Genomic DNA, 144,179 nt, shown 5'->3' with positions numbered 1-144,179 from the left:
GTGCAGGTTCAAGTTTGTTCCAATCATCACCCCGAGGGTAAGGTGGAGCCACAATGGGTGATTAAAGTTTTACATAAAATACATAGGAAAAATTTGTAAAAATCTTTTTCTCAAGAACAACAAAGCCATGATTGTTTTTTTTATGGGTGCATCCTCAGGTAGTGTAGATTCAAGTTTGTTTAAATCATGCCCCCCAGGGGTAGGGTGGAGCCACAATGGGCGATCAAAGTTTTACATAGCTATACATAGGAAAAAGCAAGCCTTTTAAAATCTTCTTCTGAAGAACAGCAAAGCAATAATTAGTCATATTTAAATACAAGCATCCTCAGGTAATGTAGATTCAAATTTTGTTCAAATCATGACCCCCAAGGAGAATAGAGGGGCCATGACAGGGGATCATAGTTATACAAAGGAATACAAATGATATATCAATAAAAATTGTCTTCCTAAGAACAGCATAGCCATTATTTGTCATATTAATTCAAAAGCATCCCTTTGAAGTATAGATTCAAGTTCAAATTAACCCCCCCCCCCCCTCGAACCACTTTTATATCAAAACTTTTCAAGACTGAACTGATTTCTGCTTTTTCCTAGCCAGAGTGCTCAGGTGAGCGATGTGGCCCTTGGGCCTCTTGTACAATATATGTTTTATTGTGAAACTTCAGATTTGTTGATTCAAATGAATTCCAACTAGCATGGGACATGTAGATTTTGTGACTATCAAGTAATTAATGATGACTTCTACTAGGTCAACTCTGTTGTGTACAAAATGTAATTTACAGGTAAGTATGGAAAGAGGGGGTCAATGGCCAGCCCGTAAAGGGAGGTAAACCTACCTCTTTCAGAAAAAAAAAATATTGGAGAAAATGCTCTTAAATGAAAACACATGATACTACTACACTTAGAATTTAAAAAACTGAAGGGAAAAAAACTCCTTTAATTTTTCAATAAAATTCTTTGAATCTGAGGTTCTGGTATTGTAATTATATAGTCAAAATAAACATCATTATATTGTCAATTATTATTGAACAATTAAAACATAAGGCAAAATATTTTGTGTATAGCAAAACCTGAAAAAAAACTTTTTTTCTCATTCATTTACACATAATCTTTCCCTTTTTCGTTTTTCATTGGGAAAGGTTATCTATATTGATTGATTATATTTTTTTAAATGACCAACTTAAGACACGTGTGCATATTATCACTGGATTTTCATGTGAGCAGTACTTAAATTTTTCCATGCTGTTTACTTTTCATTGTTTATTGTGGTTTGCAATTTTTAACTTCAGATTTAATTTAAGCTTGAAGAGTCTTGAGGTCATAAAAGAAACAATAGTATGAACATGTCTCAAGCCTTTATACTTCTAGGTATAAATACACATTTGGTCAGTGATATTGAAATTCAGGCATCCCCATATAGTGTGGATTTCATTCACTTAGTACAATATAAGATCATAATATTTCATGTCAGGAAAGATAAAAAAAGTTTTTTTTAAATTTGAAGAGCTGGTCCAAGATGGCTCAGGTGAGCGATGTGGCCCATGGGCCTCTTGTTTTTTTTATTGGCAACGTCATCTAATAGTTAATGTTATATATATTGCTTTATCATCAGTGCCATGGGTTTGGTTTAAGTCACGAAATAGATTGTTTAAATCATGATATATGTTATCTGCATAGACATGTTTTTATATAATGTTATCAATGTTATGTATCCTTTGTTACATGTATACTCATTAAACGTACTGTTATTCTAAACAAATCGGAGAACTTCTTTGTCTCTTGATGAAAACTCAGGTTGGTCCAATGCCAGTTTTTACTTCTTTAAAATTTTATTTTACTATGTATATTTTAAAAATCCAAGATACTAAGTTGAAAATTTTAGTTATCATCTTTGAAAATCGAAATTCTATGTAGAACATCCAAAACTATCTTGTATATTTAGTATATCCGTAACAACTTTGTATCTGGAAATTTTTTTAAAAAGATGCTATTTTTGAGATAGTTTCTTGAATTTCAAGAAAAGTATCTTCATTTTTTTTGTCTTAAATTTGTAAGGTTCAAAATTAATCGACTTAGGTCACATAAAAAATCTGAACATACACTATAATGAACTTCGATCGCACATCGCAGATCAATGTTGTGTAGATGCTATCGACTGCAAGTGATGTTTTTTTATTTGGTCAAAGAAATGGTTAACAGGACATGCCACTTACCTATGTCAACATGTCACTCATCTATATCGACAAGTCACTTGTCGATATCAACATGTCACTCATATATGTCGACGTGTTACTCATCTATGCCAACATGCCACTTATTTATGACGACATAGAACTTGCCCTCGCCGAGATGACTCTTACTTTATGCTCCTCATCTTTGTGAACATGTCACATATCTATGTCTACACACAACTTATGTGTGCTGAATTACCATTAATCCATGCAAAGTCACGTATATATGTCGACATGTCATTAATCTATGTCGATATGACACTTATCTATGTCGACATGCCACTTATATCTGTTGATATGACATACTTCTTATCTATGTTAATATGCCACCACTCTATTTTGACATGCTACTGATCTATGTTGATATGCGACTTACCTATGCCAATATGTCAATTATCTTTGCCTTTCCACTTATCTATGTCGACATGCCAATAATCTATGTTGATATGTCACCCATGTATGCAAAGATGTCACTCATCGATATCCACATTCTACTGATCTATGTTGACATGCCACCTATTTATGTCAACATCCACTTATCTATCTCAGCATATTTTTGTCAGGATGCCTCTCATCTATGTCGACATCTACTGATCTTTATTGATATGCCACCTATATATGTCTATATGCCTTTTATCTATGTTTACATGTCATTAATCTGTCGACACATCACTTACCAGTAACTTTGAAAATTAACCATCCTTTCGGTAAAATCAAAGGAAAATTAGAATATGGTTGGTATGAGGGCTTAATGCTTCGTCATACACAACTTGAAATTAGCAAGCCTGAAGCAAGAGTATTGATGTTAAACAAGCCTGTCGTGACGTTTTTACTTCCAATTGCTTGAAAATACCATAAATAAGTTGAAGCTATTTGACAAAGGTTTTCAAATTTACAATGTTGATGAGAGTGGAATTAACATTGTGCACACACCAGCAAAGATCATACATATAGGACTGAAGGGCATTCGAGCTATTCACAACAAGAGAATTGAAGATCCGAAGGAGAAAATGCAGTTAACTGCGCCATGCAGTGCTTCAGAATCGTACATCCCTCCCAATTATTTTTAATGGACATCGGTTTAGTTTCTAATGCCCTCCTGGCACACAATCTTCTACAAGTAAGTCTTCATTCATTGAGAGAGAGAGAGAGAGAGAGAGCATTTTGAGAACTGGTTAAAATATCATTTCATGAATATCTTCCTTCGCATCAGCCAGTCCTACTGTATATGGATGGTCACTCTTCTCATATAAGTTTGGAAATACTGAAGCTGGCCAAGAAACACGATATTAATATTCTCTTCCCTCCTCCTTATACAACCAACGAACTTCAGCCTCTTGACAAGTGCTTATTTAAACCACTGAAAACAGAGTATAATAAAGCTTGCATGCAGTTCTTAAAAGAAAATCCAGGGCGGATAATAACAAGATACAAGTGTGATACGTCTGTGGACTATTCAAAGAGACAGGACTATTCACAGGACCTATCACAAAGTCTGCACGATGCTCAGTGCCTTTAGCGCCTTTCGTGCCACATGAATTTTCCCATTTAAGCTCTCAGCAATACCCGAAGAGGTGTTTGGACCATCCATAGTTTCACAATTACCAAATCCAGAAGGCGACCGAATTCAGACCTTTCTTTAAGGAGGGATTCTTCTCATATTTCTTATATTTAAAATAAATGAAATTTTCATAGATTCAAGAAGACAATATCACTAAGTGATGGCATCGATTTGATTAAATTTGACCGTTTTGTTTTAGAAGCAAGGTCAGGTCAAGGTCATTATCTTTTCCCTTGACAATGAGAATAAAAAAAAATACTGTTGCCAGTCACGTGATGCCTGCTTCTATTTCAAAAGATAAAATGTTTTTCTTTTTGCATAAAAAGATGTTACCATATAGGGTCTATCAGATGATACAACCAAACTGACATAAATAATTTAACTAAAATAGATATTAGCTAATCCGAATTTCCTCTATTTTTCTTAAATTTTTATGGAATATTAGTTATTATTACATGCTTCGTATATTTAAATTTTTCTTATTTTCACCTATGGTAAAGTAGTCATATAAAGATACAAAATGATACAAAAACAAAAAGATTTGACCGTTTACTTAATAGAGAGAGAAAAAAAACCCATTTCTACTGATTTTTTGCTAAAATCTGTACTTAGATTAGAAGCTTTCAAAAGCTAACAAGATTGTAGTTTGTTTTAAAATCATTTTTACTTGATATATTTTAAAATTTTAGTTCATAATTATTAATTTTAGTTACAATAAGAAATTTCTTTAAGTTTCTGATTATTTAAAAAATTTAATTACATTTATTGTTTTGTAATAATTTTGAAAAGCAGGAGAGAAGATATTTTCATACGCCGCCGTTCCTCCAAAAATATAGTCCCTGCTAGATTTCAAATTCAGTTTACCATTTCTATTATAAGTTGTACAGTTATGAAGAGGAAAGAAAAATAGGATCTTTTAAATCCCTTACATCTAAATATTTAAGACATATATATTTAGATATAAGCAAAAGTACTTTGGGATATTTCATTTAGTCAGAATCCCTCCTTAAGTAACAACAAGTTTGACCTTTCGACCTTGACCTTTGAGTTTGTCCTACTTTTGAAAAACTTGAACCTTGGTAATAACTTTTGAAAGGTTGAAGCTAGGGCTTTTAAATTTCCCTTGTATATTCATTTTCACATAATTTGAAAAAAATTAACCTTGAACGTTGCTTCAAGGGCTTTCATATTTCACTTATGCATTCCTTGTGACAAGACCTTTCCTTCGGTAACCATTATTTTTTGTCCTCATGACATTGAACCTGGAGTATGACCTACTTTCTGAAGACTTTAATCTTGGCCTAGAGGTGCTATACAGGGGGCATCAGTGTTTCACAAACACGTTTTTTTTGTTTTCATGGACACCGAGAAGGCATATAATTACAAGAGCACTTAGTCCTGTAACCATGTTCTCTGGGATCAGGTCTCAGGTAGGGCTAATTTGATAATACATTGAAATTACATTAAACTTTTGAAAATCTTCCTATAGTCACTTTAACCTTGTAGACAATTGTGAAATTAATGTTTCCCAGGTTCTGGATTCAAGCCTCTATAGATTGGGAGTATTAATTTTCGTTTGTTGGAGAGATAAATTTCTTTAATGGACATAGACATCTATAAGAAAAAATGTTTGCGTGATTTTAACTGGCAGTCAACCCTCTATAAATAAAATTCTGGGTTCCCGATTCAATCAAGGTTAAGACTAGAGCTGATAATATAATTATCACACATATACAATCTTTATTTATTGACATCTATCAAGCAAACTGTTTGCAAAATTATAATTTAGCCCTGTAAAAAAAACTCAAGTTGATGAAAAGTCAGTCATTATTGAAATTTTTAAAATCCTTTTTCCTGGTCATTTAGCAGGTAAGTTGTGTATGCCATTATACAAATTATTTTGAAAAAATGTATTCTCAAGGTTCAGACTTCAGGGCGGGACTAAATTAATATTATATTTGAAAAAGGCATTTTAAATTTCTAAAATCTTAACTCCCAAGTATCTAAGAACATCGTAGATATAAAATAAAATAATAATTTACCAATTTGTCAGAGTCATCTACAGAGTCCCGGTCCTAGATGGGACAGAATCTATCATAATCTGAGAAATTCACTTGATCCCCAAGACCCATGTGTCTATTGTATAGACTACCAGATATCAGGTAGATGACATTAAAACTGCATGAAGTGAATCATAGCAAATAATAAAAGAATGTAACGTGAGAACGCTCAAAGCGATATTATAATATAAAAAAAATTAGGCTCGGTTACAATTAAAGTCCCTCTTTCTAGATCCATAGCTTACACCAAAAGCCAGGATTTTAGCTATACGCCTTGGAAAAGATCCAAATAAAAGTACCCGTTTCATAACCGACATTGATACTTACTATGTGCATATATCCTACAGAGTCCGTCATATTTGTGTACAATTTTTATACTGCATAAAAGCAACGATCACGATCATATTATATACAGTGTATATTTTTTGCCTATTAGTAAATATATTTTGGAGAACAAACATGGCGGAATCCTTCTGTTATGATGATGATTTAAGTAAGCCTAGCACAAGCAGAGAAGATTTAGAGAATTTTCGAAATTCCAGTATTATTGTGAAATGGGGATAGCCTCTTGCTCTTATCACTGCACATCACAGAGTTGCAAAAAGGAAATTATGAAGTCTAGAATTATGAAAGGGAATTATAAAGAGTCTCCTCAACTGGCACCATTGGCTGCAAACACAAACTTGAGAGGAATCTGGTTCGTAATGGCTTTAGAAGACAGAGGGCTGCCCAGTAAATCCTCGTACGGAACTCAGAGGATTGAAATAACTGTCTCGGTAATGATGAATTACACGGAAAACCCCTCGCTGGACAGCGACGTAAAAATGATGATGATGATAATAAAGACTCAGCACAGACAAAATTATCTTTCTTCGAAAAAAGGCGTTTGAGACGAAAAACTGCAAAAGCCAGTAAGGGAAAACCCCAAGAGACGGTCTTCAGGGATTCCACGTTAGACTCTAAAGACGATCTGTTTTTATTTTTTGAGTGCTCATATGCATACAATGGGAAAACACGGTACATCAGGTTTATTATAGTTCGGTCTTCGGACCCAAATTTACCATGGTGTGAACAGAATCTACATAAAGTGGACTTACACTCCAATCCTTTCTTTAAATGGGCAGATAACAAACTATTATCTGCCAAGAATGATGGATCGGAATTTTGGGTTGAGGTACTGGTTGTAGGAGACATTGTACTTGATAAATTAACAGAGAAGCCAGTCTGGGATGTGGTTGGCAAAGGGAGACGGGAGGGAGGAGAGCCTGAGATACTGTAGTATGTGTTCTGTAGATTTAAATATATGTACATATTGACGGACTTTAGAGGGCAACACGTGATGATTGTGACACGATTGCGGTGTTTTTCTTTGAAGTTTGCTGTTCTGTATTAGCAATACAGAACGGAAATACAGTGGGCGGAGCTACTTTCCGTTCTGTATTAGCCCTGTATACTGTCTTGTATTTGCCAACTGTTCTGTATCTAAAATACAGCACGGTAGTAAATGCTGATTTTTTTCCTATTATAAATTTGAAGAAATATTTCCTTAGGAATGTAAAATGTCAAAATTTCTCAACCACTTTTAAAAAAAAATTATTCCACACAGAATCTACACGTTATTTCGATCCAAACGAAAAGGAAAATTCGCAATTATGGAAAACATCCTATGTTGGAGAAATTCCTGAAAACCTGTTTGCTTTCCCTGCTTTTTGTGTCCCCCTCACTTGTAAAGCCAATGGGTTCGAGGATGCAGCATACATTACGTGAAATTCGCACTCCCCCTCCCCCAATTTTCCACTCTTCTCGTGCAAACTCATTGAAGTCCATTTTTCAGGGTTTTTTTTTTTTAATTTCATCTTAAATCCTTATCACTGACGACTGCCGCACATCTCTTTCACTTCGTTTTTAATGTCACATTTCAATAAGAAAATAAAAATCCGTAACATCAAAGTCCATCGAAAAACTGTCTGTATCGCCTGTATGTATATCTATAGTTTAACTGAGATTTTAAGACCCCTGAAATAAATTAGGATCACTCTCCATCTACAACAAGGTTAAATCGTCCACCTTATCAATTAATACTGACTTCGAGTCTGTTACGTCTACCCCGTTGTCAAAACTAATCTGACTAAATCTTGCGTTGTCCGTGGAAATATATATACTGCGGATGTATACTCCCCGTCGAGGCCTCATCTACAGAAAGAACAAACGAACTCTGACGGAAGTTTGGATGCTGCACAGGAATGAAGTGGGCGGTGCTTTTTTTTTTTTTTGATTGATCGAGTCACAAATCATTTAGAGAACTCGACAGGTTCTGTATCGTAGATACAAATTTGGGGGTGGAGACTCGTGCTACGCACTCGTCCACCCCAAATTTGTATCTATGATACAGTACCTGTCTCGTTCTCTAAAAAATACTTAATGCTGCATATTACTTTTATTGTATTCAACTGTATATAAGAAATAAGTAGTTTAAAATTTTTATTTGTTTATCTTTTATGCCTTATCTTAATTAAATTTAAAGTTCATCTAAGTGTTTTAGAAATATATTGAAGAAACGTGTTAGAAAGTTAAACCGCAATAATTGAACTATGTACAGTATCCTTCCGTTTTCACTCAATCGGAGGTAATAAGAGAATTAGAAAAACTACAAAAACAATATGTTATGGTACCAGCAGACAAGGCTTGTAACATTATCGTATTTGTTCGTAAGGCTCATTATTATACAGTATTTTAGAAGAACTCGTTTTTAATTAAACGTCTGGAAATCTAACTTATACTCACAGTTCACTTTCTAAGGATGAAAATCTTCAAAATCACATTTCAGTGTTTAATACTTTTAACATTCCAATCAACAAATGTGAGTTCGATCAACCCTACCTATACTGGATTCCAAAAGTTCATAAAAATCCTGACAAAAAGAAGATACTTCGCTGGGTCCAGTAGGTGCTCTACCAAGCCCCTATCTATACTCCTTACAAAAATATTAATTGCTGTAATGGAGAAACTATAGACACACTATGCTACAACATATTATAGAGGTGGCTAAATCAGATGTGGATTCTCAAAACTCCAAAGAATTCCAATATTTTTCAAAAGTCACCAATATGAAAACGTACGACTTTTCTACATTTTATACAACCATTCCTCGCGATAAATAAAAAATAGGTTTTTGATATCATAGAAAACTACTTCAATAAAAGTCGGAAAATTTTGTATCTTGTGATTGGTCATCAACAAAATTAACTTGTTAGAAATTGCTATGACCCTAAACACAGGTACTCTGAAGTTGATATTAAAAAGATGCTGGAGTTCCTCATCGAAAACATTTATGTAATCTTCATGGACCACAGGTCTTCCAACAAACTGTTGGAATTTCGATGGACCCTAATTGTGCTCTTTTATTAGCAGTAGTAATGGGTTACTGGACAGTCACAGTCAATGACGTCACACCCAGGTCAATAAAGAGGTCACAGTCACTAAAGGCACGTGTTGAAACATAAACCCAGGTCACCTGATAAGGTCAGGATTAGCAGTCACGTGTTGAAACATAGTCACAGTCATCACAGTCACTAAAGGTCACACCCAAAAAGGTCAACAAAGAGGTCACAGTCATTCTATACACGTGAGTACCAGTCACGTGTTTTAAAAAAACATCAACCTTATATCTTTTAGTGTATACACGTGTCAGTCACAGTCACAACGTGACACGCTTATACCAAATGGTATAAGACATGTATAAAAATTCCTTTTAAAGAAATGCCTAAATAAAATAAATAAATTTTGAAATTAAATTTTTTTTATTTTTTACAACATAGTTATATATACATATATATGTATATTTATTTCCTTTTCTAACTACAATGTCCATATGTCCATTTATAATTAAATTTTATTTACAAGCAAATCAAAAAAATAATCAATATTAATCACAACTCTTTAATATCAAAGACGGGCTCCGTTATTAAATTTCACTTACATCTTTTTTTAAATAATCCTTTATGTAAACTAAAAAAAACATTTTCCCGTGATTTTTGTCAGTTGATCGATCGAATTACCGAACTTAAAAAACAAACTTAAGAATAGTAAAATACTTTTAGGGATGCCTTTAAATTGTTCAACAATACATTTACATCAATTACATGATTACGGTACAATGTTTGACTCACAGTGCCAACATAATTCTAGAGATGTGGTTCTGAAGTAAAGACAATATACAGTTAATTCTATTTAAAATAATTTTTTTTATCCTTAATTTTGAAATAATATTCAAAAATGCAACTATCAGATATACGGGTTACATGGAAGTGTGAAAACAAATTAATTGTCTTTGTTCTTTCATGCGTTAAGTCCAGCAAGGGTCTAGGCGATAATAAATTATTGATTATGCAAGGTGAATCAATACTAAGTGCCCTAATTAAGAGATTTTGAAGTGCTCTGCCTTAAAAATTGAAAGAGGGTAGATTTGTTTGATTAAACTTTCAGTTATGTTCCGATTTTCTTATCATCACAGATCTTACTGTGTCGCAAAATTTTTTACTGTGTTGCACGCATAAAATCTGAATCGTTACTATGTCGGAGAAAATTTTACTGTGTCGGGACCGACACAGTAAAACAGCTCATGGAGAACCCTGATGTCCTATGGAAATTAGAATGTGTTCCGTGTTTGTCTGGAACCTACCCAAAACAAAGAATATCAACTCCGATCCCGCATTCTCCCCGGCGAAGACATGATTATTTATCAACCATTATAAATACTTTCAACAAATGCTGATGCAATTCATACTACAATCATGAAGCAAAGAGTGCGGAAGCACATTGCTCTCCTCCGGTTTCTGTTGTACATGTATATAGACACTGCTCAGCAGAAACACATTATCAAATCCTTAACCGATGACCAATGCGACGTAATCAGTGAAACAGCCCTCAATATTTACACCGGGACATACCCCTTGACAAAACTGTACACAAAACAACTTACACCTTACAAACCATTCATTCGGATGTTAGGATGCCGTGAAACAAGTTCAAAACGGAAACGACAGATATTATCAAAACACGTGCAGTTACTGTCTCTTATGCTAAAACCGATTGTTCAACATTTCAATAAACGAAATGGCAAAAGAAATGATATTAATACCGAAACTAAAATACGAACACCTGAGAAGATTACAGAATAATGACGAATGAGTTCAAAATGACATCTCTAATCATGAAGACAAGGAGACCAAAGACAAGTCTCTCAACCTGTACAAAAACCCTCAAGAAGCAACTCCAGCACAGGGAATGAAATGCATGACTTACAATCAGGAGGTGCTTATATCAGCAAGATCAAAACAGTATCCGGACCTCCAGGCCTTTCCAGAACAAAACGAAAACGTCAGAAAAACATTCCTTGGCTTACATTGTAATTGTATAACAAAATAAATCTATCTTTTGTATTCAACATTTTATTGCATACAAATTTTTCTAATAAAATTTACAAGAAATGACAGCAATATGTTGTTTATTTTCCACTACTTAAAATCCAAATGGCAAGGTGTCTAAATTTGATAACAGTTTACGTTTGGTATATACCATTTGATAGTTTTTATTTTCTTTACGATTAAGCAATTTTCTTTTTCTTTTGTCTCGTGATATTTTGCAAGAATTGTGAATTTCAATTTGTTTATTGTTTGACGTAAAAATGATGTCTTGTATGGCCTCGAAGTTGATCAATTTTGAATTCATCCAATTCAAAGTAAAACCCCGAACTTTACATTCCTCTTTACCAGACAGGGTGCGATAAGCATAATTTTTGGGGCCTCCGGATAAAAATTCGATAATGTGACCATCTTCAGGTCTGATTTCATTCGTCATTTCCCCCAAATAACTACCAATGGGGAGGTAATTCAAGTCATCCCACTTATCGGTCTTGAAAATGACACTATCCGTATCAATGTACAACACCTTATCACCCAACACATCCAACACGCTATACAACTTTAAACAAGCCCACATCGTGGTAAATGAAGCCAAAAATATGTTGGTTTTTCGATCGAAGGGTGTAAACAGAGGGTGTTCATTCCATTCTAATTGTACTGTGTCCTTTGATACAATGTGAAAATTGTCCGGGATTTTTGTTGGATCAGATAAAATGCGGAAAAAGACCTCGGCTTCACTCTCATGAATAAACATCTTAGACTGTTTCATATTTAACCTCTGACCAAATTTTCCCCAGAAGCTGTTTAGACACAATTTGGCTAGACACCGCAAACCGGGGGTTTTCTGAATCTTATGGTATTCTAACGTAATGCCTTCTTTTTCTTGGTATTCTCTAATGTATTTGACTTTTGTCTCCTCCGAGTCACACTCAGTAGGAAAGCCCGAAGCCTCTTGCTTGATTTTTAAGAATGTATTTACATATTGAGCAAAAAGACCCCCCGTGCCCAATACCCTGTCATATTGGGATGACTGCTCAAAATGATTTGATATCCTTTTGAAATTGCCATTTGGATTTCTGGTGTACACCACGTATCCGTAATGGATCTTTCATGTATTGAACAATGACATTCATTTTGATTTTCAGTTCAGCACATTTTTTTACACTGGGGAAATTTTAGTTTTTGATTGGATAAATACGGGAGACAGGTGTGGTACAATCCACGCGGTGGTGGTACGGTCACCTTTGCCACTCCGAAATATTCAGACAAGTCCTTGAAATCCTCTGTGATGATGGTCGGGTGACCCACGGGGTATATCCAGTACTTATTCGTCCAAGGATAGAGACTCGTAAAATCATAATATTCGATCGTTTCATTCTCAGTGGCTTTATAATGCAGCTTCATGGCATTTGTCCGTCCACCGAAAAAACTGTCACGTGGATCAATTCTATCTTGAAGAATCTAAGGTGGAGACGAATTGTCTTAATGCTGGATTTTTCTTTAACTGGTAGTCAAAGTCATGCTCCCATATAATGACCAGATCATAACCCAGTGCTTTCAGTTCTCTTTCCCGTCGTTTGGTCATGCCTTATAATTCATGAATCGACTGGTTCGTAGATGGGTGCTTTATGGTAAACCGGTCGTGGTTAAAACACGATAAGCAACCGTGATAGGCACAGCTATAAAACAGAAGAAAAAAAAACTATAGTCCCCTCCGGGACTAAAAAGCATTACATAGTTTACCACCGCGCGGCCGCCCCTCCCTATTTAGGGGCACATAGAATCAAATACATTTTTTTTCTCATATAATATTAACCCGTAGAACTCGTAAATGATGCCTTTTCAGTTCTCTTTTTCTACGAACCCATCGCATCTGTAGTTGGTGCCAGGTATACGGTATTCTCCCTTGTTGAGCGCATGCTGAATAAAGATTGGTTTTCCCCTGTGTTTACTTTTCTCCATGAGCCACTCTAACCATTGGATTGAGACTTTGCTGTAATTATCTCTAACGGTGTATCCGGTTGAAGGGACAATGGCAATGAGTTGTAAATGTTTGTCTCCCGACTCGTAGGTTATCATGTTTTTTCAAGTCGGACAATGACATCCATCTGTGGTTTAAGTACAAACTCTGTACCCCTTCCTTGCAGTGGATGTCATGCCAAGTACACTCCGAATCTTGAATGATTTCAACCTTTTTTTCCTCACTCAGAAAGAGAGTCTTGAAGATCCCCATACATACACTCGCTATTGTGACGTAGTCAAACGGATCAACACCGTGTGTGGCGGACATTTCTTCCGTGCCGTCTGGATGCACCATACGAGTTTCTATTGTAGTGGCCTTAATCATTAGATCCCTAAATGCCATACACCCCCGCCTCAAGATATCGACATCAGAACGACAGTATTGCAATATTTCTTCTTGGAAATGGAACTATTCATGATCTTTAGTTTTGTGCCAAGTGGCAAGCTTTTTTCTCTCAGAGGCGGACATGTAATCATAACCATAATAGTACAACTCAGGATAAGGACCCACGTAGGTTTGATTCTCTCTCGTGTTAAATAAATGTGGAAAAATTACCTTTCTTGAGTTCTTCTAATCCAAACGCGTCTGGAATTTTAGCTAGTTTCATGGGAATAAAATTCAAGGAATCCAGAAATGTCAAATTCAATTTTTTGCTTATATGCATATACATGATCTTCGAGCCATTATACATAATTTTGTCTGGACGAATTGAATGTCAGTTGATCAGACACTCTAAAATAGGGTAACAATCAAAGCTCTTGGAATTGTGAGCTAAAAAGATCGTATCCCTACAGTACTTGATAAAGTAAGAGCAAAATTGTTCCGCTGCATCATCTCCACGAAATACCCTTTCCCTATATCCACACGTACCAGGACAGGGTGGATGTAAAAAGCGTGATTTTTCCATCTGAGAACATTGTTCGCATCGTATTCCACAATTATTGCACGTTGAATCTTTTTCCAGTTCTTTATTTTCACAGACATGACAACAGGATTGCATGACGGCGAAGTTAACTTTGTGTTGGGGTAGACCGCAAGATGCATCCTGACAGTTCTGACATAGCTTACAACTAGCACACCAGTGTTCTTTTCTTACACACTGATGACGTCTGATAGAAGGAGGGTTATACCCTTGATCACAATTAAAAATATCATCCTGGCGTGTTTCAAAGTCATAGAAAACAAACTTTTTTTTTCCTTTTGTTAAGTGTAGATTGATGAGCTCTTTGAAAGCAGAGGTGTTGTCCAATAAAATCCTCCTTGCAATATGGACATTGCCATTCATGACAAACGTGTTGATGGGGTGTTCGCTTGTGGTGCTGTAAAGTAATTCTACACTTTTTACATTGGTAAAATAGCTCACAAGGTGCGAGAACTTGATCTGTAGGGGTCTTTTTGTGTCGTTCAAAGCAAGCCTGTGATCTACATATCCTCCCACAAGATCGACAACCCAGCTGGTTTTCAGTCTCGAGACAATCATGTCTTAAACATACATCACAATAGGTGGAGCATTTGTGTCTGTGTTTGTCGGTGTATGATTTCAGACAAGTATGACAGAAATAAGACCCCTGGAAAAACCTTTGTATGTTGGCAATGCCGTGCCAATGTTTTTCCTCGTCTATCTCCACATGGTACAAGTAGAGGTTGGTTTTGTGAGTGCTCTCCCTTACTCTGACAAATTTGTTCCCAACTCGCGACGAGACAACGTTTATGTTCACACCTAAGAATGTCTCAAACGGGTTAATGTCATTTAACCCTAAATACCTGTGTGTGGGTACACCTGCCATGTGACATAACTCCAGTGCCATTTTAGTTTGCATTTTCCTCCTACTCTTCTTCAGAATATTATCATTATACGTTTGGGAGACAGTTTCGTATTTCAGTGCTAATTCAAAGGTTGTCCCCGACTCATTTGCTATTAAAGCACCCCATGTATTAGAATTGACTTTCTTTTTTTTTTTTTTTTACATGTTTTTAAAAAGCAAAGCCCAATAGCAATGGCCATGCAGAGATTATTGTCGTTCTGCACTTCAAAGATTGAATATTTTCTCATCAAACTACATGTGTATTTCTAGATCCAATTAGTCTGGTAATGGGTAATTTATTTCCACCCCCACCCTTTGGCATATCAATGGATCCAATAGTCACATTCAGGTCACCGTCTACCGGAACGTCTTCATTTGAATTTAAGACTTTATTGACCTCGGACATCACCGTGTCGGCATTTAAATCCTCCCACTTTCGTAGGGAGACCACTATAGCATTATTCAATTTGGGATGTTGAATTACAACTCTGCCTAAATCAGAGTCGTCTCCCTTGGCTTCTACCAGCACGTCATCAAACATGTCATGTACCTTGTCATAAATATCTATCAATTTCTCACCGGCCCACTGCTCATTAAATTTTAGTTTGAAAGTCGTTTCTGTGGCAGTGTTCTTCTTAAATGTTCGTGAGTCTTTCTTCCAAATGTAGTATGGTTTTTCTCCTTCAGAGATTGTTTGTCCACCTTCTTGCTGTACAGTACTGGTGGAAGGTTGTTCCTGGAGTTTACTGGTCATCGATTGTCCACCTCCATGTTGCACATCACTGGTGGAAGGTTGTACCTGAAGTTTTTGTCGTTTTAAAGGGGGGTCGTCTTCTATCGTCTCCAAGACTTCCCTCCATAAAAGGTCTATATGATTTTCCATAATTCCTTAAGGCGATTTTCCACTTCCTCGTGACCGGTAAGACCATGAATTGAGGCAAATAGATTTACAGTTTCAGCATCAGTTAAGGAAGCTAAAATCTCCTTTAGATGGTTATTTTCTGTCATTTTCTTAAAAAACAAAAGAAAAATGAAGGTTATAAAAGACAGGGAAAAATCTCTTTAAAAAAGTATCTTTCTTTTTAAAATGGACTAGTAAGTTAAAACAACTAGCAATGCAGAGTAAAAGTTTTTTTATTAACATACTTTGAACATACAAATCAAAAATAAATGTATACACCATCCTTTTGGTACTCGTATAATCAATAACAAAAAAACTGGATATAATTATGAAGTTGTAAAAAACACAGTCACAGATATTTACACCAGGTGTCTTTAACACAATTACAATTCTATTAAAAAAAAGTTCTATACTCATGTAACATAAAAACATTTACATACTGAAGAAAAAATAACATATTTTTTAAAAATGTTAATGAAACTTTTTCAATCATTTTTTTTTTTACCCTTATACTAATTTTATATGCTATTTTAATGATGTTACAGTACAGGTTTGTAAAGACTGGATAAAAAGAATCATCTTAAAAAGAAAAGATGATAAAAAGGCTTGTGTATAATAAACTAACTAGTAACAAGTGAAAACTATATCACTTAACAGTCATCGCAAATCTACATGGTTGAAAATGATATCGTAGACATAAAATTGATTTTCTTTGATGTAATAGTTTTGATAGAAGAGTTAGTAACCACTTTTTTTGTTTTACTGAATAAAAAAATCACCATCAAAACAAAAGATGACAAAATCTAATCTATAATACACTAACTACTACAAAAGAAAAATGTATCACTTAAAAAACCGAAAAGTGAAACAGTAGATGATAGCTTTTTTTTTACACAAATAAAAAAGCTTGTGTATAATAAACTAACTAATAACAAGTGAAACTATATCACTTAACAGTCATCGCAAATGTACATGGTTGAAAATGATATCGTATACATAAAAATGATTTTCTTTGATGTAATAGTTTGTTCAAAGAGTTAGTAACCACTTTTTTGTTTTACTGAATAAAAAAAATCACCATGCATCAAAACAAAAGATGACAAAATCTAATCTATAATACACTAACTACTAAAAAAAAAAAAAAGAAAAATGTATCACTTAAAAAAACGAAAAGTGAAACAGTAGATGATAACTCTTTTTTTACACAAATACTACACTATAAAAAAAACACTCAAAACATTTACACCGATTAAAAAAAGGAGGGTTACATCTATTGAGTAATATTTTAAACACATTAATTTTTAGCACATTAACGAACACGTTAAAAAACTTTGTTTTCATGGAATGTACTTTTGTAAATTTAAAAGAACAATTAATGCTCTGTCAAAAATATTTGTTTTCCCTATGGAATGTACTTGTAAAATAACATTAACAATTTTTTTTAATATGGAATGTTAATTTTAATCTGGTAAAAGAAAATTAAAGGATACAGTATAAAAAAAGTTTTCTAAAATTTGAGTTACAGAATAAAAAAAGATTTCTAAAATGTGTGCGTGTGCAACAATTTTAGAAAATTACAACAACAAAAAGCAATAAGAAAAGTATTTTAACAAGAAAAGAAGTTTTAAACAGCCCCACTTTCTGTAAATAGCTGAAAGATAAATCACATTAACATGATAAAGTTAAAAGGGACTTTCATGAAATAACTTCTTGGACCTTAAGCGGTAACTTATTGGTGATTCAGGTAGAAAGTAATTTTTAAAAAAAAGAAAATAATGTTCGGTTTTGGTTGTTTGTATAGTTCTCCACCGACTCCGGTTTTAAACACAAGAAAACGAAAACTAGAGGAGGCAGAAGATTCCATTGAGGTGGCGGTTAAAAGAAGAAAACTTGAGGACTATAACACGGATAAAAATAAAGCGCTGATGATGTTAAGGTATTTTATCTATTATTATATTATGTGTTGATTATTATAGTATTATGTTTATATATATATACATATATATTTTATGGATCTTGAATGAGAACCTTTTTTACGATTCTTCTCTCTCATCGTGATTTTGTTGTTTTTTTGTACAGAGAGGCTAATCCAGAAAAAATAAAACAACTAGAAAAAAGGATGGTTACGACATCAACATCACCTGACACACCCTCCAGACGAATACCTCTTAGACCGTTTAATGATCTACTGTTGGAGGCATCATTAGAGGGTAAAGAATCTATTGAGTGTTCAGCGGTGACATCATCTTTTGACGCCCCCACCAGAGGAATCTCTTTAGCGCCGTTTAATGACGTACTGACGGAGGCATCATTAGACGGTCGAGATTCTATTGTGTGACGGAAGTTTCATTTGGAGATGTGTGCTCGAATGTTGTGTCCGATTGAGCCTAAATATTCTGCACCTTTGACAGAGGAATTCACGGGGGCATATCTTACGACGTTAAACGAGTTGGTTGACAGTATGCGGGTAGATTTACTGCAAAGTGCAATGCTTTTAGATTATATAAAGGATTATCTAAAAAAAAAAAATGGAAACCCATTATGATTTGAAATAAGCAGATATCCTCTCATGGAGGAAGGATTTACTTTAATGTCCAATGTTTTTTTTTTTATATTTGCTTGTTAATAAAATTTAATCATAAATGGACATATGGACATTGTAGTTAGAAGAGGAAATAAATATACATATATATGTATTTATTACTATGTTGTAAAAAATAAAAAAAAATTCAATTTCAAAATTTATTTGTTTTATTTAGGTATTTCTTTAAAAGGAATTTAAAAGTGAAAGTATTCGGAGTATACATGAAAAACTTACTTACAGGTAGCTGTTTCCATGGATTTCTACATATGTATGCATTCGTAGACTTGTGAGGGTTTTTTTTTTTTTTTTTGGCGAATGTGTTTTACATCATTTTTATACATGTCTTATACCATTTGGTATAAGCGTGTCACGTTGTGACTGTGACTGACACGTGTATACACTAAAAGATATAAGGTTGATGTTTTTTTTAAAACACATGACTGTTATCACGTGTATAGAATGACTGTGACCTCTTTGTTGACCTTTTTGGGTGTGACCTTTAGTGACTGTGATGACTGTGACTATGTTTCAACACGTGACTGCTAATCCTGACCTTATCAGGTGACCTGGGTTTATGTTTGAACACGTGCCTTTAGTGACTGTGACCTCTTTATTGACCTGGGTGTGACGTCATTGACTGTGACTGTCCAGTAACCCATTACTACTATTAACCGACCTATTTTTTTTATTCCTGTGAATCAGAATTTATTCAAAAACTTCTACATGAGAAGAAAACACTTGCTGTAACCACAAGTTTAAAAGAGGTGTTTGATGACAAGGTTGGGGTCTCAACGTTTCATTCTCGTACATTTGTCTGACGAACACTGAACGAACACTCAATTTTAAACGCAATATAACAGCAGTACATGTGTTTAGATCTGTTATACCTATTTGGATATTTTACTAGAGAAAGACACTAATGGCAAAAAACAACAAAACTTAATGATAAACATGATAACTTACAGAACGATCTACATGTATACTGAAAGGAAAAAGAAACGCAGGGTAACATAATATGCGAAAAGTTTTTGGCTGTATGGCCAATTTTTACGAGATATCTTGGTAACTGTGCACTTAAATCGGTGTTCAGAACTACTCAACCGTGAAATATATGACGTAGCGTAGGGAAAGTGGTAAAAAGCCAAAAACACGTGCATACTGATGATGACAGTTTTGTCAACACATCATGTTAAACCACTTGATGCTCTGAAGATATACACATCGTTGTTCGATATTTAAAGAGAATTTTTTGTAATCATGATATGGCTGACGGTTATTGCAATGCCTAAGTAAAGAAAAAGGAAAGAACAGGTTACTGTGCAGTTTGTTGTAAATTTTTTCACCATAGAACGTCTTATCCGTCTTCAGAGAGGGACTGGAAAGGTTTCCAATCAACCGTGACAATGACGTTGGCGCGTATGATTGGGCTTTTTATACTGCCAGCTGTGTAATCGAATCCCTACTTACGACCACTGAAACCACTATTAATACAGTCGGCAACCATAATCGTTACATTTACACCAAAAACTATAAGAAACCCATTGCGCGATTTTGGTTTGTGAGATCCTCAACTTTGCGTCAGTGTTCCTCTCGTGTGCACGTTAATTTTTCAGTTTGTTGTTAACCAATTAACCCACTCGACTGGTGTCCGTACAATACATTTCTTTTTCTCCAGTCGAACATCTGTGGGACTAACTGGACGGTAGGGTTTAAAGGAATACCCAAGCTACTCTCGACCAGCTAAGCGCTGCGTTGTCGAAAGTGTTGAATAATATCCCCAAGAGAAAGGCAGAGAAGAATTAAGGTTGTGACAGATGCGCGAGGGAGGCATAATAGGACATAATGAGAATTTTCGATTTTCACTTTTGGGGGTACCGTCATTTGAGTTTCATAACTCGTAAATTATCGGTCAAAATCAAATGACATTTTGCTTTCTTGTTGATGAAAGATGAATTTAAAATTTATTTAAAATGTGATAACAATGGTGGAAAATACGTTCGAAAATATAACATTAAATCACTTCAAAAGTTTACCCTGTGTTTCTTTTTCCTTTCAGTACATATAAAAATTATACAACACAACAATCATAGAGAACATATGCTTTCATTTACGTTACTTTTTATAAAATAGTAACAGTCGAAATTAAAATGTAATTTTTTCTCAATCACTTAAATTAAATCTACACAGGAACTACACGATATTCAGTACCAAATGAAAATGGCATGGACATCCTATGCTGTATTGGATAAATCCCTTAAAACGTGTTGCCATTCGTTGCATAGCTTTTACGCGTCTCCTTCAGACTGATTTGATACGGATCACCTCCTGCAAGTAGAGGACGGATCCAGCAATTCTCGAGAAGACGATTTCTGTATAATGAAGGGAATATGGGCGATCCAAGATCTTGCAAAGTTCAAAGAACAGCTTCAGTTTCGTTTGTAATTGTATCCATGTCAAAAAAAAAAAAGAAAACTGGCGTTCTTTAGGCCCCTCAAATATTTTCAAACATTACAGAGCACATCACAACGTATGTTATCTTTAATCAAGACAAAGTCCCACACTAAGCTACTAACCTAATAGTGTCCTAGATGCAACATTAATGCAATTTTGGTCCAGGTAGGGCTTGCAGTTTCTTGGGAATGGACTTGTTCTAAAAACTTTAAATTGGTCATTCATCCAGAAAATGCAGGTCATATTTAGCATACAAAGTAAGTCTGATAGTGTGCATCCCTTGATGCATCATCCATACATGTTTGGTCCAGGTAAACCTTATAGTTACTTGAGAATGGACATAAAAAATTTAAAAAAAAAATTAAGCCTTGTCACTCTTCCGGAAAGCTTGTCAGATTCAGCATTCGCATCTCTAGATGAATCATTAATGCAAGTTTGTTCTATGAAGGGTTTAAAATAAAACTAGAATGAAGCTGCTTCAAAATTAACCCTTATCTTATCATGTCCAGCATCCAAAGCAACCCTGGTAGTGTGCATCCCTAGATGCATCAAAGAACAAAGTTTGTCCAGTTAGGGCTGAATTTACAATGGAATGTACCTGCTCCAAAAACTAATCTAATTAAAATTAGATCTTGATCCGCCCCAGCTAGATCTAATGAAAACCCACAGGAGCAATCTAGTCGGAGCGGATCAAAGATCAGATTTTATATTGATTGCTCCAAAACTTTAACCTGGTCACGCATTTGAAAAATGTAGATCCTAAGCAAGCCCGAGAGAGTTCATCTTTTGATGCATTATCCATGCAACTTTGGTCTAGGTAAGGCTTGATGTTACTCTTGAATGAAACCTGTTCCAGGACTTTAACCTGGTCATTCATCCAAAAAATATAGGTCAATTCCACCATCCGAAGAAAATTCGATTGTGCAACCCTACTGAAAATTCCATGCAAGTGTGGTTCAGATGCTGAACCAGTAGTTCTTGAAAAGAAGATTATAAAAGTTTTTTTTCTCTAAATATTCTATTATAAACTTTGATCATCTCTTGTAGCCACACCCTTCCTCCGAGGGACATGCTCTGAATGAAACTGAATCTACACTTCATAATGAAGCTTTCACACAAGTTTCAACTTTTCTGACACAGTGGTTCTTGAGAAGATTTTTAAAAGATGTCACTAAATTTTCACTTATTTTTAGTACTTCCCTTGAAAGAGGGCATTGCCCTTCATTTGAACCAATTATCCAACTTCTTCTCTAGAACCGCTGAACCAATTTCAACCAAATTTGGCATATAGCATCTATGGGTGAAAAGGAATAAAAATTGTGAATATCATGGTCCCTGCCCCCCCCCCCCCCTGTGGCCTGAGTGGTGGGGCTAAAACCACCAAAATTAATGTAATCTTAAAAAATCTTCCTCTTTACTCCTGGACATCAAGCAATCAGACTGTTGGCATGATTGTAATAAGCATTCGGTCCTCTACCAAAATTGTGAAATTCATGGCCCCAGGGTCAGGGGTTCTGGTGCTAGGGTGGGGCTATCTAGATCATATTGTGAAAGTGCATTATTTCTTTGAAAATCTTCTTCTCTGCTCCTGGGTTTTATTTAAACAAACTAAATGCATGGTTATGGTGCACAAGGATGCCTTTTCCAAAATTTTGAATTTCATGGCCCCTGGGTCAGGGATTCTGGTGTTATGGCGGGGCTCTATTGATTATATAGTGAAAATGCATTAATTCTTTAAAAAATCTTCTTCTTTGCTCCTGGGTATTATTTAAACCATCTAAGTGCATGGATATGATAATCAATGATGCCTTTTCCAGAATTGTGAACTTCATGACCCTTGGGTCAGGGGTTCTGGTGTTAGGGTGGGGCTCTATAGATTATATAGTGGAAATGCATTAATTTTTCGAAAATCCTCCTCTCCACTCCTGGGTATTATTTAAACAAATTAAGTGCATGGTTATGATAACCAATGATGCCTTTTCCAAAATTGTGAGATTGATGGCCCCAAGGTTGGGGGGTGGGGGACTCTATTGATTATATAGTGAAAAGCATAATTTCTTCGAAAATATTCTTTTCTGCTCCAGATTATAAAGCAAAGAAACTAAGTGTATAGTTATGATAGACAAGAGTGCTTCTACCAGAATTGTGAGTTTCATGGCCCCTAGGTCAGATGTTCTGGTGTCTGGGCGGGTGAAAATGCATTATTTCTGTTAAATAATCCTGTCTGCTCCTTAGTGTTGAGCAGATGAACAAAGTGCAAAAGTTATGATGAACAACTGTGCTTCTTGCAATTTTTAAAACTTGTGGTTCAAGGTTTTGGTGTTGTTGTTTTTTTTGTTTTTTTTTTGGGGGGGGGGGGGGGGCTTTAAGGCTAGTATATTGATAATATAGTGGAAAATGTGTTAATTCTCTGAAAATCTTCAACTAAGTGCATACTGAGTTGTTATGATGATGACGGTACCTCTACCAAATTTGTGAATTTCATGACCCTGGGACATTGGTTTTAGTGTTAGGGTAGGGCTGTGTTGAATCTGTAGTGAAAATGCATTATTTCTTTGCAATTTTCTCTGCTCCTTGGCATATCGAAGACAAACAGAAAAAAGGTTTTAAAGGTTTTAAAAGGCAAGGATATTTTTACCAGATTTTTGAACATCAGGATCATTTGGTCAAGTGTTCTGGTCCTGGCCAAGGCTCTATTATTTTGTATTCTACTGAGAGAAGTGTTTCTCCTTTGCCATTTACTTTTGATAATTAATCACTGTAAATAATGTATTTGAAAGTTAAAAGAATAAGAGAATTATGCCAAAAAAAACTATAATACAAAAAAGGTACTTTCATAGTTTTAATGATCAGGTAGACTTGTAAATAATAAATAAATAAAAATGAGATAAAAATAACTTACTATTTATGTTCTTCAAAAACCCAGAGAGGCCAATATGAGAGGTCATAATATGGGGTAAAAAGTAGTACAGAAGAACTATAACAGTTTGTTGATAGTCTGCATGGTGATAGTGATAAATGGGGAATAGTTAAGAATTTAATTTATGAGTTGTTACTGAATACTTGACTATTTCATTGATCCTGATCATCATATTTCACTTGCTTTTGGGCAACAAAGCTTCATCTATCAGTTTATTTTATACACTATGGATCCTCTCAATTTTTGTATTATACTCAGGTGACCATTAAGGCCCTTGGGCCTCTTACTTTAATATAGAGTCACAAAAACCACAACCTGAATGTTTCGTCTCTTTACCAGGCAGTGGTATCTTGTCCTTTGAAGATTGATTGATTATTTAACGCCGAGTCGGCAATATTTCAACCATATTTCGGCGAATGAAATGATTTTTTAAAAAATTTAATACCGTTGGATAAAGCACATATTACGTTTTCTAGGAATGACATAATTTAAATTATTCGTGAGGGGCAATTGATGCAATTGTTTTGAATTATTCAAAGTCTTCCATGAAAAATGTATTTTTCCAATGTAACAGCTTTTATTGGTCCTACATCTTACTTATTGCACGCCATCCTCCATTTTGGTCCCGAGGTAGGATCTAGCACTAGTAGTCCTGTCTCGTACTCAAAGAATTGTGGTCCCCTCTTTCGGTGTCTTAGTAGTTTGGATGCCATTATTTATGGCATGTTGTATCTGTCTTGTTTGTGTGTCCTTCAAACTTCTAGCTCAAAGTCATGAAGTCAAAAAAGATATACCTCTCTGAAAGGTGTTGACTTAGGTAATGTAAAGGTAAAATATTAAAGCCCTATCTTCTCTCATTCAAAAGATCTTACGAATGTAAAAAAAAAATTTAAAAAGACTATAGGTTAAACTGCGAAAGCGAGGAACAACAATCGGATTTACTGCATTACACGGAAAAAACAGTTGATATGCATATTAAATGTGTCCTGAAAGGCTATCTGATAGCACATAAACTAAATTATCTAACCTAGGTTTACAATTACAGTTCCTCTTTCAAAAGCTACAGCTTACACTGAAAGCAAGAACATTCATAGTCATACCTGGATTTTTATGAACAAACATGGCGGAATCGGCCCCTAAAGTTGATGGATTTAGTGAGTTTTGCACAGGAAATAAACACTTAGAAAAAGTTTGGGAAAAACTTTTGAAAATCCAGGAATTTTATGAAATGGACACAGTCTCTCATTTTTTTCATTGTACTTCCAAAAGTTGCAAAAATGAAATTCTACATTCTAGGATGTTGAGAGGAGAGATAACAGAGTCTCCTGAGCTGGCACCATTGGCAGCAAACACAAACTTGAAAGGAGTCTGGTTCGTACTGGCTTTAGAAGAGAGAGAGCTTCCCAAAATATCCCCTTACGGAACACAGAGGATTAGAATACCTGCATCAGTAATGATGAATTACATGGTAAACACATCGCTGGACGACGACGATGATAATAATGACCCATCTCGGACAAAATCAGACAATGAAGACAATCTGTTTTTATTTTTTGAGAGCTCGTATACATACAATGGGAAAACCCAGTACGTCAGGCTCCTTTTAGTTCGGTCTACTGACCCAAATTTACACTGGTGTAAACAAAACTTACACGAAGTGAATTTATATGACAATCCTTTTTTTCAATGGTCAGATGACAAGCTTTTATCTTCCAAGAATCACGGAACAAATTTGTGGGTAGAGATACTCGTCGTAAGAGACATTGTACTTGATAAATTAACAGAGAATCCTGTCTGGGATGTGGTTAAAAAAGGGAGACGGGAAGGAGGAGAACCTGACATACTGTAGGATGTGTTCTATAGATTCCAGTGTAATACTGAAAGACTTAAGAAAGGCATAACTTAATGATTTATGATGAAAGTTATTTTGTATTCAACTGTATAAATGAAATACATGATGTAGTTTGAAAATTTTATTTTTTCTATGATTGATGCAAGTGACCAAATGATAAAGACTTCAAATGGTTCTCCTATTGGATATTCTGTGAAACTCCTATTGTCAACAAAAGTTGTTGTGGGCCTGTATCGTTGCTACTGCTGAGTCTGTCATACTGGGTACGTGAATTCTTCTTTATTTTATTGAACACGGATTTTTTAAAAACACCCTCTCCGTCCAACTTGACTTAGATTTTAAAGCCTTTTACAGCCCTCTGCAGTCTGTGATGGTGATAACGCAGCTTCAGATCTGAACATTTTGAATGATAAGGGACTCTGACAACAGACATGTCAATTTGTGAACTGTTCTGACATGGATACGGATGCTGCACATGACTTCCACTGGATTGATAGACAGGGATCATTCTTAGACATACTATTGCCATATGAAAGCTGATGGCATGACATAGTGACGAAAACAATCAACCAGGTCCCCAACAGCTATGTTTTAAGTTACCGTTTAAAATGTCGGCAATCAACGAACATGATGGAACATTTTGAATTGCTTAATCTTGCAAGAAAGACAAACTATTGCTTGATTTCGCCTTTTATTGCTAAATTGCAGTGTTGGCAAAATCCGTTACTCTTGGCTTTATGAAGAAAAACCAATAGAGGTCAAACGATACTGACAATGCAGGTTTTTAACCAGATATAGGTTTTTAATAACGCTCTATAAATTTTGTACAACACCATGAACATTGTCTACTATAAAATCAGGTAGGACAAGCAGTGGTTGTAGAAATTATCAGGGTTAGTGATGAACATAAGTTTAAACAGAAAAAAACCCATCAAGTTATGCAAGAAATAATGCCCCTTTATCAAAATTTACCACAGAGGACTTAAACAAATTTCTTTTGCGCTATTATAGCATAATTTTTTTTTTTTAATAATTTTTGAAAATTGTCAAATACCTTTGCTATGACTACTAGTACATGATCTTAACCCACTCCCTCGATCTTTCAGTCATTGGTATGGTTGTCTATCTGTCTGATGTCCAATTGTACGTCTGTCTATCATCACAAGGTTTATTCTAGACAATAACTTTGGAACCGTATATTGCAATGAATTCAAATTAAGTTTGTTATGTCCATTATATAAAGGTGTGTTTTGATCCTGCTTAAGTTCATTATTACAGGTTTATGCCAATGGGCAATGAGATAGTGAAATACTGTCCAAACCATATTCTTTGATTAAAACGAGTTCAAACTTGAATATGTTATAGCTGATGACCCAAAAATATGTCTTAAACTTTACTCAAGGACACGGTAATTTCATCAAAGGACATGTAGAGATAGCTAGAGGCTTGATTGGTTAAAGGGGAAATTAAAGTTTATGACCAGAAAAAAAAATAGAGATTTTTTTTTAATTCATTCTAGAAAAGAGTCTAAAATTATGACCCTAACCCGCTCTTGCTATCTCATTGCCCACTGAACTTGTAAATTATGCATACCCATGGCTCATCGGCAGCATCATGCTGTTAAAAGTTCAAATTTATTTGTTCAAGGGTTCAATATTTACAGCCCAGAGAATACTTCACTAGCTTGTTGCCCATGGAACATGACCTTTCTTCGAAATAGATGAGTGATCTTCACTCAAGGTCAAATCTGAATGGTTAGTGTCAATGTGCAATGAGATAATGAAATGGTGCCTGGTTATAACTTATATGTGTGGAACCTTCGGAATGTAATCAAAATTTTAGTTTGTTTGAATTTCAATTAAATCGTGTCTATACAAGAACGCTATCTCTTGGTTAGAATTGGTTCATACCTTAGTATGTTGTTGCTGGTGACTGAAAGATTGATTGAGTTCTTGACTTACACCCTTTTCTCAAAAGGTTAAGGTCTTTTGGCAATGAAATGTTACAATTGTGTCTTGTTCAAAGGAGATGGGCGAACATAGCGTGCACAAAGCCTATAGCTTCAGATATATAAAAATCATGTTCAATTTGTGAATTTAGTATTTAGAGTAAAGTTCTCATTATTGAAATTTATGAAATTATGATAAACAAAACTTTTCTGAGGAAAATTTTCTTGGCAAAATTTATTCTTTTATTTAAAAAATAATGTAATATTCGTGGAGTTCGAACCCTAGCAATAAAAACCCTGAGTATCATTTTCTTTCTAGACTAGCACGCTAACCACTAGATTACACAAGTCCTGATGAAGATTGGCATTTAAATCATGGTTGTGATATGACCCTTGACTTAATGGACTTCAAGAATTTCTCGAAAAGATGCAAATTTTATGTCATAAAAGTATATTTTTAAGGTATAGTGGGTCTTTGCTCCATATTTTTGGTAACCAAAAAATGTATATTTTTATGCAAATTTTGAGGATTAACTTCCAAAAAAGTGGAGCGAAGACCCACTCATATCGAAAAATAATGATACAGTATGAGAAAATGACTCTTTTTGCCCGCTTTGTTGTGTTTATAATATTTCATAGGCAAATAATTTCAATCTTTGAGGGATTTTTGCAAATTGTAGAGATTTTACATAAAACAAGAGGCCCAAGGGCCTTAACGGTCACCTGAGTACAATACAATAATTTAGAGGATCCATAGAGTATTAAAATGAAATGAAAGGTGAAGCTTTGTTGCCCAAAAGCAAGAAAAATAGGGTGATCAGGATCAACAAAATAATTAGTCTACTATTCATTAACAGTTCATAAATTATGTTCTAATCTGTTCCCCATTTATCACTTTCACCATACAGTATATTAACAAACTATCAGTGCTTTTGTACTATTTTAATTCCTTGTTGTAATCTCTTACATTGGCCTCTCTTGGTCTTTGATGAACATTTAATAAGACAAGTTATTTTTGTCTCATTTTTATTTATCTATTTCTTACAAGTCCACATGATCATTAAAACTATGAAAATACTTTTTGTATTATACAATAAAAATTCTTGCATAATTCTCTTATTCTATTAATTTTTCAAGTACATTATTTACAGTGATTAATTATCAAAAGTAAATGGCAAAGGGGAATAACTCCTCTCAGTAGAATGCAAATTAATTGAGCCCTGGCTAGGACCAGAACACTTGACCAAATGGTACAGATGTTCAAAAATCTGGTAAAAATACCCTTCCTTGTTACAACTTTTACACTTTTTGCCTCTGATATGCCCAAGTGCAGAGAAGATTTTTAAAGAAATAATGCATTTTCACTACAGATTCACTATATTATCAATAGAGCCCCTCTCCCCCCCCCCCCCCCCCTTCACCACCGAGAAACACCAGAGACTCTCACCCTAGGACCAGAAGTTTCAAGTTTGCTCATCAATGTAATCACTTTGTTTAACTGCTTAACATTAAGGAGCAGACAGGATTATTTAATAGAATTAATGCATTTTCACTACATTATCAACAGCCCCACCCTTATACCAGCACATCTGACCCAGGGGTCATGCAATTCACTACTCTGGAAGAAGCACTCTTGCTCATCATAACTACATAACTGTATACTTAGCTTCTTTGCTTTTTAACCAGGAGCAGAAAAGAATATTTTCAAAGAAATTTTGATTTTTCACTATATAATCAATAGAGCCCCCCCCCCCCACCTTTTGACCAGATCCCTTGACCCTGGGGCCACGAAATTCACAATTTTAGAAGAGGCATCCTTGCGTATCATAACAATGTACTTAGTTTGTTTAAATAGTACCCAGGGGCAGAGAAGAAGATTTTCAAAGAAATAATTCACCTTCACTGTAGGAGCTATATAGCCCCACCCAAGCACCAGAACCCCTGTCCCTGGGGCCATGAATTTCACAATTTTGGAAGAGGTGTCCTTGCTTATCATAACAATGTACTTAGTTTGTTTAAATAATACCCAGAAGCAGAGAAGAAGATTTTTAAAGCATTAATGCATTTTCACTATATAATAAATAGAGCCCCGCCCTAACATGAGAACCCCTGACCCAAGGGCCATGAAATTCACAATTTTGGTAGAGTCACTCTTGCTTATCATAACTATGTATTTAATTTGTTTCAATAATACCCAGGAGTAGAGAAGAAGATTTTCAAAGAAATAATGCACTTTCACTATATGATCTATATAGCCCCGTCCTAGCACCAAAGCCCCTAATCCTGGAGCTATGAATTTCACAATTTTGGTAGAGTCACTCTTGCTTATCATAACTATGTATTTAATTTGTTTCAATAATACCAAGGAGTAGAGAAGAAGATTTTTAAAGAAATAATGCACTTTCACTATATGATCTATATTCCCTCCACCCCCCCCCCCCCCAGCACCAGAACCCCTGACCCTGGGGCCTTGAATTTCACAATTTTGGTAGAGTCACCCTTGCTTATCATAACTCTGTATCTAATTTGTTTAAATAATACCCAGGAGTAGAGAAGAAGATTTTCAAAGAAATAATGCACTTTCACTATACGATCTAAATAGCCCCACCCTAGCACCAGAACCCCTGACCCTGGGGTCATGAATTTCACAATTTTGGTAGAGTCACCCTTGCTTATCATAACTATTTATTCAATTTGTTTCAATAATACCCAGGAGTAGAGAAGAAGATTTTCAAAGAAATAATGCACTTTCACTATATGATCTATATAGCCCCGCCCTAGCACCAGAACCCCTGACCCTGGGGCCATGAATTTCAGAATTTTGGTAGAGGGCTCAATGCTTATTACAATCATGTCAACAGTTTGACTGCTCGATGTCCAGGGGTAAAGAAGAAGATTTTTAAAGATTGCATTAATTTTGATGGTTTTAGCCCCACCCCTCAGGCCCCAAGGGGGCAGGGACCATGAAATTCACAAATTTTGTTCCCCTTCACACATAGATGCCATATGCAAAAATTGGTTGAAATTGGTTCAGCGGTTTCAGAGAAGAAGCTGAAAATGTTCAAATGTTAACACACGACGGACGATGCACGACGACGGACGAAAACAGATAGCAATAGGTCACCTGAGTGACTCAGGTGACCTAAAAATTTTATGTTAGATGAAATATCAAGGAAATTTTTGATATAATCGAAATTTAATGTTTCACCTTCATGTTTGTCACACTATAGATTTGGTACAGGTAGGCCTTTACTTTACTTGGGATTTAACCTGCTCAAAAATCTTTAACTTGGTCACTCATCCAGAAAATGTAGGTCATATCCAGCATCCAAACAAGGTAGTGTGGATCTTTAGATGCATCATCCGTAAAAATCTTGTCCAGACAGGGCTTGAATTTACTCTGGAATATACCTATCCCTAAAACTTTAACCTGGTCACTCATTTGGAAAATGTAGGTCAGATCCAGCACCCGAAGCAAGTCTGAGAGTGTTCATCCCTTGATGTATTATCCATGCAACTTTGGTCTAGATAAGGCTTTTACGTTACACTGGTGTATCATCCATGCAAGTTTGGTTCAAGTAGGCCTTATATTTTCTTGGTAACGGCCCTGCTCCAAAAACTTTAACCTTGTCGTTCTTCCGGAAAATATAGGTCAGATTCAGCATCTCAAGCGAGTCCAGTAGTGTGCATCAATAAATGATTTTCAATTAATGCAAGTTTGGTCAGCATAGGGTTTATAGTTCCTAGAATGACATCTGCTTCAAAATCTTTAACTTGGTCGATCATCGGCTGATAATATAGGTCAAATCCAGCATCCGAAGCAAGTCTGGTAGTGTGCATCCTTAGGTGTATCATTGTGCAAGTTTGGTCAACATAGGGTTTTCAATCACTATAGAATGAACCTGCTCCAAAAACTTTAACCGGGTTACTTATCCGGAAAATGTATGTCTGATCCAGCATCCGAAGCAAGGCTGGTAGTGTACATCATTAGATGTAGCATCTATGCAAGTATGGTCGATATATGGTTTACAGTTACTTGGAAATGATACCTGCTCCAAAAACTTTAATCTGCGCAAACCACGGCCAAAACGTACGATCCTCTCCCATTCCTAAGAAGGTTATGAGCTTACTCCGGGCCGCGGCTTGATACATAAAGGTGAAGAAAACGAACAGTAATCAATCTCATAAATCCAGTAAACAAAAAGAATCGTCACAGAACAGGGCAAAAACATGGAACCCTAGAAATAGCAGAGGTGAGATCAGGTGCCCACAAACAGATAAGCTGCCTTTAATCTGGGTTGTTGAATTCCTTGTAACATCAAATTATTTGTCATAGCTTGTCTTGGTTTAAAAATTAATCAGTTTTCAGAGCATGCTCTTTCGTACTGAATCCCATGGGAGATATTATACAATTATTGCTGGTTTTTGAGGTCAATACGATGATTTAGACACCTGAGGAGTACAATATTCACAGAGCCCGAAGGGCGAGGTGAATATTGTACTTCGAAGGTGGCTACATCATCGTATTGACCGAAAAAACAGCAATAATTGTTTTATTATATGATTCAATGATTAAATGACACATACTCATTAAGCAATCCGTGCCATCTTACTTGTTCACATCTACTGAAGTACTAGCAAACTACTTACATACTGAGAGAATACTAATTACTAACTTTCATTACTAACATAATGAGAGAAACGGGCTTCAAAAAACAGTAAGTGGTATTATTTTGGAATTTTTAATTCCAGTTTAGGTGAAATGTAGAAAAAATAAATGTCAGGCAAATATATAGGATTGATGTTGAAAAGGGGGGCATTAATATTAAAAGGAAATAAAATTGACAACTTACCTGAAAACAAATCTTTGACTACCCCCCCCCCCCCCCAAAAAAAAGGGGAAAGAAGAATTCGCCCAAATCAAAATTTTATTTGGTGGGATGTAAAGATCCATAAACTTTTCGAGGGGAGGGGCTTTCATTGAAAATTTTTGCCCTTAAAATTTAAATTAAAACTTAACATTCTCAAAAGGTGGGGAAAGGGGCAGGCCTGCCGCAACCCCCCCCCCCTCCGACCCCTCACCCAAGAATCGATGTGCCTTAATGTTATGTTCATATGAGTGGATGTCAGGTGCGAGTGAAATAACTTTCCAAAACTATTTTCGTCGATTTGGAATTTCCCTAACTATTTTTGGTCCAATGTAAAATAAATAATTCCTTATATTGACCTGGAAGATCACGTGCAGGTCAATATACCGTAGTATTTTTCCTACATTGTTGGCTCTCAGCCAATTAGAGAGATTGGAATTATTCAATCATATAATAAACACATCATATACAGGTGATATTGGAATATTGCTATATAAATAACGGAAGTTGACGATGGAAAAGCTGAAGTCACCTTGTTTATCATATTAGTTGGCCATTATCGTCAGTAAAACATCCAAATACGAAACATATGTGACATACTCTGTAGTGCTTTTCGACTTCACTGGGATATATCGGGACACAACCTTAAATTAGCTTTGTTTTGAATTATTCAGCGAATACATATTGTACTGGCAAAATTACTGAGGGGGCACACCTGTAAATTTATATTGGCTTCCTTTTCTTTTGTGAAATATATAATATACTGTCAAAATTATTGAGGAGGCACACCTATAAATTATCTTCAATTTCTTTTTTAAAGTATATGCAAAATTATTGCCCCAAACACCGATTTTTACGGGCCTATTTAGATCATTGTGGCAAGACAAAAAAAGACACCTGAAATCATATTTAAGACGTATTTCATGTAAAATTTTCTGCAACTCCCATTTCATTACTTTCAAAATATATTGGAGTTTTCTATATCCCCACTGACCTAAATGTAATCCTGTTTAAAAAATGTGAAAATTTAAAGAACTTACATGAAATGAAAAGATTTTATTCTATGCACCATAATAACACTAATACATGTATTTCAGTCATTGTTCAGTTCTGTTATTTTGACCATTACACAAAATATGCAGCCAACTGGGCCATTTTGTCCTTGGGCTTAGGTCTGCCTCTTCCTCGTCCCCTCCCCCTTCCCCCTCTACCTCTGCCCCGCCCACCCCCTGGTCTTCTGCGACGCATGATAGCATGATGTTTCTCCACCAGGTTTTTCAATATAGAGTCACAAAATACACAACCTGAATGTTTCGTCTCTTTACTAGGCAGTGGTGTCTTGTCCTGTGAAGAAAATAATTTAAAAATCAAACACTGTTCAATAATATTGGCTTGGAATCTTTTTCTTTCGATTTTCTAATAATCTAAATTTTACTATATTTCTATTTCTGAATGATGTTTAGTATTTGAAATACTATTTTACCAGTATTTTAACTTTGCATGTTCAATATCAGGTAATTTGTTTGCTAGTCTACATAGTAATAAAATGAAATAAGCCACTGATTGCTTTCTCACCTTATTGAAATCCACATCTACAATGTGAGCCCCGCAATCATCACAGATCTCCTCAGAAACACTCACTTTGTGGGCATTCTCAAATATGTTTATTACCACCTGACACCTGCAATCAAATTATCAATATCAGTGGTTTGGACTAATTTCTTGCAATATGTGGGGGAACAATCATTTTCAAATATAGTTTTATAGAACAAAATGTAGTATAAAAGTCATATTTCACAGGTTTTGCATGAAATGCATGAACTTGAAAGATTTATTGTCCACTGAATCCACTGAATCTGAGTTAGTGTTAAAGCAAGAGAACATGCATTATACATAATGGTTTTAAAAAGATGTACAATGGAAACAAACATTGGTGCAATTGTTTTGACTTATTCAAATTCTTCCATAGAAAAGTATTTTTCCAATGTAACAGCTTTTATTGGTCCTAAAATCTCACTTATTGCACGCCATCCTCCATTTTGGTCCCGAGGTGGGATCCAGTACCAGTATGCCTGTCTCACATTCTACACACTCACAGACCCCGTGCTGGGCCAGGGCATGTTGACACGTGGGGTGGGTACACTGGTTACAACCGAACTGTTTACGCATGTCAGGGAACGGAGGATTGTTGTAGCAATAGGGACATAGGGGGAAACTCTGAAATTCAGATTTATCTGTATATCATGTTATTCTTTATAATTTCAATATTTATATACATTTCCCCCCTTCATTTTCAAGATAAAATTGCTTGGTCAAAATTTAAACATACTTTGTCATATTCTGATATATACATGTATAGAAGTGCATTGTTTTTATTTTCACATTTCTTGTGAATAATACACTCAAATATTTTTTTCTAAACTTCACAAGACATCTTGGTTTTCGAACAATATTTATTCAAGAATTGAGAGTCGTGTTTAAAACTTCAATAGTAACTTTCTGATTTTGCATTTAGTAGAAAATCTGCAAAAGAGGCACAATCTTAACCCAAATAGTGATCTTCTTTAAATTACAGTACCTTGCCTTTGGCTCCAGTTGTCCACAAAACTAATTCAAAGTCATCAAGTGGGCATTTGAGTTCTTTGTATAACTTGATACTACCATTCTGAGGCAATGAGAAGGTCTCATCACAATTGGAGCAGTGAAGTCTACTTGGTTTGGCTTGTACATATTTCATGAAACGCCTGCATTTTCCACATCTAAAATGAAGAAATTATGTATATTGTGTAATTATGCTTTCAAATGAAATCACTTGCATAAAAACAATTTTAAAAAATTAACTTATTCAATTATTACTTTTTCAGTCAAACACTCAACAATATTTTTGAAACTGTTTTTTTCTGATTTTATTATGAAAGAAATTAAAATAAAGTAATGTTTAAACTATACTTCATAATTTCAATATCTTGACAAGCGTGATAACCTAGAGAGTGGTTTTCCAGTCGCTGCAAGTGGAGAGAAGCTAACTTCAAACAATTCATCCATCCCACTGATGTTCTCCACAAAGAATTTAAATTTAAGGCAGAAAATGTTCAAGGCATGCTTTAGGACATCTTCATAATAGGCTTTTCCTAAAGCAATCAGATTCAGTTGTTTTTCCACTGCAGATCTCATGGTGGGTAATACTAGCTCAACATCAATCTGGAAGTTTGGGTTTTCAATTCATTGAAACAATTAAAGTTAGAGAAAAATTTGCACAATTTTTATATTAATTAACCACATGAATTAATTAATAGGTGATGATCACTCAATGAGTGACTAAGTACATTTAAGAAAACAAAACCTATACTGTATAAAAAATTGAAGTGAATAAAGCAGACAAACGGATGACCTTTGAAATTTTCACCTTGATATCACTTCTTTGTGGTTAATACATACATGTGATATGTACCGCCGGTACGCAAAATGTACAGGTTTTTCGAGCCCATTCATCGTTTACCGCGGGGACACCAAAATTCACGGAATATGAAAATTTGTACAGTATTTTGAATTTCTCACTAAATGTCGCCATTTTCCTCTCATTCTCGCTCGTGAGACACTGGAAAACGTCACCTGTGTTTGACACTTGACCTTCTGATAATTGTGAAATGTACACAAACCATCGCGTGCGAAGGTGTGAACTGCCAATTGGGATAATTATCTTGCTATAAATCCGTATCAAGATACCCCTTTAGGTAGCTTTATTTTTAAAGGGGTACTTAATTATAACTGTTAATGTTTCGTAACTTGTTTGAAAAAAATTAGGCCAACTTCTTAAGTTCATATACATGACTTAATATACATGAAACTGACCCAGATCTTCGTAGGTATAAAATATACGATGTTTATTACCATGACTACGCTGAAATAAAGGATATAGTTTTAAGTTTTTATGTGCTGAAATTTATGTATAAATTTTTATTTGCTACTGTTATTTAGCATTGATGATATATATATCGGTAATATGAGCAAGATGTAAATTGGAGACATTGACTCTCATGTTAATACTATATAAAGCTGGCAAACAAACTATCGTCTAAACTAGCTTAATTTATAGTCGATTCATAAGAACATTGTGATTATAAAACACAATATATGAAATTTTAAAGCATTCAAATCTCCATTACAACTTTTAAAATAAGACATTTGCAACAATATATATTTGTAGGTTTAGAAATAAGGTGCCTTATCATCAGAATTTAAGCGATATTTTATACCGTTTTTTGATAGGCAGTGTACAGTTTTTTCACCCAAATTCCAGTTTTTTTTATGGCTCCTGTACAGTTTTGTGGTCTTTGACTTATCACATGTATGTTAATATACAATGCTAAATGAAAAATCCAGTTACAAAACTTACTGTAAAACATACAAAAAACTTTGACAGATGTCTATTTATCAAGTATTGTATACAGGAAAATTTTTGTCCCCCCTTGAGGCAAATGAGTATTTAAAAGGGTGAAATCAAAGAAGACAGAGCCCTTTTTTTTAACACAACTGGTCTTGGCAATTTAAAAATGAGGCAAAATCATTTACAAGAATGATAGAGCAAAAATAAGACAGGCAAAAAATAACCATGTATATAACATTTTTTCTATGACTTCTGACCTTTTGGTACCCATGCACTAAGACAATGCCCAGAGTGGTGGGCTGTAGTCTCCTCCCACTAGTGACAGTGACATAGTTCCTCTCGCTGATGTTGTTGATGTGGACAGGGATACTGGCGTCTGTTCCAATGCCATGTTTCTCCATTAGAGAAATCAGCTCGGCCTCCGTCAGATAATCAGGAGGATTCGTGTGTTTCTCCACCATCTTCACCTAAACGACAACAGCAGATTAACGACAAGACATATACCTGCTCATCATTTTTTATCCTAAATATCAATATAACTATCTTGTGATTCAGATTACTATTTTACATATTTTTGATAGTACTACTAAACAAAATTTCCATGATGTTTTAAAATTTCACAAATCAATGCTTCTGATGTTACTTTGGGACTATTTTTAGTCAACCAAAAGGTTAATAGTACATAAGAGTTTGTATACAAAGGGATATACATGTAAGAAAAAAAATTCCACATACAGTAGCTAGCATAATTAACTCCTACATTGTATGTAAAAATTTTTGTTTACAGGATTGGACCCTCAATGTAACAATTTATTACAATACTAGTAAATAAATGTACATGTATTTATTTATCATAAACTGTAAATTCCCTGATAATGTTTACCTCTGCTATGTCATAGTCAGTGTTCTTTTTGAACTCCGGCATTAACCACTCATCCTCCAGTGATTTCCAGGTCATAATGGCTGTGAACCCTGGGTCAGTGACCCTATAACCTGTACAGCTGAACTTCTCGGCCCCGATCTCAAAGTACGCTGTAGTTTGTAAGTATTTACAGTCTGGGGATATCTGCAAGATAAAAGTTCACGTCAATATCACTTAAAACTATGGTAGATTACTCCAATGGACTTGCTAGCTTTCTCTGATTTATCTCTCTTTAGAAGGAGAAAACCATGCATCTACACAAACTTGGTTTCCATTAATTTACGTGTGCCTTTGTTTAAAGTTTGATTGCCTTTGTTTAAGTTTGGTCACCTTTATTTGAAGCTTGGTTGCATTTGTTTAAAGTTTGGTTTCATTTCTTTTAAGTTTGGTTATGCATTTGTTTAAAGTTTGGTTGAAATTATTCCCTGGATCAGTAGATGAAAATATAAAAAAAGATTTACACCATACAGAATGAAGGAGTCAGAACACACTTTGATTTGAAAATCACCCTATACCATTAGTCCATGTCTGCTATTATCAATCAAATCTAGACATACTGTAATTTAAATTTAGTAAAGAATTTCTTTTAAACAGAATTGATGATTCCTCTTTTACAAAACCATGGACAAACTTACAGTAGCTATAAAGTATCTTGTGATGAAGTCATACAATCTCCAGGCATCATGGCCTAACTCTGCCTCTGTAGCTGGTTTCATTGGAGTTATAGGAGGGTGATCTCCAGCATCAGAACCCTTCCTATAAATATCATAGGTTTTTCCTCACTAAATATAATCTTTAATGACAAGGAATTTAAAAAAAATCAGAGTTTATAACAATATGTATTTGAAGGAATATTAGAGAAAACAAAAATCTTTTCAGGATAATTACAGAGTTAATGTCCTTGACATCTTGAACAGGTTCATTTACCAACAGGTGTCAGGTGACAGTGTCAACACAATTAGCATCTGTATCTTGTTTTATCATCAGTTTCTAGAGTATTCAGTAACTTACTTTGGTTTTTGTATTCCCTCCCTCAGTAATGTCTGTACATAGTCTCCCCATACCGAGCTTGATGACTGCTGCCTTAGTGTGCCACTGAAAAATCAAAATACCATACTGAGACATAACTCAACAACTGAACTGAGGTTAGGTTTATTGAGTGCTGACTTACTGAGTTCAAGACAGAAATTGTTTAGATGTCACAAACTACATATTGTACAAGTGTAGAGTCAAACTCTGACCATTAATTTTAATTAACTGTAATTTTAATTACAGTTAAAAATTGCTTTCATTCCAATACAGTTCAGCCTGGGTGGTCTGGATGCCAATAATCATGGGGCTTCACCTTCCAGATGAAATATGTGGGGAACAGAGTTTACATTTATATATATACCAAATATAAAAGGATGTTTCAGTAATTCAGATGATTCATTAATGATTTGGTTGGGAAGTCAATTGTCCGGATTAACAAAGCTTGAATGTACATGTCCATAGTACTTTATTAATGAAAATCTAACTTTGTGAAGTTTTGAACAAAAATGAGAGACACTCTTCAATTTTTAATCTCAGATCTGGTCAATATCATCGTTTGGATATGGATTCCTTTGCATTAATTAAACCAAGAAGTTCAGATGAAAGTCCTCTAAACTTGCTTTTATTTTGTTGATTTCTTGACAGTTGTTAAAGAATAGACTTACACTAGATCAAAGTTCTCTGGGTACTGTGTTGTCTCTGTTCTGGGGTAACTGATGTAGCCTTGTACATATAATTTCTCTGCAATCTGCATAGCATACTGGGGCCCCATACCTGTAAAGAACAATATAAAGTTGTTTTTTTTTTTTAATTTAAAAAGCTTGGTTTCTTTTCACTTCGTATTAATCAGCATAAATTTTGTCCTGAAAACAGGAATGTCTCTTTAAATTCATTGATTTTATTATAAAAGAAAGAAAAGGGAGAAAAAAAAAAAGTTTTACTGGCTTATAAAAAAACCAAACAAATAAATCATGAATTTTTAAAAAAAATTTAATGATATTCTACATGAATCATATTCAAATTGGTGGCAAGAGATTATTGAAACTTGATGAGTTTTAATCTTGCTTTTAAACTTAGGGTACATGTGAGAATACTGAACCTACCAAGACCTGAACTTGCTGCCCTCAACATTTCCACAGTGTTCAAAGCCTGAGGTCTCGATTTTGACTTAACATCCTGAGTCACTTTTAGAACCCTGAAAAATTTGACAGATGTAGCAAAGGAATTATTGTTGACTAAGAAGCTATACATGTACATGTGACACATTTTATGTTATGTATAGAATTGAGGAAAGGGAGGAGAGGAAATAGTTTTGCTACAGGAAGCTTTGACTTAATAACAAAACTGAAATAAGTTCTCAATGCATGAGGCTTTCATAAAGCTTGCATACTTCTCTATTTATACTTCACTTTGTCATTCTCCAATCTTCTCAATCCAGTTACAGGTTCACAGTAAGTTCCCAACCCCAATCTAACTTTTTTTCCAAACTTATAAGTGATGCCTTTATCATTAGTGTTACACTTACCTGGCTGAGTCTGATGATTTGATCATGTTAACACACATCCGGGCCACCTCCTTACCTGGCTGAGTCTGATGACTTGATCATGTTAACAAACATCTGGGCCACCTACTTACCTGGCTGAGTCTGATGATTTGATCATGTTAACAAACATCTGTGCCACCTCCTTATCAAACACCCTCACTCTCTCCCAGTCAATGTCCACTGTTCTCCCCTCTGGTAATGTCAACTGTTAAGAACAGTTCTCTTGATAAGAATATTATCATAGTATTATTTCATTATAAACCACACTTAATTTCTAATATTAATTTAAATTACATAGATCCATCTTATGGCTCTATAAAAATACCTGTGTATATAGTTTAACAAATTTTTAAGAAAAACAATAATAGGAACTAGCATTGTCCTGATAGGACTAATATCCCTATGGGGCTAAGTTAAAAACTTTAAGAAGAACTCTGCCAGCCTGATAAAACTTATAACGCAAATTCCAAAGGCCTGAATCTTGGCCTGAATAGGCGTGAAAACCTGTATTTGTGATGTGTACAAAGAATATTACCATCCACAGTCCAAGCATTAAAATGTCCCTTCTGAACTCTGTGACCTTGGCCTTGTCTAAATGACCTTTGTTCAGAGTCAACATACTCTGCAATCATAATTAACCCTGAAGGCAGGCATAGTTTATAGTTATTCATTATAAATTATGCTATGGACAAGAAATTTACACTAACATCCAGTGACCTTGACCTTGTCCAATGATCAGGGTTGTTACATACACTCTGATCACAAGCTACCTTGGGTCACATATACAAGTTGTAATCTACTAATTTTTTTTCCACTTCAAAGTTATGACCAAAATAAGAATTTATATTTCTAAAACCAGTGTCCTTGACCTTGTCCAAATAACCTTGAGTTAAGGTCAGAATATATCCTCAAGTCACAAATAGCCTTTGTTTCATGTATCAGATTCTAATGTTTCTCCATTTAAAAGTTATGGCTATAACAATAATTTAATAATTTTGTACCTGTGACCTTGAAGCTTGACTTTGCCAGAATGACCCTGGTAAAGTATCAAGTATGAGTCTCTAAAACTTCTGTGTTTCAATGTTTTGTCCAGACAATAATTTCAACTCCTCTTTTTTCTGCCAATGAAGTTATTGTAGAATAAAATCTTAAAATATTCCGAATTTAATTTTTGAATTTAGACAAATCAATCAGAAAAATACCAAGTACACAAGTTCAAATGGTAAATATAAGTCTTTACAGTTTGTCAGAACAATATTTAACAGTTTTAGAGATAATCTCTGAACAATATATTCTACAGACAGACATATTGATTCCAATATACCCACCTAAACTTAGCTTGCAGAGATATGATTAGGGTTTGTAACAAGAAAGTATTTTATTTGCATACACATTTAAGAATGTAAGTTTTGATTGTCAGTTGACCAAAGTATTGACCACACTACAGTCATGTACAATGAGAACTTACCTTCACTTGAATGACCCAGTAAGGTTCTGGTTTAAAGGATTGTATTTTATCATGTCTGTCCACACAGAACCCAAGGGTGGGAGTCTGACAGGGACCATAGGATATCAGGGTACTGTCCAAGTCCCCATACTTTCCCTTAAAATCAAGTCAATAAATCAAACATTTCTCTTAATTGAAAACAAAACAAAAAGCAAATAATTATCAATAAATGCATTTGTAATAATAATCTATGTAATAAACAAGTGGTGTGTGCTAAAATATTGTACATTCAGTGATGGTGGGCAGCACAAATAAACTACGTTTAGTCTCCATGTCTTACAGTACTAATTTTAGCAGAACTCCTTACCCTTTCTCATTAGTGTACTAATTCATGGTCTCTACCAAAACATGAATTCCCATGTATATTATGAATGCACACACTTAACACAAACACCTACAGCACTAATTCATGCAGTACTGTGTCCACACAACCTAAAGATATGTTTAATTCTGAGTACCCTATAAGAACTTCGCATACAGTAAGTTCAATGTTTTAAAAGAGTTTGTCAAACCTGGAAATACTTTGTCTGAAAGCGAGTGAAAGCACATCCAATTCTGAGGTCTAACTCTTGTCTGGCATCCACTGACAATGCCTCATTCTTGTTTGGAGTGATCAGGCTAGACATGGCACTTTTAATATCCTTGTCTGTGATCGCGCTAAATTTTGCTCTGTACACCGACTTAAAAAAATAGATATCTTTCTACAACAGCAGCAACAGAGATAAATACTCAGAGCATAAATATTATACATAAGCTTAATTATTAAAAGTGGGTTGAAAGAAAAATTTTACATTTGTGGTATTTTTAAGTACATTAATAATAAAAGAGTCAGTATAAATACAGAAAAAAAAATTCTTCGAATAAAATTACGTGTATTTAAAACCTGTATTGGGACAAAACAACATTTACCTGTCCTGAAACTCGATTCATGCTTGCTTTAACACAGTCAATCACTTCAAAACAAATGTTTTCCCCCTCTTTATCGCAGTCAAGCCATAAGACCAAGTAATCTGAGCCTCTAGCCTACAGCATATAGATTTATAGTAATTAAGCTATGATGTTACTTAATAAAAAAACAATAAACATTAAAAAACACACATTGCTTAAATTGAAAAAGGATTTATCATGTACATTTACCTCTTTTTCTAAGAAACTTGGCATGCGCAACTTTTCTGTTGCCTCTTTCTTTGTGGTTGGTGCAGTAAACAATTCTACCTGTATAAAAGACGATGAATAAAAAAGTCTGTTCATCATCAGATTTTTTCTTAATCTTGAGAATTATAAGCATGATAAGTGTACCTTTGAAAGCTTTTTCATTATTTTTGTCGTAGGGTGGATATACCTTGAGGGGGGAGGGTGTATAATGGAACTCAAATTCATCCCCTTAGCCTAAGATTTTCAGTCAGTGCTATATAAATGACAATTGACATAGTGCACCAATTAAAAAGGCAGGCCCAAGAGTGAAGACAGGACTAGATGGAAGGATATTGTGAAATATGAAGAGAACAGACAGTATTCAATCTCCAAAGTCCAAGGAAACAATACAAATTTGGAGCAGAGCAAACATGGACCTCTAAATTTAGAGGTGGGATCAGGTGCCATGTAGGAGTGAGCATTCCATGCTGACCGGTCTCTCCCGTCGTGTGCTCCTTGTCATAGATATGGCAAGAAATTAGTGCTGACTTTCACCTATGTTCAATTGTAACCCTGTTACAAGACTATTTAATCCAGTAACATAGGTTACATATATCTCTCAATTAAAGATGGTGGTCATTTAAATCCAAAAGGGGTCTTAAAATTTTTAGGTTACACTGGTTACAACTATATTCCATTGGTGATAATCGGTTACAATGGTTACAGATCATCTAAAACCAAAAGGGGTCTTTATTTTTAGGTTACACTGGTTACAACTATATTCCTTTGGTGACAATCGGTTACAATGGTTACAGATCATCTGAAACTGAAAGGGGTCTTTATTTTTAGGTTACACTGGTTACAACTATATTCCTTTGGTGACAATCGGTTAAAATGGTTACAGATCATCTAAAACCTAATGGGATCTTTATTTTCAGGTTACACTGGTTACAACTATATTCCATTGGTGACAATCGGTTACAATGGTTACAGATCATCTGAAACCGAAAGGGGTCTTTATTTTTAGGTTACACTGGTTACAACTATATTCTTTTGGTGACAAATCATATAAAATCCAAGTGGGAACTTGTAGATACAGATGTAACCACTGTAACCAGTGTAACCAATTAATAACTGAATAAATGAAAAATGCTGACCTGTTCAGCAGAAGCTGTGTTACTGGTTACAAATGAAGATAAGAACTAATCACTTTGTACATGTTGTAACCACTGTAACCAGTGTAACCCTGTAACCTTTGTAACCAGTGTAACCAATGAAAAACTGAATAAATGCTCCTCAGTGTAAAGGCTATGTAACCTGTGTTACTGGTTACAATTGAACATAGGTGAAAGTCAGCACTAAATTCTTGCCATATATGCCTTGTCATGATCAGAAGAAAAAAAAGGAAAAATCTGTAGACAGTAGCCTATGATATGAGTGGCCTATGCTTCTTCATGGAGCAAACGGCTTATAAGCAATTAAGCTAAGCATGGTAAATTACATGTTTGTTTTGCCTTGGAATAGAACAACACTCTTCACTAGATAATAGATCCACATGCCTGCCCTCAATATTTCTTTGGACGGTGAGTAGTATACTTTGGACGGCAATATGGTGGCAGAAAAAAATCATGCTAGTGTTATTTACACTTTTAAAAGAAATTAATAAATTTTCATCTTTACCACTTGGTAATGCTGCAATTAAATTTAATGTAGCCACCCCTTTTCAGTGACATAATCAGTAAACAACATTATCATTGAGAGATGGAGACTTGCACAGATGAGATAATCATTATAAACATGTTTAAGTCGTAATGTTAGGTTTGTTAACTGTAATTGATCCTAAACAAAGCAAAACACTTATTACATATGCTACTGACTGTCCACAGAAATATATTGGGTTGTTTCAAGCCTCATTTTGGGCTTAACCCCCACCCCCCTTCCCGAAAATTTACAATCTAGATTCAAATTTTTGATTATTTCAGTGATACATACAGGGTCGACTCTATCCCAGCTGTTGTATTTTCCAATAAAGTCCAGACCAAACACATGTCCACACACCGATGTCACTTTATATGAAACCGTCTCCCCTGTCGGGGGGAATCTTCCCTTGTATTCGTGAATTGAACAAGCTCCATTAAATCCCTTTCTGGTACTCATCTGTCCTCCAGATAAAATCTTCGCGATGGACTGGGCCAAAGACGGTTTTTCGGCAACCATGAAAACCGTCTTCATGATGCACTATATATGTTTTAGCCGACCGTCAGATCTAACAGAAGACGGCTCATTAAATTCTGAAGAAATTCGAGTTACATTCGAGTTCTAGATAATTTGAACTTAAAATGTTTCCGTTTATAGATTTACAAATTAAACAATATATTTCTTATTCAAAACTTGCAGAAAAATTGTTTGTGTGAATAATTATATCAGAATATTTTCAGTTTTCTCATTAACAGCGCCCACCTACGTAACTTTGGCACTGCTGTTCTTCATCAGATCCCCCCCCCCTTGTAAAACTTATTGTGGCCCCACCCTATCCCAGGGATCATGATTGGAACAATTTAGAATATACGCTACCCCAGGATGCTTCCAAATAAGTTTTAGCTTTTCTGGCCCAGTGGATCTGGAGATCAATATTTTTAAAGATTTTTTCATTACATCTTAATGTAAAATTTTGATTCTCCATTGTGGCCCTTCCCTACCCCTTTGGGCCATGATTTGAACAATTTAGAATCTACACTACCTCAGGAAACTTCCATATAAGTTTCAGCCTTTCTGGCCCAGTGATTTTTGTGAGGATTTCTTAGTGACACCACTTTTTCTTGATTATCTCCCCTTGTAAGGGGGCTTGGCCCTTCATTTTAACAATTTAAACTCCCCTTCACCCAATCATGTTTTGTATCAACTTTGGTTAAAAGTGGCCCCATGGTTCTTGAGATTAAGAAGTTGAAAATGTGAAAAGTTTACAGACAGACGAACAGACAACAGGTGATCAGAAAAGCTCATTGGGCTTTCAATTCAGGTGAGCTAAAACACTGATATTTGTTTAAATTTATTATGTTATTCATGTCTCTGATAATATCTAGGTCATGAAATGTATTGTATTAACTGTGTTTCACCATAAAAAAAATTGATAAGTTGATGTTGATTGATTTGTGATACAAGTACATGATTTTAGTATCTCAGCACCCTCATCAGAAGACAGCTCCCCATGAAAGATGCTCAAGGCATTTAAGCAATCTTACTAACATATTGACTTGCAGGCATCTAAAGTGTAATTTTCATGCATAATCTGACACTGACACATCAACATGATGGGCAGATGTAATAAACCTTAATTGGAATTAAAAAAAAAACACACACTCAATTCTGAAAGATGTGCCACAAACATTACAGAGGTATTATGTCAGGAAGTTGATCTTTTCTTCTTGACCCGAGGTCAACATGATGGGAGGGTGCCGAATCGTCAACATGATGGGAGGGTGCAGAATCTAAAAAGAAGCTACCTACCAAAATGAAAGTCATGTCAAAAACACTTCAAAACTCACGTCTAAACTTCAAAATTTGTGAATTCATTACTTATCTATGTATAAAACTAGGGAAGGGGGATCCAGGGAAAATCCTTAATCTTATCACTGATTTATGTTACATAAAATAATTATATAAGCATAATAAATCAGCCTCAAATACACAGTACCAAAACAACACAATTAGTGCTGAAAGCTCTGTTCTTTATTACCTAATGCTGTAACCATTAGTATCAAAGCAGGAATTAAAACAACAGTCAGTAAAAGTAAACATAATTACTATAAAAAACATAACTCATAAATCAAACTTGTAGACATACATGTATGGTAGATCTAGCTTAAAAATGGATAATTTCTTTATTTGTTTCATAAATTATTAGACATAAATAATGGAATTGGGTAAATCATGGCACTCAAACATGAACTTAAAAATATAATTAAAAAAATTGTCAACCAAGGATCATATATACATGTATGTATCAAAAATCATATACGATTACAGCATAATAAATGTTTTAATTAGAGATCTACCCTCTATTGCACAATATGTCTATATCTCTTTGATCAACACCATTACAAGTAAAACACACTGATATTCTTAAGGAGTAATTTAAAAATACATACAAAATTAGGGAGAAAAAGTGGGGAAAATATAAAAAGAGAGAAAGAAAAGCTTAAAAAGAAAAATGGAAATACATATCTGTCTGTTCAGTTGAACAATGATACCCAAATAACTTGAATGACTAAATACAGTTGTAAGATATCCATTTAAATGTATTTCCTTAACCTGAGGTTAAAAAATCCTATACATGTATTACAGAAACACATTTCTCTCTTCATCACTGACATTGCATTGTGCCACCTCAAAAATGCTAAAATAAAAATCTGCTGATAATTTTACAGCCATTTTGATTACTTCTGATGTTACAGAGACTAAGATATACATGTGCATTTTAATGTTCTCGATAAAAATGCTTTTTATGTTTGATTAAAAATGTCACCGGACACTGGATTTTTGCATGGCAAGTATACATTTCTAGAAAATCCTACCAGCTACATGGGTATCTTGACTTCAGCCACTTGTCAGATGTGTATCCTCACATCTTTCACAGAGACAAGAGGATATGAGTCAGACATTTGTTTTAAAATGGCTACATGTTAATCTATAGTGAAGCATATTAAAACTGTGTAACAAAAAGTGACCAATCTTTAAAACATTTTACACAACAGATAAATAGAATCAAACTAATATAATCTAACAATTAAAATATTCACATATCAAATTTTCCTAAAGAAAGAATGCAAAAAAATTAAAGGTAAATGCAAAAAAAAAAAACAATTCAAAAAGTGTTCCCTAATAATTTGTACACAAAGTACCAACACTCAAAAAAAGACAATAAATCTATAAAACTAAATATATAACAGCATGAACAACATATAAAGAAAAATGCTTTAACATTCCTTTTGATATGGTACAGAATTATGTGTATAATATGATTGCTATAGCATTTTGGTTTCAAAGTTTTGAAGGAGATTTCTGACTCAGTACCAATATAATTACATAAAAATGTACTGTATATGTTATGAAATCTGATTCCTTATTCCTGATAAATTAATAATTTAAATTTTGATGACCAAAGTACATCTATATTATGAAAATTGGTGTTGTTAATCTGATATTCCAAGTTTCTTCTTGATAAATGCCGACATAATTCTTTGAGGACGTTGTTGCCATTCCTCCATTACATCATGTGGGGTAGAGATTTGGTCCCCTTTCAATCTGTCTAGGAGTGTCACACACAGTACAGCACCTACAATTATAATGGACATATAAGTGAGCATTATTTATGTAAAGTTAAACACAGATAATCAAAATTTACAAAGTTCACCTCACCAGATGTAATACATATCTGGGTTGTCTCACAAATGACTGATCAATGAGACACCAAAATTAGTTCAATCAAATAGTGTTTCAAACATCCAGTAATTACAACATCTGAAATATGACTGAAGTATGTATGCACTTCAAGACACTTGATCATCTCCATAGTTTGGTGCTAGGTGCATGGCTTACACATGTAGGGCTAGGAATAGACCTGCTCCAAAAGCTTACATGGCCCCTCACCAGAAAATAAGGGTTACTCAGAGTTAGCATCCAAGATATGCTTGGTCATACACATATACAGATGCATCATCCATGCAAGTTTGGTCTTTGGGTGGCTTCTAGAGTTTAAGTTAATTAGAATGCACTTGTTCCAAAACTTGTTCACTTATCCAGTAAAAATAATACAAACATAATTCAAAGTAGAGTTTGTACTATGTATACTTTGTTGAATCATCAATGCAAGTTTGGTCCGTTTTCAAGTACCTTTAAGATACTTGGGAAAGGATCTGCCCCACACATTTTAACCTGGTCACTTGTAAAGAAATTAAAGTTTAGACTCAGCTTCAAAGAAAGACTGGTAGTAAGCAACTCTTATTGTATCATCCATGCAACTTGGTCTGGGTAGACCCTTTTAATAGATACTTGTAAACTGGACCTACTTCAAAAAAAAAAGCCTAAAATGCCTATGATGACATTGACAGTTTATATTAAGCATAAGCTCATCTTAGCTTCCTTGAAGTGAGCTAAATATTCAAAGTGAGCCAAAAATTCTTACTTTTGACACCTGCCCTGTGGCACATGGCAGCAAAACACAATGATTCCATTTCAATATTGGCAATTCCCTTTCCATGAGCTCGTTTGAGAAAATTCATCTTATCCTCCTCAGTGAAGTCACAAAATGCTCCATCCAACCTGCCCTGACCTTGAAAAGTAAAAAAAAAAGATATTATTTAAAAGGAGTATTCAAAAAGAAGTTTAACAAAATAAAATGGTTCATTGAAACGTCTTGCATATTATAACTTCAATGATTACTATAAACTGAGCAGTTTGTTGCAAACAGTAGACTTTAGAGCTAATGGTAGACTTTAAGCCTCATTCATAAAGTGATTGAAATAGTTCAGACATTGCCAAAGTTTCTGTTTTTGTTTAGCAAGTCTTATCCACACAAGAGCTTTACAAGTAACACAGAACAGTAAATCTTTTATTTTGCATGTATTTGTATAAAGTTTGCCAATGGCTTTAGCCTTATCTATCACTATTGTCCTAGGTAATGCTATATACAGTCAATTTATTCTATGAAATTTAAACATACATATACAATAATACAACATATACTACCTTCATAGAAGTCATATGTACACATAGTTTTTCCTAGCACTGTCTCGCATCCTATAGATTTAGCTACATCTAAGAGTTCATTGTTCAACATAGGACACAGAAAAGCAGGGAACTGATTAATCAATCCCAGAATTGCCTGCAATCAGATAAAAAAGTATGTGAAATGAACTGCTAAAATTTTATGTAATCTAAATATATATATCTCCCTCATATAATTTACAATAAATAAACAGATATAGGTATCTTTCTTGACTCTGTGGAATTGAAGAAAAATATTTTGAAATGACTCCTATTTTTGCAATTTCCTAATTACAAATACCTCTCCTTAAAAGAGGCATGACTTTGTATTCATTATTATTCCAATTCCCTTTATCCAAGGACGCTATGTGGAAAAAAGCCCCTTGCCTCAGGTGAGCTAAAAAAAAAATTATGTTCACCAGTATGAAGAACCATAAAGTACATACCACTTCCATATATGGTCGTAGAAGGCCATCTACAGCAGCCTCAGATATAACAACTGTACCAGGCTCCAGGCCTGAAAATGAGTAATAAATCTATAATGAATTGGATGTAATTATTCCAGACTTCAAACTTCAGAAATCTACATAACTTCATACCAGTGTTTATAACTACTGTAGATCATCAAATTTTTAAGACAAGTTTTTTTTCATGAATCATGTATATGGTATTTATAAGCGAGACAAAATTTTCATGAATGCTGGTTATTGCTGTAGCTATCCTAGGCTAATAAAAATATGCGAATAAAAAAACTGATTTACAGTATTCACTCTTTTCCAGGTTCAAAGCGTAAGGGTAGTTTATAAATCTATATATGGTACACTGGATATTGAAACATTACAATTTACTTAAAAGACATTCACACTGTCACTTTCCACTTCAACAATATTAAGAGAAAATATTATTTAAAAGCAGGTTGAATAAATCTTCAGGGAATTCACTACTGAATATATACTTATATTTATTTTCAAAACAAAATATCATCTGCAGATTTAGAAAAAGCTATAATTTTAAAAACATCCAATACAAATATTTTCTTATAACTACATGCATAATATGTGTCCCTTAGGGAAGAAAATGATTTCCATCTCTTCATACTGCTTTAAAGCAAAACAAAAAAAGCATAAACAAGTTACAAAACTTTGTAATTTTATTTTATTTACTGAAGTAAAAATTTAAAAATCCTACCAAGTCCACCACTGGTTCCCAACCTGAAGAAGATGACCTCTCCGGGGTCACATCCTGCATGATTCAGCAGTTTTAGGATTTCATGGATCAGTATGGACAAGGAGGGGATTCCCATCCCATGCTAAAATATATGTCTTAAAATAATTCACAAACATTTCACATTCTGTATTAAAATTTGGTCATACATACGCATAATTTACATAATCATTTATGCTACAGTTCACAGTCAGTGACAATACTTATTTCACTTAAAGAAACCATTCAAAAAAAAAAAATTAATGTACAGATGGATATCAACAAAATTATGCATCCTGATGTATTGATGAAATCTGTTCTACATCTGTACAAACTTCAATTAAATCAAGCTAAAATTTTGAAAATGATTTACAGTAGGACAAACAGATGAACAAACAATGGACATGCTACCAATGCTAAGCTCTTCTGGTCATCAATCAGTTGAGGTAAAAAAGTGAAACTATAAATGTTTCAGCACATTAATCCACTTACACTAACTGAGAGAACAGGGCCCACTTTATATAACACATATCGATCTGATCCTCTAGATATATTCTCTAATGTTTGACCAGCAACCATTTTGTATTTCAATTCATCCACCATGTAAAATGCAAATGCCTTCATACGACTTGGTGACCCTCCAAAGCAAACAAACTGAAAGAACAAGAATACAATAATTGCTCTACTTGATAAAAAACAAAGATGTTATTGTTTGATGCACTCAACCCTGATGAAACAATTTAAGATTCATTGACCATCTTATAAGAGAGATAACTCTAACTGAGATTAATGACTATTATTTCCTTAAAGATATTGTCACACAGATTCCCATTTCAATTATAATTCAGATTTCTTTTGGATAATCATTTTTATTGAAGCTAAGTTTTATATGAGTAAAAAAAACAGGGATGATACACCTTAAAAAAAAAAAGCATTTGGTCCAGGTGAGCTAAAAATGGAATAAGGACAAACAAATTCTACTTACTCTAACATCCTTAAACATGTCTTTTAAATCATGATGTTCTGTATCCAACGCTAAATGATAAAGATAGTCCTCCTTCATGGTTGCCAGATTGGCATTTCTTACAAAGCTAGGCTTTGGACTTGGAGGAGGTTCCATGCTAAAACCATTATTAAGTTCAGAAACTTGAGAAAACATTTTTTAAACATGAAGGAATAAGTTGATTAAAAATCAGAGTTTATCCATCATGGAGTACCATAGCCTACAGACACCTTGTTACTAAATTTTGCTGGAATTAAGAACAAAAAATGCCCTGGACAAAGAAAAATGAAGCGATCAGATTTTAATACAGAATTGAGTAAGGATGCAGGATCAGGCTTAATTTTTTCAAAAATATTTTATTAGGCAATGGAAAAGAGAAAAAGATTAAATTCTAAAAAAGATTAATTTCATATGAAAGATGCAGAAATTTCAAAAGAATTTCTTAAATTTCAATCAGGAATAGATAGATGATAGCTTAAGTATTAGAGGTATGTTGACAGATGGTAAATGCCATATCGTTGACATGTTGAGTGATCCCTAACATTGTATTGCTGAGGAATAAGTTGGACTGAGGTGCAGGAAATATTCAATCTCAAATTAGCAGTATAACATATGGTAGATCACCAAATTTATGCAACACTTTCTTCGCAAGATAGTTATTTGGCATTTAAAAGCGAGAAAAAATTTTCATAAATTTTGATTATTGTTGTACATGTTGTATATAATTTAATATTTATACAGTACTTAACAGTACACTGCAGATTAATGAATTAACTATATAGCTATGTGCTGCAAGATCTGGGCCTTTTTTTCCATCAGAATGATATACATCTTTGCAGCTACACAGATACAGCAAACACGCTTATGAAGAATTCAAGCTTATAAAGAAGTGATATTTATTTCCTGTAATTTTAAAACATATTATGAACTTTTAAAATGATTATACAAATTACATGTATATAAGGAATCAAAATTGTTGGTCTACAAAACTTAAATTAGCCATGAGTATGCATTTACTCCATTAGTTTAATGAATCGAGAGTTGTATTCCCCTGGTTAGAATAATCTAACTGTGTCTCGGGACAAACTCTCACCGGGTCCGTAGGACATAATTAGTTTTTAACAGTTTAACGATTGAACGTTCTATCAAGCATTCCCCTCCCCCTTTCCAAAATTAATTGAATAAAAATTTTAAACATCTTACTTTGTGATATCCATGTCATTTTGATCCATAGCTCAAACGTTCCACGGATATAAGGTCGTCGAAGGTTGAAGAATTTCACAGAGCATGCAATTAAAATCACTAAACAGAACAGAAATTCAATATAGCAAGCACTTCCGAGGCAATTAGGAATAGAAAACAAACAGGAAATTAAGGTAAATGTGTGTGAACATGTGTTCCAAAAATTTCACTCTTAAAAATTTCGTGTCATACTGCACTTCCCTGAACTCACCTTAATTTATTAGGAAAATGATAATTTATCCGTACAGTCTACTTTCGTTTTCGAGAAATAAGACACAAAACCGGATGCAAGTCGGAAATCGGATATCCGAAACATTTGTATAGATTTCTCTGTCATAAACAGATAATTATTCAAATGGTACAGAATAATAAAAATACTCACTTATTGATAGCTACAGCCTTTATCATCGGGTCAGATCCAGCTGGAGCGTGTTGGAAATAGGTGTGTGTTTGTGTGGGGTTGGGGGGGGGGGGGTTCAGTTCAATATCATACATGTGACAAGTATGTATATACAGAGAGAGAGAGAGAGAGAGAGAGAGAGAGAGAGAGAGAGAGAGAGAGAGAGAGAGATATTTCCTTTTTTCCATCTTCAAAAAAAGAGAAAATTCTAAATTAAGCAAAGAAACATAATGTTATTAAAATCATTTTTCATGATGGCATATTTCTGCCCCCCCCCCTCCCCTTACATGCATGACTAATTAAGTTTGCATGCGTTCAGCTTTTGGACAATTAATTCAATAAGTTACCCGCCGTAGCTATTCATGCTGGAAAAAATACTAGAGATATTATGAACAATGAACTCACAAAATGATACTGATATATAACGTTACATTCCGTTATATTAGACAATCCACCGTGTAAAAAAATGGCATAACAATTAGTATGAAAAACGTCACGTAGCATTCAACCTAATGATAAGGTCATTGTATCGACTATATAACCTGCGAAATGTACTTGACTTCAAACGAGACTGTTGATATCCTTGTTTCATCAACTTGTTTGTCAATAGCTTGCCTTGTTTTAGAAATTGTTCGTACTTTGAGCATGCTCTCGTGTATCGAATCAACTGAGAGACATAAACCCCCTACTTTTCTAGTAAAAATCCAAATATGAAACAGATATGTCATATTCGGTGGTATCTTTAATTTCAAGTTTACTTGGATATATCGAGTCGATATATAAATGGAAGTAACTATCATTAATCGATAATACGTTGTTGATATACCTAAATGTCGAGTTGAAGGCCACAGCAAGTGTTTTCTTCTCATGTACAAGTTTCTGAACAAATTTTGCTTCATATGAATACCAGTTGAGACTAATAATTATCATTGACCTCAGTCCAAATAATGTTGATCAAACATGGATGACGGTAATACTAGGGATACAAACTATCCTTCACTATTTGGTGATGCTGCATATATGACTCCTACTTTCTGGATAGGGGATCCTGTAGATGCTTTTGGAGTCAATTACCAGGTGATAAGGAGTCCTACGGTATATCTTTATACCACAAGTCATGCTTTCAACTAAACTGCATAATGTTTTGCCAATAAGGATCATAGTATTAAACATTTTTGGAATACTGCATAATTGGATAAATAAACCTGTTAGACATGAAAAAGTGGATACACTTCTTAAAATGACCAACATCACTAAGGATAGACAAGGTATCACACTTAGCCTTGGGTGCTGCGTGTACTGGAACATTTAGTATAAATCCTACACTGGCTATATTTTCTAGACGAGTGATGTAGTTAAAACTTCTGAAAGAGGTTCTAGTATATTTTCAAGTGATTATGCTCAACAATCTGTTTCAGACGCTACATGAGATACACTTTATCCAGTCGAATCTGCATTGCATTGCAACCTTTTATGAACCAAATTGTTTTGTTTTTGTTTTTTAACCTCAATTTTTACTCAGACGCCGTTTTATTATAATTATTATTCCTGACATTAGCTTCTACTTGTACAGATTTAATAAATTTCCCTTCAAAGAAGTGGGAGGGTGTGGACATATTTCATAGAAGTATTAACGTATGAATTATTGAACATTGTGAGAACTGCCTCTCTTTAATTTTTTCATCTTGTTTCAAAAGTACAACTCATTAATTGTGATAATTGAGTTTAGGAACTGCAGTCAATGGCGAGGGACAACAGTTTAAAGGATCCCATAATTGTGTCAAATGTTTTATTATTGACCACTTTTTTTTACCTTGAATTCGGAGAACATCTTTTATATATATATATATATATATATATATATATATATATATATATATATATATATATATATATATATATATATATATATATATATATATATATATATATACTGTCTTTCGGTTGAATTCAAATTCAGTCTGTGGGATAACACATCAACAATGAGTTATGAGTTTCTATAGTAATGGAAAAATAACACAAAGGTTTAGGAAATTACTTTTAAAAAATAAAAATAAATTCAATATAGATATAAAAATGAAATAAATTAAAAACAAATGAATAAAAAAATACATTTTAAAAAATATATTATTCTGCCATTCATATATCTATATTTCTTAAACATTAATTCCTAAAAAGTTTCCTCATTCTCTCCAGAAATCCAGTTCTCTCTGTTTTGTTCTTTATTTCTGTCTTTTTCTTCTGATTTTTCTTCTTCTGAAAAGATATGTGTTAAAAATTGAACTACAGATATATTTTTAATAAAACAGTAAATGAACCACATCAAGGCACAAATTTCAAAAGTGGGATACAGTGAAACAAATTTGTACTCACAGTTAAACATGCATATGATGTTCCACAGAGGAATCTGTACCAGAAAGGCTGTCTTTCCTGGGTATAAATGTAATTAAAGTCATCCTCAGTATCAAAATTTCTCTCCTTCTTCTTTCCTTTCATTCTTTTTTCCTTCAATGTTTCCATTATTTCCTCTTTCGTTGTCTCTGTTTCCTCCTCTTCTTTTTGTTCCTCTAAATTTTCCTCCTTCCCTATATTTGTGTTTGATTTTTCCTTTTGTTTTTCTGCCTCTGACATCAGTATCCTCTTTGCTATGTTTGATTTTCCCTCATTTTCTTTATCTGCAGTATCAATTTTCTTTTCTACATCAGCTTTCTCCACCTGTTTTCCAGCTTCTGAAGTCTCTATATTCCTTTTATCTGACTTTTCCTTCCATCCCTCCTCTGATGGCTCTATCTTATTTCCTTTATCTGACTTTTCCTTCCTTTCCTCCTCTGATGGCTCTATCTTATTTCCTTTATCTGACTTTTCCTTCCTTTCCTCCTCTGACATCTCTATCTTATTTCCTTTGTCTGACTTTTCCTTCCATCCCTCCTCTGATGGCTCTATCTTATTTCCTTTATCTGGCTTTTCCTTCCTTTCCTCCTCTGACATCTCTATCTTATTTCCTTTGTCTGACTTTTCCTTCCATCCCTCCTCTGATGGCTCTATCTTATTTCCTTTATCTGACTTTTCCTTCCTTTCCTCCTCTGACATCTCTGTCTTATTTCCTTTGTCTGACTTTTCCTTCCATTCCTCCTCTGATGGCTCTATCTTATTTCCTTTATATGACTTTTCCTTCCCTTCCTCCTCTGATGGCTCTATCCTCTTTCCTACATCTGATTTCTTCTCTTTCTCTGTTTCTGTTATTTCTATCTCCTTATTTGTGTCTGATTTCCCCTCTTCTGTGTCTCCCTTTAAAGTGTCCATCTTATTTTCTGTACCTGATTTTTCTTCCTTCTTATCTACATCTGATGTATATATCTTGTTTTCGTTGTGTGACTTTTTCTTCTTTCTTGAGTACACCTGATGTGTCTATCTTCTTTTCTGTATGTGATTTCTCTTCTTCTTTGTCTAGACCTGATATGTCTATCTTCTTTTCTGCATCTGAATCGTATCGTTGCTTGATTTCATCTGATGTGCCTATTTTCTTTTTTCTTTTTGACATTCCTTCTGCCTCCACCTCCTCTGTTGTCTCCATTTTCTTTTCTGTCTCAGAATTAACCACATTTTTTTCTGCCCCAGCTATCTCTTTTTTTTATTTTCATAATTTTGTCTGCCTCTGGTTTTTCCTCCTCTTTCTCTGCTTTAGGTTCCTCCTTTTCTGTCTCTGACTTTTCCAGCCTTTGTTCAGCCTCTAATTTGTCTTTCTTTTCCTTTGCTACTGATTTCATCACTACTTTGTCTGTCTTTGATTTCTCCTCCTTACTTTCAACTGTTTTTAGTTTGCTTTTGTCTTCTTTTTCTCCTCGTGATTTTAGCTCATTTCTTCCTCCTGTCTCGGATTTCTCCTCCTTACTTTCAACTGTTTTCAGTTTGTTCTTGTCCTCTTTTTCTCCTCCTGATTTCAACTCATTTCTTCCTTCTATCTCGGATTTCTCTCTTCTTTTTTCCCTGCATTTTCCATTTGTCCTTAATCTCTTCTCTACTTCCATTTTCAACATCGCAACTTGCTTCTTCAATATCTCTTTCTTTAATTTTTCTTCTTCTTTCTCCCATCTTAATTTCTTCTTCTTATGTCTCATATTCTTCTGTTTCACATCGGCTCTTTGTTTTTCTTTTGCCTTTATTCTTTCGTCCTTCTTTTCGACCATCTCATCTTTTAAATTCAGAATGGCCAAATGTTCTTCCTAAAAATACACCAGTAAATAATTGCAAGTCTCATGCAGTGTGAAGCTTTTTTTTTTATATCCATTATATGGTAGTTGATTTCACTGTCACGTTTGCCAGTTCCTTTACATTTATTCCAATTACATGTAAATAATAGTCAGTAAAAAAATCACCTACCACAGTTTTCTTCAAATTCAATTGGGTTTTATTCTACAAAAATAAATGTGCATTGTTTCAATAATTTGAAATATCATTTAAGAAATTTTAGAATGTGGTTTTGATTATCAAAGATAAATTTTAGCTTTACAGAAAACGCGTATTGCTATTTTTATTGTAAAATGAACTTTCAGTGTCAATCCCCCTTTTTCCAGATTCGAGGAACAAAATTTATTTATCAGGAAAGTCGCTGAAAACAATGTTTTAGTAGAAAGAATTTTACTGTATATCTCACCTTTTCTTTCTTTAATTTCTCCTCTTCCACCTTTTCCACCATCTCCGCCCAGTTGTAGTGGAATTTGAGAATGGCCAACTTCTCATTCTGGAAATAAATCATGTAAGCATGAAGCCCCTTATGCAGTATGAATTTTTACTTTTCTTTATTCACCTTTATGCAATTAAATTTGAATCATGTATCTTAGCATCACTGCAATTCATGGCAAGTGTAGATTGTATCCCCCCCCCCCCTCCGCAATTTCTGAAGTTTTCTCATTCCTTTAATTATTTGGATTCAGTAAATTCACCAACTTACCACACTTTTCACAGCCTCCTCTCCAAAATTAAGTATTTCAGTTTTCTCCTACAAAGACAATACAAACATAAATCATTGCCAAAATAAAAACATTTACAAAAGATTTTTATTACATTGGGGGGGGGGATATTAATAGAATAAAGAAAAGTACGTAGACATCAGTAGACATCATACATAATTTATCCTGCTCGAAACAAGTATTTTTTAAAACGCCAGTAAGCCAGTTATGAATAATAATTCTATATGACCACCAATGTTTGAAGAATATATTTTGTTTGTAATTGGTCTGATAACAAACCTGGATAGAACTTGTCATATTTTTTGGGACACTCCTGTGAAAAGAATTATCACAACAATGTTCCGCCATTCGTTGTTAAAAGCGTCAATATTTTGACGTCACAATGATGTGACGTTAAAATATTGTGACGAATCAGTGATCTATTACCATCCCGTTTCGGAAATAGTGCCACAAATAGATAATCTGTCACATAAACACAACACGGCTCCGACATTCGTTGCTTGCAATTTTGGAAATTGTGACGTCATAATATCTTAACGTCACAAAAGAAGCGCCCAAACTTACTTTCCAGGCTATTTTTCCTGTCCTTGTTAAACATCAAAATAACGAAATTTATATTTTAACAGTTATCAAAGTAATCTCTTATTTGGAAAAATAGTTTGTGGACAATAAACTAGAGCTGATTCAAATTTTAATCCGTGATGAAATATAAAATTAATTTGCTCTCTTCTCTCTCTCTCTCTCTCTCTCTCTCTCTCTCTCTCAGTATGTGTATGTGATTATTTCATATAGACAATTTGACTGTAGCAGATTAAATTTGTGTCCATTTGAAAAAAAGGAGAGAGAGAGAGAAGGCCCGTCTTTGTTTATTTTCATAACGGTATACCGTCCTAATGTCTGTGTCTACAAAAGAATTCAGGCACACATTCTACAGATCATTTGTTTAAGTTCACACTTCAACACAGTGATGTTAAATAAGAATTACATTGGCCACCTTAATCATTATTAGTTGCATTTTTTCCTCCTATTCGTGCATCCACACCTCTTAACTCTGAAAATTGTAATGATATACAAGAAATGTTGGAATTCGCTCAAATTGCACTAATATAAAAATGGTGAAAAGGGGATACATCAAGTAAGTAAGGTCAATTAGACCAGAAAAAAAAGATTCATTAAAAGCAATGCCATAATGATAATAAAACTGTTACAGCTATAGAAATTATATGATTTATCAAACTTTTTCAAAATTCATAACAGAAGGGTAAAGGGAATTTCAAACTCCGTATCATTTACATCAACACTTACGGTTTGTTGCGTTGTTGATTTGTTCAAACCATGGCCACTTAGCTTAGGGTGGATCTATATTAGAGGGTCAAGGGAATTTAAATTACATCTTTCAATATTAGATTGTGGCGCCATCCTCTATATATTAATGTCACTACTTGTGACCATACTGTTCTTGGGTAAAAGATTTTAATTTAAAAAAAAGGATTTCTCTTGATTCTAACTTAGATAAATTGCATCGCAAATAAAGTCTATTTACAGTACATGTACATGTACATATATTTTTAGCTCACCTAAGCTGAAAGGTCAAGTGAGCTTTTCTGATCACCCGTTGTCCGTCGTCCGTCTGTCTGTCCGTCTGTAAACTTTTCACATTTTCAACTTCTTCTCAAGAACCACTGGGCCAATTTTAACCAAACTTGGTACAAAGTATCCTTGGGTGAAGGGGAGTGTAAATTGTTAAAATAAAGGGCCAAGTCCCCTTACAAGGGGAGATAATCAAGAAAAGACAAAAATAGGGTGGGGTCATTAAAAAATCTTCTTCTCAAGAACCTCTGGGCCAGAAAAGCTGAAACTTATATGGAAGCATCCTTGGGTAGTGTAGATTCTAAATTGTTCAAATCATGACCCCCGGGGGTAGGGCGGGGTCACAATAAGAAATCCAAGTTTTACATTGAAATACATAAGAAAAATCTTTAAAAATCTTCTCAAGAACCACTGGACCGGAAAAGCTGAAACTTATATTGAAGCATCCTGGGGTAGTGTAGATTCTAAATTGTTCAAATCATGACCCCTGGGGGTAGGGCGGGGCCACAATAGGGAATCCAAGTTTTACATTGAAATATATAGGAAAAATCTTTTAAAATCTTCTTCTCAAGAACCACTGGGCCAGAAAAGCTGAAACTTAAGTGGAAGCATCCTCGGGTAGTGTAGAATCTAAATTGTTCAAATCATGACCCCTGGGGGTAGGGCGGGGCCACAATAGGGAATCCAAGTTTTACATTGAAATATATAGGAAAAATCTTTTAAAATCTTCTTCTCAAGAACCACTGGGCCAGAAAAGCTGAAACTTAAGTGGAAGCATCCATTGTTCAAATCATGACCCCCGGGGGTAGGGCGGAACACAATAGGGAATCCAAGTTTTACATTGAAATATATAAGAAAATCTTTAAAAATCTTCTTTTCAAGAACCACTGGACCAGAAAAGCTGAAACTTATTTGGAAGCATTCTGGGGTAGTGTAGAATCTAAATTGTTCAAATCATGCCCCCGGGGGTAGGGCGGGGCCACAATAGGTATTACAAGGGGGGAAATTTGGTAAAGAACAGCATGGCCAAAGTTACTCAGGTGAGCGATGTGGCCCATGGGCCTCTTGTTTTATTCAATATATTCGATACATTACCATTTACTGAGAGTCTAGCTCAATTTAAATTCATTAGAATGGGAAATACTTTAATTACTGAATGAATGAACTGTAGACATTAATGAGAGAAATGGAACATTATAAACATTATACTGAAGAACTTCCAGGGAAGGAAATTCCAACTTTTGAAAAAAAAATTATGCCGATCATCCTTGGAAAATCATATGATCTCGCTTGCAAAAGAAGTAATTGTAATGGTGTGTGGTTACTCAGTATTCCTCTGGATTTGAAATCTGCATAGAATTCAGAGGTGTATATACTATAACTAACATGAAAAAAATAATAATCCTACAGTCTTAGTTCCATCAATTCCGCTGAGTATGTTGCGTATATACATAAAATAATATGAATAATTTACTATAAACAATCATGTATGTGCAATATTTTCAAAACCATAGAATTGTTGTTGTGCAAACAATATTGTTTACATTCGTAATTAATTGGTTACTATTCCACATTTATGTAGACAACATGTCACCTTTGTAAGGGTTTTGTAAGCATTGCTCTGATACAAGTGGGGAAAATGTGTAAAGAGTCAATCTGTTTTGGAGGCACACGTGAGAATTTCCATAATAAAGGAATCGGTCTGCACTCCCTGGATGAATTCTGACATGGAGAGGATTCCATCTTGATTCTTGTCCAGTCTCAGAAAGATTTCTCTTGTTTTCTCTTCAGGTGACAGATCCATGGTTTTGCTTGTCATCTTGCTCATTGCCTACAATTTAGATAATGAAAAATAAATACAGTATCTTTTGCATGGAATGAACAGTTGTTTTTTTTTAATCCTTAAAATCAATGATGCCTCTCTGCTTGCTTGTCAACCTGTGTACAAAGTGTGATATTAAATTCGACTCCATTGCAGTGAACGATTAAATGCAGAAAAAATGCAGAAAAGGATTCCAGCAACACCATTTTAAGTGAGATTGGGGATCATCCATAATAAGAGAAGGATAGAACATACTTTTGATCCAATTTTAACGAGGTCTCAAAGAATAATTATTCAAGAACGATTTGACCATCATAATAATAATTGGTGCATGAAAAAGATTTCCAATTAAATTTTCATTTGGTGCTCTGTTTACAGTGTCTGACACTGTATCTAATCGAGGAGAAATCTTTGTTAATTGTCTACAGTATGTAACTTATCTATTCACGACAGGTCAGTGATGCAACCAAAACCTAAGATACAGATACTATGCAGGTATCCATGTCATACATCATGTCAATGCCTCAATAGACCAGCAAGAATTTCTCTGTACTAACATTTATTATTTATAAATGCAAAGTAGTAAATTTATTACCTTTAAGATTTCCGTCATTTCACGTGCAGTGATATATCCATCCCTATCCAAGTCGTAGATTTTAAAGGCCATCCTTGCTTTGTTTTCCATTGTCCCTCTCGAGCTCACACTAAGAGCACACATAATTTCTCGAAAATCTAAAGTTCCATCTCTGTTTTCATCAAAAGCACGAAAGACGTGTTCGGCGAATTTTTCTGCATTCCCGTTTGGGAAGAGACCTCTGTATAATTTGCGAAATTCCTCTATGGACAATTCCCCGCTTGGACATTCCAATCTAAATCCCCTGTAAAATTCTAGGATTTCTGCGTCACTGAATTTGGTCTTTGTCTTAAGATCCTCCAGGGTTTCTAGTTTTAGCTTACTACTTTTCTTACCCATCTTCCTATAAAAAAAAATAAATCCGGACATGTATTTGATAAAATTCCCTACTTGTCAAAAATTCTGGATTTAGAAAAGTAATCGTACTTTTCTTCCTCACTTTTTCATGAGAAGCTGAGCAAAACCAAACATCCCCCCCTCACCCTCCACCCCCCCCCCAAAAAAAAAAAACAAAAAAGGGAATAAAATTTATGAGTGTATACCATAATAAAAAAAATACACATATGAAAATATATTTTGAGTATATTCCTTAAAAAGATCCTAAAACAGGTAAAATTGCTTTGATTTAATTAAACTATTGAATACATACCAAAATTTTTGCTTCTCTACACAACACACCGATTTCTCATTCCAGCTAAAACAAAATCTTAATGGTAAATCTCAACCTAACAAATTTCTACCCGTAGGGGGGCATCAGATACTAATACATTCCTCACATTCACATCTACATGTATATATATGTGTTCGCCCCCTCTCCATTCAATATTTGGTATCCCCTTTCCACCCTCTTTATTATTTTTTTTAATGTGAGATATGAGGTAACATGAACATGTATTTCCACGTCAGGCTAATTAATCATACAACCTATCTCATCTCCCTTTTTCTGTTGTCTGTGATCATCCTTTAGTTTTTTTCTTTCTATATATAGGTGTATACTTGTATATTTCATTCTTATACGCTGGGGAATTGAAGGCACTGGATTTACTCCAGAGAATTCAAAAAGAAAAAAGAAAAAAAAAATTACGAACATACTTTTTACTAGTGACCTTGCCTGGCCGTGTTTTTGCAAGAATGAATGTTAACTTTTCAGTGAAACATGAATTTTGTTAATGTATACCCCGCCCCACACACACATAAAGGAAAGAAAGTTATATTTCGCCAAAAGCTCCTGGAAAATGGGGATGTCTATTCACTTTCAGTTGAATTCTAAGAAAACTTTAAACCGCCAAGTAAAATATTCTGCAAAATTAATTTCTAGAATTTAGCAAAATTTATATTTTGTTTCAACCTATGCAGTCACTATGAAAATTCAATTGAAACTCAGTGTTTTATGGAAAATCTGCATAATGTTCACATCACCAGTCACCATGCATATCTACAGGGCACTTTATCATGGCAGGCGCGGATCCCTGAATTTTTTTCTAGGGGGGGGGGGGGTCCATCCCAGTCAAAAAACATTTCAACCCAAAAATTTCTTGACCAAAAAAAAAAAACAAACAAACAAAAAACAAAAAACAAAAAAAAAAAACTCAAAAAAAAAACCCTATAAATTCCCTTCCCAAACGTATTAAACCCAGAAAATTTCTTGACAACGTAAAATCCATTTCCCAAACATGAAAAACACCTATTTCGTGGTGGTGATGGTGGGGTCAAAGTCATTTTTTATTTGCTTCAATATATACTTTTAATAACTCTGCATTCCAGTGGGGGTCCAGACCCCCCCCCCCCCCTCTAGATCCGCGCATGCATGGTGTCATATTTTCTTTTCTTAGCACATATACAACACATGCTGTAAAAAGCCCACGGAAGAAAAAAAAAACTTCTTTTCACACAGTACAAAATCATATTTAGATTAGAAGGGTTTATTCTGTGGGTGTATACCCGTCCTAGAAAAATTCTAGTATTGGTAGAGGTCATTTGTAATTTAATGCAAAGTTCTGTAACCAGAGACTGAGCTTCATTAAAAACTGTGTCACCTCACGTGATAGTTACTGGAAATTTACACGATGTCGTGGTTATATATCCCAGAGGTCGTATACTAGTTTTCGTTTCGTGATAACAAATTGATATGGAACTACAAATTGTCTTCCTACGTCGTTAGAAAATGAAAAGTTATCCTCTCACAATAACCAATGAAGGGCCTCCGTACTCTTTTCTTACCAATGAATACTGTACCCCCCCCCCCCCCCCGTAAAATAGTATTTTAAATATACATATTTACGTGAAGTCCGAAGAATATCCTAGATTTATAAAGTCAGATCTAACAAATGTTAATGGTCTTCGTGAAAAGTCAACTTTATTTCCTAACTGACCCGACTTCTTTGGGGTGGGGTTTTATTTGTGCACCGCCAGCCATTTAACCTATCTTTTTACACATAAAGTATATTCCTTGTAATAACAACTTTATTTAACTTTTACCGATTTCGTCAGGCCCTCACACATATTCATGCAGATGCTTGTAATATAATCTTAATTGTTTTCAGTGAATTTCTGTAAATGGTACCGTCTTCATGCTTCCGTACATGGTTAGAGACTGTAATTTACTAACCTAATTTTTACTTATCCCATGAGATCTGGTTTAAATTTTGAAATTCAGATTCGCCAAACAAAACATTGTCTAAGAGGGAAAATTATTCTATAGTGAAATTATTTAGAATTTCTTTCAAAATACTTTTTTTTTAGAATCCACGTCTTATATACGCATGCTAGTACATGTATACGGTATTGATTAATTGATCATTGCAAGATTATTTTACTGCAAATACCAACGAAGGGCTTTTCCCGGTACTTTGGGCCATTGGTCAGTGAGGATTCTTTATCGTGCCAACGTCTGTTGTGACACTTGGCCTCGGTTTTTAAGCTGAATACGATTCGTAAAAGGAATTTGTCCGCCATATTCTTTTATTCAGTCGCTATATCTTAAGACCGCTATATAAGCTGTTCACTTAGTCACTAAACACTTAGTTAGGTGTATTCAGTTGTCACCTGTGTAGACGGACGTATGCTACACAGCTAGGGCTGGCAAGGGCCTTAACGGTCACCTGAGTATAATACATCAATCTAGAGGATCCATAGATTATAAATTAAACTGATAGGTGAAGCTTTGTTGCCCAAAAGCAAGAGAAATAGGATGATCAGGATCAATGAAATAATTAGTCTAGTACTCAGTAACAACTCATAAAGTAAGTTCTAATCTGTCCCCCATTTATCACTATAACTATGCAGACTAGTAACAAACTATCAGTGCTTATGTACTATTTTAACCCCATATTGTAACCTCTCACATTGGCCTCTCTTGGTCTTTGTAGAACATTTAATAAAATAAGTTATTTTTGTCTCATTTTTATTTGTCTATTATTTACAAGTCTACCTGATCATTGAAACTACGGAAGTACTTTTTGTATTATACAATAAAATTCTTGCATAATTATCTTATTCTAATAACCTTTCAAATACATTACTTACTATAGTAAATGGCAAAGAAATTACTCCTCTCCGTAGAATACAAATTAATAGAGGCCTGGCCAGGACCAGAACACTTGACAAAATGGTAGAGATGTTCAAAAATCTGGTAAAAACATATCATTGCCTATTAAAACGTTTACTCATTTTGCCTTCGATATGCCCAGGGGCAGAGAAGATTTTCAAAGAAATAATGCATTTTCACTGCAGATTCAAAACAGCCCTACCCAAACACCAGAACCCAGGATCATGAAATTCACAAAGTTGGAAAAGATACCCTCATCATCATATCTATGCACTTAGTTGAAGATTTTCAAAGAATTAACACATTTTCACTATATTATCAATAGACCCCCCACCCTTTCAAGAAACACCAGAACCCCTGACCCTGGGACCACAAACAAGTTTTAAAAATATAACTGTGCACCTCGTTTATCTGCTCAACACTGATGAGCAAACAGGAATATTTAATAGAATCAATGCATTTTCAATATCCCTTAGAGCCCCGCCCTTACACCAGAACATCTGACCCAGGGGCCATGAAACTCACAATTCTGGAAGAAGCACTCTTGCTCATCGTAAGTATACACTTAGTTTCTTTGCTTTATAATCAGTACCGGAAAAGAATATTTGCAAAGAAATTAGGGCCTATGCTTTTTCACAATATTATCAATTGACCCCCTCCCCCTTAACCAGAATCCCCTGGGGCCATGAATTTCACAATTTTGGAAGAGGCATCCTTGCTTATCATAACCAAATAAAATAATACCCAGGAGCAGAGAAGAAAATTTTCGAAGAATTAATGCATTTTCACTATATAATCAATAGAGCCCCACCCTAACACCAGAACCCCTGACCCAGGGGCCATGAAATTCACAATTTTGGAAGAGGCACCTTTGCACATCATAACTATGCATTTACTTTGTTTGCTTTATACCCAGGAGCAGAAAAGAGGATTTTAAAAGAAATAATGCATTTTCACTATATAATTAATAGAGTCCCGTCCCACAACACCAAAACCCCTGACCGAAGGGGACATGAAATTCAAAAATTTTGTAAGAGGGTCCCCTGCTCATCATAACCATGCACTTAGTATGTCTTCCAAATACACAAAAGCAAAAAAAAAAAAAAAAAAAGAGATTTTCAAAGAAATAATGCAATTTCACTGTAAAATCAATAGGCCCCACCCTAACACCAGAACCCCTGACCCAGGGGCCATGATATTTACAATTTAAGAAGAAGCATTTTTGCTCATCATGACCATGTACTTATTTTCTTTGTTTAATATGAGGGAGAGAAGAAGCTTTTTAAAGAATATATGCAATTTCACTATGTGATCAATAGAGCCTCACCGTTAACTCCTGACCCTGGGGCCATGAATTTCACAATTTAGGTAAAGGACTCATTGTATGTTATAATCATGACAACATTCTGACTATTTGATGTGTAGGAGTACAGAAAAAGAATTTTGAAAATTGCATTAATTTTTATGGTTTTGGTCCCATCCCCCAAGCCCCAGGGGGCAGGGACCATGAAATTCACAATTTTTGTCCCCTTTTGCCCAAGAATGCTCTATAGCAAAATTTTTTGAAATTGATTCAGTGGTTCCAGATAAGAAGCTGAAAATGTTCAAAAGTTTACAGACGACAAACAAAAACAGATTTCAATAGGTCACCAGAGAGACCAAAAAATTATTGGATGCCTTTACAAGAATATTGTGAATGCGTGCAGGATCTAGAATATATGTACATGTACAGTTAACTTCGGTTGGATATGTTGAAGTGATTTCAAAGTCCCAACCATTTATTCTTTAAGTACTTCAAATTTTTTCTCAGCCCCACTGAGTTCGAGATAACGAGGTTTGACTGTATATGACCATAGTTCGTGAGAAACAGTCACATAGAAATCAAGCCTTTTAAGAAAGTAAAACAAACACTTACTGTATTGTCATCTGATTTCATTTAAATGAATAACAAAGAAATATACAATATGTGTTTTAATATGAACTAGTATTTCTTGTGTTTAAAAAATATGGACAATATTTGTGATTATTCACATTTTATGGCAAACAAACTGTATACTATCAAAAGTAATCATTCATATGCATAATTTTTCATCAATGCAACAAACATCTACCACATTTGCCAAAAAAATAAGTCAACTGATATAAATAAACACACAGAAACCTGAGATGGAACTCACAAAGAATGCATTTATACAATGCCTCAACATCACATGATTTTGTCAAGGAGTACAAAACAAAAGAAAAATGAACACCATCAGCTTGTGATTTCTAAAAATTACAAAAACTTCAGTCAGTCACTACAAAATATATTCCCAATATGATAAACAAATTAACAACAATATAAGCATTTGTTTGGGAATCTCGCTGCTTTAGATGGTTATGTGTTATACCTGTGAGGAAGTGAAATTATATTATACATCTGCTGAACCCCTCCCCCCCAGTTACAGTACTCATAATCTTGCAAAATGACAAAGACTAAACATCAACTCAGTATTACAGTGTACCTATAAAATGAAAATCAGAAAATCTAGCCCCAGAAGTTGTGAATATACTAACGTTTTCTGCCATATCTTCACTTTAAAGTATCTAATGTACATAGCATATTAAGAGAGCACTTGAAATAATACAATCAACTGCAGCATTATTTGTATTATGTATTTTAGTATGTGTACATTTAACACAGAATGAACTTCATACAATTTTTTAAGAATTAATACTGTTTAGATTTTCATTATTACTGAACCATTGTGCACTTCTCAAAGATGTGTATGAAATGACCCCAACATCACTCAAATGATTACTTTTTGAAGGTTGATATGTACAAGCTGATATCAAATACAAGAACTGTAAACATGTTTACACTGGCGAGTAGAAACGTGACAATCTCTTCATTTCTGCTGCAAAAGGCCAGTGAAAAGGCTGGACAAATATTAAGTTTGGGTTAAATGTTTCAATGCTGAAACCAGTCAATAAAAACTGCTATTTACAATCTGGTTTACCTAATACTGCCTCATACAAAAATATGCCCAGTGAAGCAGGTTTTTGCATGTATTTCTTGCTTCTCGGACTGTTTTTGATTAAATGATAAGAAATTGTCAATTTTATCAGTTTCCATGGTGTCAATTTATCCAAGTTCACAGTATCTTAAATCACAAGATTCAGTTATTTATTGTTAATTTTGGCTGATATTAATTTGCTTTCATACACTGTATCTATAATGAACTGACATTACCTCTCCTCCAAATCCAGAGTTTGTTAAACCTACATCTTTTAATGAAAATAGGGTTCATATTGAACATGTTGAATACACAAGAAAAACAGTTTCATAATATCCAATCGACTGTTTGCAAGTTAGAATCAATATAAATGCTAATTTTTTTTTTTCGAAAATACACATGAAATAAGCTGTGAAATACAATACCACTAACATTGGCTAAATTTACTTCATAAGGATAAAATTGCTTAAAATTTTTATATCTCTATCAGAATATTAAGGACAAATTGGAAATCTTCATACATAAAATTGTTATATCTATAAAGATATTGAGGATAAGTGGTTTATTTACTTATACAACATTTAGAATTCATGGCTTCGACTCAAAATATATTAAGCTTACACAAATTAATGATTTAATTAGAGCTTAAAAAATTTGAATATTAAACACACGTAAAAGTCTGGGAGACAGATGGCCATGGCAATTAATGAAAGTTAATGGTTTGTCAGCAACTGAGGCATGCAAAATACTGAACTGGTCAAAACATGATGAGAATGCAGACTTGTAAAACAACCACATCATTTTCATTTTTTTTTTAAAGTTGATATACTGAAAGGAGTCTATTAAGTTAACAAAGATAATATATGTACATGAATTATTTTGACGCAAAATTATGTTATTGAATAAAGGGGCAAATTGAATCGAGGAAGAAATCTAAGATGCAATACTTCAAGTAGCTTACAGTACACATATTGGGCAGCTTCAATTTTCTTACTAATAGGTTCTTTCTCTTTGTGCAGAATAAGGTACATGCATTATATATATATATAAAAGTTTATTATAATTATTTCTATATATAGAAACAAATAACACTAGCAAATTGTGTGCACCAACCAACAGTATAAAATATCTCAACTTCTCAAAATACACATTCAATAGCATTTTCTCTTACTCATTGCAAGATTTACAATCAATGTAAATAGTTCACAAAGTATATATGTACATCCATTCCAATAAATGACATGGGCTATTAACTTACATTTTATTTTGAGCCATATTACATGTACATGAATTACAATGCATATCCTTAAATGGAGAAATTATTTTTGTGTGTGTGAAAATGTACCTGTACATTTCACAGAGATCTAGATGAGTCAGTAAGGAGGGAGTGGGGGTTTTGAAGGGGGCTGTTCCCCTGGCAGAGGAGGAATAGCATCATCTGCTAGAAAATCTAAATCACTTAGGTCAGATAAAGGTTCATATCCATACTGCTGACTTGCTGAAGAAAACGGAAAAGCTTGAACTGGTGGAGGTGGTGGAGGTATGTACTGACTGGGCTGTGGGGGAGGGGGTGGAGGCAGAGGTGGCGGTAGAGGGGGGTTGATACGAGAAGCACTGCCTAGCATAGCTTTTTTGGATTCTATAACTTGGGAAAGTGTGTCAAGTTGCTTTTGAACAGCAACATTTGTTGCTATGGGAGACTGTAAGACACTGAAGTCGTTTTCCGATACCAATGAATCACTTCCTATATCACACAATTCCATGCTGACAACAGAATGATTTGAGAGGCTTGAAGATGAACGTCTCATGCTTTCTGCTCTCTGCATTTTGTTTCGCTGCTGTTGCTGTGAATCACTGTTTTCTAAAATCCCTGTAGGACTTAACGGCCTCTTTCTGGAGGAATTATTACTGTTAACGAGAGGACTACTCTCATATGTTTTCTTTGATTCCATTTTCACCTTCTCCACATTTTTGTCCCCATCTCCCGCATGCTTTGGCAAGCTGATACGAAGTTTAAGATCAGACTTACCATTGGTCCCTGAACTAGAATGAGAGTGGGAGTGAGAATGTTTTGACTTGTGCGATTTGTGATGGTGACCCTCTTTATGCTTAGAGTGTTCATCCCCTGACCCCATGCGAGAGGGATGTTTAGAAAGTTTCATTGGAGGCACTTTTTGTCCTTCATGAGACGTTGGGGTACCACTGTGTTTCTCTTTGGGTGGGTGAGGAGTTTTAATTTTCAGTTTTAGTGGGGATGATCCTGCTTGAGAATAATTTCCTTCTGTTTTTATTTTCATTTTCAAATCAGAGCTTCTGTTAGGCTCAGAGACAAGAGGAGAGTCTTTCGAAATAGATTCAACACTTTGTCTTGATTCATCTCCTGTTAGTTCAGATTTGATTCTGCTTTTATAGAGGTCAACTTTATCAGGTGTGCTGCTCTCTTTTTTAACTTTCTGTTTTACTTCAAGCACTCTAGTTAAATCTGCATTCATATTACTGTCAATATTCAACTCTAATTTTAGCCTGGAATCATAGTTTTGTAAGGGAACATCTAGTCCAGGTTCAGTTTTAATGTATGTCTTTGTACTAAACCCTTTTACAGACTCAACATGTTTGTTTGAATGTTTATCATGGTGTGACTTTCTGCTTTTGTCAACATCAGGTGTGTGCATTTTTCTTGCTGCATCACTTTCTAATGAAGACACACTCCTGTGCGAAATGTCTTTGTTTAACGAGTGTTTTTTATCCACATTTGGTAGACTACTAGCACTTTTACTTATAGCTGCCTGTCTTTCTCGTTCTTTCCGTTCCTTGTACTCTGCAAGTGACGTCTTCTGTACAGTTGGTGTTGAGGTATCACTGGTTGACTGAGACAGAAGTGATGATGGAGACTCCCTCACATCAACATTCAACGACGCATCACCTGATATGGCATCAAACACGTTTTTACCATGAGAATGACCTACGGTCTGACTAGTTGGTTCTGTCTTGATTGTTTTAACTTTGGGTTCTGACTTTGAAATGTCCATTGAGGAGGTGTGTCTGCCTTGCGACTTCTCTGGCTGTTTGTCATGACCTGGATGAGAATGATGATGAGGTTTTGAGCTTTTATGGCTTTGTGGGTTACTTCCTAGAGCCGCTGAAGGTGCCGACGTTCCACGAGATTTCTGAGACACATTTACTTCATCTCTCTCCTTTTTGTCCTTCTCACCAGACTGAAATAATGATTTACACTTTCATAAAGCACATAAGATTTGAGTCAAACTTCCTAAATAGGAGAAGGCTTTTTCAACAATACAGAAAGATTTACCAAATGGGAATCAACACTTTACTTCTGTAAAATTATATCAAATATAGACATATATGTTTATACTGTATAAGACAATATTATAAATACATGGGTTAAGTGGCAACTTTTTTAATCTGGTACTGGTAATTTAAAGACAAATTAATGCAAATTGGCTAAATAGGCCATAATAAAAAAAAATTAAAAACCCTAGATTCTTATCTTTCAAGAAAAAAAAAAAAAAAAAGAATCCACAAAGACATTCACGAGAGAGAATAAGAAAGTTGAATGTTAAGTTAAATTTTGATCCAGATCAGAATAAAAATGTCGATTTAAGGACCCTCTATACACCACTGCAAAATGTTTTCTGGACATTGAGAAAATTATATTGTATAAATGTGTAAATATTGAGCTAATCTATTTAATTTTCAATATATTTACCTCAAGGAAAAATGTTCAAAGACAACAAAGTATAATTTTAACAGATATCACTGTAGTTTACTTCATCGGAGAAAATACATGCAAAAAAAGTTTTCAATTTTAATTTATCTTGGCCTTTTAAAATACTTAAAATACTTGAATTGATCACAAATTGAGAAATACACAAAAAATTTCAATTCAGTTGAATTCAGAACTAAGGGCAGATCACTCTAACTGCAGAAAAATACCACAGAATCAGAATTCTTTAGTGTGCAGTGTAGAGAGGGTTCTTCAAGAACTTTATAATTTCCAGAATTTTATTGTGTTGTAAACCAAAACTTAAAAAGAGGAGGAAGGAAAAATCAGGGCGGGCCGGGATGAGAATTGTGGAATTTCTTTTAAATATGGCCTTACTTCAGTTGCTTACCTTCCATGTCATTATCCTCTTTTTCAATTTGCTTGGACATTTATCCAGAATGTTAAGAAAGTCCTGAGTTAATTCTGTAACAGCCATTGAGCAATCATTAGCAAATCATGCACTTTCAGTTTGAAAATGTCACCTTTTATTTATTTATTTATAATTACCATTTCCAGTTTGTTTCAATTCTATTTTTGAAATTTGGATCTAGGATGCCACCATATCTCAATGCCTGCCTGCTTTTGTAAGTTTTACCTGTTAAGAGCTCTGGAGTTACAGATTGGTCAACATAGTAATACCAGGGACGACCTTGATTGGATGTAGGAATCTGCAATTTCAAAAATAATGTCATTTTACCTTGAGACAGATTTCTGCTGTTTTTGAAAAGAGAGTACATAAAGTGCAAAAAATTCTGTGAACAAATGTTCACTCACAATAGTCATCTTGCTCTAACAAAAAAAAAAAAAAAAAAATCAAAAATCCGATAGGCCTCAATGTTGAGACAAATTTCCATGACAAAATAATTTGTAGATATGTATATGATATATATATATACATAATTGTTACCACAATTAATGTTAGGTCCATGGTTTTAATCATTTTGAAATCAGTATTTGGAAGTTTTCAAATTATAACTTTCTTAATCATAAGGAAGTCAATTTATTCTTTATATGAAAGTCTGTCACTAAGCAAAAATTTGCCCCCTATTCTAGTTCAATTCTAATCTTGAACACAAGTTGAACAAAATATGAATCTAGACCATGAGGGGGATTCCAACAATATTAATTTGACACGATGTGGTTGTATTCATAAGATTTCTAGATGTTTTCTCTATATTCATCTGTAAATCTTTGATCCCCCTATTGCGGAACAGATGTTGCTCATAATTTGATCAGAAATACTGAACTCAATGACAATATACTAACCTCCCAATTGGACCATTTACAAGCCAGCTCTACACAGACACAGGACACCACTGTTGGTTTGTACTGCAGACAGAGAGTGGTCAAGTGTAAGCTGGAAAAAAATAAACAGAATCTCAAAAGACTGTTAAACGCTTTGTCACAAGTTTACAATCTTGTTCTTAAAATAGTATACTAGACTCTAAAATATCACCATGTTAAATTCCTAAATTATGAGTTGAACTGTATATGTGTATTTGAAATTAATACAGCTTTCTTTTCTTCATTTTAGACCTTGCAGCAGAGATGATATCTACATCACTTTGTCCTACATGTATAAAACCATAGAGTGACGGCTACTGTAGCCACTAGGTGTCACGATTTTCAATTTGAAAACAGCTTTCTCAGTAATAACAGGGTTCGACACTAACTTTTTAAGGCTTCAGTCCAGCCGGACTAGTGCTTCATTACTTTTACTAGTCCGCACGCGATTTTATTAGTCCGTCAAAAAAAAAAAGGTACATCAATGTTTTTTAACATTAATTTAACGTGACAATTAATATACGTATTATTTTTTGAAATAAACAAATTATTTACGTGAAATATATTATTCCACAGATTCATTGAAATCTCGCAATCAGCAAGGACGATCGTATTCCCTATCTCGTTTTTTTTTTCTTTTTCTTTACATTACATCCAAAACATCCAACATCTTTCTTAAAAGTGTCATACTAAATCATGATTGCTAAAACCTTATACTTCATATCGATCAGTCGAAAAATTAAGCGCTGAATTGACCCAGCATTGCGTAACTACCCGCCAAAAGCTAGAAATCTAAAAATACACGCGGGGTTTTCAAGTAAAAGTTGTCGAGAATCGGACGTCGGTAATTTATTCATATTGTTTTTCAGAAATTTTTATTGGTCCGTTCGGACTAATTAGCCACATATTTTATTAGTCCGAATGAAAATGTATTAGTCTGAGACTAACGGACTAACGTTAGTGTCAAACCCTGAATAAATTATCATAACAAATTAGGTGGAGTGAATCAAGGATGTACATGTATGTGTAAAAACATTTACTTCATTAAGATGGAGAAGGGTTAGAAGATAACTCAAAAATAGTACCATAGATATATGTAAATTATCCTCCTAAAACAACCAACCATAGAATTGATTTATTCATAAGTTCTCCCATGGATAGAAGAGAGTTTTTTTTTGTTGTCTGCAGGTAGGGTAGATTTTTTAATGGTAGCCCTTATCATGTTAATCATAAATTTCTGTTCTTGAGAATCGACACAGATTGACTATATTTCCGCATTAAGGACTCACATGGTCTAAGGAATCTAAGCATCTTTCTTTACCTTTCTTTGGAGGAAAGAAATAGCAAACAATAGATATGTAAAACATATTCAGTGATTGTCAGATGCTTCACATTAAAAGTCAATGGAGATACATGTATATATCCATTTGTCTTACAAGTGGTTAATGCAAAGAACAGATGGTTGTATTTGTAAGGAAAAATTATGGTGGCCGTGTTCAAACTGCATTTATTTGCTGAACCATGTCTGCTTTGACTTTCAAAGTTATGGTAATGAAATCTACTTCTAAAACAATTCTTTGGATATCTACCTTGTTTCAGTCAAGAAAACATAATTTTAAGGTTTCTCTTACTTCAGTTTGCAGTGAGAAATTACGTATATTCATTGATAGCCTTCCAAAAGCTTGTATTTTTAAAGGTATTTGCTGATCCATGTAGGTGAACAATACATTGATCAGTATTTTTTCTTCTACTTTCCTAGATATTAAATGCACCACAGTATTCAAAACCAACCTGTTTGTTGCCAAGAAGTAGGAAGTCTGGGCTAAGTCCTTTGGTGCTGGTGTTGCCCAGGAAAGAGAAAAAGCTCCATTAGTAATACATACAAAATATATATCACCAATTGAATTTTTTTCCAGGGGCAACTTCTTTAATTCCATTTAAGAGACAAAATACATGTACTTCATCTTGCCCCAGTGCAATGTGAAATTTCAGTTTCAGCTGACCAAGAAACTTTTTTTTCTGAGCAAAGTTGATAATTAAAAAGAATTTTGTTCAGTTGGTTATCATTCCAAACTTGTTTCTCTTTCTGCAAACTGGGAAATTTGGTAATTAATGCCTGACCTTGTAATAGATAGGAGAAACAAAATCATTTTTTTTTTGTCTTGGCAATCCTTCACTCATTACGTTAAATTATTTATAATCTAAAAAATAATAGTCAACACTCACCTTTCACTAACTGACATGTTTTCACAACATTGGTATGGGGATGTTCTATTGACAAGTCAAAACCTAGAAAGAAAGAAATACATGTAAAATTCTGTTGTATGCATGTACTAGCTAGAACCTTCTATTGTTAAAATGATATTGTTCTACAGACCTTGTTTAACAATAGAATTTATTCCCTATATCAGTGATGATTCTGTGAATTGGCCAAAATATCTGAAATAGTTTGGAAGTCGAGGGGCTGACGAAATTTGGGCTTTAGCAAGCCCAAAATAGGTTTAAATGAGGGACAAAAATTGAAGTGAAACAGTTTGTTCAAAAACTTTTACATCTTGACCAGGCTGAATGAACTGCCATGCCATTGTAAGGAAGTCTCAATCATCCCTGCTTTTGTGTTTACCTTACTTGGAGATATAAGAAAACATCTGTATAATGCAGCTTAGATCAACATATGGATGAAACAACTTGAATTTTTTACCCGGACAAAAATGGAAACGGAACGCTGCAAAAATCGAAAGTATCAAAATATCGGAAAGCACTCGTAAAAATTGGATTCTTGGATTCAAATTAGTGGAATTCCACTAAATATCGGAAGAGAATCATCACTGCTATATAAGCAATGTACCAAAATCAACAGGGGCATATATTTAATCTATGTAAACTCTTTGAACTATGAACATCGACGTGGTGGATGAATATGAAGCAAGGAAAAAAAAATGTTGAGAGAATATGTCGAAATTTTCTTTAAATGGGTTGATTTTTTTTTTTGTGGAAAGAACACAAAAGCTCAAAAAGGCTTGTTATGTTAATTTGGTGTTTTAATATTTTTAATTTGCAACTTCATTCTACCCTCAACAAGGGCCTCATGGGCAACAACACTCAAATGAGTTACTATGGCCCTGCTGTTCTTCATCAGCAGATTTTTCCCCAATATATTCCTATGTAAATCTTTGATCACCTACTTTGGCCCCATCCCACCCCCAGGGGTCATGATTTGAACAAAACTTGAATATAAACAAGCTGAAGATGCTTCCATATTAGTATGACTAAACATGCCTATGCTGTTATTGAGTAGAACAATTTTTAAAGATTTTTCCCAAGTGCTTCTCTCCAGACAGTAACATTTTCTAACTATGTATTTACAAGTACCATTGAATGTTTCACTTTGGAATTTTGATCTCTAGACTTTTCATTAAGCATTGGAAGTTTTATTGTTTATTACTCTGAAGCATACCTAAAGTTTGAAGCAAGATGTTTTCATTGGTGACCAGCTGATGAGTTTGCTCCATGTAGTACTGAAAAGGAGAAGCAACACTGAATAGAAATGTACAATTGTTTGAATATTCTACTTTTAGCATTGAGGTAAAAGTCAATTTGCTATTTTTTTTTCAAATAGCTTATGAAAAAAATGTGGTGAGCAAAGATCTCCAGTTCAAAAGATGCTGCCAATCTATCATAATTTCTGCTATTGTGCAATAATTTTCACATTTCATGATCATATGAAAATATATACAGATCCTTTTATCTTCTCTTCTTTTTGTCATCTTGTTTCGAGATATATCCATAACTTAACCTCATTTTTAACATGCTTCTCAATCAAAGTGGTAAAATTCAGAATGCTAGTATTATGTAATATGTTATATACACACTTATTGATATCCAATGAATCAAGTAACAATTGATATATTTTGATGCATTAATTTAGTAATCATGTTTTTTCCTAATTGTCTTCAATCTACATACATCACTGTTTGTGTCCAGAGCATCCTGATTCAGGCACTTCTGCACCATTTTGATGACATGCTCCAGTTTGCGGGGCTGTTCCTCCACTTTTGCAGCTAAAAATAAACATGCGGCAGCCATACTCTACAACAAAGAAGATTACCATCTTTAAAATAACAATTTTCCCATACTCTATCAAGCCTTGCTCCTACATTTAGATTTGACTTTAGCAGATTCATTTTTCTTAAAACAGGATAACTGAGATTTACAATAACGAAATGTTTGAGAAAGTATGCAAAATTGCCCAGAGAGCCTCCAAGGCCTACGTTTTTCTCTACAGACTAAAATGTATTTGAACTATGAGCCAAATTCAACTAAGGTCTAAAATTTGCTAATGCAAAAACATCTCACCAGTCCCCAAAAAGACTGGTATATCACTGACTATATACTCACATTTCGATGAAAAATTGTAAATGAATGGAACATGTAGAAGCGGTGCATGTAAACGATAGCTGTATTGATACATAGTTGGTTACTGAAATAACTGGTTAAGGATAACAGAGCATTTGTGTATATTTTAAATACTGCTTTGCAATGTTTCATCAACAAATATTAACACAAATCATATAGTTACCTCAAAATATTCACAGTTGAACTTCAAATGTACATAACTGACTAGTTATTTATTTTTTTTTATTTTTAATATCATGGTTGAGATATTTCCCACTTTTTACCCAAAAGAATACATTAAGTATGTTCTTTTTTTTTTATACATAGATTTTAAATGCTTGAACAATTTTATTTTAGAACCACAACAGATATCAAAACAAGTTAGAAAAGGAGAATTTCTTTAAACATGAACTTTTCATTTTTAAGAAAACTAATGTTATACAACTTTAGTCAGAAAAGGAAGGCAAAGCATTGATTATTTATTTCATCATGAAATCACGTGTCCGCGACTACATATCACGTGATTGCTATGGAAAAAATGCCGGTTCAGATTTAGGTCAACGGTGTGCGCAGTTCGTCTGGATAAAAAGTTGAAATTTCTTGAGTAATCCGAGAATTTACAGGAATATTCCTTGTGATTCTTATTCAAGATAACTCAGGTAAGATTTTAGACATTCATTTTTAATCGGAGAATCGTTCTTATTACCTAGTTGCCCGATTAATTTCGAAAGCACGAACGAAACAACATCGATAACATTGTCACAAACTTGCCGTCGAATTTAACCGACAAATAGGATACACTTGAAGTTTTTGGCCCATGTCTTGAATAAGGTTGGCAGCTTGCTGTCTATACGTAAGTTCTTTGTCGCTGTCTATCCCACATTTTCGGCTGGGGGTGTTTACAAGTTGCGAATTGGTGAAAATCCATCGCTCCCCCGCCATTTAACCATGCACCGAGAGACCCACTAGTGCGCAAGCGCAATAGTATCGATGAAAGCCACGCGGTAAAGAAAATTTTATTTTTCATTGATAAAAATTGAATGAATTTGATGTAACAAATATTTTTGTGTGTCTTTTTCATTGTTGGACAAAACATTTATTTTTGCAAAGTGTAATTTTAAATAAATGGAAATTAAAAAAGACGTACTTTTAAAATAAATATATTCATCTTGGCCTCTATTTTTTGGGACAACGTGATTGAGAATATTTATGAAGGTAGAAAATTCTCTGACAGCCGTCTTTCACTTTCCTTTATTTATATTGAAATAGAACATGTCAAAGCACAGTCTTTTAGAATCTCAATATGTGCACTAAAGTTGGATGAAAGAGGTTTTGATTGATAAATACATTGAGCATGTTGAACCCATAAACAGGCACTGTGCTTTAGGCCTATTGAAGAACTGCTATTTTTTTTTTATATTGTTCTAATCCAGAGCTGCATTGAAAATATTGTAGCAGGCAGCCTGCTGCTAGGCTAAAAAAAGCATTACAAAATTGCACTGTAGTACAGAATTATTTTGTATGACACCAAGAAAGTCCATGACAAGTTAAGGCGACCTCATTCTTTGAGTTCTTTATGAAGATTAGTATCTGAATATACTTTAGACGCCCTACTTTAGAGCATATTTCCTCATTGCCTGCCCTAGCTGGCTCATGCTTAACCCACATAGTGCCCATAGGTAAAGGATGCACACTGACATTTATGCAAGATATTGAGTTAAAGCTCAGGGTCACAAACAGGTGTCTGTGTGGAGTATATTTTCTCTTCTCTTTGCCCACTGTGCCCTATACTTCACTGACAGTGTCCATGGGAAAAGGGTATGCAGTGACTAAAGTCTGGCATTAATATTTTCTTCCCTTGTCCTAGTCTGGCTTATTCTTCACCGCATTGTGCCTTGGGTAGAGGCTATGCTGCGAGTGAACTTGATCAAGTTTCACTTTCTACGTAAAATTTCAAAGTCAGATCTCTGTGTAAAATCCTTGTTCAAAAAAATGTTGTCTCCTTTTGGTCCAGTCTTGCTCAAACACATAAAGAGTGCTCTTTTCAAAGGATTTTAAGTCAAAAGTGACCTTGAGGCAATTTTCAAGTCCTGAAGTGAAGGTCGAAGTGATCTTTTTTTAAAAACCTTGTCTGGAGAAAATTATTTCTGCTCTTGAACAAGTTTGACTTGCATTTCACCCATAGAAAACCTTGATATAACGGTATGTACTGTTTGAAGCTACTCATGATGGTCAGTCAGTGTATTCCCTATGAGAATCCACTGCCAGCCAAATTTACTTCTTCAATTAATAAAAATGTTGGTTAGAAATCTAAAAGTTAAAACATATCAAAATTAATTGTTGTGACATCCACAGATATGTTGCTGACTTGCCAGTTACACGTGATTACTAGCATTTTACTTTGAAATAAAGGGAAAACACAATGGTGAAGGTCAAAAACCAATTTTGTGTGACTTTCATGGAGAGGGGATTATACAATCATGATCATCCTGCTAGCTATTAACTCAAAAAATTTGAATCAATTTTGAATGAAAAGTCTCTCTCTCTCTCTCTCTCCTTCTCCAAAATACAGCTTGCAACTTCTTAAACACCAAAAAAACCAAACTTATGTATTTTACGCAAGGAAGGTACTCAGATTCAACAGAGTGACTTAAGTAATATGATTAATATTTCTTATTAATGAAAAAAAGTATAATTTTCTGGTTTAACTTTCAGTGATGGCTCAACGACAACCAAAAGTACCGCCTCATGTTAACATTCGGAAACCTCGTTCACCTCCAGAGGGACAGTTTTGCTTGTACAGTCATCGTACATGTACACACAACAAGCTACCAGGGTACGACTTCTGCAGCAAGCATATTCTAGAAGACAAGAATGCTCCATTTAAGCAGTGTGAGTTCAACTCTGCAAAGAACGGGAAAAGATGTGGAAGTGCAGCAACAAAGTCCGACAAGAAAGGAGTTCATAGGTATTAGAATTTGGAAGTGTTTATGAATATCTAATCATATTTAGTATTACTTGGGAATAATTAATTTATTTGAACTTTTTGTAAAAATAATGTATTTGACTTCGTAGATATTGCATGGAACATGCAAGGAAAGCCATAATTCTACGACAGAAAGCCCATCACAAACGAAGGCCTGTGGAAACTGCGGACAGTCTTCTAGAAGATTTGGATCACTATAAACTTGTAACTGGACCTGATGGAGTACTAGAGCATCAAAGACAGCACTCTACAGGGGACAACATAGCCAACAAGGCCCTGGGTAATACTTTGACTGTACTGAGTAGAAATAGTTCTGATATACTGTGGAATTGTTTTAATTCATGGGGGGCCAATGTTCAGTGGCAACCAAAATTTTATTGGTTCGTGGGGATGTCATTTCATGGATAATGTGTATAAAGAAGATATAATGATTTGATACATTGATAAAATTATAGTTCATAAGGATGTAAATTTGATGGTAAGGGTGACCTCAAAATCACAAACACTGATGGTTCTATAGCATGTGACACTAATACATACAGTATTCATGTTAGAAATTCACCAATTATATAAAAGAATATGGTCTTTGTAACTGATTTGTTGTAGACTATGCCCAGTATGTGACACATACAGTACCCATGTGAATTATTCATTAAAGAATGATGCTAATTGCTCTTTATAACTGATCTGTTGTAGATTATGCCAGCTCCAGTGACTCAGATCTTGAGTCCCCCTTAGTGGACCAGGCCTGGAGGGGGGATGGGGACAGTGACGCAGAGAGTATAGACAGTGACCAGGAGGATCTACTCAAGTAGGCTTCATTTCTTTGAGGAGGGGGTATACAAAAATTAATATTACTTCATAGTTGTTTCCCCTTAATGGACCAAGCTTTGATATAGGGACTCGGAGGATAATGATGAGTATAGATAGAAATAAAGAAGATTTACTTCAATACATTTAGTCTTTATTTCTTCTAGGGAAGGGGTTATTGGGGGGAATTATGTATATTAATAGTTAATAGTATTATCAAATTGAATTTATGCACAGATTATCAAACCTTGATAAATTATAAATAAAATAGTTTCTAAAAGTCGCTACTATTATTTTCTTTAAAAATAGAAGGAACCTGAGGTATTTGTAATGTTTTCCTCTATAGCTTCAGTGTTTTATTCTTAAGAAAAGGTTATACAGTGCACTGTTAATTTAAGTGAAGAAAATTGAATATACCCAATGCTTACATGTTTTAATCTTATCAAATGTATTTTCACATACATTATGAAGTAGTTATGAATTAAACACATACACCTGTTTGATAAGCAATAATCAGAAACCAATGTTTGACACTGGAACCTTGTCATTTGATGAAGTCTTTAACATGTTTTACAGACATGCTGGTATTTACACAGCAGAGGAGGTGGCCCTCATCATGAGAGACAAGCTCATTCGTCTCCAGTCCCTGTACATTGACCAGTTCAAGAGACTTCAGCATGTAATGAAGGAGAAGCGAAGGAAATATCTCCAGACTAATAAACAGGAAAGGGAAGCACTAGGTACGTAAAATGGGGAGGCACTCTACATAAAATAGGTAGGCACTCAGTACGAAAAATGGGGAGGCACTCAGTATATAAAATAGGGAGGCACTCTACATAAAATAGGGAAGCACTCTGTTCATGAAATAGGAAGGCACTCTGTACATAAAATAGGGAGGCACTCTGTTCATAAAATAGGGAGGCACTCTACTTAAAATAGGGAAGCACACAGTACGTAAGATAGGGAAGAACTCGGTATATCAAAATGGGAAGCAGTTGGTATGTAAAAAAAAAAAAAAAGAAAAGAAAAAAAAAGGGAAGCAGTTGTTATGTAAAAAGGCAAGCACTCTTTATGTAAAAAGGGAAGTGCTCAGTATTTTACAAAAATATGAGCCTTAGAAACATTCGTTATTATTATTACTGCACAGGAAATTGTCAAGTTTTGTGGAATCAAATTTATCTCTTATCAAATGTACAAGTGAGTGTTCACGTTTGATAGTGACATTACATTTGCCTGTTGTGGTTTGTTTTGCAGGAAGTATAAAGTATTACAAGAACAAAGTACATTCCCGGGACAAGTACAGTCAGCTTAAGGTTCTGAAGAGATATCACAAGCGACAGGGAAAGGTGAGAAATCAGTCTCAACTTTGTCATATTTTACACATAGATACATGATGTTATATTTTACACGTAGATACATGATTTTATATTTTACACATAGATACATGATTTTATTTATATTTTACACATATATGCATGATGCTATTCTTTACGCATAGATACATGATGCTATACTTTACATATAGATACATGATGTCAAATTTTACACATAGATCTATACATGATGTCGTATTTTACACATAGATACATGATTTTATTTATATTTTATACATATATGCATGATGCTATTCTTTACGCATAGATACATGATGCTATACTTTACATATAGATACATGATGTCAAATTTTACACATAGATCTATACATGATGTCGTATTTTACACATAGATACATGATTTTATTTATATTTTATACATATATACATGATGTTATATTTTACACATAGATACATGATGCTATATCTTACACATAGATACATGATGTTGTATTTTACATATAAATATAGATACATGTTATATTTTACACATAGATACATGTGGGGATTGCTATCGCCAAAAATTTCGTATCGCGATATTTCACGATTTTTTCCCAGAATATCATGATATCATGATATTTTTACAAACAATTTTTGCAATGATTTTAAATAAATATTCATAATTTTTCTGTAAAATATGCTGGAAAAACATAACTTCACTTTTTAAATTTTTTTATTTACATAATATCAAGCAATTTTGGATGCTAGAATGCTGTTCTTTTACCGTTTTATATACACTTCCTGTACCGGTAATTGTAATTTGAAAGATTGAATAAATAAATGAATAATTTCTGGAATTTTCAACTATGTAAGTAAATACCAGTATTTTAGTCTCTGTATCGCGATACGTATCAAGCAATTAAAAATCATGATAAACCGGTATACATGTACTGATAAAATTGAACATCCCAGATACATGTTGTTGAATTTTACACATAGATATAGATACATGATGTTATGTTTTACACATAGATACATGTTGTATTTTACACATTGATACAGACACAGGGTAATTGTAATCATTAATGGGCTATAGTTGATTACATTTTTACGTAATGAGATTTAACAATTAATAATCAAAAAAAAATTGATTACATGTAATTTAATATAATCAATTATTTTGAAAAAAAGGCAACAGCAATCAAACAATTTTCTCTATTTTAGGCCTAGTAATAGTATACATATGATATATACACATGTACCTGTGTTCTACAGATACATCATTAGGTATTTTCTTTGTTATACCTATTAATCATAATTAATCCCTCCAATCACTAGATTGAATATATTCATGTATATAGCTGAAGGCAATAATTAGGGAAATGCACATCTACATGAAACTTAATTATTTAAATACTTGAACATGCATTTGTGATGTTTTTTAGAGGGTTATATTGAAATTAATCTTTCAATCTCAAACAGTCATACAACATAGAAATGATAGTCATCAAAAATCATTGCAAAAAGCTGTTATTATTAATCATATACATTGAAAAATCATGTAATCATTAATTTAATCAATCAATGTAATTGTAATTTAATCTATTACATTTCAAAGTAACCAGACCCATGTCTGCACAGATACATTTTGTTATATATTATACATAGATACATTTTGTTATGTTTTACTCATAATTACATGTATTTTAATTTCTGTAACAGATTATCAATTTCATTATGAAAATTGAAGCTAATTGCTAAATAATATTCTTGTGACTTAACTTACTTGAAAAAAATTGTGTTTAACTCAAGGGTGTCATTGCAATAATAATATAACTACACTGTACATATACAATTGTAAGTAACATGTTAAACAACTGTTAGACAAAACAGTGTATTGATAGAATAAACCAATTCTTTTTGTTATAGGAGGCCCTATTACACAGACAATCCAAACAGAGGCGGATTGCAGTATCCGAGGGCTACCATTATAGACCACCAGCATATCCAAGATGTATCTTCATTAATGAAAATTCAGTCAAATGCTCCGAGAGAGCTATACCATTGTCCAAGTATTGCAAAAAACGTATCCTTCTCTAAATCATAGCAAACTTGCTTTGAAAAACTGAATGCATGTAATCCTTCATTACATGTGTCAATAGCAGACCATAGGGCATTTGTCATAATGATTCAAGTCACTCTGATCAGAACTTCATCACATCATGTTACTTTTTGATTCTTCAAATAATAATTACAACAGTTTGCTTTGAACATATTTTACTCATTTAAATTTAAGATTGGAATACAAATTTATTAACTTTCTTAAGTACAGTCAAACCTGTATTAAGCAGTCACCTAGGGGATCCATTAAAAGTGACCTTTATACAGAGGTGACCTTTGGACAGAGGTTCATCTACTTTTAAGGAATTTCTATACAAACATGTCGGTTCTGTGTTTCTAATATTACATAATAGAATATAAAAGAAAGATAGGTGTTGGACATCAGTGGTCTCATATTTTTAACCTTTATTTGAGGATGAGTTCAAACTAAATTTAATGAATCCAAGAAAATATTACAGGGTGTTGCATTATCCTCCATTAAAATAAAACAACAAATTCTTTATGTAAGGAATGATAATTTTATGCAATGAATAAAATGCAATGTATTTTATCGAAACTGAATCTTTAAAAAAAATGTTCAAATTCGTAAAATTAACCACTGTACATTTATGTTTAAAAAAGACAATACATAAATCGCTGCATAATAAACATACAAGTCACTGATGTACTCGCTGTTGATCAAAGGTGCCACAGGTGTCCTGAGCAATGAAGCATTTCTAATCCCTAATGGTCGTTTTCCATTTGTGAAATTCACGGCATAATCAAGCCACATTGTGTATACAAACAGTAATTATGGTTTTTACAAATGATACAAGTTTCCTATCATGCATTCTAACACTGTTCCATGTGCAGCTCTTGGAGCTGGGCATATGATATCATAAACTTATAAATAGGAAACATAAAATTATCATACCCATTAATAGATAAGTATGGTTAAACTTGATTCCAAATCCATAAGGCCTCATAATCATGACAATGTTCGTTTTTCCTGCCAACTTTTTCGGTCATTCATAGCACTGTTGTTGGCGTTTTCTAAGATACTAGAGGTTAGTTCGTTAAATAATTTATATGCTTATCCAATAATATAATTGGTTTTAAATATTTGAACAGTTATTATTTTTTCATGATCCAGCAATGCTTGATCAATTATTTACATTAGTAACAAAAAGTTGTGAATCAGCTGTCTTCAGATCAGATCACGTGATTGGACAAAATGGCCACTATAGACGTAAGAAATTTGATGACCGCTGACCGCGTTACGCAGGTTACTGCTTAATAGAGTTATTTTATGTAGGAAATTTCATTGGGAGGAAATAAAATGACCGCATAGGACAGGTGACCACTCGATAGAGGTGACCGCTATGACAAGTTTAACTGTATACAATTAATCTGAGCAACAGTAATCATGAAACATCAATGAAAGTGAATATCACAGTTTTAAACTCAACTTTTGAACACAACTGGTCAGAAATGTCTTAGAAGTATATATCCTCATTTAAAATTTGGGTGCATTATTCTTGGTGATAAGTACACCTTATCAAGTCCAAGGCCAGTTCTTCAACATGCAAAGATGAATTTCTTATTGCACTTTTTAACTCTCCATAACTTCATTAATTTATCAAAAAGCTGCCTGATGAATCAAAGTTTGAATTGACTCTTTTTAAACTGCATAACCTTTTTTGCAGACACTTGCATTTTCATGATATCAAAAATTTATCTAAGTTCGATCATTACCAAAAACTATAGCTATACAAATTTTAAACTGTTGTAGCAGTTCCAAAGCCCTTGCAAGTGGCATGTTCTTTTCAGCACTTGAGTATTAAATAAAATCTTTTATGTTTACACACAATCAGTGAATAGCATTAGATTTAAGCATCTCTAAAGTAATGACATATTTTTTCCTTAACATCTTGCCAGACATTGGAGAAGACCAATACCAAGTTTTGTTCAGGGCCTGTCAGTTTGGGGGAGGGGCTTGTGGAAAGCAGGTCTTCAGTTTAGATGAGTGTTGCACCTGTCCAACACACCTTCCCCTAAAAAATCAGGAAACTAGGGTGTCTTTGAAGATTGAGGTAAGATTATGGTGTACAGGTTCACTCAGCAGGTTGCAAAGACAAGGGAGACTTAAATGTAAATGTTTTGTTTTTGAGAGTTGTACAGTTTATGTATTCTTATAATAGTGATATAGTCATATGTGTTTTAATATCTGTTTTCCTATATGTCTTTGAAGGAGAATGCAGATTCAATGGACATGAAGTCTACAGAGTTAACAAAAGAAGCTCTGGACTTGCTACTTCCACAACTGGATTTTTCTGCACAAGAAATCATGAGTCGACAGCTACTCTCAGAAAATCCAGAAATGCCAGACTCCATATTCTCCATCACAGAAGCCGACAATCCTGAATCTATGGACACAAGTGACCAATCAAATCTTCCGGTGGATCCCAGTGAAAGAATGTTTCTCAGTGAAGAGAAATCCGAAATTAAAGTCAGTGATGCAGAGGATGGGTTAAATTCAGAACAGAAATTTGGGCCCCTTCTTCTTCAGCAGTTACAAGGAACTTTTGAATATTCTCACAGCAGGAGTAGTAGTAAGAATTCCGAGGCTGCTGCATCACAGAGCTCCGCATCAACTGAGACTGCTTCAGAATCAGCACGGGAAAGAAAGGACTCGGATGTCACTGATAATGAGGAAGACTGTAAACTGACAGAAGTGACTGATGTCTGTTAAAAATATGAGGATTTTATCTACACTGAATTAAAATGTTAAAATATGTGTCAATTGTTTGTCAACTTGTGTAATTCAGTTTCAGGAAATGATTCTATTCCTGGTTAAGAATTCATGTGAAAGCATGAACAGATTATTAACTTCAAGTGTTTTGATGCAGAATCCATTTGGACAAACTTAAGTGGTCTCCTATAAAGGATTAACAGGCGTAATGTCATTTTTTTGGTTTAATCCGAATTGCCAAAGTTTTCACTATTTGATCCTTTAAAGGTAGCATTCAAATCTTTTTGATTTAATTTAAATGCCCCCTTTTGAAACTAGAGGTACTGTGACCAAGCTCACAAAATAAAACCCCCACTGCAATTTTTTTAAAGTGGCCCATTCACAATTTGTAAATGTGACCTTGAACTTTTTTTAAATGACCTTGGTTAAAAATATGACATTTAAAAAAATAAAAAGATGCATCCTCTGGTCATAAGTAATGTTTGGTGAATTATGGATGTTTCTCCATTAGAAAGTTGAATGAATTTTGCACTTTTTATGCCAGTGACCCTGAACCTACCAGAATGACATTGGGTCAGGTCATGACACACCTTCAAGATATAGTATTATTTGTGTAAAGTATGACACAAGGTCAAACTACTCAAGACTAAGAAGATAATGTCCACTCATTTTGCTTGACAGAAATGAAGCTTGGAACACATCTGGTCCTTTCTTTTAAGATTTTGAGGTCAAGGGTCAAATTGGACAAAGGAAGATATTGATCACTGTACATATGTATTTTGAGAACCCTTTGCTTGACAGACAGCTAACATAATGCACTGGTTTCTCCTAGGAAGTAGATGACCTCTGTTGATTTGAGGTCACAAAGTCAAGGGTCATGCTGGCCTTATGCTCAGTATCTTGAAAACCTTTTGCTGTGGATACAGTGTACACATGTACATGTATATGTTTCTTAAACATATTTTTGTTTTTTAAAGTATGAGATGAGGGGATAGAAAAATTCTGCAATTTTAATTACCAGACTTGGAAAACTCCGTTTGATTGCAGTGTACGGTATTGTACCAGGGTTGTAAATACCTTAAGCATACATTGAAGAAGTCTTACCCAAGCATGCTAAGGGAGTTTATAGAGTATTATTTGAAAAGGTAATGCATACACATGTATCAGCATCATGGCAAAGCTGATATGGACCAGCACTTTGATGAAGAATGTTCTTTGCTCGCAATTCTTTTTCTTAGTCAATTTTTTAGAGAACATCACATACATGTACATAGGAAAATGGAAATGGATTGAAAAACTTTTCAGTTTTAATTGCAACAGTACATGACTAGAAATATCTTCAGAAGCGGATAACTTTCATTGATGGAAGTGGGATTCATGCAACAACAAATCTTTTATCCTTTAGTTTCTCATGTTCACTGGGATGCAGTTTCATAATAAATACATGTACTGGTATTTCAGAAAATATTAGAGGTGATTGTCAAAGTAGATGTGCAATTAAAAAATTAGGAAGTAGATTGTCAAAGTAGAGCAAAGTGACCAGGTGACCTATTGCAGTCTGTTCCTATCCAACGAGCAGTATCAGTAAACTTCTAAACATTTTCAGCTTCTCCTTTGAAATGGCTGAGTCACTTTCAACAAGTTCTGGCATGTAAGCACCTATGGATGAAGGGGAACAAGTTCTTGAAATTTCATGGTCCCAACCCCACTAAGACCAAAACCATCAAAATTCACGCTCTCTTAAAAAAATCTTATTGACCAGGTGAACTTTAAAATTTCAATGTGTTGTTGTTTTATTTTAGTTGGATGCATACCCATATACCAAATAAAATGTCTAATCCAGCACCTGTGTAATTTGTTTTATTTTTAATTCCAACCTTTATACGTATGTATTTGCATTCCAAATTTTGATTTTCCAGATTTTTTTATACTGTGCGACCTAATACCCTGTCTATTCTAAAACAGAATTTGTCTCAAGTGCTTATTTGTCCCCTACCAGTGAAATCTGAGGGGACTATAGGTCTCCTCCTAGTCTATCTGTCTGTCCCTCCGACTGTCCAACTTGGTTTTCTGCAATTTTTATCTAAATGCTTGTAGATATTGAGCTGTTTTTTGGTATGTGAAATATACCTTGATGAATTATAGATCATGTTTGCATTTCATTCTGCTTTGATGATTACTGACAGAATTAGGGGCTTTTAAGGGAAACCATATTGCACTTGCTGGTAGGGCACTAGTATTGCTTGTGCAATACTTTCAGAATGCTTGTTGGATAAGACATATTTCACTGTACATGTACTGAATATCCATAAAAAATTTAGCTTGAATGAACCTCAGGTCAGGATTGTCAATCTTTGTCTATGTCACATGCTCAGCAGTTGTATGTTTGCCCACAGTAACATCTCTGGTAAAATATATGTGAAACATTGTAATAATTCACATTAACAAAGTTTTGAAAGCATTAGACATACAAAAAATGTCATTTATTACATGTATATTAAATAATTGTTTCTAACGAAACATAATGAAATATAAGAATTCACATGAGTGTTCTGAATTAAAATAGTCACTGGCACATTAAAATGATACCAAAATAGAATTAAAAGAGGAAAGCACTTTTACAATAAATTTTAAATTATAGTCCATCTATTGGTTATACATTAAAGACAAGAGACTTGGAAAACCAACAGAAAATATACAAAATCATTTTTGCATGCCACTGTATTTACATTGTACTTTTTAACAATAACTGGTTTACAAGACAAAAAAGTCTGAGCTACATGCAATAAATTAATTAGAATGATGCTTGTACTGACCCTTCTTTGCCAATATTTTACAGCAAGTTCACTTTCATATAATCTGCTAAAAAATGAAAGGGGTTTATCCTTTGAAAGAACTTTGCAACTTAGTCTTTATTAAGTAAATCACTTGCAATTATGCCGACTGCCACACAACCTCAATGTCTGGAAAAATGTATTCTATCACAGAAAAGCCCTGTCAGACTCTGCCACTAGCACTAACATCTACACAGGATATGGTCAGGTGGAACAACTAAGAAGTCCACAATTTCTTCCACTGTTCCATTACTGGTGTACAAAACAGATCTGTATTTTTAGCTTTTCTGTGTCACAAGTGTTGCAATGAATGACTAGGACTATGACGTTTTGAGGCGTTTGCGTTGGGGTCCGAGGGGCGGACTTTGTTGACTGGCCAGGGCACGAAATGCATCAGCAATGAGATGGGGATGATTCCGTATTAGAGTTTTCCAACCAGGAGTTTCCATTACATCTGTAGCATGACTGTAAAGAAAAAGAAAATGTAAATACATAAACACCAAATCTGTCATTTCATTTTGCAAGTACATGTCCCATTATATCTTTTTTTTAAATTTACACCCTTCCTAAAATTTTTTAAAAAATTTATTAATAAACAATTTAACATACAGTATCATGATATCAAAAATATCTTTTCAAATTTTTTTTATAGGGACAACATATTGTATTAAGTACATGTAGTATGTATAAATACAACACATTACCTGTTGATGAAATCAATGGCATGAGTTTTAAGCTGATCAGCGCTATGTAAATCTGCTAACACTAAGACCTCGCACACATTGTCAATCCAGAGACTGGAACATAATGCTTCCTCACACATCACCTTTAATCGGTCTAAGGCATACTGAAACACAAAAAAATTGATTTACTACTCTGGTGTTTATATACAGGAATAATTGTAACATTTGAATCAAAAATCAATTTGACAAAATCTGATAAATTACATTCCTGCACATTACGATATATTGCAGTATTGTGTTCTGTGTAAACGTTGTAAAATTGAGCTGACCATTTATTTATTTATCTAATCACTGAACAGATACACAAGCCTGTTTTCAAAGCAAGTTTACCCCTAAAAGAATATCAATTCAATAAAGTAAAACATGGTTATAGCGAACACATGAATTCACACTTAAAGCCAAGCGACTTTCATTCCCTGTAGTCTTAAAACATATTCAATTATTGTATACTTGATGGATATAATGAACTATGTTTTCCGTTTCTAACAAATCAAAATCCTTCATCCCTGGCACTTTGTTTTACTAAATGATGAAATGATTGTAATTACACTCAATTTCAAGAAAAAATTAAAAATACCATTAATATGCATCATAAAGCACACATGTATGTGTTTATGGATGCTATCATGTCATGAATGGTATTCCACATAAAATTTGGAATACATGTATTGAAGTCGTGAGAATTCAAAAGCACATTACTGTATTGGCAAAACAAAACAACTCTTCAGCAATTAGAAGTTGCGATATATCAATGACTATTAAGTAGAGGATAGAATTACATGTAATAGCCTTATACCTTATCAGCTGCTGCTAGTAGATCATCTGCCATTCTGTCTAAGTTTGGAGCTCTTCCTGTGTATATAAATCGAAGCATCTCTCTCATAACTTCATGGTCTACATCTGTTATATCTACACGATTCTGAAATCAATATTTTGTACATTATCAGTCAATGATCAGAAAAGAGAAAACTTATTCAATTAGAGGCAGTGTGAGCAGATCACAAAAATGATACTCCCTCTTCCCATATGAGTATAAGGGCAAAGTATGTAAATAAGATTCTCTGAAAGTTCCATTGAATTTCATTCAGGGGTTTAGGAGAAATTGTGTTAACAAAATGGATACCCCCTTTATCGAGTATAATGGTAAAGTCTATGTTTTGCTATGGGAAACCCCAAATATCTGTCAGATCTGAAAAAACATAAAATTGAGGTGGATAATGGCACTTATATAATAAAGATTCTATAAAAGTCTCATTCAATTTTATTCAAAAGTAAAGGAGAAGTTGCAGATATGAGATGGGTTCCCCCAATATTCACTAAAGAATGGAAAAGTCCATGTTTTTGCTATGGGAAATCCAAAATGTGTGTCCGACTGAAACCTAAAATGGGCAACGCACAATGCAGTATGTAATAAAGATTTTGTGAAAGTTTATTAAATTGCATGCAGTGGAGTGTATTAACGAGAAGTTGAGGATAAGGGATTGGAAAGACATACAGATGGACCCCTTTTCAAGTGGGTGGGGGGGGGGGGGATGAAAAGTCCTTTAACAAGTTTTGATAGATAAATGTAATAAACATGAAATTCATCTCCATCTTTTCAAAGATATGTTTGAATTACGGGTCCATTCTTTTAAATAAAGACATTAACATTTAATGATTATAATGCTAAACATTTACTGAACGATAGAGATCTTTACATATTTTTAACTGAATTGGTGTCTACATACTTTCTTGCTCTCTTCCATCTCATGTTCGAACATTGCATTGAACACTGGAGACCGTGCTGGAAAAGAAAAAAAAACCCCATGTCATTTGGATAACTTTGATAAATACACAATACAGGTATGTATTATCACATGATGACATCTAAAAGTAATTCAAAATCACATAGTGACACCCCTTTTATTTCCTGTATCCAAGTGTCTTGATAAAATTTACTCAGCAAAGATAAACAAGCATCAGAGTTAAAGTAACAGCACACACATGTATTAACAGGACAAATACCTTTCAGTAGGAACTTACCTGCCAACACTGCTTTGTGTGCTGAGAACTCCCTTCCTCCTAGGTAGAGAGTGACATCACTAAATGAGGACCTTTCAAACAGGACCCCCAAGTCATCACTGAGTTTACACTCGGGGACTTTGACTGGTGTACAGTTTGACTGACCAGAAACATTCACTGTGTCACCGACCACTGACACCTGGAGGAAAAAAATCACAGAGCTATATCAATCACTGCATGTGTACTCATACCTGATGCATGTTTGTAATGAGGAAAGATGATCTACATGAACTTAGGGGAAATATATTTTAATTTGAAAGAGTCAAACCATCAATATTTGGTGTTTGGAGTGTGTCCCAATTTTATTACATAAAACTTGATTTCTTTAAAGCTGGAAAAAATACTTTCTTAAACAAACATGTTTCACAATGCCAATATTTTTTGTCACATGTACTGTACATGTTCAGTATTTATAAGAAATCATGTACACATATATTTAATACCTGATATGGTACATGCAGTACTTATTGCAATTCCATGAATAGTTTAAAACATTTTCAGTAGGTTGTGACATGATAGTACTCACATGACTGTTAGACAGTGATGTAGACTACACATTTTGTATCAGAGCAAGTGTGTCACAAATTTCACAGTTTATTGGCTGCATTATCGGTAAGTGTCAGCACACTTGAATTTTTAAACTGTATGTGGAAATGCTCTATTAGTTTTCTTATTGATGTCTGATGAGTGAGAATTAGGACTACACTTATGTAAGAGTCTAACACCTTTAAATGTCACCAGACATAATCAATAACTGAGCTCCCTAGTATATATACAGTACATGATATACATTGCAGATCTATGCTTTCTTATCATTTAGCATTAAACAAATCCAAAATAATAATTAATTTTTCTTTCTGTAAAAAAATAATTTGCATGCTTTTTTATCAGCTAGCAAATAAACAAATCCAAGATAATTAATTTTTCTTTCTATAAAAAGCTAATTTTTGCCCCTTATATTACATCTTGCTTTGCATATATTACATACAAACTGATATAAAAGGTACAATACTACACTTTTCATGGATGTAAATAATACACAAATGTGTTTAGTATGTAAACTGTCAATTATAGCAAAATACTTCAAACTTGTACTGCATGAATGATGCATTATAAATATGATTAACAATACTACATTGTATATGCACAAAACATGTAATATTGTTTATATACACATATTCTCACAATAAGTCTGCCACAGCAAGAATAGTTTGAAAATTTAACTTTCTATATGAATACATATTGTCAACCATGCAAAGTTTGTGTCTGAGGATGAAGAAATACTTATTGATATATAGGAGTGAAACGGTTCACTGCGGTATCGATTCACCGCGGTATTTTTTCTCAGTTTGATACATGGTGCAAAATCTCTAATTTTCGGTTCGGTTCATTTTTCGGTCGGGATCGTTATTCAGTCGGGTTTGGCATAAGGTAAAACACGTTACTCAGTATAAATAAGTATAGAAAACGTAAATTTTTGATGACTGATAGCTTGTAAAATAATTTTTGACAGTCAAATAATTTTAATCAATTTCTTCTAGTCAATTTGCAAATAAAATTCGTAAAATATGTGACTAGATTTAGAAAAAGAAAGCATAAAACAACGTTGAATTTGTTTCCTTCTATCAAAATGTATCGTATCGAAAATAACCGAACCGAGACAAAATTATACAATACGTATCGAACCGTGAAGGAGGTGTATCGTTTCACCCCTATTGATATACTAGTATTTACTACACAAAGTAGAAAAAAAGACTCTAACCTCACAAAATATTGTTAGTTTATCATCTGGTAAAAGACCATTGGCTTCATCCATTAAAAAGTCCCTCCTGATGAACTTTTTAAATCCCCAGTCCTTTCCTTGCACAAAGCGGTAAGCCCTTTGGCTTTCTGTAAAAAGAGAGTAAATTGATTAATATTTTAATAATATTTATTAAACTTGGTCATCACATACATGTATTTAACCACATTCATCTTACAATTCTTTCACTATAAACTATATATAAGTTGATGACTACATGTACAAGTGTTAAATCATACATGTTAATCTAATGTGATGAAAAAGAGGGAGATTCAGACCTCAAAAGAGGTAGCATTGTGCACATTGTTTTACGCATTGATTTCTGTAAACATGGCCTTAAATGACCACTAGAATAATTAAACTCAAATATCAAATGCAATGAACCTTAAAGGTTTGACATAAATCATACAACTCTAATTATAAATATTTTTCATGCTCATCACTTTGGCTTTGCTTGGCTGCTTAATTTAGCCTTTTGAAGGGTGATCTTTATTGATATAGCCTGGAAGCAATAATTCTGATTGTTCATTTAGCTATCAAATACAGAAAATGATGACATTGTTTAATTCAGATCTAAAACTAGCTCCTATCTTTCCCTAAAAAAATTGGATTTCCTGTGATGACTGAAAATGAAAGTAGAGAAGCAAAAAAAAGTATTTAAAGAATGCTGGTTCCCTTTTTCTCTTTTATGGATGATGTCAAAAGTTTTCGTCCAGTTTTAGAATACTACATGTATATCTCCCTTTTCCTTGGCGGGGATATTGATGAAATTTATCGTAACCAATGTAATTATGGAGATTTGTGCACTTGTCTTGTCAAACATGTGCTTGAAATCTATGAAATCATCGGTACAAAAAAGCATTTGTATGCTCCCAGGTCAAATCATACAATATCTAATGAGATTTTATGACAAGTGGCTTCAAAAATGGCTACCCAAGCAAACCAAAAGTGGATTTTATAAATAAGCGGTAGATTTACGAATAGAAGTGGTAGGTGTGAGATGGAGTAAAAAAGCGGTAGACTTCCGCCTAAAGCAGTAGAGTTAACATGTATGTTTAAATTTTTCTTTTGACCTGAAGTAAAATATTACCCATAGCCTTTGTTTCTTCTCTTTTGGCATTCAGTATTGAAAATTTGAACTTTGCTCTAACTTCACTTTTGTTACATGACACTAATAATAAATATAGAGATAAATAATCTTTGCTTTCTTCATCTAATCCTTTAGGATTCACTCGTAAACACCTGAAACAATAAGAAATTAATATAAATGTACAGAAAACAACTAAAACCTAATGACGGACCTTTAAAAGTTTCCTTAAAGACAGCTCAGTCAACACTTAATGTTTTATTTATCAGCAGCAGAAATTTGTATCAATCACTAAATGTACTCAATTTTTAAATTAATTATTACATTTTATTTTGATATTAATGAAGGAAGAAAGTAATGTTACCATTTGAGTTTGTCATTTGCTCCTGCTGAGAATGTGGAACTTTTTAACACTTCTCCCATCTCTTCTCTACAGAAGCTGAAGTTATTGATTGTCCATATGTAGGAAAACTTTACAACTTTCACCTATATATACATATATAAAAAGAAGACAGCATATAAATAAAACATAAACCTTACATGTGTCATAATTACACTGATTACAAAATCCAACTTTTAAACAGAGATGGGTCTAAACTCCATAATACAAAGATATAAATTATACATCCTTTGGATGGCTTTTTTTAACACTTTAGACCTTATATTAACTGATTGAATTACCTGTGTGTAACACCAGTTCTCTGCCACTGGACATGTCATCTCTGGGGGAGGGGGTGTGGCCACCCTTCCCGAGATGGATATCCTTCCGGAGTGCTCCGGAGCGGATGACGCTTCACGATCCAGATTGTCAATTTTTGTAGGTCCACAAAACAGATATTCTTTGAATCTGAAATAAGTATTTCAGTGAACCTGGCTCTTCCTAATTCTGCAAACACAGAAAATGTATTACATGTATTAAATTCTTAAAACAAAAATCAAATTATGTAAGCCATTTATGAATCATTAGTACATATAAGTTTAATTATGATAATAAATTGCCTTTCTTAAATTCCGTCATAAAGTGCATTTACTGATCTGTGTTATTTCTCTATTTCTTAATCCTAAAGTATATAGCCTATCACTAACACCTTTCCTTCTATTCACAATTTATTATCAAACTTACAAAATGGCATCGTTTTTCTTTAAAATCTCATATAATTCAAAATGAAAACATATTAATTTCCCCTCATGTTGAAATCATAAAAAGCTATCTTTGACAATGTCTGAACCTCATGCACCAGGATATGAACTATTAGGAGATTTGTAGTACTGTAAGTATGACCTCGTATTTCAGCATATTCAAAGTTCAATAGTACATTATCATAATTTTTGTCCATAAATTACATTTGCTAACACCTTAATTCCCAATACAGTTACTTGCTAGATTTTTATTTCATTATGCAACAAAATACCCTGAAGTAAAACAAACTTTAAAACACCATAAATGTCACACTGTCCTCATCATTCTTCTTTGTTTGGCTGAGTCATGTTTTCAGTGACCATACTGTCCACAGAACAAAATATTACATGTACTAAAGTTTCAACAGTTAAGCATACCATGTTTTAAATGCTGAAATAGTCAGCGTAACACTTATTGCCATAAACCGAGATTTAGGACTCTGTGTACACAATAACACACCAAGCGTGTAGCCCTAGCCTACATATTTTCGTCTGCTTTTTCAGGTCAACCGGAAGCTCATAAATAAATTGTTCTTACTTCATTAGTTTTATGCCTCCTCTGTCCCTTTTCATCTTAAAACTACCTTATGGGTTCTTTCTTCCAGTACCCTTCGTTGTTTAATATATAATTTATCACACTTTTTTAAATTCATATGTCACAGCTGACCTATCGATACCCGTACGACTTCAGCGGAAAATAGGTCAGGAATCTGTTTATGTCCTTACTTTGAACAACTTACCATATCTGTTAAGTAAGACAGATTTACATCTTCAAAGGTTTCAGAAAAAATCCACCAATATAAACCTAAATTAATAAAACTACGGCATCTAAGAATTTTCCCTTTATCATCAAGATTTCTTGTTTTTCAGCTGTTTGAGCATGCGTATTTCGGGAAGCTTTAGAGTACGATTTTTGAGAACGAGGTTTTGACCGAGGGCCTCTAAATGCTCGAAAAAGTCCTTCAAGAGGTATAGATAAACATTATCACTGTCATTAAAGGCACTTTCCTTTACTACTTCTATGCATATTATATCGTTTGATAATAGGAACAATTGACGCTCATTCTTTATTTTTTTTAATGAAACAAATACTGAAAAAGCAGTTTAAGATGAGCTGATCGAAGGGCGGATCCAATAATAATTATGTCATCGACGGACATAGAGAACACACAGCACGAATAAAAAACTACACTGCTATCCATATAAAACACAGTACCTATCCACTGAAATCAGAATTTTTTACTTCTTGTTTTTATTTTTTAACTACTATGTTGGGGACGGGGAGTGGGGATATGATGTTATGTCAAGTTGTTTTAAGTGTATTGTAAGAGTATTTGATAATTGTACTTCTTGATTTAAAAAAAAAATCTTTTATTTTCGTTAAAACCATTTTAGTGTATACTGCCGGATGTGACTATATGAAGTTCTTTCAATAAAATCTATGCTCTAAACGACCAATATAAAGTTTTACCCATTAACGTTACTTAAGATGATACATGTAAATATTATAGAATTCATATGATCTTTTATTTATTTATTTATTTATTTATTTATTTATTTATTTATTTATTTATTTATTATTATTTTTTGTTCTGCTATATCTCATTTTTATATTGTATGAAGGTTACTTTGTACTTGCAATGGTTAATTAAAAAATGGGGCTATATCCATAAAATAGCCACTTAATATATACGGGGTGGGGATGGGGGGGGGGTAACCTCATATCACGATAAGTGATGTACATATACGCATTTGTATAACACTATATAGTGTGACTGTTAATTTGTAGAAATATATATTGTTGAATGCTAGATAATCACATCTGTAAACAAGAACACCATGCAGCGCTAGGCATGTGTATATTTGTCAGTATTAGCTCGAAACATGGGTACTGTCATCGGTTCATCAAAAGATTTTGAAGAGTATTCAGACGGCACCTCGTTCCATCATACCGGACAGGTCGGCCCAAGCTTTAGACTGGTCGGCCCATATAGCACGACCCAAGGATTATGACAGAAACTTTGAAATGCACCCCCATCCCCCAACCCGGATTAAGATTGTAAATCGAGTTCAAATGTCAAAATATAATTTTGCTTTCTTATAATCACTGTTTCTCACCAAATGAGCAAAGATGTTTATCACACATTAGAGTACTAACGGATTTTTTTCCTGATTTTATTTTATAGATAATGATGTTTCAAAAGGAAAAAAAAATCGCTTACTATAGTATATGTTTAGTATACGAGTACTGAGTTTTTTTTTGTTTTTTGTTTTTTTTTTCAAGGCATACTTAGTATAAGACACATACCCGCTCCCAAAAAATAGTTTAGATCGAGTACTAGCAGTACATGAATTACTGTGCAACTTTGTCAAACAAATATGGGGATTTATTGCAGTTATAGATGATATATAATTTTTCTGTATATATACAGTTCCCTGTTAAAGTTAAGAGGAAATAGTTCAAAGTCTTAGAACTACGAAAGCCTATTAGGACCAATCTTTGAAAAAAAAAATCAAAGGCATTAACTTATAACGCAAGATGAAAAGGTGTAAATTTTTTTATAAAGGCAGCCTTAAACACCTTTTAAGCAGACAATATTAATGCTTGTTTAAAATGCGGATTAATAACGCCTTTTCACTTCGCATTATTTTGCTTTTTTCGCGTTATTATACACCTTTTCACTTAAATTCGCGCAGTAATGCTTTTTCAGTTTGCTTTATTACGTGTTATTACGCTTTTTTCGCGTTGTTTCGCCTCCTTTGGTTTTGTGTTATAACGCCTTTTAAATTTCCCCCCATAGATTGATCCTAAAAGGCCTTCGTATAGAACGGTGTGGTAACGTTTTGTAATAATTTATCAAGTATGTTGTAGGTCGATAACCTTTGATCATCGAGAACGATGCCCGGCAGTGCACTCGTTAAGCAGAAACATACCTTTGTAGCGAGACACAACTTGAATTAAAAGCCAAAATTTCAGTTCAACCGTAAGAAATTTTTCTTTGGGAAAGAAGGAAGGGGGGGGGGAGTAATTTGCTTGGCATACAGACAAGTATACAAGAACTAGTATAATTATTTTGAGTTGATAGTGATACACAATAATTGACATTCGCAAAAACACATTGTAGAGACCAGCAGCATTTAACCACGCACTGAATTAGCTGTGAGGATGGGGGTCCACTTTAAATCCGCTTGCCGGAAGTGTTCGATGCGATGCGATGCTTTCATTATAATGAAATGATTTCTTCGTATTTTTAACTATACTTGCTATCCGGAATTTGCCCGGCATGTTTTTAAATAATACTATAAGAAGTCCATATTATAATTCCATCACCATCTTGAGAAGGCGAGATAAAAAATCAATGTATGACAATAAAATAAATAAATAAATAAATAAATAAAATAAATTAATTAATAAAAATAATTATAAAAATAATAAATTCGCAAAAGTCAAATCTCGTCATCTCGAACTTGATGGGACAACCTCGAGATATCCGAGGATTCGAGATATCGAGCCGGGGTAAATATATACTTAAAAACTTAATAAATGTATTTGGGACTTCCAAATCCCTTCGACATATCCATGATATTCGAGATATAATTAAGTGTTCTAGATACCAAAGTTCAACTGTATCTATAATTCATCAAGAAGCCCCCTCCCCCTTCCATCAAAACTAAATTTGATTAATGTTGATTGAAACTTGATTATTAAACAAATACTAGTATTTATAAAACTATAAATAGTTTATATTTCCTTTGTTTATTCAGAAAAAGAATATTTCAAATTCCAGTTACAAAAAGTCTCCTTTCTGATGAAAGTTACTCTGCCCGTCGTCTGTTTGTAACTTTTTCCACTTTCGTTTGACCTCTTTTCCAGAAATCAAACTTACATAAAGCATTCCTGGGTATATCGGAGGTTCAAATAAATGCGTACATTCCTTTCAAAGGAGAGAAATTTAAGAAATATTGAAAATAGGCAGGAGTCATTAAAAAGAATTTTTTCATGAACCATTGGGCTAGAGAAAATATATGTGAAAGTTTCTTTTACTGAGTTTAGATTTATGTTTGTTTAAATTATGATCCCCTGGGGCCAATGTGAGACCACAATTGCAAGGGATCAAAGTTTCACATACGTAGGGAATATCTTAAAAGTTTTTTCTCAAGAACAGCAAAGTCATATTCAAATGCCAGTATCTCTATATAGTGAAAAAACAAGTCAAAGGTAAACTGTAATTGAAATTAATGCTGGGGGTGGGGGTCCACTCACATAAATAAAGATCCGATTCAACCAAAAAATTGGGGGCGGGGGAGTCTACAAACCCGAAAAATTCATGGGAAATTGGTTCGTTAACCCGCTTTCCTTCATATATACGACTCACCTTACCAACTTCCATTTCCCTAGGGGGGGGGGGGGGGGGGTTCATTTTGTGTGTGTTTATTACACTGTGTATACTGTGTATACTGTGTGTACATACATATATATATATATATATATATATATATATATATATATATATATATATATATATATATATATATATATATATATATATATATATATATATATATATCATATAGTCAGACCTTCCATAGCGACCTCTATATTCAGCGAAATCCTATCATACGTGACGCTTAAAATTCCTCCCGAGATTTGTTCATTTTCTTTACTCCCCGTCTAATGCGACATGGGACCATTATTTTCCATCGTAATGCAGTTTAGCGACTTTCGCTCCTGCTTTTGATTACAAAAGTAATTAAATGTATCGACTTCCCCCCCCCCCCCCCCAAAAAAAAAGTTTGCGCTGATGTATTTATTTACGGAATATTTAACTGTGTGTTTGGATCAAATAGTAAAGTATTAAGATAATAGGTATAAAAAAGTAAATATAGATCAACTTCTTCATGATCCTGACAAGAAATACATATAAAATTTGTGTACAATCAATACATTTTATTTTTGTTTATGCCGACGCTATATGATCATGCTATTTAATTGTTTCTTTTCGGTCATAATTTTGTCAGGGATAGTTTCTATTCTTAACACTTTTGTGAAAGCACACAATTTTGAATAAAAACAATTAGTATCGACAAAAGATTTTTATAAATCATAGTTATTCGATACGCAAGAGCATGCTCTACATATGAACAATTTCTAAAACGAGGCAAACTATTGACAAACAAGTTGATGAAACAAGGATATCAACAGCCTCGATACAATGACCTTCAGCACATACTGATAAATGCTGACTTATGTTTTTTCTACTAATTGTTAGGCCATTACTTATACACTGAACTGTCTACGGATTTTTCCGGGTTTTTTTTTTTCGATCGTGACAAGGAGCACACGGCGGGTGTGACCAGTCGGCAGGGGATGCTCACTCCTCCATGGCACCTGATCCCACCTCTAAATTTTGAGGTCCGTGTTTGCTCTGCTCCAAATTCGTATCGTTTCATTGGACTTTCGAGATCGAATACTGTTCGTTATATTCATGTTTAATACTTATCAAAAAGAGCGAAAAAATTTAAAATCATGATAAAAGACAAGCAGGCATGCATATGAAAATGTCTAAAGATGTGTCTCAAGATCGACGTGTCTTAAAGCCCTTTCACAATTGGCGCACGAGCGCTTTACAACACGTTGCGATCGAAATGTGTTAGCTTCGCACGAGCTCTCGCCTGCGTTGCACGATGTCTCGCATTAGTTGCATGCGTTTTAGTGGTCGCATCAAGTCTCCTCAAAATAGTGGACATGCACACTATTCAAACACGACCGAATGCGATCCAAATTATCACAATGCAATGCACGAACATTAGTACGAACGTTTTACAACGTTTTGTGTGCTCGCAAGAGTACTAGTGATGCACGATTTTTAAAAGCCGTAAGATGAATCGCAGCTGTCTATGCGTGTGTTTTACGACCATGAGACTGTTGCTCAACGTGTCTCATGTATTCTTGCAAGGTTTTACTATCATTGCACGATTATCAGCTTCAATTTGCCATGCTTTGCCACTAGTATATATACCCTGTATAAGCATCTCTGTTTCAGACCACAATTGACCATGGGTGCTGCTGCACCAATACCTCCTCGCCTAACTACATGTATGTCAACTGAGTAGCGTCGGAAAGAGTTGGCATATATACCCCAACCTCTATCCAGAGTTATCGTTCCCGCTATGCTCCACTTATGTAATAGTAGCGAAGCGTAATACGCCCTCTGGTGAGAGATTGATATACCCTCTCTGACTCGCACGAGCATTCGTACCATGGAATGCAAGATCGCACGAGCGCCGCACGTCCAATCGCACTGCCGCACGTTCAATCGTCCGATCACCTGATAACTCGCGCGATCCTATCGCACATCTTACAACACGCTTTCGTTGTACAACAGTCGCATCTAGACGCAAGATATATCGCAAGATTTAATGCGTTTGCACGCATCGCATAACAGTTGCTTTAGATCGTGCGGATTGCGTACGAATACTTTTCCTGTGCGATTAATTTGGTAAAAGTTTACGATCCAAATCAAAATTTTTAGGGCGCACGGATATTTTGTCGCTTCTGCTCGTGCGCCAATTAAGATAGTGCCTTTAGGAATATCTTAAGATGTCGTAATTTCCATTCTAAGCAGTTCTCTTTTTTTTTTTCCTTTTTGTAAAACAAATATTACATGTTGTTCCTAGGTCCATATGCCATCATATGCATGCGCAGATGTAATGGGTGGTGGGGGTCATTGGGTTCGGTTCCCTGGAATACCAATTTGCAACACCATTATTGTGACGTACTCCCTTAAAATTAACCCTAAAACATTGTTATCATACACAAATAGAAATTGATGAAGATCTACTTAAAATTCTGAACTTGTACTTAAATGATTTTTAATAAAGATATAACTACTGCCTAGATAACAATTTTCCTACTGTCGTAATTGATTAAAAAAATATCGAAGGAAATGCCAGATTTGTTAGTGAATAGGTCAGTAAATTCAGAGAGAGAGAGAGAGGGGGGGGTCCTATTAGCATGGACTGAATCCCCTATACCCCCTCCCAACAAAAAAAGAGAACAAATCAATAACCGGTATGTTTATATTCATTTCAAAAGAGTTAAATAAACCTACTTCAGAAAGTTTTAACCTGCTACATGCTTACTACATCAATTAATGATTGAATGGATTTTCATTTATATACAGTATAATTTGTCTGATGAATTTTTATGGAACTTGTGGTTTCCGGTTTGAACAAATTATACTGTATCACTTCTTAGAAGACTATGATTCCTTGCTCTACGAGACTACCTGTTTTAACATTTCTTTGATAAGTCGCTGAAGGTTGGACTGTAAATTTAAGATTTACGAAAATCGTGGTCCGGACAGCCCCCCCCCCCCCCCGATCCCAGCTGAAAAAATATTGCCATTATTGGAGGTATAAGATTGGATGGCTAGGAATTTTATATTATACTCTTTATCTGGTCCATTATAACATATACATGTACATGGTTTCATATATAACTTTGGTAAATGATACCGTTTTTTCCACACTGTAAATAAATTCTGTCTACTACATGTGATTCTCCTGTATGATTTCGTATGGTACATTACAAATGACGTTCCTGTGATTTCATTGTAATTTATATGTAATCAGATTTTGGAAAGCAGTCGACTTACCTGTAACTTGTACCACGAAGTGCTAAACCACAGATATATGAGGACAACCGAAGGTGCATGTTTAAATATGTATACATTGATGATGCATATTTTTTTTTACAGACAGCACCTGTAGTTTTCAGTGTTTGTAGTATATTTTAAATAATTTATTGTATAATTTCAAATAATTTTCCTAGCATTTGGATCACTTGAGTTAATAAAATTAAGTACTTATCAGTATATACCAGTCTTCAGGCTCTTACAGGTTGGCCTTTCAGATTTTTCTGTCGTTTTTTTTCAACAATAACTAGCATGTTGTTTTTAAATAGTTAACGAATAAAACAGGCGTGCATTCAAATGATTTTTAAGCAAAATGTGCACAGTAATTTCATAACTTTAAGAAAAGAAGTTGAATTGCAACCGGGTGCTGGTTTTATGAAAGAACAGTTATTAACTGCAATACGGTAGATTCATATGAAAATGTTGTACATTGAAAATAGTCTTTACTTCTCAATACAGAAAAAATATGTCTTGACCTAATTGTCATGGACGTTTAACAATGAAAATAGAAAATCTATAAAACTTTATATATGAATGTTTAATAAATGAAGATAAAATTAGACGAAAAATAATTTAAAAAGAATATGAATAACATGGTTTGAGTTAAATAAACATTGTATTTGCTTGAAAAATGGGCACATTCTGAACACTAATAAATAAATAAATATAGAGGGTTTAATTACACCAAGTGAAAAGTCTAAGCTCATTTTGTATCAATCCCAAAAAGGGACCCAGTAGGGAAGGGAGGGGTAAATTGACATTAATAAAGAAAAAAAACTGTGTGGGTGTGGAGGGGGAGGGTAATAGAACTCGATCGCCAAAGTGTATTAATTTCTCCAAATTGTTAAATGGAGACTGAAAAACACACACACATACAAAACAACCATCATACAAAAAGAAAGTTTTATTATAGAATATTTTTTAATAAAAAAATGTATAAAACGTATACATGTTACATGTACAAACAAAGTCTAAACCAGTCTCTCCACAAACACACTACATACAGTTCAAACAATTCAATGACGATCGAAACGAACAAAAAATGAACCTAACACTTTCAAATCAGAAAACATACCAAAGTATCACACTTAATTTAGTGTTAACGCCCTATACGAAGAAAACATTTGTTTTCTTAATAACAAAAGTGAAATCCAATAATTAATGTAGAGAATTACAAGTGTTCTCTTTCATGATATTTTTCAATGTCTGGCTTTAATTTTTTCAGATTAGCGCACGTTTTCCTGATAAGAAAGTTGAATAAACTGAGAAATACCCTAGGCCTCTACAGTCATATTTGTGTCTATTATGGATGTATTGACCGTTGAATAACCTTTTCAGTCTTGCACAAATTAAACTCAGACATCTCCCTTATTTCAACACGAGCTCTCAGTGAATACCTTATACAGGAATGAACCACTCACACACTTCATTGCATACATCAATAAAAAAGCTGTTAAAACCATTCAGCACTCAATGATGATGAACACGAAAGGTAGAACATATGCACTTAATATAAAGTTTCTGGCGGATATTTGCACATGAAAAGGGTAATTCCACGTGCGGATTAGCAGACGGTAACTAAGAATGACGTTAATAAGGCGAAGAGAGTCATAAACAGGACAATGGTTTGAGACTGTTTGAGTTGATGTCCGAAACTATCAATTCCCTCGTACTTCAGACTAGTGGTGGTGTTATCTAGACGAATCATACCGCCTTTAAAGATAAAATGGTTTATAAATATTAATTTATTAAATAAAATCCCTGAACTTTTAAGGAACTCTTGATTTTTACGAAGGAATAACAATATATTAATATATTTAGCAAGTAGATTCATATGTAGAATTTATTACAAATCGTAATATCAAAATAATCTTCTCTCCACTTAAACAAACCTCGAGCAAGCTCGTGCACAGATCAAAGATACACACCAGCTAAGTACTGTTTGGTCAATTATGAATATTTTCTACTAAAATCTGACTTACCTAAAGTAAAGTACACTGTGGGGGACTTTCGCCCCTCCCCGCCGTCGCTGCACCCTGCTACTCTAACGGCATAAACCACGCCCTTCTGAATTCCGTAAATATCATGCTGAATGGCAAATTTGGCAGTCTCAAACTGTTGGGCATTTCTAAAATGATCGTTGGCTTTCCAGAAATACACCTGAAAACGAGAAATGAAGGATTACAATATACATGTATATAAATAAATGAATAAATAAAATATAAAATAAAAATAAAAATTCATGTAGTAAGAGACATATATATAATCGATTATAATTATTCAAGGCAGAATAAATGGGGGGGGGGGGTGCAAATTTCACCACTGTCATTGTAGGTACAAACACAGAGAAAGAGTGCTAAAAAAGAACATCGATTTCCATCATTACTTAGACAATATCAAATATGACAGTTGTATGGTTACCAGACAGAACGGAGGTACTATTAAGGTTTCAAACAGAACTGAGGTATTTTTAGGTTACCAGAAAGAACTGAAGTGCTATAGTTAATCAGGCAGAACTGAAGTTCTATTACCATTTCGTCGCCAGTTTGGATTTTCAGTGACGAATGACAAATTTATACTAGTGTCACTCTGTACTGTCGAGTGATGTATTCTGTACTCAGTATATCTTACATTAGAGCAAATATTAGCATAGGAAAAGTTGGGTTATATCAATGATTGTAATGGGTGCATACAGCTTTTATATGATCAAGAGATTATAGGCTTACGTCATCGCGTTATTTGTCAGGAACATCCAATTTCCAAACTACCAGTGAAAATGTCTTAAAAATAGTTAAACAGTAGAGTACTGAGATGGTATCGATTATCAGGCATTACTGAAGTGGTAAAAGTTATAAGAGAGAACAGTACTTAGAGGACTTATCAGTCAGTACTAAGGTGGTAACAGTTAACTGAGGGACTGATGGTTACTGCATAATAAGGTGGTAACATTTATCAAACAATAGAGTACTGAGGTGGAAACAGTTATCATACAGTAGAGTACTGAGGTGGAAACAGTTATCATACAGCAGAGTACTGAGGTGGAAACAGTTATCATACAGTAGAGTACTGAGGTGGAAACAGTTATCATACAGCAGAGTACTGAGGTGGAAACAGTTATCATACAGTACTGAGGTGGAAACAGTTATCATACAGTAGAGTACTGAGGTGGTAACACTTATCAGACAGTACTGAGGTGGAAACAGTTATCATACAGTAGTGTAATAAGGTGGTAACAGTTATCAGACTGTACTTACCATGTATCCAGATAAGGTTTCTTCCTCCCGTGTTGTACTGATTCCTCTCCACGTGATCCGAACACTGGAAGAACTTAGAGAATGTGCATACACCTCTTGGGGATATAACTTTGGAACTGTTTTAAGAATGTATGCAAAAATCATATATATAGATTCTGATAAATTGAAGTAGTAAAAACATATTCAGAATAAAAAAGAAATAAGGTCTTCATTTAGAAAATAATTTCAAGAGAACCATTAAAACTTGAGACTGTAGCATCTTTAGACCAGTTAGAATTTTACCTTCGTGAAGTGTTTCCTGGATGAATTTTTCGCTGAGGGGTCCAAGACCAGCTGTATTAAATACCTGTACCTCAAACCAGAAGTTAGTGTCCGGGAAAAGTCCAATAGCCACGGCCTCTGAAATCTGACCCTGGTACCGGATATAACGTTTATAAATAGGCTCTTCATCCCCGTCTAACCAGTAATTAACCTACAAAACAAGCGTTGTAAAATGTTAGGAAAAGAAGTACAAACTGATATTAAGTATTAGCGCTTTGTTTTTTACGGAGAGAGGAAAAAGAACGAATTCTTTTTTTTTTTTTTACCATCTTCTGAATGAACTAAAGTTAAAAGGTCATGAAAGGGAGTATGAATAAAAGATTTTTCTCTCCCTTTGTGTGTGATTCTATGAGAGTTGGAGGGGGGCACCACCCTGGAACCCCCCTTCAAAAATTGCTGGATCTGCCCCTGACGATACCCATCAAAGCAGCCACCCAATGCCCAAACAATCGGCCACTCAATGCCAGACAAAGCGGCCACCTGATAACCAACATACGGCCATAAAATACCCAACAAAGCGCCCCCTCCTTTTCGAAAAAAAAAAAACCGCCTATAACACACGGTGTTTCACTCCTCAGACCACGCTATTGAATGTTATCCACAAAGACCCCTGAAATTTATTCCCATCTAGTTTTCAATTTAAAAAGCTTGAAATCTCTTCTTTTTATCACAAAATTAATTACATGTATCAAAAACAGGTTATTTCTTTTAAAGAAATTATTTTTAAAAAAATAAACTTCATTATATTTTCAATTAGAGGTGTTTAACATTGCTGCTAAAATAAATTTCTTTGTTGACAGCAAGTAATTTCTAGTCTTCTAAAATAAAAAAAAAAAAACAGACTAAAAATAAATACGTATATTTATTTTTATATATTGGAAAAATATTTTTTTAAATTGAAAAAAGGTGAATGTTAATTTGAAGATAAAGTTCATAGAGTGAAAAAATATCTTTCGTTAAGTCCTAAACAGTAATACCCAAAACTAAAATATACATGTACATGAATGAAGTTACAATTGTTTATTGTACAATATACCCCTGCATTCCCTTTCATTAGAGTTATAATGTATAATCTCTTTCTAGATATCTACACCCCACCCCCTTTCATTAGAGTTAAACTTGTAACATTATAATCCCAACATCCTCCATTTCGTTAGAGTTATAACATAATAAACTCTTACTTGATATCCCCACACCCTCCCTTTCATGGTCTCTCTGGTATCTTCAACAGGTTGCCAGGTAACAAGCATAGCTGTGGAGTTGTAGGCATCGCAGAATAAGCCCTGAGGAGCAGCTATAGGCACTAGAAAAACAAAAAGAACTTTTTTTTAAAAAATTCATAAACGATATATACAAGTGTATTTTTAATTTTTTTTTACTGATGGCTAATGCAAAATGACCTTCTTCTGAATATTAGATTCCAGCCAATATTTACAGTCTGCATACGTAACTACTAATATTTCAGCTCAAATTTCCAACGTACATTATTTTTCGATTATGAATCAACTTTTGCCAAGAGGGATAACTCTAAAATCTATTAATTTCTTTCCTTTATATATTATGCTGGTGTGGTATTCGAAATTTGCTTGAATTTTGTATTTATTTCCATCTACTGGTTGAAAATAGTCACATATTCCCAATAAATGAATAAATGAAAAAAATAAAAAGAAAATAAAGAATAAAAAATAAAGATAAAAAATAATCCATTTAAATGAACTGACGGTCGCCATTCTTAACACTTTAAAAAGTTTACCAATGCACAATACCCCCGCCCCTTTTTTAATTACTCGATATTAGAAATATATATCTGCAGGTGTCATTTCGATCATGCCGTAGTGCTATGTTAAATAAGAGCTTTGCCAAAAATACTACATATAATTCTAAAAAAACAGATTTTACTTGTACAAAAAGTACATGACATTTGATCTATATTTTCCAGTGCACCATCCTGTACTTTCAGATAGGCGAAGTTTGTAAATTTTACATGGTCGCAACATGTCTACAATGTAAAGTTTATGTTTCATGAACTTACTTCCTTCCGCAGAATAAACCACTGCCTCTGTTGAATTTGGCCCCCTCCCTTCAGAGTTGTACACCTGGATTTTGACCTCGTACTCTACGTAGTAATTTTCCTCGCCGACTTGAACAGTCATTCTGTCTTTTGTCCAGTCTGGGAATGGCCCCGACTACATGGGAAAAAAACAATCTTAGAATTTGGCATCTCAAACCTTTACTATATTTTAAATGAATTTTTCTTAATCATAACAATATCACAGAAATATTTTTTCCTTCCCTTTGTTTTTGGTTGTTTGGGAACAGTTTCTTTCGCACAAGTAAAAATCAATTGGAAAATGACAAAAGAAAAACATAACAAAATCAAAACTAGGACGATCAGTATTACATGTTCTTCGTTGTATACGTAGCGTATTTTTTTTTTCTCTACATTCATATTTTATCATGTTATATAGCTCTTGCTATCGAAATAACTTTAAAAAGTAATTATTTATTATAGACCCTTCCACTACATACTTACTTTATCTTTATAATAACTGTATTTATATTAGTATGATACGTACTTTGCGCCACAGAGAGTCGTATACACTAGCCGTTTTGTATCTTCTCCAGTACACGATGTAACCAAAGCCTGGGGCACCGTGGAACTCGGGCTCCATTCTCTGTAATGAAGAATATTTAGGCATGGTAGAAAAATATCATAAAATAAACTTTCAATAACCAGAGCATATCGTTTATATATATATATATATATATATATATATATATATATATATATATATATATATATATATATATATATATATATATATATTGAGCATCCCCCTTCATACCTTCCAGATGATGCTGAGATCCCCCACGCTACCATTGCCCCCTACGATGTACTCCGCATCAACAGCCACGTCTGGTGCCGCTGGTTTGGTTTCAATAAATGCTGTCAAATTGAATTTGTTGTAGAAAATATTCAGAAGTTAGTTATTTTTTCCTTTGTATATAAAAAGAAAAAAAATACACAAACATTATATGATTTAATGCAAAGGACTGAATACTCACGTGAAGGTACACTCCATGTACCGACACCATATTGGTTGACGCCTGCAATTCTAAACCTGTAACCGTTTCCGGGGTGCAATCCTTCGATTTTTATCTGCCGCATGTCACTTTGCATGCCAACGGCACCCGGGATGATCGTAAATGGTTCTGGGAAATCTGAAGTACGTGAAAAAACGGGGTCAAAAATGATAAAATATATTTTATAAATACTACATTTGTAACACAAAATACCAAGAAATTAAATAGGCTCCATGTAGCAGAGACGAGAAAGCCAAGAAAACAGAACTGTTTTACTTACGTTGGGGAATCAATTTCCATCCTTTTTCGTGTTCAATTTCCCTCTCAACTACAAAATGCGAGACACGGCTGCCATGCTCTGCTCCTGGGAAGAAGATCAGCTGAATGGTTGTCTCCGTGGGTGAACCGTCCACCCCAACCACCCCAGCAGGTTCTCCCGGGGGACCTGGATATTACAGGAATAAATTTATATATAGTGAGTACTATTAATTGTATTTAAATTTAAATTGTATTTAAATTTAAATTGCATTTAAATGTAATTTTTAACAGATTATAGCATGAAATCCACATGCATTATCTGTAAACTGTATTCAGTGAATTTTTAGTCCGTTTTATTATCGCCCCTTTCGCCTTCGTCGTTAGTTCAATAATGAAATAGAGTTATCCTTCTTTTAGCACACACCTGTCTGGACGAATTAAATCGTTTCGAAATGACACGGGGCAAAAATTACCCCTGTATACAGAATTACGGATCATAAAAAATGTGAGTTTTTTCGTTCTTTTATATATATATATATGCAATTCAATTTCAGAGACGTCGCACGCATACTTTATATGCCTGGTTTAATATCATGTTCAGAGATACTGAAGAGTAATTCATGCAAAGCACAAACATATAAATTTCTTTGATTTAAATTACTGCTATAAACAAAAATATACATGCTGTTATTTAGGAAAATCCATATTTGTCATTGATCATAATTGATGGTACCAAATACATGCTAATTATGAAAGATCATACCATATACTGCCAGCTTTGTTGATCTAGCATCTTGGTTTAGAGTTGTTTTGGCAATACATTCGTAAGTCCCTGCGTGCTTAAACTGTGTCATAATGATATTGAGTCCTGTATGGGTTGCGCTGGTGTCCTGGGAGAGAAAATGAAATTAATTCAATTATGGTATTTTTTAAAGGAAAATGTAAAACGGAAACATAATGAAGTTCTTCTCAATTTAAATTTTTTTCTTTCCTTCACATGTTAGAATTTGCAAAGTATTCCATTCTTTCGAATAAAAAGTATATACTAGTATATATTAGTATTTTCATAACATACCAATCTGTAATGAAATTCTCTCTCAAAGTCGATAAGTTTCCCATTGAAGTTCCACATATAGACAAGGTCAAGGTTCATATCATAAGAGGCCTTACAGGGAATAAAGGTGGTCCTGTTTACGACCACGGGGTCAGTCACTGGGGGAATAGTGATCACAGTGGCGGCTGTAAATATGGGGACAATAATGGTGAAATTTTGATCATCACCCTGAGTTATCTATCATAGGATCAGTAAAACCTTTTAAGATTTTCAAATATGTTTCAGAGCGTTCGATTTGCAATAGTAGTCTGACCAGAAGAAAAAAAATGTTCACTGAGTATATTTTTAAGAGAGAAAATATCAACATACATTGTACAACCAGTTGTCCTGTGCTTTTTGCAGGTGGTTGGATTCCATTATCCGCCACACACGTGTAGAATCCGGCGTCGCCGTAGGTAAGGTCCTTTATTTGTAGATTACCGTTGGGCATCATTTTAATCCTGTTGCCATCTGGTACCAGGTTGATGTTGTTTTTGGTCCAAGTGATTGTTGGCGAGGGAGCGGCCTCTGGCTTACATATAATTATGATCTCCCCATTTAAGGCCCCTACCATGTGGGATTGAATAGGGTGTTTTCGTAGAGTCGGTGCAAAATCTAAATAAATAAAATTGCAAAATAAAAAAATAATAATAATAATTTAAAACTACTTTTATCTTTTTTTCTTTTCATGAAAAATTTTTAAAGCCTGACTTACGTAAAACTCTTAGCTGCCCAGCAGACATCGCCGTCCCGTGGACATTGGTGGCAGCACATTGGTACATTCCATTGTGCTTCTCATCCAAAACTGGAATGGTCAGTATGTTCCCGGAAATGACGTAATCTGCGTTGTTTCCCGACTGTAAGATTTCTCCATTTTTAAACCACCTTTAGAAAAAAAAAACCACATAAATTCTGTCTCAAAGTTCTCTTCTAGTATTAACATGACAATTTTAAAGGAATCATCATGTGGATATTTTAAACATTTAAGATAAACATACGTGTACGAAGGTTGTGGATAGCCCATGGCTTCACATCTCCAGGTCAGCTGGGAACCCTTGTCTACGTGCTGGTCATCAAGGGGAATGATGAAATAAGGCACAGCTGAAAATCAGATTTAATGTACTGTAAACAGTTTCTCTTTTTACAATAATACCCTCTCTCTCTCTCTCTCAGTTTCATATTTACTTTATTTATAGCCCCCTTTTTAAGTTTCTTTTTAAAGCTTTCGTACGTTATTTTGACGACAGTTTTGTTTTTTGATACTTCTTAACTAAATTTTATTATTTTTGCGACAGTGTATAGAATTATAGACAAATAACTTATATAGTGGAAATGGCATCAAAAAGAAGAGAACAAATAAATAAATAAATTGAAAAAAAAAATAAAAGTGAAAGAGAAACAGATAACACACTCAATAATAATCTCTGGGTTTTCATGCTATAACAGTCCTTATCACAGGTGTCCACAATAATTTAGTTTGATGCAAAATTATTATTGAGAAATATCAAGTATTCAGTTCAAAAATTGAACAAATTTACGTTTCCCCCCAATTCAATCAATATAGCGGTTATTGCCTTGTTATCTCTTTTTTTTTAAAATTATTATGCCATCAATTAAACGATTTTTTTTTTCACATTATTTGATATTCTAGAGTACAAATCGTATTGTTTTGAGTGGATTTTCAAGAAAAGTGTATTTTTATAATTTAATTTTATCACTACCTTCCAGTCGCAGAGCAATAACTTTGCTGTCCCTGGCTTGATGTCCACGCTTGACATGACAAACATAGTTCCCCTGGTCCTCTAGGCGGGCGTTTTTAATGATCAACACGCGGTTAAAATCCGACATCTCTGCATTCTCGGGCATCGGTCTTCCCTCCCTCGTCCACCAATAACGCCACATTTCTATGTAGTTATTGGATCTGTAGATTTTTATTCAAAATTAAATCATTAAATCGAAAATTAAAATGAGAATTGATATGAATTTGAAATTACTTTACTCTTCAAATATGAGGCAGTCCAACTGCTGAAATATACCGGTATTTATTTCGGAGACATTTAAGTGGGAATAAGCCCAACACTCACGAGCCATAGGCAAAGCATTCCATGCGAACATTGTGTCCCTTTAGTGGGGGTTTGGGGAAAACATTGATGAAATCATCTTGAATTTCTGGACCCCACTCAGTTTTTGCGGCTGTAAATGAAGGAAAAGTAAGAGTTGGGATAATAGATTTCAGAGAAAAATACACGTATATGTAACAATTTCAAAAAGGAGGGGGAAAAATCGAAATTGTATGTATGGTGTAAGCTTACTTTTGTAATAATTTATCAATAAGTTACATAAAATTATTTTGAACTCGATGGTACTAGGAAAAAACTTAGAGATCTCCAATGATTCGAAATATCAACATTAAGAATAAGTTGTTGGAACTTTCAACTCACTTCACATATCCCTTGTATTCACTATATCGATGTTCGAAATACTTCAGTTTAAATGTAATTAACTTTAATGAAAAAAATAGTCTTATTTTGTTTGAGGGAGACTTAATCTTTTTAAAGAATGTTAACATACTTTATATGCATTTGTCTCATATACAGTATCAATAGAACAAATTAACGGACCTTGAGCCAAGACATTCAGTCTGATAGGGAGACTGGTTTTGCTGACTGATTGGACATCGCTGACTTTTTCGCTAGTAAGACTGGTCAATGTCACCTGACAGTAGTAGTTATTGGCGTCCACCTCTGTAACTTCTGAGAAGTACAGATTTCCATTATAAGACATAAACACGTATGGCGTCATAGTTCGGATGATATTCTTAGGTCTGCCGCTTAGCTCTCTCTGCCAGTTATATACAACAGCTGCAATTAATCAAATTAAAAATTAGTCAAAGCATTAATTTATGGCAGTAATTTGTAAATTTTAGGATAAAGCAATGTTCAGGTGGAGGTAAGTTGCAAAGAAATTTTTTCGATTTTCAGGGTTACCTGGTTTAAATGCAATGTTGCTACACTGCATCACGGCTCCATCGTACATGTTGGCATTTACATCAGCATCTTTGACGTTTGAAAATTCTCCCAAAACTGCAAGAAATCAAGAATTTTAATTTAAACACGTAAGAATATTATGATTTTATCCCCTTTTCCTTCCATAGCAAAATGGGGGTATATTCTTGATAATATACATGAATCTTCTTAGTGTTGTCCAGAGGATGTCGCCTCATAGGGGAAATATAAGGCCAAAAAAAAACCCAGTTAACTTCAAACGTTATCCATGTAATTTTTGAAAGATAAAAGATTAATATTCTCTTTTAAGAGCAAAGGTCAAGGTCGTCGCTATTACAAAGTTTGCCAATCTAGGTTTGCGGATGGAACTTTTACTTGTTACTTTTCAAACCCAAAATCTTAATATATACTATTGTATATAATTTAAAAGAAGAGAGAAAGACGGGTTGATTTTCAAAAATACACCAGAGGTCAAGGTCAATATAGCAAATTTGGAATATTGGTTTTGAGTGATATCTTTGATAGAGATGAAGACCTGTCGTCATTTTATAACAGACCTTCATGTAGAGGATACAATAAGTTCCAGTATACCTTCACGTGGTTTGTAAAATACTCCATAAAATTTAAAAGGACGGAAGAAAACTTTCATGATCTACTTACATCCGAACGTGATTTTAACGGGATTACTAAGAACTTTTCCAACTTCATTCTCCACCAGACATTGATAAATCCCTGCATCCGAATTTTCTTCAGGATTTTCTATCGTAAATTTTCCGTTGGTTAGCGTATAACGGGTCTCCTTTTTTGAGGATATCTGATAAATAGTGATATACAATTTCAAAACTTTCTCTCAAAATCAGCCACTATGTGCACATTAAGATTGAGACTTTACTATAAAGCTTGTAAATTGACATAACAATCTTTTTCGATTCCATACCGTTTCGGCATCTGCCAGGGAATTTATAGTGGAATTGGAACCACGAAATCGTTTCCATTCATATGTTGGTTGTGGGAATCCAATAGCAACTGCTTCTATAGTGACAAACTTTGATCGACCAATGATTGACAAATCATTAGGCTGTAACTCCAGTTTGGGACCTTTCTTCACATTCTCCATTTCATTGTAGGGGACACCATAGTCTGCAAAATGCATGTTAATTCATTGAAAGAAAAAAAAGAAAAACAAAGTAATGATGGTGTATTTTGTGTTTTTTTTAAAATGGAGTAATAGTTAAATTATCATTGGAAGCAGCTCTTTTTGTTTGTAGTTGTTGTGGGTATTGAAATAGCATGTTCACTAATATTTTGTGTCTATTTTTCTTCCATTTTTTTTGGGGGGGGGGGGGGTTGTGGGGTTGTAGAATTTACATAGATTTCTTACCAAAACCTCGTTTTTCTTGTGTAAGTTTGTAAGCCTCTGTTTGGCTAATTTCACAAACGTAAGACATTTTATCTAACTTGCTACCAACTGTCCATGCATATGAGATTCCTGAAAAACAAAATTAAGTTATAAAACCTGTGTTTATTAATGTAACCCATTATTGGCACCAGGTAGTCTATAACAAAGAACCTTTTCCACATAAATATAATTTTTTGAATAAATGAAAATTTATGAAACCACAGTACAAAATTCAGTACAGGTGAATATTATTAGGTTACAGAATACTGCATAAAAATATTCTATGTTATTTCTTTTCTCTGACAATAAATAATTTATTCAGGATTTTAGTCTTTATAGTGTGAAGAATTCTATAGAAATTTGTCATTTCTACTTGTAGAGTATCATGAGTCACATAAAAATGTGAAAAATAGTCGTTTAACTAATTCTTACAAATAACTGTGCAATTTCTTCTGTGGGTTTATGACGTAAGTAGACACTTGGTGCATATGCAAATGTGACATAAGCAGCACTAAACATAAAACAATGGGAATGAAAAGAAGATCATTACCATCAAACTTGTACACAATAACGTCTTCTTGCCGGGCAGTGGGGGTAAAGTGGGTCTGATCATTTGGGAGCCAGAACTGCATGTCCTGAGGGATTCTATTGTTCGTAAAGTCTCCGTCCCAGGCGTACATGGAGGGATTCTCACGGCTTCGCTGACCAGTCGTAAACCACGTGTTCCTGAAAGCAAATTGAGGGGTTTTTTTTTCATTTAAATTTTTCAGGGAAATATCTTTAATTTATGCTGTTGGAAAGTCTTTTTGATACTTGATATTAAGATAACAAGAAATGAAATAAACACGATAAATGGAGACATTTTTTTTCCCTTAAAAATGATTTTAGTATTAATGTCTGTAGCAGATTTTCTTAATGTTCGCATGGAATGTTATCGTATATAGTAATATTCATACAAAAATATTGTTATGATTCAATTTGTTTATTTACCAATTAAGGGCTCTCATGGGGCAAAAAGAAAGTACATTGTAAACACTTATATATATGAAGCTGGGTATGTCCAAAAATTGACAAGCGTTTCTAACCTAAAATAATCATTATTTCGTAACCAGCCATCAATAAAATCATGCTCATCTCTGGATTTCACGGATAATAAACTTGTACCAAGCAACTGTCAAGAAAAAAAATAGCAACAAAATCAAATAGTATATATACTTCTTTTATCTTTAAAAGATATTCTCAAGACTATTGTGTATTGTACGATAATCAAGTAATGCTTTAGATCCGGTAAAATTATTATAGTTCTTTATCAGTATTTTCTTGTTTTAAACATAAAGCTCATTCCTAGTGTTTAAAATCTACGAGTGACTTGGATATAAAGGTTCCAAGAAATAGTGAAGCTTCTTATATAAATAACTTTCCAAGATATTCTAGTGCCAAATATAACGAGTCCTTATGGTTTTTATCAAAAAGCATTTTTTCTAAGAGAAAGGAATTTCCCTTTCTTGTTCCAAGCATGAATTAGATCATCGAAAAACTACAAATTTTTCGCACCTTAAACACGTGTTTAACTATTAGTTGGAATTGAAATCAGTAAAACCTACCGAGCACTGTCCTCTCGCTTGTTCATATGTTTCTTTGGGATCAAATACAAACTTATAGCAGATGTTATTGGACGTGAACCAGTCAACCGGGCAATCTGAAAATCGTTATAAATCCAAGTAAACTGGGGGGAAAGAAAAGTTTTTAAATCAAGTAAAATTAATTTGGCAAAGGATAAAAGAACTGGGTATACAGATTTACTATTAGAGTGATTTTTAATACTCGAATATGGTTTGAATTATTCACAGCTATACAAGAAAAAGAGTATCTTATTACTTCAAGATAAAGTAAAATATAGAATTAACATAAAAAGTTTTATGTTACCAAAAATCTGTAGGTTCACAGTCTTAATTATGCCAAGTAGAAGAAATGCCCACACTTTTATCTGAAAGAAAATAAATGCATTTTGAAAATATCCATTAGGACACTGAGTGATTCAAAATGCTTGTGGTTTCCGTCGATTCTCGATACTAGAAATAGAATTCCTAGTAGATACACTTTTGATACCTAAACATTCAGAACAATAGTAGATATACACATGACTTCTATCCTGCTACTTCGAATGAAATGTTTCAGTGTTTCGAGACCAATAACCTCAACAGTGAGTGAACAAAGGTCCCATCTTAAAAGGTTACGTATTCAGGAACAAATTTCCTTTGCAAATGCAAACATCATACAGTGTAGTACACATCTTTGTTATTCCGAGCAAGTTCTTGTACGATTCTGATTTCAGACAAACATATGTATCGAACAAAAAAAAACAAAAAAAAAAAAAAAAACAGAACCCCCCCCCACCCCCCAAAAAAACCCAGCCAAAAAAAAAACAAAAACAAACAAAAACAAAAAAAAAAACAAACAAACAAACAAACAAAAAACCACAACTTTCGTGGGAGAGGCAAGCATAACAATATCTGGTACTTATATTTCAAAATTTGCCATATTGATTGATAAAGTGGTTGAGATAGTTTCCGCATGATACAATATGCTTATTTTGCAAGTAAAAGATTTCAACTTTATGAAAAAATTAATAATTAGGTTTCAAATAAAGTCTGAATTATAATTGAGCAAGAGAAAATACCTTTAATTAGTTATTCTCAGGTTTTAGTTGAAAAATAGGAAAAGATCGATAACGATTAAAAACAAGAAAATTAAGCATGTTTTTATGTACCAATTTTGACAAACCAATGATTCAAAATTCAGTATTCGTTCAGCAAATGCTCTCTCCCTCCTCTCTCTCTCTCTCTCAGTAAATTTAAATTATTATCATAGAACTGTATTTTTTCTCTAGAATTTCATTTGAAATTTACACATACATGTATTTACATTTCTGCAGGTCACCGGAAATGCTGTTATGTATGATTTCATACTTCTCTCTTTCTCTCTCTCATTAGATGTAAATTTAAATTCTTATCATAGAACTGTATTTTTTCTCTAGAATTTCATTTGAAATTTACGTATAAAAATTGCTACAGGTTACAGGAAATGTAGGATTTCATACTTGACTTTACTTGTGTGAGGAAAGTTGTCAAACAAAGTCATTCAATTCTCATACACACACCTAATTTGGAAAGACACTATATCTTTTATTCATCAATCTAGTGCCAATGCACCAGTGTCTTGCATAATAAATCATTATGCGTCTTTTCAATCTTATTAATATTCAAATTAAGTGGAGCAATAGCATGCATGTTTATTTTTATACATCATAATTCAAGACACAAGGTCTCTTACACTTTTATATACTACAAGATTTCCCATTTATAAGACTAGATACACCAGTTAGTGCATTCAATTGTGCTAATGCATAAAGTGTGCTGACATTTTAGTTTTAAAGAAACACGCTTATCAATTAAAATAAGACTTTTAAAATAATAATTCTAATGAAGTGTTCTATTTCTGCGAAAAAAAAAATTTCCATTAAAAAAATGTTTTCCAGCCGCCATGATTTCATACCTTTTCCTAGTTACCATAATTAGAAAATGAGATTAATTAACATATTACAACCATGTTGGAAATGTACCAACCAAACAAAAAGAAATCATGAGACAAAATTTAGAAATTTCAGTCTTAAATATATATCTTTAATTTAATGCTTCTAACATCCATTGATTCTATATAAGTCCATCAATACTGTCGTCCCGACCAAATGTTGACATGCTTTCTGTGTTTTTGCCCTAAGGTATGTTGAACACGCGCGCCATTTTTTATAGGTGAATCAGAAATTATACAAGACGATACTGAAACCTAAAACAAAAGATTCCTACAAAACCTTTGAATATAACTTATTTATTTAATTCCAATTACTATAGTAATATATTTTCACTTAAACCTATCAGTTTTTAAGGACCACAACGCAAATTTCACTCTGATGAATAACGTATCTTAACTAGAAAAAAAAGACAAATTATGATTGATTGCCTTTGTGGGCCATATTATACATATTTTGTCTCAACCCCCCCCCCCCCCCAAAAAAAAAGATACAATTAAGCCGAATCATTTTTATATAAAGATCACAAAGTGGGAATAGGGATGAATCTTCTTGAGAGCAAAGACGAAGAATGAAAAAAATTACAAATTGATAAAAGCGAAGAAGTCAAAAGGAATCAAACATAAACATTCATCCTAAAAGTGTTAGCATCGATACATCCTCGGATCCTTTTTGTTTTCTGTATTTATGAACTTTGTCATATAGTGAGCACATTTTCTTCAAATTCCTAATCAAGGAAACTTATGCAATGGCCTATATTATAGGTATTTTTGTTCTGTTTTTAATTTACTTACCTTTAAATTAATTTCCATAGTTTCTGATAATTTCTCAAAGAAATACATCTGTTTATGAACTACACATGCACGTTGTAAAAATCACATTCCCATAACAACAGAAGATTAATGAACTATGTCATATAATAATCCATTAAACTGCACATACGTTATGTCCTCAATACTCTGCGTACAAAATCAGCCTATTTCATTTTAACTTCTTCAATTCTTCGTTATATATTTTTTCAAAACACAATTTTACTAATGAAGAGAATACCCCGTTTCCTAAATCCTTGTATGTATATAAAGATTTGAATGGTTTTGCATCATGTAATGAAGTTTACGCATCAGTGAGCATACGCCCTCTGGGGTCATAGCTTACAGGGTCAAGAAATCATTCAAGCTTCAACTACATTTCCCAAGGTAGTGTGAAAATGTTTATAAAATACGTTAACTGGGAAACCTCGGGATATTACGACTATAGGGATCATTTTGTTGAAATTAAAAACCGTTATTAACTTTCCACACATGGTGACATAATTAAATATGGAAATTAACAATGTACGTCTCTCAACGAAGAACAGTAACTCTTGATATTAACATTTTGGTTCATTACTCCTAAAATAAAATATGAAATTAAAATCCTTATTTGATATTTTTTTAATTAAGAAATCTGTAAAAATATTTCCTACTAAATTTTAGAGAACATCCAAACTTAATAATAATTAACTTCAAACTTGTCAAATTATGGAACGCCATAGCTGCCTGAAGGTCATTTTCATTTTATATGAGGTAGTATAACCTTTATGTGAAGTGGTTAAGTCATTATATATAGTGGTAAAATCATTATATTCAATGAAAACTTTATTATATGCAGTGGTTTTATCATTATATACAGTGATAAAATCATTATATACAGTGATAAAATCATTATATTCATTGATAACTTTATTATATGCAGTGGTTTTATCATTATATTCAGTGACAATGTCATTATATGTAGTGGTTAAATAATGTAATGAAGTGATAATATCGATACATTATGTTGTAAAATCATTATATGCAGTGGTTTTTCCATTATATACATTACTGATATCTTTCTGTGATGTGATGAATTCAATATATACAGTACAAACATAATTTGTGTGATAAAGCAATCATTACATTGTATGAAACCCGCTGCATGTGGAGTGCCAAGTTAATTTCATTCAGTGCGACACCTTTACATGAAGTGAAAAATCTATTATGTGCAGTACTAAGATCATTATATTATATAGTAAAATTATTATATATATTCATAAAATCATACTTTGCAGTGGTAACATCTTTATATGAGGTGGTTAATTAATTATATGATGTTGTTAATTTGTTATATGATGTGCTCAATTCTTTTTATTCATTAGTCGTTTCATGTTATGCAGTGGTAACTTCTTTATCATCATCTAAACTGGTCCTCTTGCAAAAACATCTTTAAAAAATGCGCGGAGTTCCAGTTTAAAGAGTGTTTGAAAATAGGAAACCCGGGCCGTGGCAAATTAAAAGCCGGGACTATTCGAGATTTTTCAAATTTCTGATTTAAAATTTTTAGACTCTTTTTTTAGGCTAATGTGTTTTCGCTGTTAAAATTGTATTTAAATACTTGGTATTTTAGATTTTCTTTACGATTTTGGTTTCAAGTAAAATTGGTAGGCAGTTTCAATTTTCTGATTTAATATTTTATCCATTGTGCTATAAGTAATTAGTATTTTAGATTTTTTTTTTTTTTGGCGATTGTTGATTTCCATGTTGGTAAAATGGGTAGACTGGGTTGGCGATATTTTATGTGTGTGTGTGTGTGTGTGTGTGTGTTTTTTTTGTTTTTTTTTTTTTGACATATTTGATAAAAATCTAATAAACTTAAAAATTATTCCGATGTTAAACACTGTATTTTAACTAAAAAAAAAACTTTTTCTTTTTGATAGTTATTTCTTTATTTGAAAATGCTATTTTTATGCAAAATACACATTTTCATTAAAAAAAAGGATTATTAAACCAGATCCGATCATTCGGGAAGAACCTGGTGCAAAACACCATAAATCATTTCTAATTTCATAATATGCAAATGTGCACTGGTACATGTATCTATATGCTAGTAGATGGAAGGAAACTGGATTACGTTAAATATGTAATTTGTTTAATACTTTTTTCGGGGGGGGGGATGTTAAATTACTAATATCAACTATTTATAAAACTGTTTCTAAGACTTCAGAAAACCTTAAATCACATTGAAATGCTTAAAATAAACATTGCTGCATGAAAACATTTCATTTTCAAGTTTCATCTTTGCCGTCGCCAACGTGGCACGGTGATTAGAGTGTCTGCTCTAAGAGACGCGGAATAAGGAGTCAATCCTTACGTCACGGGTTCGAATCCGACAGTGGCACGTTGAGACCGGTCCTTCGTAAGAGACCGCATAAAGCCAGAAACCGAGGTCCCGTTCCACAGTAGGTGTTGGCACGAAAAAAATCCCTCACTGCTCAATGGCCTTAAGTGTCGAGTATAGGACAAAATTTGCAGCTCTCCACTGGCAAATTGTGGCGTCTCCATTTGAGTGAAAAATTCTCGAGAGGGACGTTAAACAGCAAACAAACAACCAAATTAAAATCATTTTAGCCTTTTTGAATAAAATGATAAAATTAAGAGTTATCCTTCAAGGCTGAGGATCGGATATCCTTAAACCAAGCAACTTACGCGTGATTAAAGTTTGAGACAAGGCTTTGCATTAATAGTCCTATAATTACATGTATATGTGATAATTCTTTAATTAATTTATATTTTATCAAATGGCATGTTGATAACAAATAAGTATTTCGGATTGTTTATGTTTGACTTCCGGGAGATCAAATCCTATTTTAATGAACCATTGGCGTCGGAAGGAAATTGATAGTGGGGTGGCTAATTGAAATAGAAAAAAAATCAAACCTGAAAAAAAAAACTTGACAAGCAAAAAAAAAAAGAAAATTGTTCTTTCTCCAAACCCGAAAATCCTATTTCGGGGGGGGGGGGGGGGTTTGGTCTAACATCTTTCAGTACCAAATTCTTTTAAACACTACCAATTACCCTTCTTTCACTACAATGAATCGTGCCTGTAGAAAGTGGGGAGGGGGGAGGCTAGATGTACGCACGAATTTTCAATGGTTATATTATGTCTACCTTTGTAAAAAAAAAAAAGTGGGGGGGGGGGCAATAGCCCCCCCCCCCCGGTTCCGACGCCTATGTGAACCGGTTTTTCTTAAACGTGTCATTTCACTCAAAAAATGCCTTTCAAAGAATGAATAATTTTTAACATCAGAATAATTTAAAAGTTTATTAGCTTTCTGTCAAATATGGCAAAAAAAAAAAGAAAAACAAAAAACAAACAAACAACAAACAAACAAACAAAACACGTAAAATGTCTACTTGATTGCCTACCCGATTTACCAACCTCACGGGCGGATTCAGAGAGGGCATATGGGGCCCGCCGCCCCCCCCCCCCCCTTGTGTCCAAAATATGCATAAGATTTAATAAATCAATTGTTTTCTGGTTTGACTGTGGGCTACCTACCCCGACCAAAAACTTGTCGGGCCCCCTTTTCAAGATTCCTGGATCCACCACTGAACTTGGAAATCAACAATCGCCAAGAAAATCTAAATTACTAAGTATTTTAAAATTAAATGCAATTTTTACAGCGAATACACATTAACCTATAAAAATGAGTCTTAAAATTTCAGCACAGTTGATAAAATCAGGAAGCTGTATAATAGAATCAGAAATTAGAAAAATCTCGAGTAGTCCCGGCTTTTAATTTGCCACGGCCCGGGTTTCCTATTTTCAAACACTCTTTAAACTGGAACTCCGTGCATTTTTTTAAATAAAAGGACCAGTTTAGATGATGATAAAGAAGTTACCACTGCATAACATGAAACGTCTAATGCATATAAAGATTTGAGCACATCATATAACAAATTAACAACATCATATAATTAATTAACCACCTCATATAAAGATGTTACTACTGCAAAGCATGATTTAAGGAATATATATAATAACTTTACTATATAATATAATGATGTTAGTACTGCACATAATAGATTTTTCACTTCATGTAAAGGTGTCGCACTGAATGAAATTAACTTGGCACTCCACATGCAGCGGGTTTCATACAATGTAATGATTGCTTTATCACACAAATTATGTTTGTACTGTATATGTTGAATTCATCACATCACAGAAAGATATCAGTAATATATAATGGAAAAACCACTGCATATAATGATTTTACAACATAATGTATCGATATTATCACTTCATTACATTATTTAACCACTACATATAATGACATTGCCACTGAATATAATGATAAAACCACTGCATACAATAAAGTTATCAATGAAATTAATGATTTTATCACTGTATATAATGATAAAACCACTGCATATAATAAAGTTTTCAATGAATATAATGATTTTATCACTGTATATAATGATAAAACCACTGCATATAATAAAGTTTTCATTGAATATAATGATTTTACCACTATATATAATGACTTCACCACTTCACATAAAGGTTATTCCACCTCATATAAAATGAAAATGACCTTCAGGCAGCTATGGCGTTCCATATCAAATGGTCGATTTAAAGTAAAATGTTGATCTTTGGAAAGATGCTTTTTGTGATTAAATGGAACTAAAGTGCAAAATACATGTACATCTTCTCAAAATACATGTACATATTCTCAGAATACATGTACACATTCTCAAAATACATGTACACATTCTCAAAATACATGTACACATAACGTTGTATTTCCATTAGTGAAACTCTTCAAAATTAGAGGCGCGTTTGGTCGTCTGACTGGGACAGCATGGCGTTGCGGATAATACAAAATATGCCAATCTCAATCCAATTTTAAATGTTAAATGTATTTGTCATTCCAATTAAAGAATGGAGGAACTAAAAGACATATGTAAGAGAGCGAGAACCCCAAATTTCTCATCCATTAATAAAAAAAAATACGACATTTCCGAGGCATGTGCACTGTATTTAGATGTATGTACCATACGATAAATAGATACATACGATCTACAATAGATATAAATTGATATCGTTGTCATTCCTACTCTTGATGTTTATAAAGTCCACAACAATAAAATATTTCATTTGCATTTTCTTAGGAATTGTTCATCGACATTCAACATATTGTTTACATGTTTATGTTACGTTTGTCCCAGAAATCCCGCGAGATTTGTACATTTTCCGACTTTTTCACAAAAGAGCGCACTAAGAAGTATAACTCTTCCATAGTGGAAATAGAACGTATTCTCAAAATACATGTACACATTCTCAAAATACATGTACACATTCTCAAAAATACACATACATATTCTCAAAATACATGTACACATTCTCAAAAATACACATACATATTCTCAAAATAAATGTACACATTCTCAAAATACATGTACACATTCTCAAAGTACATTTGGACACATTTCATGCAACCATTTCCAGATTTTCTTACTTTCAAAAACATTTAAAATAACAGTTTTCTAAGAGAATGCGCTGCTATTCTTAGTGTTATTTCACATTTCTAAAGAAAGGGGGGATTCAGATTTCAAAACTTTTCCATTGTTTTTGTTAGATTAGTCTTTATAATCTATGACAATCACTGCAGAGACACATACACACTTCGTGTGAATATTTCAGTTGATTTATTCCTCGATGGACAATTCAAGATTTAAGTAATCGACAGTGATCGCAATATATTATTACCCGTAATTGTGTCGAAGTTAAAGTACCCCTCTGATTGACAAAGATGATGCTCTCGACACAAGGAACTTTTTCAAAAAGATCGAATTTTCACTGAATGAAGATCTCTGATTTGCTGTGTCTTTTTACATTAGAACTTAACGAAAAGTACTTTTTACCTTAATTTATTGTCAACAAATTTAAATCAGTGTCAAATACTATTATAACCACACTGAATAAATCATTTCAGTAAACACAATTTTTCACCAATACCAAAATATTTCGTGAAAAAATAGACTTCTGATAAAACTCTACTGGAGGAATTTAGTCTAAAATAACTTTTACTTCGATTTGTCACAAAATATGCAATAAATATATTACTCGTATAATTAGTCAATAGTAAATACAATGAAATTAATCTTGCTTATTTAGAAATCTGGACATATTTTGATAAACATGCCATTTTTTGTCCACTAATTTTAAGTATAAGAAAACAAAAGTAAGCACCATGGATCAATCCATTTTCAGTAAACTGTAAGTGATAACTGAATTAGAAAATGAGACAGACAATATGCTATGATTCCAGCTGACAAGGCTTATAACAATATTGTCTTTGTTTGTGGATCCTCAAAAACTCCAAAAGTAATAAAAGAAAATTTGGAATATTTCTTTAACGAGGTTCGCTCCTGAGCTTTTGAGCAGATTTATATCTTAACCTATATTTCAAAAATTCTGCATAAAGTTTTTAATTCTTACAATAAATTTGGATTCTACAATGCCAATTAAACTATATTCAGTTAAAACTCCATGATTAAATTCCATACCAAAAGCATTAATTGAGGAACTATATTTTGTGGCGGAATGTTTTTTGAAGAAAATGATCATTTTTTTCTCTTTCTAAGTATTTAAAGTATGTTAAGTTTGCATTCCTATCTTTCCATGCAGCCTGCACACAGAGTTATTTTGTACAGTGAACTGTTTTATACTGGTCCTAAATTATATATATCAAATAAACTGTCATGAATTCTATCATCATATTTGATAAATATAGCAAATATATTGTGAAAATCAAGAAAAAAATATCCCTATTTTAAGCTTAAAATTAGCACTATTTTAGTAATATCTAAAATTTAACATCACAGACCCCCACTTTTTATTTTATTTTCTGAATATATAAGATACTTTTAACCATTCTTCTTGAATTCAGTAAAATGTCATTACTTTCAAATTATTTTTTTCTTGTTAGATTTTTAATGCCAGAAAAATGAAATTTTTTGAGTGTAAAAAGGACAAATAATTGAACATGCGGAGTAATTTGAAAATTTTTTCGTTGTCATAAATTTTAATGTGTCTATTCAAGATGAAATAAGGCTGTGTTTGTTCCCATAATTTATTTGAATAAAAAATATTGTAGGAAAAACTTTAAAAATTGATTTATGTGTAAGATGTATTTACAGTGCAAAAAGGTCAAACTAAATGCTCTGTAGCGCCAAAAGAAGCGCATTGACCCCCATTTTTTGTTTTGATTTTTAATTAAGCTATGTGTCTAAATTCTAAAAATATACTTGATAAAAAATTCTCATTACTTTTGATGGCAGGATCCAACCTCCTTAAATCAATAACAAGGCTTTTCAACACTGTATACTACCATTCCTCACAATAAATTAAGGACCGAGCTTTAATTTTTTAATTTTAATTCTTTTAATTTTGACTGCTTCTTCCATAAAAATGGAATAAGAAAATGTTCATATCTTGTGATTGGTCATCGACAAAATTACTGTGCTAAAAATCATTCCGATTCTAAGCAAAAATACCTTGAAGTTTATATTAGGAAAATGTTGGAGTTCATGCATCATTGACAATATCTATGTACTCTTTGGGGACCAGAGCCTCCTACAATCTGTTGGATTACTAATGGGTGCTAATTGTGCTCCTTTAATATTAACAGGCATGTTTTATATTCTTATAGAGCAAAATTTGCTCAAAACTTCTACATGATAAGAAAAAAACTCCTTCTGTTCAACAATAAAATTTATATGTCGACTCGATAAATTCCAGTGAGACACCACAGAGTCTGTCACATCTGTTTCATATATTTTACCGACGTTAATGGCAAACTAACAAGTAAATTATATATGACAAACGGGGCGACTTCAACTTTTCCACTGTCAATTTCCTCTATTTCACTATCACCTGCGTATGGTGTAAATGTCTCCCGTCTGATTCGATACGCAATATTCTGAACTCGTCCAATCAGTTTTTAAACAGACCGGTCGACAGTGGATCCTTCTAGGCACCTGTTCCCGCCTCTAGTTTTCCCAGAGGTCCTTGTTTGTCCTGTTTACATTTGGTGTATCGTTTATGGCATTGATCATTCTTCGTTATATTTACCTATTTCATACGACAATTTCAATTTAAGCAATTTGTTTATACGAAATATTTCCGTATACAAAGTTTTGGAGACTTAAAGTTGGGGAGTATATTTACCGATTTAAGCTTCTCAATACTTTATATGACTCCTTTAAAATATTTAAAACTCTTAAAAATTATTTTTTAAGGGAAAAAAATATATGTTGTAGTTGCAAATCAGTTTAGAGCTTTTTTTTGGTGGTTGTTGTTGTTGGTTTTTTGTTTGTTTGATTTTTGTTTGTTTGTTTGTTTATTTTTGTTTTGATGGGAGAAATCTGATTTTGAATGAGGGCATGAGGGGGGGGGGGGGGGGGAGAGAGAAACTTCCCTATGTACTCCACTGTGGGGGCTTCTGCAAAATTGAAACTCATGTGACGTCAAGTTCATTATGACGTCACAATTTCAATAGGTGGCAACGAATGTCGGAGCTTTGTTGTGCTTATGACAGATTTTAGTTGGTGGAAGTTTATCCGAAACGAGATGAATATCTGCGATTAGGTAAGTGATTTAATACGGTTGAATAACATATCATGTATACAGTATAGAAGCATATAATTTCCACTGTTTTTGGGGGGTGGATGGGAGTGGGGTGGGGGTGGGGGGTGATATAGCATGAACTTTTTGCATATATTATGTAGTATATCAATCACTGTATAATCAATAATAAGTACGAACGTGTATAAACGGATGCAAAAAATTGACGCCCACATTCAAGTACCAAGCCTGTTTGATTACGTTATATGTTACACCTATTTGAATATCGTGCAACTTTTTAAATAATCTAATTGATTTTGGTCCAAATTTTAAAAATGTAATTTTTTTTAGCATATTTGGCTCTATTGTGAAACTCAGAAAAATGATAAAGAACTTCGTTAAATTGAGAAATAAAAGATGCATTAAGTGTTTCCCTATTTCCTTTGCAACAATATTTGATCAATTTTGTTGTTGGGATTGTGAATGTGCATTATTACATTTATATGTTCATGATTACTCAGTCATTTTAGTATTACTGTGATATTCATTTGTTTCTTATAAATTCTAACTTGTAGAAATGGTAAGTTAGGCATATTAACAGCGAAGTTCGTTCACAGCCAAGGGGAGGGGGTCAATAATGTTAAATGATGTATTTTTCAGTAAATTGTATTTCGAGACCAGTAGATGTTAAATAGAGAACTTGGATTTCAAGTTTCTGCAATAACGTAAATTAGAAGTAACAGTATATAATATACCTAAGAAAATAACAACCTGCTGGGACAGTTTCCAGACGCTCATTTTTCTAGAATATGTTATAGCTAGACACCAACACTTTTGCGTCGTGTGTGAAACATTTTTTACATTTCATCTTGTACATTTTTTTCAGTTTCATACTTGTTTTATTTGATCAATGGACATTAAATCTAGAACTAGCCCTCCAAGCTGAAATAACATTTACTAAAAGTATGCTGAAATGAAATGTTTCTAAGGCTCATTTCCTGGAAATTAAATATCTCTCTCACTCTCTCTCTTCTCACGGGAATCCATCTATGATTTAAATATTCCGGTCTTAAATATTTTGATGATACCAGTAATAGTACTTCCACCATTTTTTTTTCACGAAAAAACTTTCTGAAATAGTAATTTCTCCAGTCTGTGATTCGTTAAAAAAAAAAAAGAAAAAAGAAAATTAAATTATCTAATACGATCCATAATTTTGAATATTTTTTTTACTATAGTGATTTAAGTCAAAAATATGGTACACTTTCGTGAATAAAATATTTCTAAAATTAAAATAACTACATGTATACGTAACACCCTAAGTTGATGCCAATATCAAACATATAATCAATAAATAGTTATATAAAATTTTTAGTAAAAAGTAAACAAATTTTCCATTTATGAGTTTATAATTCACTGTTTATAATATTTATTCACACATAATATCGGTATCATATAAAGTATATAAAATGGTCCCTTTTAGCTCCCCTGAGCCGAAGGCTCAAGTGAGCTTTTCTGATTGAAATTTGTCCGTTGTCTGTCGTCGTTGTCGTAAACTTTTCACATTTTCATCTTCTTCTCAAGAACCACTGGGCCAATTTCAACCAAGCTTGCCACAAAGTATCCTTGGGTAAGGGGGATTCAAGTTTGTTCAAATGAAGGGCCACGCCTTCTTCCAAGGGGAGATAATTATGAATTCATGAAAAATTAATGGCATCATTTAAAAATCTTCTTCTCAAAAACCACTGTGCTTGAAAATATGAAACTTATATGGAAGCATTCTCAGGTAGTGTAGATTCAAGTTTATTCAAATCATGACCCCCAGGGGTAGGGTGGGGCCACAATGGGGGATCAAAGTTTTACATAGGAATACATAGGAAAAATCTTTAAAAATCTTCCTCTCAAGAACAGCAAAGCCATGATGGGTGATATTTATATGGAAGCATCCTCAGGTAGTGTAGATTCAAATTTGTTCAAATCATGACCCCCGGGTGAAGGGTGGGGTCACAATGGGCGATCAAAGTTTTACATAGGAATACATGTACATAGGAAAAATCATTAAAAATCTTCTTCTTAAGAACAGCAAACCCATGATGGGTCATATTTATAGGGAAGCATCCTCAGGTAATGTAGATTCAAGTTTGTTCCAGTCATGACCCCCGGGGCTAGGGTGGGGCCACAATGGGGGATCAAAGTTTTACATAGGAATACATAAGAAAAATCTTTAAAAATCTTCTTCTCAAGAACAGCAAAGCCATGATGGGTGATATTTATATGGAAGCATCCTCAGGTAGTGTAGATTCAAATTTGTTCAAATCATGACCCCTGGGTGAAGGGTGGGGTCACAATGGGCGATCAAAGTTTTACATAGGAATACATGTACATAGGAAAATCATTAAAAATCTTCTTCTTAAGAACAGCAAACCCATGATGGGTCATATTTATAGGGAAGCATCCTCAGGTAATGTAGATTCAAGTTTGTTCCAATCATGACCCCCGGGGGTAGGGTTGGGCCACAATGGGCGATCAAAGTTTTACATAAGAAAACATAGGAAAAATCTTTAAAAATCTTCTTCTCAAGAACAGCAAAGCCATGATTAGTCATATTTATAGGGAAGCATCCTCAGGTAGTGTAGATTCAAGTTTGTTCCAGTCATGATCCCCGGGGGTAGGGTGGGGCAACAATTGGCGATCAAAGTTTTACATAAGAAAACATAGGAAAAGTCTTTAAAAATCTTCTACTCAAGAACAGCAAAGCCATGATTAGTCATATTTAAATGGAAGCATCATCGGGTAATGTAGATTCAAATTTGTACAAATCATGATCCCCTCCCCCCGAACCAGTTTTATATTTAAACTTTTCAAGACTGAACTGATTTCTGCTTTTTCCTAGCCAGAGTGCTCAGGTGAGCGATGTGGCCCCTGGGCTTCTTGTTTGTTGTAAATATTATAGTTTTTATATACATCTGAACATAAATTGCACATGTCATCATAAAATGTTTCAGTATAATTTGGTCCCTCTCTAAGTCTGTCGTTGTTAATAGGTCGCAGCAAAACGCATGTTCAGATAATCAATGCTGGATATTTCCTCATATTTCCCAGAACCATCCAAACACTTGATCATTACTTCATCGTCCGGATGAATGAAAAATGCCAAAGATTGTCTCCCCTTCTTTTGTGTAACTTCCTTCTCAGGAATCAGGACACGATGTTTCTGTTAAAGCAATTATTTCTACTGAGAATATTCAGTTCGCATAGCAATCAGGTTACAATTCAGTTCGCAGAGCAATCGGGTTACAATTCTCTAAAATCCAACTACTACAAATTATGGCATGTCAAACGTTGCAATATTCGATCTTTTGCATTTGCATTGTATAATTTTCCATTTGCATTGTATAATTTTTATTTGTATTGTATAATTTTCTATTTGTATTGTATAATTTTTCATTTGTATTGTATAATTTTTATTTGTATTCTATAATTTTCTATTTGTATTGTATAATTTTTCATTTGTATTGTATAATTTTTATTTGTATTCTATAATTTTCTAATTTGTATTGTATAATTTTCATTTGTATTGTATAATTTTTATTTGTATTGTATAATTTTCCATTTGCATTGTATAATTTCTTATTTGTATTGTAAAATTTCTTATTTGTATGCGATAATTTTTCATTTGTATTGTATCCGCGGACTGTTTATTTGTTTCGTTACGAAGGATTTCATTGGTCAAGTTTCAGCCTGTATCGGGTTGAAGATGTTCCGGATGCTCAAAGCAAACTGGGCTCATATGTATTTGCTTGATTGATTATTGTTTAACGCCGAGTCGGCAATATTTCAGCCATATTTCGGCGGCATATGTATTTGCGTGCATGTTAGACGGTCACTGGATTCTAAAAAGGGAGCGCTGGTAGATGGCAAATAAATAATCTGTCCTTAGGAATACTGACTGAGAAAATAAATAAATTGACCTTGAGTGGTGGTAACTACCCCCACTCCCAAAAAACTGAGTTTTCGGGTTTGGGCGGATTTTCTTCTTTTTGTTTTTCTCCTTGTCTCTGGTCATATTGGAAATAAATATTCTCTCCTGCGAGAGAATGAAAATAAATAATCGGATTCAACACCCCCCCCCCCGAGAATCAAATGGTCGTCCCTTAGCATGCACCGCAAATAGAGGAGCCGAGTTTGTGTTTGTAGAGAGTACGCGATCGGAATTGTGGGAAGGGTACCAGACTAAGTTTGTGATGGCACCTGAGACCTTTATACAGACTAAATTTTATGACCAATGACATCCTTCGTAACGAAATAAATAAACAATCCTCGGATACAATACAAATGAAAAATTATCGCATACAAATAAGAAATTATACAATACAAATAAGAAATTATACAATGCAAATGGAAAATATAGAATACAAATGAAAAATTATACAATACAAATGATTTTTTTTTACAACACAAATGGAAAATATAGAATACAAATAAACATTATACAATCCAAATGGAAAATTATAAAATCCAAATGGAAAATTATAGAATACAAATAAAAATTATACAATACAAATTGAAAATTATACAATACAAATGAAAAATTATACAATACAAATGAAAAATTATACAATACAAATAAAAATTATACAATACAAATGGAAAGTTATACAATACAAATGGAAAAGATCGAATATTGCAACGTTTGACATGCCATAACAATTCATTTACGTTTTGTGTAATTTAATCGACCTACTGTTGCAATAAGTTTGTCTGCCGTCCATCGCTGCATTAGATCCCCTAAATTAACCAACACTGTACCATGTATCGGAGAAGCTGGCACGTAATCATACCCCATTGGTTTTACCTGAAAGCACACTCTGTGTAAAAGCTGTGCTCTTACTGTACATTATAAAGAACATACTTTTCCAACATTACCGGTAGATTTTATTTTTAAATATATTTTGAAAATAAATGCACCTCATGCATATCTGTATTTAAAAAGAAAATGCATTTGTACAGATCAAACATCTTTCATTTCCGAAAAGTTGTTTTTTTTTCCTTACACTTCTACCTCGTCAATTCATTTGAAACCTTGTTGTATGTACAGGAATATATTTCTAAAATTGTGCAAAAAAAAAAAACATGTTCCTTACTTCTAATCCTCCGACATCATCTTGAAACAGGAGTGTAATGGAACCGTAGTCAGAATGCTCACCACACCGCACCTGTCCCGGCTTAACACCTGTAATGATTATTACAAGGAAGCGAATTAAACAATAAAATGCTTTATTTCTTTGTTCATACGAATCCCTTATAAAGGGATAAAAGATAATTAAACACCGAACTGCTCTCACATATATTGTAATTCCCTGAAAGATAATTCATAAGGATACCCAATATGACGTGTCAACTATCATTTTTTGACGACGAGAATTCCTACCTTTAGTAATCGGTGGATAATACAGGGATCGTAATGTTGTGGCGTTTCCCTTTCTCCCCATCTTCTGGTGACACTGCCTTAAGAATGTTTGGTCCTGGAGTTATTTAATATAAATTATTAAAATAACTAGACAGTTTTAACACATTTTTTCCTAAATTCTTTTACCCCAAAATTCAGAGAAGTAATCTACATACTATTTCCAGACCAATAGACATCAAATCCAAGACGCGGCTTCCTAGTTCTTGTGATAATGTAAACATTTCTTTGAACACTTTGTAGAAGTCTGGGAGTATATCCAAAGGCATGGTCTGAAAATATTATTTGAAATTTGAAACACGCATATCTAGATTAAATTTGGTATGTACATACCTTTTGGCAGAGAATGACTGTCAATTTCATGTTTTGAATACCAACTTCATTAACAATCACCAACATTTGGGGTTTATAATCCAAATTAAGATAATGTTTCTTAAGTTAAATTTTCATTAATGACCGAATGATATGTTCATAGCATATAAATAAAAACAAAATGAAAATTAGAAATTGTCATAATTTAGAAGCAATCACCAATTTGCTCTCGAAATTTTAACAAACATAACGTTCAAATTTTCTTTTAAAATGCTGCACCAATTTTTCGTTCTGTTTGTTTCTTACAGCTATAATGGATATATCTGTGTATATGCTCATTCATGACCTGGATTTGCTCTTTATGATAACGAGTAAACTTACTCCTTGGTCATCTACCAACGTCATATTGTATGCTTCTTTCAAATCAGCTGCTGGTCTCTCTGGATTCAAACTAAAAAGTAACGAACATTGTGAATTATACAAAAGGAAAAGAAATAAACTTTTAAGGAGGCTGGGGGTCAACAAATTAACACAAATTTACCACCAGATTTAACTTAATTTTTTAGATATGATATCTTAACCTGTCAACTATCATTTGGCAAAGAAAAATTTAAAAAAATTTAGTTTTAAAATTTGATCATTTTCTATATCTTCATATGGAGCTCTTCTTCTAAAGGAGATCAATATAGTCTAAAAATGGCCACAACCCCCAGCCTCTTTAATTGAGAAATTTGTTTTTATGGTATCTAAAAATATCTTTTACTTTTCCCTCTCCAGAGACACCCATCCATGGTTCTCGTCCGCAGGCCTTTCATATTTCTGTTTTACGTCTACTGGTTTCTCAAAGAATGTCTTCGAAATGGCAAATGTGTTTTCAATCTGTGAAAGAAACATAGAAGCATATACTACATTTCCTCAAAAATAATTGATCTAAACCGAAATTCAGATAAAAGCATATTAACATTAATATTTATAGAAAGAATGGGCCTGAAGGAAAAAAAAATAAACAAAAACCACAATAAAAAAGAAATAATGTTGTTTTCTAGAAACTTCATAAAAATCCTTACAAAGATACATTGCCGGGTCCAGCAAGTGTTCTACCAGCCCTTTCTATCTTTACTCCTCACAAAAAAGAGAAGAAACTTCAGATGTACTGTGCTACGGCATATTCTAGAAGAGGTGTAAATCAAATGTGGATTCTTAAAAACTCCAGAACGTTTAGAAAAATTTAAAATCACAAAATTGTTCGAAAGTTAGTAACATCAAAACGTATAACTTTTCTACACTTTATACAACATTCCACGATAAATTAAAAACTAGGCTTTTTGATATCATAGACAACTGCTTCTTTCATAAATATGGAACTTAGAAATTTTCATATCTTGTGATTGGACATCAACAAAACCAGGTCTTCCATCAAACTGTTGGAATTCTAATGGGCACTAACTGTGCTACTTTATTAGCCGATCTGTCTTTATATTCCTAAATGAAGCAGAATTTATTTTAAAATTCTACATGAGAAGACGAAACCACTAGTACTTCCTGTTTAGAGTGGAATTCTGGGTTTAATTTACATTCATAGTTATAAATTTATACTTTCCTCAACAGCACATAGGAAAACACTTACAACATTTTGTGGTAATCCATGATTCTTTAGATAAACAAATCCAACAGTTGTAAACGCTTGACGGAGTTCGTCTGCGATACTACGGAGTTTCTGAACGTCTGCTTTCTCTGCTGGGACGGACAAGGAGTATGCCGCAAAGTCAACCACTGGTATCACCATCTTCTTTCATTAAAACCCGCTTAAAATGGAATCAAACTGTTAGTAAGTCATTAAATATAAAATCTTCAAATTGAGATAGAGATGTAAATATTTAGATTTTTTTATGGAAAACTTAATATTTATGCCGCCTTAGACAAATTTGTAGAGATACTGATTGGCTAAAACAGATCACATGACGCCCTGAAATTTTCTACTATTCTTCTATTACACCGTCTCCGAGCAGGTGTGATTAAGTTCGTATATGACATGTGAAAGGGTTGATACTGAAAATATATAATGTTCAATGATATTTGAATTATATCTTATTTATTATGTAATGAACTCTTAACAAATCTTGCAAAGGCCCTCAGCGGGATAAAGTCGTTTGGGATTTAATTAATACTGAGTCGTCTAGGGTGTAAAATTGAAATCCGAGACAAAACTTGGGTAAAGATGTAAATATTATTTGGAAATTATTATGGAAAAGTAATGGTCGTTCTTACAAATGTATATACATTCAAACCTCGTTATCTCGAACTCGATGGGACCGAGAAAAAAACTTCGAGATATCCGAGGATTCGAGATGTCGAGGGTAAAATACTTAAAGAATGAGGTTTGGGACTTTCAAATTACTTCGACATATCCCAGATCATGGTATTTGAGATATCAGTGTTCGAGATACCGAAGTTCAGCTGTATTTTAAAAGTCAAGGTATCCTGGTAAATGCTATAGCCTCTACCCTAATTTAGGGAGGGGTGTCTAAATATATTTTAAGGGGGAGTGGGGACACATGCATTGCTGTTTTATTTAAATTTTTATTTGAACGAAAAACAGTTTAATGACATTCTTCATAGTCTTTGTTCGAGCTCTGTCCGTTTTACCGATCGATTTCGAATTTTACTGACATTACTCACATCAATGGCCACAAACTACCACAATTGATTGTTGTGTTTGTTTTACTTTCTTACATTCCTTTTTTGATTTTTCTTGTTAATATGTTTAAGATCTTATATGAATACATCTCAGATTTCCCACTTTCCTTGAATATGAAGGATAATTTATATTTCATTAAACAAAGAAGCCAAAATTCGACTATCACTAGTTTTTATATTTTTCTGATAAAATAAATTTCTAAACATTTTTTTCAAACGCTTTTACAATATGTAAGTCATGAAATTTTAACACAAATTTTGAAGATGATAAACTTTAAATCTAATAAGTCCATGCTCCTTTAAAAAATATTTGTACATTGTATTTTGATATGCACATTGTAATTTTTAATGCTACTCAAAAATTAATGTTTAACAGGCAAATTTCGATTATTTCAATTTCAGGTTTAAGCCATTTGAATCTTTTGATTATTCAAAGGGTTAAGCAGGCAATGACGTATATTCGATCCTTCCTGTTAAAGTGTAGGCTGATATTCACCAGGCACGAAGTGTAAGTATGAGAAGGGGTCACGCCTCTTGAGGGGAGAGGTCGGGGTCTTCAACCACCAACAAAAAAAATCGGAAAAACAAAATGAGGCGAATTTATAAAATAATTAAATAAAAAAAGGTTACATTTGGGTTCTTTATTCATATTTTGTTTTTAAGCATGTTTTCTGGTGTAAGCATCAGATAAAAAGAGATGGTGTTAACCTTTGAAATTTTCTGGAAACTTGAAAGACATCCATGATTGTTATTTGACCAGTGAAATAGTAATATAATCATATATTTTTATTTTTTTTTTAGCAATCATGAAAATAGAATTGTCATGATCACTTAACAAAACTGAGAAATTTACTTTAATCCTGCACAATTCAACCCTTTGTAGTGCTTAGATAATATAGAAACTTCCCTTTTGAATAATCTGATTTCAAACAATACTTTGTTTTAATACATTTTCCTAATAAAACAAAAATATATTCCGTAAACAACTTTTATTTCATTGTTACATGTAAATAAATAAAATTAAATTTGCTTAGAACATTTTTTTCGCATTTGACGTCAAACAAAATAATGGTCAAGTTTTCTGACCATTTTTTCCCCTTTTCAATCATACTAGAGTATTAATATATACTTAATTTTTACAACTTGAGAAAATGATGTGTCGACTACAGCTTTTTTGCCTGTATATGGAATATATATGCCACTGACTGGAATAATGTCAGGTTCACAATTGTTAATAACCCATACGGGGTGGGAAATTAAAAGATATCGAAGAATTAATTTTGAAACGGCGCAGTTCTTTTCTAAACCTAAATTATAAATAAATTCTATTTTAAGTATTTTAATTGTATGGTATAATCTCTCTCATTTATCCATCCCAGTTTAGGAGAATACAGGACTATAGCTAAACCTTGAAATAAAACCCGTCTGTTCTTCCATAGTTTTATGTTTAAACAAATGTCCGGATGGGGTTGACCTGGACGTAAACTCAGTATGTCCTTTTCTATATTTTCTGTATAACATAGCAAATCTCTATGTATGAGATGTGAAAAGTATAACGTATACTTATGTATTAATATATTACTATAAATAAAACATACCTAAACAGAGGTAAATCAACGTTTATCTTCGTCAAACGTTACCTATTTTAACACAGTGACCAGTCTCGTTAGCCAGTGGTCATTGGACATTCATTTATTTTCGTATGGAAACCAATACTTACCTAAAGTCTTCTGCGGATGTCTGATAAGCCCCGGTAAGTAAATTTAAAGAAAATTAGGAAATAGGAATTTATCACTACTCTGTATATGTAGGAAATAAAATATATGTAATTTTGTAACTTATACATTGCTTATACATGAATGTAAATCTACACACAGTTCATCGCAGGTACTTTAATTAAGAACCCTCAATACAATGCATACTGAAGGGCATGTTTATGCAGTTAGAGTGATTAGCCCTTTAAAACTGCATGAAATCTTTGATGTAACACACAGTTTGTAACCATTCTTAGCATTATATTAGACCAAGATGAAATAGTTGAATGAATTATTTCCATGTATTTCCCAATCTAGTCTGTCAACAACACTTAATTTCGGTTGTCTTTTCACGTTCAAAACATCTCTGGAGTTTTATTTTGTTCTGGTTTGGGACTTAATTACTCAAATATCAAAATTAAATTAATGAACGCATGAATAATGTAAACAAGAATAAAATTGCAAGATTTTTGTAAAGATGCTTTCAAAATGAATTTCGCTCAACCTGAGACATATCAAAATTTGCTTTATTATGTTTAAGTAGCCAAGATATATTATGTTAGAGGAAATATGCATAACATTTTCATTCACCATTAAAAACAAACCAGTAGCCCCCCCCCCCCCCCTAAAAAACAAAAACAAAACAAAACAAAAACAAAAACCAAAAAAAAAAAAAAAAAAGACAAAAACAAAACAAAAACATCAATACAGATAAGATTTATTGTGTCTCCCAGAGCAGAGAGACACTTAGGGATCAATTTACCCGGTGTCTGTCTGTCTGTCCATCTGTCACACCTTATATCTCAAGAACTGTAATGGATTTGATATTTTGCACATATATTGCTTGGCACTATGGTTTTTGTAAATTGCCATGGTTACCGACTTTTTGACCCTCAACCTTGACCTACTTCACAAAATAGTTCATAGTGCCGATATACAGCATATTTTTGACATTTAAGAGGTAAGTTTTTACTATTTAACATGTGTATTCATTGTCATATATCTCTTTGAAACACGTATTAATACATGTAAAATTATAATTATTCATAATAATTTCAATTTAATTATTTATTTGAAGGTTGGGGTTAATATTTTATTTGATTTTCAGACACTATAACAATCTTATACTATCTATGGATGCTTTTTTACTTCATGGACTATCATGCAAATAGCTTAATACTATAGATAATGAAGCCACAAAGCAGGCGACACATGCGTTCCTTGGAACACTCTAGTTTTATGCATTTTACTAGTATATTGCTGATTTACATACTACATGTAACTGTACAGTCCCAGTCAAGGTCTATGCCAATAGACATATTTCAAAAGATGAATGTGCTACTTCAAAAAATGTAAGAGGCGTTCAGGGAACCAAGCTTCTGTAGAAAAACATCATTTATTGACCCAAAGTCGCCTCCCAGGGTGAAAATCGAAATTCTGAACCAAATTCACAGGACACTCCCAAGCATGTTCCAAAATATGAATGAACTACTTTGAAAAATGTAAGAAGAGTTCAGGGAACGAGGATTTTGTTAAAAAACAAACAAACAAACAAAAAAACTTCTTCTTTTTTTTTAACCCAAATTACCCCCAGAGTGAACATCGAAATTCCGAAATCTTATTGCACACCTACAGGACACTCCCAATCATATATGAAAAAAAAACTGAATGGGCTACTGTGAAAAATGTAAGAGGAGTTCAGAAAACCAGATTTATGTAGAAAAACGACGTTGTTTGACCCCCAATCACCCCAGGATGAAAATTGAAATTCTGAAATCTTATTGCACATTTTCGGGACACTCAATTCATATTTCAAAGGATGAATGGATTACTGCGAAAAATGTAAAAGGAGTTCAGTAAACCAGCATTGTTTCTTGACTCCCATTTGGCCCCAGGTTGTAAATGAAAATCGTTTTGCACATGTACAGGTCACCAAAAATCATATTCCAAAAGATGAGTTAGCTGCTGCTTAAAATGTAGGGGTTTTTTTGAAGAAGATAGTGTGACACACGGACTGACAGACAGACGGACGAAACAGGATAACAACAATATACTCGAACTTTCTTTAGAATATTTTGGAATGTGATTGGTAGTGTCCACAAGATGTGCAATAAGGTTTTGGAATTAAGATTTTCACCCTGGACGGCGATTGGGGGTAAAAAAAAAGAAGAAGAAAAAAAAACCCAGCAATTTTCTATTTAAAAAAAAATGGTTTCCTGAATTCCTCATAATTTTTTTCACAGTAGCCCATTCATAATTTGGAATGAAAATATTGCTTACATAAGAGAAAACATTTTTTTTTTCACTTGTATAGGTTGGTCTTTATTAATCTGTACTTGTGAAAATGCCAACATATATACATCAACAGGA

At 33.8% G+C, this 144,179-nt stretch overlaps 8 protein-coding genes across 11 annotated transcripts; 2 read left to right on the top strand and 6 right to left on the bottom strand.

Annotated features, from left to right (window-relative positions):
• The first annotated feature begins 25,079 nt into the window (after nucleotides 1-25,079).
• LOC133175663 (phytanoyl-CoA hydroxylase-interacting protein-like) lies at nucleotides 25,080-25,808 on the top strand. Its single transcript, XM_061310773.1, has one exon. It carries the CDS (start codon nucleotides 25,080-25,082, stop codon nucleotides 25,806-25,808), a length of 729 nt encoding a protein of 242 aa, XP_061166757.1.
• A 7,860-nt stretch (nucleotides 25,809-33,668) lies between these two features.
• On the bottom strand, nucleotides 33,669-45,430 carry LOC133175615 (DNA topoisomerase 3-beta-1-like). The gene is made up of 17 exons (XM_061310727.1): nucleotides 45,145-45,430; nucleotides 43,156-43,233; nucleotides 42,928-43,041; nucleotides 42,531-42,698; nucleotides 41,980-42,114; nucleotides 40,604-40,716; nucleotides 40,072-40,163; nucleotides 39,634-39,742; nucleotides 38,948-39,031; nucleotides 38,572-38,692; nucleotides 37,898-38,080; nucleotides 37,272-37,481; nucleotides 35,611-35,828; nucleotides 35,206-35,386; nucleotides 34,645-34,844; nucleotides 34,203-34,308; nucleotides 33,669-33,971 (listed from the first exon to the last, which is right to left on the bottom strand). The coding sequence occupies exons 1-17, from the start codon at nucleotides 45,382-45,384 to the stop codon at nucleotides 33,753-33,755; spliced, it is 2,571 nt and encodes an 856-aa protein (XP_061166711.1). The 5' UTR covers nucleotides 45,385-45,430; the 3' UTR covers nucleotides 33,669-33,752.
• A 1,429-nt stretch (nucleotides 45,431-46,859) lies between these two features.
• Nucleotides 46,860-103,593, bottom strand: LOC133175966 (uridine phosphorylase 2-like). 2 transcript variants are annotated; one of them, XM_061311127.1, is made up of 8 exons: nucleotides 103,590-103,593; nucleotides 52,106-52,266; nucleotides 51,613-51,774; nucleotides 51,106-51,226; nucleotides 50,364-50,434; nucleotides 49,900-50,035; nucleotides 49,337-49,483; nucleotides 46,860-48,487 (listed from the first exon to the last, which is right to left on the bottom strand). In XM_061311127.1, exons 2-8 carry the CDS (start codon nucleotides 52,238-52,240, stop codon nucleotides 48,345-48,347), a joined length of 915 nt encoding a protein of 304 aa, XP_061167111.1. In that variant the 5' UTR covers nucleotides 52,241-52,266; nucleotides 103,590-103,593; the 3' UTR covers nucleotides 46,860-48,344. The 2 variants fall into 2 exon arrangements, with proteins under 2 accessions (XP_061167111.1, XP_061167110.1); XM_061311126.1 differs by lacking the exon at nucleotides 103,590-103,593 and adding an exon at nucleotides 53,327-53,483 and having other exon boundaries at nucleotides 52,106-52,241.
• On the top strand, nucleotides 55,135-88,793 carry LOC133175870 (KAT8 regulatory NSL complex subunit 2-like). 2 transcript variants are annotated; one of them, XM_061311013.1, is made up of 9 exons: nucleotides 55,135-55,144; nucleotides 81,503-81,755; nucleotides 81,863-82,053; nucleotides 82,470-82,584; nucleotides 83,160-83,323; nucleotides 83,838-83,929; nucleotides 85,826-85,982; nucleotides 87,935-88,089; nucleotides 88,248-88,793. In XM_061311013.1, coding segments are annotated over exons 1-9 (1,629 nt in total). In that variant the 5' UTR covers nucleotides 55,135-55,143; the 3' UTR covers nucleotides 88,749-88,793. The 2 variants fall into 2 exon arrangements, with proteins under 2 accessions (XP_061166997.1, XP_061166998.1); XM_061311014.1 differs by lacking the exon at nucleotides 55,135-55,144 and adding an exon at nucleotides 79,278-79,446.
• Nucleotides 55,929-59,083, bottom strand: LOC133175628 (myb-like protein X). The gene is made up of 7 exons (XM_061310745.1): nucleotides 59,015-59,083; nucleotides 58,717-58,764; nucleotides 58,420-58,506; nucleotides 57,419-57,988; nucleotides 57,142-57,351; nucleotides 56,139-57,053; nucleotides 55,929-56,021 (listed from the first exon to the last, which is right to left on the bottom strand). The coding sequence occupies exons 1-7, from the start codon at nucleotides 59,081-59,083 to the stop codon at nucleotides 55,929-55,931; spliced, it is 1,992 nt and encodes a 663-aa protein (XP_061166729.1).
• Nucleotides 61,977-63,120, bottom strand: LOC133175627 (neurocalcin homolog). The gene is made up of 2 exons (XM_061310744.1): nucleotides 62,743-63,120; nucleotides 61,977-62,156 (listed from the first exon to the last, which is right to left on the bottom strand). The coding sequence occupies exons 1-2, from the start codon at nucleotides 63,118-63,120 to the stop codon at nucleotides 61,977-61,979; spliced, it is 558 nt and encodes a 185-aa protein (XP_061166728.1).
• LOC133175869 (cyclin-T2-like) lies at nucleotides 68,244-79,778 on the bottom strand. Of its 2 annotated transcripts, XM_061311011.1 has the most exons (10): nucleotides 79,587-79,778; nucleotides 78,791-78,872; nucleotides 78,359-78,481; nucleotides 77,850-77,910; nucleotides 76,619-76,681; nucleotides 76,184-76,229; nucleotides 74,375-74,465; nucleotides 73,704-73,776; nucleotides 73,458-73,531; nucleotides 68,244-72,539 (listed from the first exon to the last, which is right to left on the bottom strand). In XM_061311011.1, the coding sequence occupies exons 1-10, from the start codon at nucleotides 79,727-79,729 to the stop codon at nucleotides 70,698-70,700; spliced, it is 2,598 nt and encodes an 865-aa protein (XP_061166995.1). In that variant the 5' UTR covers nucleotides 79,730-79,778; the 3' UTR covers nucleotides 68,244-70,697. The 2 variants fall into 2 exon arrangements, with proteins under 2 accessions (XP_061166995.1, XP_061166996.1); XM_061311012.1 differs by lacking the exons at nucleotides 76,184-76,229; nucleotides 78,791-78,872; nucleotides 79,587-79,778 and having other exon boundaries at nucleotides 78,359-78,422.
• LOC133175662 (contactin-like) lies at nucleotides 91,217-139,151 on the bottom strand. The gene is made up of 44 exons (XM_061310772.1): nucleotides 138,986-139,151; nucleotides 138,122-138,237; nucleotides 137,740-137,809; nucleotides 137,205-137,318; nucleotides 137,011-137,104; nucleotides 136,724-136,812; nucleotides 136,324-136,434; nucleotides 134,625-134,793; nucleotides 122,948-123,006; nucleotides 120,491-120,551; nucleotides 120,169-120,263; nucleotides 119,650-119,735; nucleotides 119,115-119,290; nucleotides 118,547-118,654; nucleotides 118,103-118,305; nucleotides 117,826-117,979; nucleotides 117,148-117,243; nucleotides 116,782-117,021; nucleotides 116,245-116,353; nucleotides 115,882-116,081; nucleotides 115,159-115,261; nucleotides 114,876-115,045; nucleotides 114,491-114,775; nucleotides 114,143-114,306; nucleotides 113,831-113,957; nucleotides 113,090-113,254; nucleotides 112,792-112,947; nucleotides 112,572-112,672; nucleotides 112,302-112,400; nucleotides 111,758-111,911; nucleotides 110,907-111,028; nucleotides 109,687-109,876; nucleotides 109,405-109,520; nucleotides 108,133-108,310; nucleotides 107,718-107,863; nucleotides 97,956-98,132; nucleotides 97,639-97,760; nucleotides 97,278-97,429; nucleotides 96,149-96,276; nucleotides 94,348-94,525; nucleotides 94,053-94,108; nucleotides 93,122-93,244; nucleotides 92,287-92,429; nucleotides 91,217-92,047 (listed from the first exon to the last, which is right to left on the bottom strand). The coding sequence occupies exons 1-44, from the start codon at nucleotides 139,142-139,144 to the stop codon at nucleotides 91,903-91,905; spliced, it is 6,009 nt and encodes a 2,002-aa protein (XP_061166756.1). The 5' UTR covers nucleotides 139,145-139,151; the 3' UTR covers nucleotides 91,217-91,902.
• Between the last annotated feature and the right edge of the window lie 5,028 nt (nucleotides 139,152-144,179).

Source organism: Saccostrea echinata, unplaced genomic scaffold (genome assembly GCF_033153115.1).
Source record: "Saccostrea echinata isolate AGI-Se365-2 ecotype Australia unplaced genomic scaffold, CSIRO_AGI_Sech_v1 ptg000064l, whole genome shotgun sequence".
NCBI classification, from domain to species: Eukaryota; Metazoa; Mollusca; class Bivalvia; order Ostreida; family Ostreidae; genus Saccostrea; species Saccostrea echinata.
This window is presented reverse-complemented; position numbering and strand designations above follow the sequence as displayed.

Bases quoted from the DNA above. Each gene is read 5' to 3' on its own strand.
- LOC133175663 (XM_061310773.1), top strand. From the start codon at position 25,080: ATGGCGGAATCGGCCCCTAAAGTTGATGGATTTAGTGAGTTTTGCACA.
- LOC133175615 (XM_061310727.1), bottom strand. From the start codon at position 45,384: ATGAAGACGGTTTTCATGGTTGCCGAAAAACCGTCTTTGGCCCAGTCC. The intron at 37,482-37,897 runs GTAAACATTATC...GTTGTCGTTTAG, and splicing joins CTGACTATGACATAGCAGAG to GTGAAGATGGTGGAGAAACA. The intron at 33,972-34,202 runs GTGAGAAAGCAA...TTTTCTTCACAG, and splicing joins TAGATGTGGATTTCAATAAG to GACAAGACACCACTGCCTAG.
- LOC133175966 (XM_061311126.1), bottom strand. From the start codon at position 53,355: ATGGATCAAAATGACATGGATATCACAAA. The intron at 51,227-51,612 runs GTAAGTGGATTA...CATATATTTTAG, and splicing joins GCCCTGTTCTCTCAGTTAGT to CATGGGATGGGAATCCCCTC. The intron at 49,484-49,899 runs GTAGTATATGTT...TTACTTTTCAAG, and splicing joins TACATATGACTTCTATGAAG to GTCAGGGCAGGTTGGATGGA.
- LOC133175870 (XM_061311013.1), top strand. The intron at 83,930-85,825 runs GTGAGAAATCAG...TTTTTGTTATAG, and splicing joins ATCACAAGCGACAGGGAAAG to GAGGCCCTATTACACAGACA. The intron at 88,090-88,247 runs GTAAGATTATGG...ATGTCTTTGAAG, and splicing joins GGGTGTCTTTGAAGATTGAG to GAGAATGCAGATTCAATGGA.
- LOC133175628 (XM_061310745.1), bottom strand. From the start codon at position 59,083: ATGGCGGAACATTGTTGTGATAATTCTTTTCACAGGAGTGTCCCAAAA. The intron at 58,507-58,716 runs GTAAGTTGGTGA...ATTTATTTCCAG, and splicing joins AGGAGGCTGTGAAAAGTGTG to AATGAGAAGTTGGCCATTCT. The intron at 57,352-57,418 runs GCAGACAAAATT...GTTAATTCTGAG, and splicing joins AAGAGGAGGAAAAACCAGAG to ACAGAAAAGAAAATGGAGAC.
- LOC133175627 (XM_061310744.1), bottom strand. From the start codon at position 63,120: ATGGGTAAGAAAAGTAGTAAGCTAAAACTAGAAACCCTGGAGGATCTT. The intron at 62,157-62,742 runs GTAATAAATTTA...TCTAAATTGTAG, and splicing joins AAATGACGGAAATCTTAAAG to GCAATGAGCAAGATGACAAG.
- LOC133175869 (XM_061311011.1), bottom strand. From the start codon at position 79,729: ATGGCGGGGGAGCGATGGATTTTCACCAATTCGCAACTTGTAAACACC. The intron at 78,873-79,586 runs GTATCCTATTTG...CAGTTATTTCAG, and splicing joins ATGGGCCAAAAACTTCAAGT to TAACCAACTATGTATCAATA. The intron at 72,540-73,457 runs GTAAGCAACTGA...TCATTATTTCAG, and splicing joins AGAGGATAATGACATGGAAG to TCTGGTGAGAAGGACAAAAA.
- LOC133175662 (XM_061310772.1), bottom strand. From the start codon at position 139,144: ATGGTGATACCAGTGGTTGACTTTGCGGCATACTCCTTGTCCGTCCCA. The intron at 137,105-137,204 runs GTATGTAGATTA...AAATAACTCCAG, and splicing joins TGTCTATTGGTCTGGAAATA to GACCAAACATTCTTAAGGCA. The intron at 111,029-111,757 runs GTAAGTTCATGA...TTGTTTTTCTAG, and splicing joins GGTTTATTCTGCGGAAGGAA to TGCCTATAGCTGCTCCTCAG.